This window comes from Oncorhynchus tshawytscha, linkage group LG06 (assembly GCF_018296145.1).
Source record: "Oncorhynchus tshawytscha isolate Ot180627B linkage group LG06, Otsh_v2.0, whole genome shotgun sequence".
Lineage (NCBI taxonomy): Eukaryota > Metazoa > Chordata > Actinopteri > Salmoniformes > Salmonidae > Oncorhynchus > Oncorhynchus tshawytscha.
The window spans coordinates 1,971,412-2,115,590 of NC_056434.1; the positions used below are offsets into that span (position 1 = coordinate 1,971,412).

Here is a 144,179-nt window from a genome sequence, read left to right on the forward strand (position 1 = left end):
AATATGACAGACCAGCTAGATCTACTGTCTCTATTATAATATGACAGACCAGCTAGTTCTACTGTCTCTATTATAATATGACAGACCAGCTAGATCTACTGTCTCTATTATAATATGACAGACCAGCAGGTTCTACTGTCTTTATTATATTATGACAGACCAGCTAGATCTACTGTCTCTATTATATTATGACAGACCAGCTAGATCTACTGTCTCTATTATATTATGACAGACCAGCTAGATCTACTGTCTCTATTATAATATGACAGACCAGCTAGATCTACTGTCTCTATTATATTATGACAGACCAGCTAGATCAACTGTCTCTATTATAATATGACAGACCAGCTAGATCTACTGTCTCTATTATAATATGACAGACCAGCTAGATCTACTGTCTCTATTATAATATGACAGACCAGCTAGATCTACTGTCTCTATTATAATATGACAGACCAGCTAGATCAACTGTCTCTATTATATTATGACAGACCAGCTAGATCTACTGTCTCTATTATAATATGACAGACCAGCTAGATCTACTGTCTCTATTATATTATGACAGACCAGCTAGATCTACTGTCTCTATTATATAATGACAGACCAGCTAGATCTACTGTCTCTATTATATTATGACAGACCAGCTAGATCTACTGTCTCTATTATATTATGACAGACCAGCTAGATCTACTGTCTCTATTATAATATGACAGACCAGCTAGATCTACTGTCTCTATTATATTATGACAGACCAGCTAGATCTACTGTCTCTATTATATTATGACAGACCAGCTAGATCTACTGTCTCTATTATATTATGACAGACCAGCTAGATCTACTGTCTCTATTATATTATGACAGACCAGCTAGATCTACTGTCTCTATTATAATATGACAGACCAGCTAGATCTACTGTCTCTATTATATTATGACAGACCAGCTAGATCTACTGTCTCTATTATATGACAGACCAGCTAGATCTACTGTCTCTATTATAATATGACAGACCAGCTAGATCTACTGTCTCTATTATATTATGACAGACCAGCTAGATCTACTGTCTCTATTATAATATGACAGACCAGCTAGATCTACTGTCTCTATTATAATATGACAGACCAGCTAAATCTACTGTCTCTATTATAATATGACAGACCAGCTAGATCTACTGTCTCTATTATAATATGACAGACCAGCTAGATCTACTGTCTCTATTATATTATGACAGACCAGCTAGATCTACTGTCTCTATTATATTATGACAGACCAGCTAGATCTACTGTCTCTATTATATTATGACAGACCAGCTAGATCTACTGTCTCTATTATATTATGACAGACCAGCTAGATCTACTGTCTCTATTATATTATGACAGACCAGCTAGATCTACTGTCTCTATTATATTATGACAGACCAGCTAGATCTACTGTCTCTATTATAATATGACAGACCAGCTAGATCTACTGTCTCTATTATATTATGACAGACCAGCTAGATGACAGACCAGCTAGATCTACTGTCTCTATTATATATGACAGACCAGCTAGATCTACTGTCTCTATTATAATATGACAGACCAGCTAGATCTACTGTCTCTATTATAATATGACAGACCAGCTAGATCTACTGTCTCTATTATATATATGACAGACCAGCTAGATCTACTGTCTCTATTATATTATGACAGACCAGCTAGATCTACTGTCTCTATTATATATGACAGACCAGCTAGATCTACTGTCTCTATTATAATATTACAGACCAGCTAGATCTACTGTCTCTATTATAATATGACAGACCAGCTTGATATACTGTCTCTATTATAGTATGACAGACCAGCTAGATCTACTGTCTCTATTATAGTATGACAGACCAGCTAGATCTACTGTCTCTATTATAATATGACAGACCAGCTAGATCTACTGTCTCTATTATAATATGACAGACCAGCTAGATCTACTGTCTCCATTATAATATGACAGACCAGCTAGATCTACTGTCTCTATTATATTATGACAGACTAGATCTACTGTCTCTATTATAATATGACAGACCAGCTAGATCAACTGTCTCTATTATATTATGACAGACCAGCTTGATCTACTGTCTCTATTATAATATGACAGACCAGCTAGATCTACTGTCTCTATTATAATATGACAGACCAGCTAGATCTACTGTCTCTATTATAATATGAGAGACCAGCTAGATCTATTGTCTCTATTATGATATGACAGACCAGCTAGATCTACTGTCTCTATTATAATATGACAGACCAGCTAGATCTACTGTCGCTATTATATTATGACAGACCACAGCTAGATCTACTGTCTCTATTATAATATGACAGACCAGCTAGATCTACTGTCTCTATTATAATATGACAGACCAGCTAGATCTACTGTCTCTATTATAATATGACAGACAGCTAGATCTACTGTCTCTTTTATAATATGACAGACCAGCTAGATCTACTGTCTCTATTATAATATGACAGACCAGCTAGATCTACTGTCTCTATTATAATATGACAGACCAGCTAGATCTACTGTCTCTATTATAATATGACAGACCAGCTAGATCTACTGTCTCTATTATAATATGACAGACCAGCTAGATCTACTGTCTCTATTATAATATGACAGACCAGCTAGATCTACTGTCTCTATTATAATATGACAGACCAGCTAGATCTACTGTCTCTATTATAATATGACAGACCAGCTAGATCTACTGTCTCTATTATAATATGACAGACCAGCTAGTCTCTACTGTCTCTATTATAATATGACAGACCATCTAGATCTACTGTCTCTATTATAATATGACAGACCAGCTAGATCTACTGTCTCTACTATATTATGACAGACCAGCTAGATCTACTGTCTCTATTATATTATGACAGACCAGCTAGATCTACTGTCTTTATTATATTATGACAGACCAGCTAGATCTACTGTCTCTATTATAATATGACAGACCAGCTAGATCTACTGTCTCTATTATATTATGACAGACCAGCTAGATCTACTGTCTCTATTATAATATGACAGACCAGCTACATCTAATATCTCTATTATTTTATGAAAGACCAGCTAGATCTACTGTCTCAATTTTAATATGACAGACCAGCTAGATCTACTGTCTCTATTATAATATGACAGACCAGTTAGATCGACTGTCTCTATTATATTATGACAGACCAGCTACATCTACTGTCTAAATTATAATATGACAGACCAGCTAGATCTACTGTCTCTATTATATAATGACAGTCCAGATAGATCTATTGTCTCCATTACATAATGACAGACCAGCTAGATCTACTGTCTCTATTATATTATGACAGACCAGCTAGATCTACTGTCTCTATTATATTATGACAGACCAGCTAGATCTACTGTCTCTATTATATTATGACAGACCAGGTAGATCTACTGTCTCTATTATATAATGACAGACCAGCTAGATCTACTGTCTCTATTATATTATGACAGACCAGCTAGATCTACTGTCTCTATTATATTATGACAGACCAGCTAGATCTACTGTCTCTATTATATTATGACAGACCAGCTAGATCTACTGTCTCTATTATAATATGACAGACCAGCTAGATCTACTGTCTCTATTATATTATGACAGACCAGCTAGATCTACTGTCTCTATTATATATGACAGACCAGCTAGATCTACTGTCTCTATTATAATATGACAGACCAGCTAGATCTACTGTCTCTATTATAATATGACAGACCAGCTAGATCTACTGTCTCTATTATTATATGACAGACCAGCTAGATCTACTGTCTTCTATTATATTATGACAGACCAGCTAGATCTACTGTCTCTATTATGATATGACAGACAAGCTAGATCTACTGTCTCTATTATAATATGACAGACCAGCTAGATCTACTGTCTCTATTATGATATGACAGACCAGCTAGATCTACTGTCTCTATTATAATATGACAGACCAGCTAGATCTACTGTCTCTATTATAATATGACAGACCAGCTAGATCTACTGTCTCTATTATAATATGACAGACCAGCTAGATCTACTGTCTCTATTATATTATGACAGACCAGCTAGATCTACTGTCTCTATTATATTATGACAGACCAGCTAGATCTACTGTCTCTATTATAATATGACAGACCAGCTAGATCTACTGTCTCTATTATAATATGACAGACCAGCTAGATCTACTGTCTCTATTATAATATGACAGACCAGCTAGATCTACTGTCTCTATTATATTATGACAGACCAGCTAGATCTACTGTCTCTATTATAATATGACAGACCAGCTAGATCAACTGTCTCTATTATATTATGACAGACCAGCTAGATCTACTGTCTCTATTATAATATGACAGACCAGCTATATCTACTGTCTCTATTATGTTATGACAGACCAGCTATATCTACTGACTCTATTATGTTATTACAGACCAGCTAGATATACTGTCTCTATTATAATATGACAGACCAGCTAGATCTACTGTCTCTATTATAATATGACAGACCAGCTAGATCTACTGTCTCTATTATATTATGACAGACCAGCTAGATCTACTGTCTCTATTATAATATGACAGACCAGCTAGATCTACTCTCTCTATTATAATATGACAGACCATCTAGATTTACTGTCTCTATTATAATATGACAGACCAGCTAGATCTACTGTCTCTATTATATTATGACAGACCAGCTAGATCTACTGTCTCTATTATAATATGACAGACCAGCTAGATCTACTGTCTCTATTATAATATGACAGACCAGCTAGATCTACTGTCTCTATTATATTATGACAGACCAGCTAGATCTACTGTCTCTATTATAATATGACAGACCAGCTAGATCTACTGTCTCTATTATAATATGACAGACCAGCTAGATCTACTGTCTCTATTATAATATGACAGACCAGCTAGATCTACTGTCTCTATTATAATATGACAGACCAGCTAGATCTACTGTCTCTATTATAATATGACAGACCAGCTAGATCTACTGTCTCTATTATAATATGACAGACCAGCTAGATCTACTGTCTCTATTATAATATGACAGACCAGCTAGATCTACTGTCTCTATTATAATATGACAGACCAGCTAGATCTACTGTCTTTATTATATTATGACAGACAGCAGATCTACTGTCTCTATTATAATATGACAGACCAGCTAGATCAACTGTCTCTATTATATTATGACAGACCAGCTAGATCTACTGTCTCTATTATAATATGACAGACCAGCTAGATCTACTGTCTCTCTTATGATATGACAGACCAGCTAGATCTACTGTCTCTATTATAATATGACAGACCAGCTAGATCTATTGTCTCTATTATGATATGACAGACCAGCTAGATCTACTGTCTCTTTTATAATATGACAGACCAGCTAGATCAACTGTCTCTATTATATTATGACAGACCAGCTAGATCTACTGTCTCTATTATAATATGACAGACCAGCTAGATCTACTGTCTCTATTATAATATGACAGACCAGCTAGATCTACTGTCTCTATTATAATATGACAGACCAGCTAGATCTACTGTCTCTATTATAATATGACAGACCAGCTAGATCTATTGTCTCCATTATGATATGACAGACCAGCTAGATCTACTGTCTCTATTATAATATGACAGACCAGCTAGATCTACTGTCTCTATTATAATATGACAGACCAGCTAGATCTACTGTCTCTATTATAATATGACAGACCAGCTAGATCTACTGTCTCTATTATAATATGACAGACCAGCTAGATCTACTGTCTCTATTATAATATGACAGACCAGCTAGATCTACTGTCTCTATTATAATATGACAGACCAGCTAGATCTACTGTCTCTATTATAATATGACAGACCAGCTAGATCTACTGTCTCTATTATAATATGACAGACCAGCTAGATCTACTGTCTCTATTATATTATGACAGACCAGCTAGATCTACTGTCTCTATTATATTATGACAGACCAGCTAGATCTACTGTCTTCTATTATATTATGACAGACCAGCTAGATCTCTATTGTCTCTATTATAATACGACAGACCAGCTAGATCTACTGTCTCTATTATATTATGACAGACCAGCTAGATCAACTGTCTCTATTATAATATGACAGACCAGCTAGATCAACTGTCTCTATTATAATATGACAGACCAGCTAGATCTACTGTCTCTATTATGATATGACAGACCAGCTAGATCTACTGTCTCTGTTATAATATGACAGACCAGCTAGATCAACTGTCTCTATTATAATATGACAGGCCAGCTAGATCTACTGTCTCTATTATAATATGACAGAGCAGCTATATCTACTGTCTCTATATATATGACAGAGCAGCTAGATCTACTGTCTCTATATAATGACAGACCAGCTAGATCTACTGTATCTATTATATTATGAGAGACCAGCTAGATCTACTCTCTCTATCATATTATGACAGACCAGCTAGATCTACTGTCTCTATTATATTATGACAGACCAGCTAGATCTACTGTCTCTATTATATTATGACAGACCAGCTAGATCTACTGTCTCTATTATATTATGACAGACCAGCTAGATCTACTGTCTCTATTATAATATGACAGACCAGCTAGATCTACTGTCTCTCTTATATTATGACAGACCAGCTATATCTACTGTCTCTATTATAATATGACAGACCAGCTAGATCTACTGTCTCTATTATATTATGACAGACCAGCTAGATCTACTGTCTCTATTATAATATGACAGACCAGCTAGATCTACTGTCTCTATTATAATATGACAGACCAGCTAGATCTACTGTCTCTATTATAATATGACAGACCAGCTAGATCTACTGTCTCCATTATAATATGACAGACCAGCTAGATCTACTGTCTTTATTATATTATGACAGACCAGCTAGATCTACTGTCTCTATTATATTATGACAGACCAGCTAGATCTACTGTCTCTATTATATTATGACAGACCAGCTAGATCTACTGTCTCTATTATATTATGACAGACCAGCTAGATCTACTGTCTCTATTATATTATGACAGACCAGCTAGATCTACTGTCTCGATTATATTATGACAGACCAGCTAGATCTACTGTCTCTATTATAATATGACAGACCAGCTAGATCTACTGTCTCTATTATATTATGACAGACCAGCTAGATCTACTGTCTCTATTATATGACAGACCAGCTAGATCTACTGTCTCTATTATAATATGACAGACCAGCTAGATCTACTGTCTCTATTATAATATGACAGACCAGCTAGATCTACTGTCTCCATTATTATATGACAGACCAGCTAGATCTACTGTCTTTATTATATTATGACAGACCACAGCTAGATCTACTGTCTCTATTATAATATGACAGACCAGCTAGATCTACTGTCTCTATTATAATATGACAGACCAGCTAGATCTACTGTCTCTATTATAATATGACAGACCAGCTAGATCTATTGTCTCTATTATAATATGACAGACCAGCTAGATCTACTGTCTCTCTTATATGACAGACCAGCTAGATCTACTGTCTCTATTATAATATGACAGACCAGCTAGATCTACTGTCTCTATTATAATATGACAGACCAGCTAGATCTACGGTCTCCATTATAATATGACAGACCAGCTAGATCTACTGTCTTTATTATATTATGGCAGACCAGCTACTGTCTCTATTATAATATGACAGACCAGCTCGATCTACTGTCTCTATTATAATATGACAGACCAGCTAGATCTACTGTCTCTATTATAATATGACAGACCAGCTAGATCTATTGTCTCTCTTATGATATGACAGACCAGCTAGATCTACTGTCTCTATTATAATATGACAGACCAGCTAGATCTACTGTCTCTCTTATGATATGACAGACCAGCTAGATCTACTGTCTCTTTTATAATATGACAGACCGCCTAGATCAACTGTCTCTATTATATTATGACAGACCAGCTAGATCTACTGTCTCTATTATAATATGACAGACCAGCTAGATCTACTGTCTCTATTATAATATGACAGACCAGCTCAATCTACTGTCTCTATTATAATATGACGGACCAGCTAGATCTACTCTCTCTATTATAATATGACAGACCAGCTAGATCTACTGTCTCCATTATAATATGACAGACCAGCTAGACCTACTGTCTCTATTATAATATGACAGACCAGCTAGATCTACTGTCTCTATTATAATATGACAAACCAGCTAGATCTACTGTCTCTATTATAATATGACAGACCAGCTAGATCTACTGTCTCTATTATAATATGACAGACCAGCTAGATCTACTGTCTCTATTATAATATGACAGACCAGCTAGATCTACTGTCTCTATTATAATATGACAGACCAGCTAGATCTACTGTCTCTATTATAATATGACAGACCAGCTAGATCTACTGTCTCTATTATAATATGACAGACCATCTAGATCTACTGTCTCTATTATAATATGACAGACCAGCAGGTTCTACTGTCTTTATTATATTATGACAGACCAGCTAGATCTACTGTCTCTATTATATTATGACAGACCAGCTAGATCTACTGTCTTTATTATATTATGACAGACCAGCTAGATCTATTGTCTCTATTATAATATGACAGACCAGCTAGATCAACTGTCTCTATTATATTATGACAGACCAGCTAGATCAACTGTCTCTATTATAATATGACAGACCAGCTAGATCAACTGTCTCTATTATAATATGACAGACCAGCTAGATCTATTGTCTCTATTATGATATGACAGACCAGCTAGATCTACTGTCTCTGTTATAATATGACAGACCAGCTAGATCAACTGTCTCTATTATATTATGACAGACCAGCTCGATCTACTGTCTCTATTATAATATGACAGACCAGCTAGATCTACTGTCTCTATTATATAATGACAGAGCAGCTAGATCTACTGTCTCTACTATATAATGACAGACCAGCTAGATCTACTGTCTCTATTATATTATGACAGACCAGGTAGATCTACTGTCTCTGTTATATTATGACAGACCAGCTATATCTACTGTCTCTATTATATTATGACAGACCAGCTAGATCTACTGTCTCTATTATATTATGACAGACCAGCTAGATCTACTGTCTCTATTATATTATGACAGACCAGCTAGATCTACTGTCTCTATTATATTATGACAGACCAGCTAGATCTACTGTCTCTATTATATTATGACAGACCAGCTAGATCTACTGTCTCTATTATAATATGACAGACCAGCTAGATCTACTGTCTCTATTATATTATGACAGACCAGCTAGATCTACTGTCTCTATATATATGACAGACCAGCTAGATCTACTGTCTCTATTATAATATGACAGACCAGCTAGATCTACTGTCTCTATTATATTATGACAGACCAGCTAGATCTACTCTCTCTATTATATGACAGACCAGCTAGATCTACTGTCTCTATTATAATATGACAGACCAGCTAGATCTACTGTCTCTATTATAATATGACAGACCAGCTAGATCTACTGTCTCTATGATATTATGACAGACCAGCTAGATCTACTGTCTCTATTATATTATGACAGACCAGCTGGATCTACTGTTTCTATTATATTATGACAGACCAGCGAGATGTACTGTCTCTATTATATTATGACGGACCAGCTAGATTTACTGTCTCTATTATATTATGACAGACCAGCTAGATCTACTGTCTCTATTATATTATGACAGACCAGCTAGATCTACTGCCTCTATCATATTATGACAGACAAGCTAGATCTACTGTCTCTATTATAATATGACAGACCAGCTAGATCTACTGTCTCTATTATATTATGACAGACCAGCTAGATCTACTGTCTCTAATATATTATGACAGACCAGCTAGATCTACTGTCTCTATTATATTATGACAGACCAGCTAGATCTACTGTCTCTATTATAATATGACAGACCAGCTAGATCTACTGTCTCTATTATTATATGACAGACCAGCTAGATCTACTGTCTTTATTATATTATGACAGACCAGCTAGATCTATTGTCTCTATTATGATATGACAGACCAGCTAGAACTACTGTCTCTATTATAATATGACAGACCAGCTAGATCTACTGTCTCTATTATAATATAACAGACCAGCAGGATCTACTGTCTCTATTATAATATGACAGACCAGCTCAATATAGTGTCTCTATTATAATATGACAGACCAGCTAGATCTACTGTCTCTATTATAATATGACAGACCAGCTAGATCTACTGTCTCTATTATAATATGACAGACCAGCTAGATCTACTGTCTCTATTATAATATGACAGACCAGCTAGATCTACTGTCTTTATTATATTATGACAGACCAGCTACTGTCTCTATTATAATATGACAGACCAGCTCGATCTACTGTCTCTATTATAATATGACAGACCAGCTAGATCTACTGTCTCTATTATAATATGACAGACCAGCTAGATCTATTGTCTCTATTATAATATGACAGACCAACTAGATCTACTGTCTCTATTATAATTTGACCGACCAGCTAGATATATTGTTTCTATTATGATATGACAGACCAGCTAGATCTACTGTCTCTATTATAATATGACAGACCAGCTAGATCTACTGTCTCTATTATATTATGACAGACCAGCTAGATCTACTGTCTCTATTATAATATGACAGACCAGCTAGATCTACTGTCTCTATTATAATATGACAGACCAGCTAATCTACTGTCTCTATTATAATATGACAGACCAGCTAGATCTACTGTCTCTATTATAATATGACAGACCAGCTAGATCTAATGTCTCTATTATAATATGACAGACCAGCTAGATCTACTGTCTCTATTATAATATGACAGACCAGCTAGATCTACTGTCTCTATTATAATATGACAGACCAGCTAGATCTACTGTCTCTATTATAATATGACAGACCAGCTAGATCTACTGTCTCTATTATAATATGACAGACCAGCTAGATCTACTGTCTCTATTATAATATGACAGACCAGCTAGATCTACTGTCTCTATTATAATATGACAGACCAGCTAGATCTACTGTCTCTATTATAATATGACAGACCAGCTAGATCTACTGTCTCTATTATAATATGACAGACCAGCTAGATCTACTGTCTCTATTATAATATGACAGACCAGCAGTTCTACTGTCTTTATTATATTATGACAGACCAGCTAGATCTACTGTCTCTATTATATTATGACAGACCAGCTAGATCTACTGTCTCTATTATATTATGACAGACCAGCTAGATCTATTGTCTCTATTATAATATGACAGACCAGCTAGATCTACTGTCTCTATTATATTATGACAGACCAGCTAGATCTACTGTCTCTATTATAATATGACAGACCAGCTAGATCAACTGTCTCTATTATAATATGACAGACCAGCTAGATCTATTGTCTCTATTATGATATGACAGACCAGCTAGATCTACTGTCTCTATTATAATATGACAGACCAGCTAGATCAACTGTCTCTATTATATTATGACAGACCAGCTAGATCTACTGTCTCTATTATAATATGACAGACCAGCTAGATCTACTGTCTCTATTATATATGACAGACCAGCTAGATCTACTGTCTCTATTATATATGACAGACCAGCTAGATCTACTGTCTCTATTATAATATGACAGACCAGCTAGATCTACTGTCTCTATTATATATGACAGACCAGCTATATCTACTGTCTCTATTATATTATGACAGACCAGCTAGATCTACTGTCTCTATTATATTATGACAGACCAGCTAGATCTACTGTCTCTATTATATTATGACAGACCAGCTAGATCTACTGTCTCTATTATATTATGACAGACCAGCTAGATCTACTGTCTCTATTATATATGACAGACCAGCTAGATCTACTGTCTCTATTATAATATGACAGACCAGCTAGATCTACTGTCTCTATTATATTATGACAGACCAGCTAGATCTACTGTCTCTATTATATATGACAGACCAGCTAGATCTACTGTCTCTATTATAATATGACAGACCAGCTAGATCTACTGTCTCTATTATAATATGACAGACCAGCTAGATCTACTGTCTCTATTATATATATATGACAGACCAGCTAGATCAACTGTCTCTATTATATTATGACAGACCAGCTTGATCTACTGTCTCTATTATAATATGACAGACCAGCTAGATCTACTGTCTCTATTATAATATGACAGACCAGCTAGATCTATTGTCTCTATTATGATATGACAGACCAGCTAGATCTACTGTCTCTATTATAATATGACAGACCAGCTAGATCTACTGTCTCTATTATAATATGACAGACCAGCTAGATCTACTGTCTCTATTATAATATGACAGACCAGCTAGATCTACTGTCTCTATTATAATATGACAGACCAGCTAGATCTACTGTCTCTATTATAATATGACAGACCAGCTAGATCTACTGTCTCTATTATATTATGACAGACCAGCTAGATCTATTGTCTCTATTATAATATGACAGACCAGCTAGATCTACTGTCTCTATTATAATATGACAGACCAGCTAGATCTACTGTCTCTATTATATATGACAGACCAGCTATCTACTGTCTCTATTATAATATGACAGACCAGCTAGATCTACTGTCTCTATTATATTATGACAGACCAGCTAGATCTACTGTCTCTATTATAATATGACAGACCAGCTAGATCTACTGTCTCTATTATGATATGACAGACCAGCTAGATCTACTGTCTCTATTATAATATGACAGACCAGCTAGATCTATTGTCTCTCTTATGATATGACAGACCAGCTAGATCTACTGTCTCTATTATAATATGACAGACCAGCTAGATCAACTGTCTCTATTATATTATGACAGACCAGCTAGATCTACTGTCTCTATTATAATATGACAGACCAGCTAGATCTACTGTCTCTATTATAATATGACAGACCAGCTAGATCTACTGTCTCTATTATAATATGACAGACCAGCTAGATCTACTGTCTCTATTATATTATGACAGACCAGCTAGATCTACTGTCTCTATTATAATATGACAGACCAGCTAGATCTACTGTGTCGATTATAATATGACCAACCAGCTAGATCTACTGTCTATATTATAATATGACAGACCAGCTAGATCTACTGTCTCTATTATAATATGAGAGACCAGCTAGATCTACTGTCTCTATTATAAGATGACAGACCAGCTAGATCAACTGTTTCTATTATATTATGACAGACCAGCTAGATCTACTGTCTCTATTATAATATGACAGACCAGCTAGATCTACTGTCTCTATTATAATATGACAGACCAGCTAGATCTACTGTCTCTATTATATTATGACAGACCAGCTAGATCTACTGTCTCTATTATAATATGACAGACCAGCTAGATCTACTGTCTCTATTATATTATGACAGACCAGCTAGATCTACTGTCTCTATTATAATATGACAGACCAGCTAGATCTACTGTCTCTATTATAATATGACAGACCAGCTAGATCTACTGTCTCTATTATATTATGACAGACCAGCTAGATCTACTGTCTCTATTATATTATGACAGACCAGCTAGATCTACTGTCTCTATTATATTATGACAGACCAGCTAGATCTACTGTCTCTATTATAATATGACAGACCAGCTAGATCTACTGTCTCTATTATAATATGACAGACCAGCTAGATCTACTGTCTCTATTATAATATGACAGACCAGCTAGATCTACTGTCTCTATTATAATATGACAGACCAGCTAGATCTACTGTCTCTATTATAATATGACAGACCAGCTAGATCTACTGTCTCTATTATAATTATGACAGACCAGCTAGATCTACTGTCTCTATTATAATATGACAGACCAGCTAGATCTACTGTCTCTATTATATTATGACAGACCAGCTAGATCTACTGTCTCTATTATAATATGACAGACCAGCTAGATCTACTGTCTCTATTATAATATGACAGACCAGCTAGATCTACTGTCTCTATTATAATATGACAGACCAGCTAGATCTACTGTCTCTATTATAATATGACAGACCAGCTAGATCTACTGTCTCTATTATAATATGACAGACCAGCTAGATCTACTGTCTCTATTATAATATGACAGACCAGCTAGATCTACTGTCTCTATTATATTATGACAGACCAGCAAGATATTTTGTCTCTATTATAATATGACAGACCAGCTAGAGCTACTGTCTCTATTATAATATGACAGACCAGCTAGATCTACTGTCTCTATTATATTATGACAGACCAGCTAGATCTACTGTCTCTATTATAATATGACAGACCAGCTAGATCTACTGTCTCTATTATAATATGACAGACCAGCTAGATCTACTGTCTCTATTATATTATGACAGACCAGCTAGATCTACTGTCTCTATTATAATATGACAGACCAGCTAGATCTACTGTCTCTATTATAATATGACAGACCAGCTAGATCTACTGTCTCTATTATAATATGACAGACCAGCTAGATCTACTGTCTCTATTATATTATGACAGACCAGCTAGATCTACTGTCTCTATTATAATATGACAGACCAGCTAGATCTACTGTCTCTATTATAATATGACAGACCAGCTAGATCTACTGTCTCTATTATAATATGACAGACCAGCTAGATCTACTGTCTCTATTATAATATGACAGACCAGCTAGATCTACTGTCTCTATTATAATATGACAGACCAGCTAGATCTACTGTCTCTATTATAATATGACAGACCAGCTAGATCTACTGTCTCTATTATATTATGACAGACCAGCTAGATCTACTGTCTCTATTATAATATGACAGACCAGCTAGATCTACTGTCTCTATTATAATATGACAGACCAGCTAGATCTACTGTCTCTATTATAATATGACAGACCAGCTAGATCTACTGTCTCTATTATAATATGACAGACCAGCTAGATCTACTGTCTCTATTATAATATGACAGACCAGCTAGATCTACTGTCTCTATTATAATATGACAGACCAGCTAGATCTACTGTCTCTATTATAATATGACAGACCAGCTAGATCTACTGTCTCTATTATATTATGACAGACCAGCTAGATCTACTGTCTCTATTATAATATGACAGACCAGCTAGATCTACTGTCTCTATTATAATATGACAGACCAGCTAGATCTACTGTCTCTATTATATTATGACAGACCAGCTAGATCTACTGTCTCTATTATAATATGACAGACCAGCTAGATCTACTGTCTCTATTATAATATGACAGACCAGCTAGATCTACTGTCTCTATTATAATATGACAGACCAGCTAGATCTACTGTCTCTATTATAATATGACAGACCAGCTAGATCTACTGTCTCTATTATAATATGACAGACCAGCTAGATCTATTGTCTCTATTATAATATGACAGACCAGCTAGATCTACTGTCTCTATTATAATATGACAGACCAGCTAGATCTACTGTCTCTATTATAATATGACAGACCAGCTAGATCTACTGTCTCTATTATAATATGACAGACCAGCTAGATCTACTGTCTCTATTATAATATGACAGACCAGCTAGATCTACTGTCTCTATTATAATATGACAGACCAGCTAGATCTACTGTCTCTATTATAATATGACAGACCAGCTAGATCTACTGTCTCTATTATAATATGACAGACCAGCTAGATCTACTGTCTCTATTATAATATGACAGACCAGCTAGATCTACTGTCTCTATTATAATATGACAGACCAGCTAGATCTACTGTCTCTATTATAATATGACAGACCAGCTAGATCTACTGTCTCTATTATAATATGACAGACCAGCTAGATCTACTGTCTCTATTATAATATGACAGACCAGCTAGATCTACTGTCTCTATTATAATATGACAGACCAGCTAGATCTACTGTCTCTATTATAATATGACAGACCAGCTAGATCTACTGTCTCTATTATAATATGACAGACCAGCTAGATCTACTGTCTCTATTATAATATGACAGACCAGCTAAATCTACTGTCTCTATTATAATATGACAGACCAGCTAGATCTACTGTCTCTATTATAATATGACAGACCAGCTAGATCTACTGTCTCTATTATAATATGACAGACCAGCTAGATCTACTGTCTCTATTATATTATGACAGACCAGCTAGATCTACTGTCTCTATTATAATATGACAGACCAGCTAGATCTATTGTCTCTATTATAATATGACAGACCAGCTAGATCTACTGTCTCTATTATATTATGACAGACCAGCTAGATCTACTGTCTCTATTATAATATGACAGACCAGCTAGATCTACTGTCTCTATTATATTATGACAGACCAGCTAGATCTACTGTCTTTATTATATTATGACAGACCAGCTAGATCTACTGTCTCTATTATAATATGACAGACCAGCTAGATCTACTGTCTCTATTATAATATGACAGACCAGCTAGATCTACTGTCTCTATTATAATATGACAGACCAGCTAGATCTACTGTCTCTATTATAATATGACAGACCAGCTAGATCTACTGTCTCTATTATAATATGACAGACCAGCTAGATCTACTGTCTCTATTATAATATGACAGACCAGCTAGATCTACTGTCTCTATTATAATATGACAGACCAGCTAGATCTACTGTCTCTATTATAATATGACAGACCAGCTAGATCTACTGTCTCTATTATAATTATGACAGACCAGCTAGATCTACTGTCTCTATTATATTATAACAGACCAGCTAGATCTACTGTCTCTATTATATTATGACAGACCAGCTAGATCTACTGTCTCTATTATAATATGACAGACCAGCTAGATCTACTGTCTCTATTATATATGACAGACCAGCTAGATCTACTGTCTCTATTATATTATGACAGACCAGCTAGATCTACTGTCTCTATTATAATATGACAGACCAGCTAGATCTACTGTCTTTATTATATTATGACACCACCAGCTACTGTCTCTATTATAATATGACAGACCCAGATCTACTGTCTCTATTATAATATGACAGACCAGCTAGATCTACTGTCTCTATTATAATATGACAGACCAGCTAGATCTACTGTCTCTATTATAATATGACAGACCAGCTAGATCTATTGTCTCTATTATAATATGACAGACCAGCTAGATCTACTGTTTCTATTATATTATGACAGACCAGCTAGATCTACTGTCTCTATTATAATATGACAGACCAGCTAGATCTACTGTCTCTATTATAATTATGACAGACCAGCTAGATCTACTGTCTCTATTATAATATGACAGACCAGCTAGATCTATTGTCTCTATTATAATATGACAGACCAGCTAGATCTACTGTCTCTATTATAATATGACAGACCAGCTAGATCTACTGTCTCTATTATATTATGACAGACCAGCTAGATCTACTGTCTCTATTATAATATGACAGACCAGCTAGATCTACTGTCTCTATTATAATATGACAGACCAGCTAGATCTACTGTCTCTATTATAATATGACAGACCAGCTAGATCTACTGTCTCTATTATAATATGACAGACCAGCTAGATCTACTGTCTCTATTATATTATGACAGACCAGCTAGATCTACTGTCTCTATTATAATATGACAGACCAGCTAGATCTACTGTCTCTATTATAATATGACAGACCAGCTAGATCTACTGTCTCTATTATAATATGACGGACCAGCTAGATCTACTGTCTCTATTATAATATGACAGACCAGCTAGATCTACTGTCTCTATTATAATATGACAGACCAGCTAGATCTACTGTCTCTATTATAATATGACAGACCAGCTAGATCTACTGTCTCTATTATAATATGACGGACCAGCTAGATCTACTTCTCTATTATAATATGACAGACCAGCTAGATCTACTGTCTCTATTATAATATGACAGACCAGCTAGATCTACTGTCTCTATTATGATATGACAGACCAGCTAGATCTACTGTCTCTATTATAATATGACAGACCAGCTAGATCTACTGTCTCTATTATGATATGACAGACCAGCTAGATCTACTGTCTCTATTATAAGATGACAGACCAGCTAGATCAATTGTCTCTATTATATTATGACAGACCAGCTAGATCTACATCTACTGTCTCTATTATAATATGACAGACCAGCTAGATCTACTGTCTCTATTATAATATGACAGACCAGCTAGATCTACTGTCTCTATTATAATATGACAGACCAGCTAGATCTACTGTCTCTATTATAATATGACAGACCAGCTAGATCTACTGTCTCTATTATAATATGACAGACCAGCTAGATCTACTGTCTCTATTATAATATGACAGACCAGCTAGATCTACTGTCTCTATTATAATATGACAGACCAGCTAGATCTACTGTCTCTATTATAATATGACAGACCAGCTAGATCTACTGTCTCTATTATATATGACAGACCAGCTAGATCTACTGTCTCTATTATAATATGACAGACCAGCTAGATCTACTGTCTCTATTATAATATGACAGACCAGCTAGATCTACTGTCTCTATTATAATATGACAGACCAGCTAGATCTACTGTCTCTATTATAATATGACAGACCAGCTAGATCTACTGTCTCTATTATAATATGACAGACCAGCTAGATCTACTGTCTCTATTATAATATGACAGACCAGCTAGATCTACTGTCTCTATTATAATATGACAGACCAGCTAGATCTACTGTCTCTATTATAATATGACAGACCAGCTAGATCTACTGTCTCTATTATATTATGACAGACCAGCTAGATCTACTGTCTCTATTATAATATGACAGACCAGCTAGATCTACTGTCTCTATTATAATATGACAGACCAGCTAGATCTACTGTCTCTATTATAATATGACAGACCAGCTAGATCTACTGTCTCTATTATAATATGACAGACCAGCTAGATCTACTGTCTCTATTATAATATGACAGACCAGCTAGATCTACTGTCTCTATTATAATATGACAGACCAGCTAGATCTACTGTCTCTATTATATTATGACAGACCAGCTAGATCTACTGTCTCTATTATAATATGACAGACCAGCTAGATCTACTGTCTCTATTATATTATGACAGACCAGCTAGATCTACTGTCTCTATTATAATATGACAGACCAGCTAGATCTACTGTCTCTATTATAATATGACAGACCAGCTAGATCTACTGTCTCTATTATAATATGACAGACCAGCTAGATCTACTGTCTCTATTATAATATGACAGACCAGCTAGATCTACTGTCTCTATTATAATATGACAGACCAGCTAGATCTACTGTCTCTATTATAATATGACAGACCAGCTAGATCTACTGTCTCTATTATAATATGACAGACCAGCTAGATCTACTGTCTCTATTATAATATGACAGACCAGCTAGATCTACTGTCTCTATTATAATATGACAGACCAGCTAGATCTACTGTCTCTATTATATTATGACAGACCAGCTAGATCTACTGTCTCTATTATAATATGACAGACCAGCTAGATCTACTGTCTCTATTATAATATGACAGACCAGCTAGATCTACTGTCTCTATTATAATATGACAGACCAGCTAGATCTACTGTCTCTATTATATTATGACAGACCAGCTAGATCTACTGTCTCTATTATATTATGACAGACCAGCTAGATCTACTGTCTCTATTATAATATGACAGACCAGCTAGATCTACTGTCTCTATTATAATATGACAGACCAGCTAGATCTACTGTCTCTATTATAATATGACAGACCAGCTAGATCTACTGTCTCTATTATAATATGACAGACCAGCTAGATCTATTGTCTCTATTATAATATGACAGACCAGCTAGATTTGTCTCTATTATAATATGACATACCAGCTAGATCTACTGTCTCTATTATATTATGACAGACCAGCTAGATCTACTGTCTCTATTATAATATGACAGACCAGCTAGATCTACTGTCTCTATTATAATATGACAGACCAGCTAGATCTACTGTCTCTATTATAATATGACAGACCAGCTAGATCTACTGTCTCTATTATAATATGACAGACCAGCGATATCTACTGTCTCTATTATTATATGACAGACCAGCTAGATCTACTGTCTCTATTATATTATGACAGACCAGCTAGATCTACTGTCTCTATTATAATATGACAGACCAGCTAGATCTACTGTCTCTATTATAATATGACAGACCAGCTAGATCTACTGTCTCTATTATAATATGACAGACCAGCTAGATCTACTGTCTCTATTATAATATGACAGACCAGCTAGATCTACTGTCTCTATTATAATATGACAGACCAGCTAGATCTACTGTCTCTATTATAATATGACAGACCAGCTAGATCTACTGTCTCTATTATAATATGACAGACCAGCTAGATCTACTGTCTCTATTATATTATGACAGACCAGCTAGATCTACTGTCTCTATTATAATATGACAGACCAGCTAGATCTACTGTCTCTATTATAATATGACAGACCAGCTAGATCTACTGTCTCTATTATAATATGACAGACCAGCTAGATCTACTGTCTCTATTATAATATGACAGACCAGCTAGATCTACTGTCTCTATTATAATATGACAGACCAGCTAGATCTACTGTCTCTATTATAATATGACAGACCAGCTAGATCTACTGTCTCTATTATAATATGACAGACCAGCTAGATCTACTGTCTCTATTATAATATGACATGCCAGCTATATCTACTGTCCCTATTATAATATGACAGACCAGCTAGATCTACTGTCTCTATTATATTATGACAGACCAGCTAGATCTACTGTCTCTATTCTAATATGACAGACCAGCTAGATCTACTGTCTCTATTATAATATGACAGACCAGCTAGATCTACTGTCTCTATTATAATATGACAGACCAGCTAGATCTACTGTCTCTATTATATTATGACAGACCAGCTAGATCTACTGTCTCTATTATATTATGACAGACCAGCTAGATCTACTGTCTCTATTATATTATGACAGACCAGCTAGATCTACTGTCTCTATTATAATATGACAGACCAGCTAGATCTACTGTCTCTATTATGATATGACAGACCAGCTAGATCTACTGTCTCTATTATAATATGACAGACAGCTAGATCTACTGTCTCTATTATAATATGACAGACCAGCTAGATCTACTGTCTCTATTATAATATGACAGAGAAGCTAGATCTACTGTCTCTATTATAATATGACCGACCATCTAGATCTACTGTCTCTATTATAATATGCCAGACCAGCTAGATCTACTGTCTCTATTATATTATGACAGACCAGCTAGATCTATTGTCTCTATTATAATATGACAGACCAGCTAGATCTACTGTCTCTATTATATTATGACAGACCAGCTAGATCTACTGTCTCTATTATAATATGACAGACCAGCTAGATCTACTGTCTCTATTATATTATGACAGACCAGCTAGATCTACTGTCTCTATTATATTATGACAGACCAGCTAGATCTACTGTCTCTATTATATTATGACAGACCAGCTAGATCTACTGTCTCTATTATATTATGACAGACCAGCTAGATCTACTGTCTCTATTATAATATGACAGACCAGCTAGATCTACTGTCTCTATTATAATATGACAGACCAGCTAGATCTACTGTCTCTATTATAATATGACAGACCAGCTAGATCTACTGTCTCTATTATAATATGACAGACCAGCTAGATCTATTGTCTCTATTATAATATGACAGACCAGCTAGATCTACTGTCTCTATTATATTATGACAGACCAGCTAGATCTACTGTCTCTATTATAATATGACAGACCAGCTAGATCTACTGTCTCTATTATAATATGACAGACCAGCTAGATCTACTGTCTCTATTATAATATGACAGACCAACTAGATCTACTGTCTCTATTATAATATGACAGACCAGCTAGATCTACTGTCTCTATTATAATATGACAGACCAGCTAGATCTACTGTCTCTATTATAATATGACAGACCAGCTAGATCTACTGTCTCTATTATAATATGACAGACCAGCTAGATCTACTGTCTCTATTATAATATGACAGACCAGCTAGATCTACTGTCTCTATTATAATATGACAGACCAGCTAGATCTACTGTCTCTATTATATTATGACAGACCAGCTAGATCTACTGTCTCTATTATAATATGACAGACCAGCTAGATCTACTGTCTCTATTATAATATGACAGACCAGCTAGATCTACTGTCTCTATTATAATATGACAGACCAGCTAGATCTACTGTCTCTATTATAATATGACAGACCAGCTAGATCTACTGTCTCTATTATATTATGACAGACCAGCTAGATCTACTGTCTCTATTATAATATGACAGACCAGCTAGATCTACTGTCTCTATTATAATATGACAGACCAGCTAGATCTACTGTCTCTATTATAATATGACAGACCAGCTAGATCTACTGTCTCTATTATAATATGACAGACCAGCTAGATCTACTGTCTCTATTATATATGACAGACCAGCTAGATCTACTGTCTCTATTATAATATGACAGACCAGCTAGATCTACTGTCTCTATTATATTATGACAGACCAGCTAGATCTACTGTCTCTATTATATTATGACAGACCAGCTAGATCTACTGTCTCTATTATAATATGACAGACCAGCTAGATCTACTGTCTCTATTATAATATGACAGACCAGCTAGATCTACTGTCTCTATTATAATATGACAGACCAGCTAGATCTACTGTCTCTATTATAATATGACAGACCAGCTAGATCTACTGTCTCTATTATAATATGACAGACCAGCTAGATCTACTGTCTCTATTATAATATGACAGACCAGCTAGATCTACTGTCTCTATTATAATATGACAGACCAGCTAGATCTACTGTCTCTATTATAATATGACAGACCAGCTAGATCTACTGTCTCTATTATAATATGACAGACCAGCTAGATCTACTGTCTCTATTATAATATGACAGACCAGCTCGATCTACTGTCTCTATTATAATATGACAGATCAGCTAGATCTATTGTCTCTATTATAATATGACAGACCAGCTAGATCTATGGTTTCTATTATATTATGACAGACCAGCTAGATCTACTGTCTCTATTATAATATGACAGACCAGCTAGATCTCCTGTCTCTATTATAATTTGACAGACCAGCTAGATCTACTGTCTCTATTATATTATGACAGACCAGCTTGATCTACTGTCTCTATTATAATATGACAGACCAGCTAGATCTACTGTCTCTATTATAATATGACAGACCAGCTAGATCTACTGTCTCTATTATAATATGACAGACCAGCTAGATCTACTGTCTCTATTATAATATGACAGACCAGCTAGATCTACTGTCTCTATTATATTATGACAGATCAGCTAGATCTATTGTCTCTATTATAATATGACAGACCAGCTAGATCTACTGTCTCTATTATAATATGACAGACCAGCTAGATCTACTGTCTCTATTATAATATGACAGACCAGCTAGATCTACTGTCTCTATTATAATATGACAGACCAGCTAGATCTACTGTCTCTATTATAATATGACAGACCAGCTAGATCTACTGTCTCTATTATAATATGACAGACCAGCTAGATCTACTGTCTCTATTATATTATGACAGACCAGCTAGATCTACTGTCTCTATTATAATATGACAGACCAGCTAGATCTACTGTCTCTATTATAATATGACAGACCAGCTAGATCTACTGTCTCTATTATAATATGACAGACCAGCTAGATCTACTGTCTCTATTATAATATGACAGACCAGCTAGATCTACTGTCTCTATTATAATATGACAGACCAGCTAGATCTACTGTCTCTATTATAATATGACAGACCAGCTAGATCTACTGTCTCTATTATAATATGACAGACCAGCTAGATCTACTGTCTCTATTATAATATGACAGACCAGCTAGATCTACTGTCTCTATTATAATATGACAGACCAGCTAGATCTACTGTCTCTATTATAATATGACAGACCAGCTAGATCTACTGTCTCTATTATATTATGACAGACCAGCTAGATCTACTGTCTCTATTATAATATGACAGACCAGCTAGATCTACTGTCTCTATTATAATATGACAGACCAGCTAGATCTACTGTCTCTATTATAATATGACAGACCAGCTAGATCTACTGTCTCTATTATAATATGACAGACCAGCTAGATCTACTGTCTCTATTATAATATGACAGACCAGCTAGATCTACTGTCTCTATTATAATATGACAGACCAGCTAGATCTACTGTCTCTATTATAATATGACAGACCAGCTAGATCTACTGTCTCTATTATAATATGACAGACCAGCTAGATCTACTGTCTCTATTATAATATGACAGACCAGCTAGATCTACTGTCTCTATTATATTATGACAGACCAGCTAGATCTACTGTCTCTATTATAATATGACAGACCAGCTAGATCTACTGTCTCTATTATAATATGACAGACCAGCTAGATCTACTGTCTCTATTATAATATGACAGACCAGCTAGATCTACTGTCTCTATTATAATATGACAGACCAGCTAGATCTACTGTCTCTATTATAATATGACAGACCAGCTAGATCTACTGTCTCTATTATAATATGACAGACCAGCTAGATCTACTGTCTCTATTATAATATGACAGACCAGCTAGATCTACTGTCTCTATTATAATATGACAGACCAGCTAGATCTACTGTCTCTATTATAATATGACAGACCAGCTAGATCTACTGTCTCTATTATAATATGACAGACCAGCTAGATCTACTGTCTCTATTATAATATGACAGACCAGCTAGATCTACTGTCTCTATTATAATATGACAGACCAGCTAGATCTACTGTCTCTATTATAATATGACAGACCAGCTAGATCTACTGTCTCTATTATAATATGACAGACCAGCTAGATCTACTGTCTCTATTATAATATGACAGACCAGCTAGATCTACTGTCTCTATTATAATATGACAGACCAGCTAGATCTACTGTCTCTATTATAATATGACCGACCAGCTAGATCTACTGTCTCTATTATAATTTGACAGACCAGCTAGATCTACTGTCTCTATTATATTATGACAGACCAGCTTGATCTACTGTCTCTATTATAATATGACAGACCAGCTAGATCTACTGTCTCTATTATAATATGACAGACCAGCTAGATCTATTGTCTCTATTATGATATGACAGACCAGCTAGATCTACTGTCTCTATTATAATATGACAGACCAGCTAGATATTTTGTCTCTATTATAATATGACAGACCAGCTAGATCTACTGTCTCTATTATAATATGACAGACCAGCTAGATCTACTGTCTCTATTATAATATGACAGACCAGCTAGATCTACTGTTTCTATTATATTATGACAGACCAGCTAGATCTACTGTGTCTATTATAATATGACAGACCAGCTATATCTACTGTCTTTATTATATTATGACAGACCAGCTACTGTCTCTATTATAATATGACAGACCAGCTACTGTCTCTATTATAATATGACAGACCAGCTAGATCTACTGTCTCTATTATAATATGACAGACCAGCTAGATCTACTGTCTCTATTATAATATGACAGACCAGCTAGATCTACTGTCTCTATTATAATATGACAGACCAGCTAGATCTACTGTCTCTATTATAATATGACAGACCAGCTAGTCTACTGTCTCTATTATAATATGACAGACCAGCTAGATCTACTGTCTCTATTATAATATGACAGACCAGCTAGATCTACTGTCTCTATTATAATATGACAGACCAGCTAGATCTACTGTCTCTATTATAATATGACAGACCAGCTAGATCTACTGTCTCTATTATAATATGACAGACCAGCTAGATCTACTGTCTCTATTATAATATGACAGACCAGCTAGATCTACTGTCTCTATTATATTATGACAGACCAGCTAGATCTACTGTCTCTATTATAATATGACAGACCAGCTAGATCTACTGTCTCTATTATAATATGACAGACCAGCTAGATCTACTGTCTCTATTATGATATGACAGACCAGCTAGATCTACTGTCTCTATTATAATATGACAGACCAGCTAGATCTACTGTCTCTATTATATTATGACAGACCAGCTAGATCTACTGTCTCTATTATAATATGACAGACCAGCTAGATCTACTGTCTCTATTATAATATGACAGACCAGCTAGATCTACTGTCTCTATTATAATATGACAGACCAGCTAGATCTACTGTCTCTTTTATAATATGACAGACCAGCTAGATCTACTGTCTCTATTATAATATGACAGACCAGCTAGATCTACTGTCTCTATTATAATATGACAGACCAGCTAGATCTACTGTCTCTATTATAATATGACAGACCAGCTAGATCTACTGTCTCTATTATAATATGACAGACCAGCTAGATCTACTGTCTCTATTATAATATGACAGACCAGCTAGATCTACTGTCTCTATTATAATATGACAGACCAGCTAGATCTACTGTCTCTATTATATTATGACAGACCAGCTAGATCTACTGTCTCTATTATAATATGACAGACCAGCTAGATCTACTGTCTCTATTATAATATGACAGACCAGCTAGATCTACTGTCTCTATTATAATATGACAGACCAGCTAGATCTACTGTCTCTATTATAATATGACAGACCAGCTAGATCTACTGTCTCTATTATAATATGACAGACCAGCTAGATCTACTGTCTCTATTATAATATGACAGACCAGCTAGATCTACTGTCTCTATTATAATATGACAGACCAGCTAGATCTACTGTCTCTATTATAATATGACAGACCAGCTAGATCTACTGTCTCTATTATATATGACAGACCAGCTAGATCTACTGTCTCTATTATAATATGACAGACCAGCTAGATCTACTGTCTCTATTATAATATGACAGACCAGCTAGATCTACTGTCTCTATTATAATATGACAGACCAGCTAGATCTACTGTCTCTATTATAATATGACAGACCAGCTAGATCTACTGTCTCTATTATAATATGACAGACCAGCTAGATCTAGATCTATTATATATGACAGACCAGTCTCTATTATATAATATGACAGACCAGCTAGATCTACTGTCTCTATTATAATATGACAGACCAGCTAGATCTACTGTCTCTATTATATATGACAGACCAGCTAGATCTACTGTCTCTATTATAATATGACAGACCAGCTAGATCTACTGTCTCTATTATAATATGACAGACCAGCTAGATCTACTGTCTCTATTATAATATGACAGACCAGCTAGATCTACTGTCTCTATTATAATTATGACAGACCAGCTAGATCTACTGTCTCTATTATAATATGACAGACCAGCTAGATCTACTGTCTCTATTATAATATGACGGACCAGCTAGATCTACTGCCTCTATTATGATATGACAGACCAGCTAGATCTACTGTCTCTATTATAAGATGACAGACCAGCTAGATCTACTGTCTCTATTATAATATGACAGACCAGCTAGATCTACTGTCTCTATTATAATATGACAGACCAGCTAGATCTACTCTCTATTATAATATGACAGACCAGCTAGATCTACTGTCTCTATTATAATATGACAGACCAGCTAGATCTACTGTCTCTATTATAATATGACAGACCAGCTAGATCTACTGTCTCTATTATATTATGACAGACCAGCTAGATCTACTGTCTCTATTATAATATTACAGACCAGCTTGATCCACTGTCTCTATTATAATATGACAGACCAGCTAGATCTACTGTCTCTATTATAATATGACAGACCAGCTAGATCTACTGTCTCTATTATATTATGACAGACTAGCTAGATCTACTGTCTCTATTATATTATGACAGACCAGCTAGATCTACTGTCTCTATTATATTATGACAGACCAGCTAGATCTACTGTCTTTATTATATTATGACAGACCAGCTAGATCTACTGTCTCTATTATATTATGACAGACCAGCTAGATCTACTGTCTCTATTATAATATGACAGACCAGCTAGATCTACTGTCTCTATTATATTATGACAGACCAGCTAGATCTATTGTCTCTATTATAATATGACAGACCAGCTAGATCTACTGTCTCTATTATAATATGACAGACCAGCTAGATCTACTGTCTCTATTATATTATGACAGACCAGCTAGATCTACTGTCTCTATTATAATATGACAGACCAGCTAGATCTACTGTCTCTATTATAATATGACAGACCAGCTAGATCTACTGTCTCTATTATATTATGACAGACCAGCTAGATCTACTGTCTCTATTATAATATGACAGACCAGCTAGATCTACTGTCTCTATTATATTATGACAGACCAGCTATATCTACTGTCTCTATTATAATATGACAGACCAGCTAGATCTACTGTCTCGATTATAAATGACAGACCAGCTAGATCTACAGTCTCTATTATAATATGAAAGGCCAGCTAGATCTACTGTCTCTATTATAATATGACAGACCAGCTAGATCTACTGTCTCTATTATAATTATGACAGACCAGCTAGATCTACTGTCTCTATTATATTATGACAGACCAGCTAGATATCCTGTCACTATTATATTATGACAGACCAGCTAGATCTACTGTCTCTATTATAATATGACAGACCAGCTAGATCTACTGTCTCTATTATATTATGACAGACCAGCTAGATCTACTGTCTCTATTATATTATGACAGACCAGCTAGATCTACTGTCTCTATTATAATATGACAGACCAGCTAGATCTACTGTCTCTATTATATTATGACAGACCAGCTAGATCTACTGTCTCTATTATATATGACAGACCAGCTAGATCTACTGTCTCTATTATATTATGACAGACCAGCTAGATCTACTGTCTCTATTATAATATGACAGACCAGCTAGATCTACTGTCTCTATTATAATATGACAGACCAGCTAGATCTACTGTCTCTATTATATTATGACAGACCAGCTAGATCTACTGTCTCTATTATAATATGACAGACCAGCTAGATCTACTGTCTCTATTATAATATGACAGACCAGCTAGATCTACTGTCTCTATTATAATATGACAGACCAGCTAGATCTACTGTCTCTATTATAATATGACAGACCAGCTAGATCTACTGTCTCTATTATATTATGACAGACCAGCTAGATCTACTGTCTCTAATATTATAATATGACAGACCAGCTAGATCTACTGTCTCTATTATAATATGACAGACCAGCTAGATCTACTGTCTCTATTATAATATGACAGACCAGCTAGATCTACTGTCTCTATTATAATATGACAGACCAGCTAGATCTACTGTCTCTATTATAATATGACAGACCAGCTAGATCTACTGTAGATCTACTGTCTCTATTATATTATGACAGACCAGCTAGATCTACTGTCTCTATTATAATATGACAGACCAGCTAGATCTACTGTCTCTATTATATTATGACAGACCAGCTAGATCTACTGTCTCTATTATATATGACAGACCAGCTAGATCTACTGTCTCTATTATATTATGACAGACCAGCTAGATCTACTCTCTATTATAATATGACAGACCAGCTAGATCTACTGTCTCTATTATATTATGACAGACCAGCTAGATCTACTGTCTCTATTATAATATGACAGACCAGCTAGATCTACTGTCTCTATTATATTATGACAGACCAGCTAGATCTACTGTCTCTATTATATATGACAGACCAGCTAGATCTACTGTCTCTATTATGATATGACAGCTAGATCTACTGTCTCTATTATAATATGACAGACCAGCTAGATCTACTGTCTCTATTATAATATGACAGACCAGCTAGATCTACTGTCTCTATTATAATATGACAGACCAGCTAGATCTACTGTCTCTATTATAATATGACAGACCAGCTAGATCTACTGTCTCTATTATATATGACAGACCAGCTAGATCTACTGTCTCTATTATAATATGACAGACCAGCTAGATCTACTGTCTCTATTATAATATGACAGACCAGCTAGATCTACTGTCTCTATTATAATATGACAGACCAGCTAGATCTACTGTCTCTATTATATTATGACAGACCAGCTAGATCTACTGTCTCTATTATAATATGACAGACCAGCTAGATCTACTGTCTCTATTATAATATGACAGACCAGCTAGATCTACTGTCTCTATTATAATATGACAGACCAGCTAGATCTACTGTCTCTATTATAATATGACAGACCAGCTAGATCTACTGTCTCTATTATAATATGACAGACCAGCTAGATCTACTGTCTCTATTATAATATGACAGACCAGCTAGATCTACTGTCTCTATTATAATATGACAGACCAGCTAGATCTACTGTCTCTATTATAATATGACAGACCAGCTAGATCTACTGTTATCTATTATATTATGACAGACCAGCTAGATCTACTGTCTCTATTATAATATGACAGACCAGCTAGATCTACTGTCTCTATTATATGACAGACCAGCTAGATCTACTGTCTCTATTATAATATGACAGACCAGCTAGATCTACTGTCTCTATTATAATATGACAGACAGCTAGATCTACTGTCTCTATTATAATATGACAGACCAGCTAGATCTACTGTCTCTATTATATTATGACAGACCAGCTAGATCTACTGTCTCTATTATAATATGACAGACCAGCTAGATCTACTGTCTCTATTATAATATGACAGACCAGCTAGATCTACTGTCTCTATTATAATATGACAGACCAGCTAGATCTACTGTCTCTATTATAATATGACAGACCAGCTAGATCTACTGTCTCTATTATAATATGACAGACCAGCTAGATCTACTGTCTCTATTATATATATGACAGACCAGCTAGATCTACTGTCTCTATTATATATGACAGACCAGCTAGATCTACTGTCTCTATTATAATATGACAGACCAGCTAGATCTACTGTCTCTATTATAATATGACAGACCAGCTAGATCTACTGTCTCTATTATAATATGACAGACCAGCTAGATCTACTGTCTCTATTATAATATGACAGACCAGCTAGATCTACTGTCTCTATTATAATATGACAGACCAGCTAGATCTACTGTCTCTATTATAATATGACAGACCAGCTAGATCTACTGTCTCTATTATAATATGACAGACCAGCTAGATCTACTGTCTCTATTATAATATGACAGACCAGCTAGATCTACTGTCTCTATTATAATATGACAGACCAGCTAGATCTACTGTCTCTATTATAATATGACAGACCAGCTGATCTACTGTCTCTATTATAATATGACAGACCAGCTAGATCTACTGTATCTATTATAGAATGGCAGACCAGCTAGATCTACTGTTTCTATGTCTCTATTATAATATGACAGACCAGCTAGATCTACTGTCTCTATTAAAATATGACAGACCAGCTGGATCTACTGTCTTTATTATAATATTACAGACCAGCTAGATCTACTGTATCTATTATAATATGACAGACCAGCTAGATCTAATGTCTCTATAATAATATGACAGACCAGCTAGATCTACTGTCTCTATTATATTATAACAGATCAGCTAGATCTACTGTTTCTATCATAATATGACAGACCAGCAAGATCTACTGTATCTATTATAGAATGGCAGACCAGCTAGATCTACTGTCTCTATTATATTATGACACCACCAGATCTACTGATCTACTGTCTCTATTATAATATGACAGACCAGCTAGATCTACTGTCTCTATTATAATATGACAGACCAGCTAGATCTACTGTCTCTATTATAATATGACAGACCAGCTAGATCTACTGTCTCTATTATATATGACAGACCAGCTAGATCTACTGTCTCTATTATAATATGACAGACCAGCTAGATCTACTGTCTCTATTATAATATGACAGACCAGCTAGATCTACTGTCTCTATTATAATATGACAGACCAGCTAGATCTACTGTCTCTATTATAATATGACAGACCAGCTAGATCTACTGTCTCTATTATATATGACAGACCAGCTAGATCTACTGTCTCTATTATAATATGACAGACCAGCTAGATCTACTGTCTCTATTATAATATGACAGACCAGCTAGATCTACTGTCTCTATTATAATATGACCGACCATCTAGATCTACTGTCTCTATTATAATATGACAGACCAGCTAGATGTACTGTCTCTATTATATTATGACAGACCAGCTAGATCTACTGTCTCTATTATAATATGACAGACCAGATAGATCTACTGTCGCTATTATATTATGACAGACCACAGCTAGATCTACTGTCTCTTTTATAATATGACAGACCAGCTAGATCTACTGTCTCTATTATAATATGACAGACCAGCTAGATCTATTGTCTCTATTATAATATGACAGACCAGCTAGATCTACTGTCTCTCTTATATGACAGACCAGCTAGATCTACTGTCTCTATTATAATATGACAGACCAGCTAGATCTACTGTCTCTATTATAATATGACAGACCAGCTAGATCTACGGTCTCCATTATAATATGACAGACCAGCTAGATCTACTGTCTTTATTATATTATGACAGACCAGCTACTGTCTCTATTATATTATGACAGACCAGCTAGATCTACTGTCTCTATTATAATATCTATATTATATTATGACAGACCAGCTAGATCTACTGTCTCTATTATAATATGACAGACCAGCTAGATCTACTGTCTCTATTATAATATGACAGACCAGCTAGATCTACTGTCTCTATTATAATATGACAGACCAGCTAGATCTACTGTCTCTATTATAATATGACAGACCAGCTAGATCTACTGTCTCTATTATAATTATGACAGACCAGCTAGATCTACTGTCTCTATTATAATATGACAGACCAGCTAGATCTACTGTCTCTATTATAATATGACAGACCAGCTAGATCTACTGTCTCTATTATAATATGACAGACCAGCTAGATCTACTGTCTCTATTATAATATGACAGACCAGCTAGATCTACTGTCTCTATTATAATATGACAGACCAGCTAGATCTACTGTCTCTATTATAATATGACAGACCAGCTAGATCTACTGTCTCTATTATAATATGACAGACCAGCTAGATCTACTGTCTCTATTATAATATGACAGACCAGCTAGATCTACTGTCTCTATTATAATATGACAGACCAGCTAGATCTACTGTCTCTATTATAATATGACAGACCAGCTAGATCTACTGTCTCTATTATAATATGACAGACCAGCTAGATCTACTGTCTCTATTATAATATGACAGACCAGCTAGATCTACTGTCTCTATTATAATATGACAGACAGACCAGCTACTGTCTCTATTATCTGACAGACCAGCTCTACTGTATTATATTATGACAGACCAGCTAGATCTACTGTCTCTATTATATTATGACAGACCAGCTAGATCTACTGTCTCTATTATATATATGACAGACCAGCTAGATCTACTGTCTCTATTATAATATGACAGACCAGCTAGATCTACTGTCTCTATTATAATATGACAGACCAGCTAGATCTAATATCTCTATTATAATATGACAGACCAGCTAGATCTACTGTCTCTATTATAATATGACAGACCAGCTAGATCTACTTTCTCTATTATAATATGACAGACCAGCTAGATCTACTGTCTCTATTATATTATGACAGACCAGCTAGATCTACTGTCTCTATTATAATATGACAGACCAGCTAGATCTACTGTTTCTATTATATTATGACAGACCAGCTAGATCTACTGTCTCTATTATAATATGGCAGACCACTTAGATCTACTTTCTCTATTATAATATGACAGACCAGCTAGATCTACTGTCTCTATTATAATATGACAGACCAGCTAGATCTACTGTCTCTACTGTCTCTATTATAATATGACAGACCAGCTAGATCTACTGTCTCTATTATAATATGACAGACCAGCTAGATCTACTGTCTCTATTATATTATGACAGACCAGCTAGATCTACTGTCTCGATTATACTATGACCAACCAGCTAGATCTACTGTCTCTATTAAAATATGACAGACCATCTAGATCTACTGTCTCTATTATAATATGACCGACCATCTAGATCTACTGTCTCTATTATAATATGACAGACCAGCTAGATCTACTGTCTCTATTATATTATGACAGACCAGCTAGATCTACTGTCTCTATTATAATATGACAGACCAGCTAGATCTACTGTCTCTATTATATTATGACAGACCAGCTAGATCTACTGTCTCTATTATATAATATGACAGACCAGCTAGATCTACTGTCTCTATTATAATATGACAGACCAGCTAGATCTACTGTCTCTATTATAATATGACAGACCAGCTAGATCTACTGTCTCTATTATAATATGACAGACCAGCTAGATCTACTGTCTCTATTATAATATGACAGACCAGCTAGATCTACTGTCTCTATTATAATATGACAGACCAGCTAGATCTACTGTCTCTATTATATATGACAGACCAGCTAGATCTACTGTCTCTATTATAATATGACAGACCAGCTAGATCTACTGTCTCTATTATAATATGACAGACCAGCTAGATCTACTGTCTCTATTATAATATGACAGACCAGCTAGATCTACTGTCTCTATTATAATATGACAGACCAGCTAGATCTACTGTCTCTATTATATATGACAGACCAGCTAGATCTACTGTCTCTATTATAATATGACAGACCAGCTAGATCTACTGTCTCTATTATAATATGACAGACCAGCTAGATCTACTGTCTCTATTATAATATGACAGACCAGCTAGATCTACTGTCTCTATTATAATATGACAGACCAGCTAGATCTACTGTCTCTATTATAATATGACAGACCAGCTAGATCTACTGTCTCTATTATAATATGACAGACCAGCTAGATCTACTGTCTCTATTATAATATGACAGACCAGCTAGATCTACTGTCTCTATTATAATATGACAGACCAGCTAGATCTACTGTCTCTATTATAATATGACAGACCAGCTAGATCTACTGTCTCTATTATAATATGACAGACCAGCTAGATCTACTGTCTCTATTATAATATGACAGACCAGCTAGATCTACTGTCTCTATTATATTATGACAGACCAGCTAGATCTACTGTCTCTATTATAATTATGACAGACCAGCTAGATCTACTGTCTCTATTATAATATGACAGACCAGCTAGATCTACTGTCTCTATTATAATATGACAGACCAGCTAGATCTACTGTCTCTATTATATATGACAGACCAGCTAGATCTACTGTCTCTATTATAATATGACAGACCAGCTAGATCTACTGCTCTATTATATTATGACAGACCAGCTAGATCTACTGTCTTTATTATATTATGACAGACCAGCTAGATCTACTGTCTCTATTATATTATGACAGACCAGCTAGATCTACTGTCTCTATTATAATATGACAGACCAGCTAGATCTACTGTCTCTATTATATTATGACAGACCAGCTACTGTCTCTATTATAATATGACAGACCAGCTACTGTCTCTATTATAATATGACAGACCAGCTAGATCTACTGTCTCTATTATAATATGACAGACCAGCTCGATCTACTGTCTCTATTATAATATGACAGATCAGCTAGATCTATTGTCTCTATTATAATATGACAGACCAGCTAGATCTATGGTTTCTATTATATTATGACAGACCAGCTAGATCTACTGTCTCTATTATAATATGACAGACCAGCTAGATCTACTGTCTCTATTATAATATGACAGACCAGCTAGATCTACTGTCTCTATTATATTATGACAGACCAGCTTGATCTACTGTCTCTATTATAATATGACAGACCAGCTAGATCTACTGTCTCTATTATAATATGACAGACCAGCTAGATCTATTGTCTCTATTATGATATGACAGACCAGCTAGATCTACTGTCTCTATTATAATATGACAGACCAGCTAGATCTACTGTCGCTATTATATTATGACAGACCACAGCTAGATCTACTGTCTCTATTATAATATGACAGACCAGCTAGATCTACTGTCTCTATTATAATATGACAGACCAGCTAGATCTAGCTGTCTCTGTCTCTATAATATGACAGACCAGCTAGATCTACTGTCTCTATTATAATATGACAGACCAGCTAGACCAGCTAGATCTGTCTCTATTATAATATGACAGACCAGCTAGATCTACTGTCTCTATTATAATATGACAGACCATGACAGACCAGCTAGATCTACTGTCTCTATTATAATATGACAGACCAGCTAGATCTACTGTCTCTATTATAATAGAGACAGATCTAGCTAGATCTCTGTCTATTATAATAGACAGACAGCTAGATCCAGCTAGATCTCTGTCATATTATAATATGACAGACCAGCTAGATAGATCTAGCTGTCTGTATTATTATAATATGACAGACCAGCTAGATCAGCTAGCTGGTACTGTCTCTATTATATTATGACAGACCAGATCTAGATCTACTGGTCTGTCTATTATAATATGACAGACCAGCTAGATCTAGCTGTCTCTATTATATTATGACAGACCAGCTAGATCTACTGTCTCTATTATATATGACAGACCAGCTAGATCTACTGTCTCTATTATAATATGACAGACAGACAGCTAGATCTACTGTCTCTATTATAATATGACAGACCAGCTAGATCTACTGTCTCTATTATTATACCATGACAGACCAGCTAGATCTAGCTGTCTCTCATAATATGACAGACCAGCTAGATCTACTGTCTCTGGTATGTCATAGATCTACTGTCTCTATAATATGACAGACCAGCTAGATCTAGCTGTGGTCTCTATATATAATAGACAGACCAGCTAGATCTACTGTCTGTTATATTATATAATAGAGACCAGCTAGATCCAGCTAGATCTAGCTGTCTATATTATAATATGACAGACCAGCTAGATCTACTGTCTCTATTATAATATGACAGACCAGCTAGATCTAGCTGTCTGTCATATTATAATATGACAGACAGCTAGATCTACTGTCTCTATTATAATATGACAGACCAGCTAGATCTAGCTGTCTGTCATATTATAATATGACAGACAGATCTAGATCTATAATCTGTCTGTCTATTATAATATGACAGACCAGCTAGATCTACTGTCTGTCATATTATAATATGAGACAGCTAGATCTAGCTACTGTCTCTATTATAATACAGACAGCTAGATCTAGCTCTACTGTCTCTATTATAATATGACAGACCAGCTAGATCTAGATCTACTGACAGACCAGCTAGTGTCTATTATATATGACAGACCAGCTAGATCTACTGTCTGTTATATTATAATAGACAGACCAGCTAGATCTACTGTCTCTATTATAATATGACAGACCAGCTAGATCTACTGTCTCTATTATAATATGACAGACCAGCTAGATCTACTGTCTGTCTCTATTATAATATGACAGACCAGCTAGATCTAGACCAGCTAGATCTACTGTCTCTATTATAATATGACAGACCAGCTAGATCTACTGTCTCTATTATATTATGATGACAGACCAGCTAGATCTACTGTCTCTATTATAATATGACAGACCATATATAGATCTAGCTGACTGTCTTATAATATGACAGACCAGCTAGATCTACTGTCTCTATTATAATATGACAGACCTGCTAGATCTACTGTCTCTATTATAATATGACAGACCAGCTAGATCTACTGTCTCTATTATAATATGACAGACCAGCTAGATCGACTGTCTCTATTATAATATGACAGACCAGCTAGATCTACTGTCTCTATTATAATATGACAGACCAGCTAGATCTACTGTCTCTATTATAATATGACAGACCAGCTAGATCTACTGTCTCTATTATAATATGACAGACCAGCTAGATCTACTGTCTCTATTATAATATGACAGACCAGCTAGATCTACTGTCTCTATTATAATATGACAGACCAGCTAGATCTATTGTCTCTATTATAATATGACAGACCAGCTAGATCTACTGTCTCTATTATAATATGACAGACCAGCTAGATCTACTGTCTCTATTATAATATGACAGACCAACTAGATCTACTGTCTCTATTATATTATGACAGACCAACTAGATCTACTGTCTCTATTATATTATGACAGACCAGGTAGATTTACTGTCGCTATTGAAATATGACAGACCAACTAGATCTACTGTCTCTATTATAATATGACAGACCAGCTAGATCTACTGTCTCTATTATAATATGACAGACCAGCTAGATCTACTGTCTCTATTATAATATGACAGACCAGCTAGATCTACTGTCTCTATTATATTATGACAGACCAGCTAGATCTACTGTCTCTATTATAATATGACAGACCAGCTAGATCTACTGTCTCTATTATAATATGACAGACCAGCTAGATCTACTGTCTCTATTATAATATGACAGACCAGCTAGATCTACTGTCTCTATTATAATATGACAGACCAGCTAGATCTACTGTCTCTATTATAATATGACAGTCCAGCTAGATCTACTGTCTCTATAAATATATGACAGACCAGCTAGATCTACTGTCTCAATTATAATATGACAGACCAGCTAGATCTACTGTCTCTATTATAATATGACAGACCAGCTAGATCTACTGTCTCTATTATAATATGACAGACCAGCTAGATCTACTGTCTCTATTATATTATGACAGACCAGCTAGATCTACTGTCTCTATTATAATATGACAGACCAGCTAGATCTACTGTCTCTATTATATAATATGACAGACCAGCTAGATCTACTGTCTCTATTATAATATGACAGACCAGCTAGATCTACTGTCTCTATTATATTATGACAGACCAGCTAGATCTACTGTCTCTATTATAATATGACAGACCAGCTAGATCAACTGTCTCTATTATATTATGACAGACCAGCTTGATCTACTGTCTCTATTATAATATGACAGACCAGCTAGATCTACTGTCTCTATTATAATATGACAGACCAGCTAGATCTACTGTCTCTATTATATTATGACAGACCAGCTAGATCTACTGTCTCGATTATACTATGACCAACCAGCTAGATCTACTGTCTCTATTAAAATATGACAGACCATCTAGATCTACTGTCTCTATTATAATATGACCGACCAGCTAGATCTACTGTCTCTATTATAATATGACAGACCAGCTAGATCTACTGTCTCTATTATAATATGACAGACCAGCTAGATCTACTGTCTCTATTATATTATGACAGACCAGCTAGATCTACTGTCTCTATTATAATATGACAGACCAGCTAGATCAACTGTCTCTATTATATTATGACAGACCAGCAAGATATTTTGTCTCTATTATGATATAACAGACCAGCTAGATCAACTGTCTCTATTATATTTTGACAAACCAGCTAGATCTACTGTTTCTATTATATTATGACAGACCAGCTAGATCTACTGTGTCTATTATAATATGACAGACCAGCTATATCTACTGTCTTTATTATATTATGACAGACCAGCTACTGTCTCTATTATAATATGACAGACCAGCTACTGTCTCTATTATAATATGACAGACCAGCTAGATCTACTGTCTCTATTATAATATGACAGACCAGCTCGATCTACTGTCTCTATTATAATATGACAGATCAGCTAGATCTATTGTCTCTATTATAATATGACAGACCAGCTAGATCTATGGTTTCTATTATATTATGACAGACCAGCTAGATCTACTGTCTCTATTATAATATGACAGACCAGCTAGATCTCCTGTCTCTATTATAATTTGACAGACCAGCTAGATCTACTGTCTCTATTATATTATGACAGACCAGCTAGATCTACTGTCTCTATTATAATATGACAGACCAGCTAGATCTACTGTCTCTATTATAATATGACAGACCAGCTAGATCTACTGTCTCTATTATAATATGACAGACCAGCTAGATCTACTGTCTCTATTATAATATGACAGACCAGCTAGATCTACTGTCTCTATTATAATATGACAGACCAGCTAGATCTACTGTCTCTATTATAATATGACAGACCAGCTAGATCTACTGTCTCTATTATAATATGACAGACCAGCTAGATCTACTGTCTCTATTATAATATGACAGACCAGCTAGATCTACTGTCTCTATTATAATATGACAGACCAGCTAGATCTACTGTCTCTATTATAATATGACAGACCAGCTAGATCTACTGTCTCTATTATAATATGACAGACCAGCTAGATCTACTGTCTCTATTATAATATGACAGACCAGCTAGATCTACTGTCTCTATTATAATATGACAGACCAGCTAGATCTACTGTCTCTATTATAATATGACAGACCAGCTAGATCTACTGTCTCTATTATATTATGACAGACCAGCTAGATCTATTGTCTCTATTATAATATGACAGACCAGCTAGATCTACTGTCTCTATTATAATATGACAGACCAGCTAGATCTACTGTCTCTATTATAATATGACAGACCAGCTAGATCTACTGTCTCTATTATAATATGACAGACCAGCTAGATCTACTGTCTCTATTATAATATGACAGACCAGCTAGATCTACTGTCTCTATTATAATATGACAGACCAGCTAGATCTACTGTCTCTATTATAATATGACAGACAGCTAGATCTACTGTCTCTATTATAATATGACAGACCAGCTAGATCTACTGTCTCTATTATAATATGACAGACCAGCTAGATCTACTGTCTCTATTATAATATGACAGACCAGCTAGATCTACTGTCTCTATTATAATATGACAGACCAGCTAGATCTACTGTCTCTATTATATTATGACAGACCAGCTAGATCTATTGTCTCTATTATAATATGACAGACCAGCTAGATCTACTGTTTCTATTATATTATGACAGACCAGCTAGATCTACTGTCTCTATTATAATATGACAGACCAGCTAGATCTACTGTATTATAATATGACAGACCAGCTAGATCTACTGTCTCTATTATAATATGACAGACCAGCTAGATCTACTGTCTCTATTATAATATGACAGACCAGCTAGATCTACTGTCTCTATTATAATATGACAGACCAGCTAGATCTACTGTCTCTATTATAATATGACAGACCAGCTAGATCTACTGTCTCTATTATAATATGACAGACCAGCTAGATCTACTGTCTCTATTATAATATGACAGACCAGCTAGATCTACTGTCTCTATTATAATATGACAGACCAGCTAGATCTACTGTCTCTATTATATTATGACAGACCAGCTAGATCTACTGTCTCTATTATAATATGACAGACCAGCTAGATCTACTGTCTCTATTATAATATGACAGACCAGCTAGATCTACTGTCTCTATTATAATTATGACAGACCAGCTAGATCTACTGTCTCTATTATAATATGACAGACCAGCTAGATCTACTGTCTCTATTATAATATGACAGACCAGCTAGATCTACTGTCTCTATTATAATATGACAGACCAGCTAGATCTACTGTCTCTATTATAATATGACAGACCAGCTAGATCTACTGTCTCTATTATAATATGACAGACCAGCTAGATCTACTGTCTCTATTATAATATGACAGACCAGCTAGATCTACTGTCTCTATTATAATATGACAGACCAGCTAGATCTACTGTCTCTATTATAATATGACAGACCAGCTAGATCTACTGTCTCTATTATAATATGACAGACCAGCTAGATCTACTGTCTCTATTATAATTATGACAGACCAGCTAGATCTACTGTCTCTATTATAATATGACAGACCAGCTAGATCTACTGTCTCTATTATAATATGACAGACCAGCTAGATCTACTGTCTCTATTATAATATGACAGACCAGCTAGATCTACTGTCTCTATTATAATATGACAGACCAGCTAGATCTACTGTCTCTATTATAATATGACAGACCAGCTAGATCTACTGTCTCTATTATAATATGACAGACCAGCTAGATCTACTGTCTCTATTATAATATGACAGACCAGCTAGATCTACTGTCTCTATTATAATATGACAGACCAGCTAGATCTACTGTCTCTATTATATTATGACAGACCAGCTAGATCTACTGTCTCTATTATAATATGACAGACCAGCTAGATCTACTGTCTCTATTATAATATGACAGACCAGCTAGATCTACTGTCTCTATTATAATATGACAGACCAGCTAGATCTACTGTCTCTATTATAATATGACAGACCAGCTAGATCTACTGTCTCTATTATAATATGACAGACCAGCTAGATCTACTGTCTCTATTATAATATGACAGACCAGCTAGATCTACTGTCTCTATTATAATATGACAGACCAGCTAGATCTACTGTCTCTATTATAATATGACAGACCAGCTAGATCTACTGTCTCTATTATAATATGACAGACCAGCTAGATCTACTGTCTCTATTATAATATGACAGACCAGCTAGATCTACTGTCTCTATTATAATATGACAGACCAGCTAGATCTACTGTCTCTATTATAATATGACAGACCAGCTAGATCTACTGTCTCTATTATAATATGACAGACCAGCTAGATCTACTGTCTCTATTATAATATGACAGACCAGCTAGATCTACTGTCTCTATTATATAATATGACAGACCAGCTAGATCTACTGTCTCTATTATAATATGACAGACCAGCTAGATCTACTGTCTCTATTATAATATGACAGACCAGCTAGATCTACTGTCTCTATTATAATATGACAGACCAGCTAGATCTACTGTCTCTATTATAATATGACAGACCAGCTAGATCTACTGTCTCTATTATAATATGACAGACCAGCTAGATCTACTGTCTCTATTATAATATGACAGACCAGCTAGATCTACTGTCTCTATTATATTATGACAGACCAGCTAGATCTACTGTCTCTATTATAATATGACAGACCAGCTAGATCTACTGTCTCTATTATAATATGACAGACCAGCTAGATCTACTGTCTCTATTATAATATGACAGACCAGCTAGATCTACTGTCTCTATTATAATATGACAGACCAGCTAGATCTACTGTCTCTATTATAATATGACAGACCAGCTAGATCTACTGTCTCTATTATAATATGACAGACCAGCTAGATCTATTGTCTCTCTTATGATATGACAGACCAGCTAGATCTACTGTCTCTATTATAATATGACAGACCAGCTAGATCTACTGTCTCTCTTATGATATGACAGACCAGCTAGATCTACTGTCTCTATTATAATATGACAGACCAGCTAGATCTACTGTCTCTATTATATTATGACAGACCAGCTAGATCTACTGTCTCTATTATAATATGACAGACCAGCTAGATCTACTGTCTCTATTATAATATGACAGACCAGCTAGATCTACTGTCTCTATTATATTATGACAGACCAGCTAGATCTACTGTCTCTATTATAATATGACAGACCAGCTAGATCTACTGTCTCTATTATAATATGACAGACCAGCTAGATCTACTGTCTCTATTATAATATGACAGACCAGCTAGATCTACTGTCTCTATTATAATATGACAGACCAGCTAGATCTACTGTCTCTATTATAATATGACAGACCAGCTAGATCTACTGTCTCTATTATAATATGACAGACCAGCTAGATCTACTGTCTCTATTATAATATGACAGACCAGCTAGATCTACTGTCTCTATTATAATATGACAGACCAGCTAGATCTACTGTCTCTATTATAATATGACAGACCAGCTAGATCTACTGTCTCTATTATAATATGACAGACCAGCTAGATCTACTGTCTCTATTATAATATGACAGACCAGCTAGATCTACTGTCTCTATTATATTATGACAGACCAGCTAGATCTACTGTCTCTATTATAATATGACAGACCAGCTAGATCTACTGTCTCTATTATAATATGACAGACCAGCTAGATCTACTGTCTCTATTATAATATGACAGACCAGCTAGATCTACTGTCTCTATTATAATATGACAGACCAGCTAGATCTACTGTCTCTATTATAATATGACAGACCAGCTAGATCTACTGTCTCTATTATAATATGACAGACCAGCTAGATCTACTGTCTCTATTATAATATGACAGACCAGCTAGATCTACTGTCTCTATTATAATATGACAGACCAGCTAGATCTACTGTCTCTATTATAATATGACAGACCAGCTAGATCTACTGTCTCTATTATAATATGACAGACCAGCTAGATCTACTGTCTCTATTATAATATGACAGACCAGCTAGATCTACTGTCTCTATTATAATATGACAGACCAGCTAGATCTACTGTCTCTATTATATTATGACAGACCAGCTAGATCTACTGTCTCTATTATAATATGACAGACCAGCTAGATCTACTGTCTCTATTATAATATGACAGACCAGCTAGATCTACTGTCTCTATTATATATGACAGACCAGCTAGATCTACTGTCTCTATTATAATATGACAGACCAGCTAGATCTACTGTCTCTATTATAATATGACAGACCAGCTAGATCTACTGTCTCTATTATAATATGACAGACCAGCTAGATCTACTGTCTCTATTATAATATGACAGACCAGCTAGATCTACTGTCTCTATTATAATATGACAGACCAGCTAGATCTACTGTCTCTATTATATTATGACAGACCAGCTAGATCTACTGTCTCTATTATAATATGACAGACCAGCTAGATCTACTGTCTCTATTATAATATGACAGACCAGCTAGATCTACTGTCTCTATTATAATATGACAGACCAGCTAGATCTACTGTCTCTATTATAATATGACAGACCAGCTAGATCTACTGTCTCTATTATAATATGACAGACCAGCTAGATCTACTGTCTCTATTATAATATGACAGACCAGCTAGATCTACTGTCTCTATTATAATATGACAGACCAGCTAGATCTACTGTCTCTATTATATTATGACAGACCAGCTAGATCTACTGTCTCTATTATAATATGACAGACCAGCTAGATCTACTGTCTCTATTATAATATGACAGACCAGCTAGATCTACTGTCTCTATTATAATATGACAGACCAGCTAGATCTACTGTCTCTATTATAATATGACAGACCAGCTAGATCTACTGTCTCTATTATAATATGACAGACCAGCTAGATCTACTGTCTCTATTATAATATGACAGACCAGCTAGATCTACTGTCTCTATTATAATATGACAGACCAGCTAGATCTACTGTCTCTATTATAATATGACAGACCAGCTAGATCTACTGTCTCTATTATAATATGACAGACCAGCTAGATCTACTGTCTCTATTATAATATGACAGACCAGCTAGATCTACTGTCTCTATTATAATATGACAGACCAGCTAGATCTACTGTCTCTATTATATTATGACAGACCAGCTAGATCTACTGTCTCTATTATAATATGACAGACCAGCTAGATCTACTGTCTCTATTATAATATGACAGACCAGCTAGATCTACTGTCTCTATTATAATATGACAGACCAGCTAGATCTACTGTCTCTATTATAATATGACAGACCAGCTAGATCTACTGTCTCTATTATAATATGACAGACCAGCTAGATCTACTGTCTCTATTATAATATGACAGACCAGCTAGATCTACTGTCTCTATTATAATATGACAGACCAGCTAGATCTACTGTCTCTATTATATTATGACAGACCAGCTAGATCTACTGTCTCTATTATAATATGACAGACCAGCTAGATCTACTGTCTCTATTATAATATGACAGACCAGCTAGATCTACTGTCTCTATTATAATATGACAGACCAGCTAGATCTACTGTCTCTATTATAATATGACAGACCAGCTAGATCTACTGTCTCTATTATAATATGACAGACCAGCTAGATCTACTGTCTCTATTATAATATGACAGACCAGCTAGATCTACTGTCTCTATTATAATATGACAGACCAGCTAGATCTACTGTCTCTATTATAATATGACAGACCAGCTAGATCTACTGTCTCTATTATAATATGACAGACCAGCTAGATCTACTGTCTCTATTATAATATGACAGACCAGCTAGATCTACTGTCTCTATTATAATATGACAGACCAGCTAGATCTACTGTCTCTATTATAATATGACAGACCAGCTAGATCTACTGTCTCTATTATAATATGACAGACCAGCTAGATCTACTGTCTCTATTATAATATGACAGACCAGCTAGATCTACTGTCTCTATTATAATATGACAGACCAGCTAGATCTACTGTCTCTATTCTATTATGACAGACCAGCTAGATCTACTGTCTCTGTAATATGACAGACCAGCTAGATCTACTGTCTCTATTATGATATGACAGACCAGCTAGATCTACTGTCTCTATTATAATATGACAGACCAGCTAGACCTACTGTCACAATGATATTATGACAGACCAGCTAGATCTACTGTCTCTATTATAATATGACAGACCAGCTAGATCTACTCTCTCTATTATAATATGACAGACCATCTAGATTTACTGTCTCTATTATAATATGACAGACCAGCTCGATCTACTGTCTCTATCCTATTACGACAGACCAGTTACATCGACTGTCTCTATTATATTATGACAGACCATCTAGATTTACTGTCTCTATTATAATATGACAGACCAGCTAGACCTACTGTCACAATGATATTATGACAGACCAGCTAGATCTACTGTCTCTATTATAATATGACAGACCAGCTAGATCTACTGTCTCTATTATAATATGACAGACCAGCTAGATCTACTGTCTCTATTATAATATGACAGACCAGCTAGATCTACTGTCTCTATTATAATATGACAGACCAGCTAGATCTACTGTCTCTATTATAATATGACAGACCAGCTAGATCTACTGTCTCTATTATAATATGACAGACCAGCTAGATCTACTGTCTCTATTATAATATGACAGACCAGCTAGATCTACTGTCTCTATTATAATATGACAGACCAGCTAGATCTACTGTCTCTATTATAATATGACAGACCAGCTAGATCTACTGTCTCTATTATAATATGACAGACCAGCTAGATCTACTGTCTCTATTATAATATGACAGACCAGCTAGATCTACTGTCTCTATTATAATATGACAGACCAGCTAGATCTACTGTCTCTATTATAATATGACAGACCAGCTAGATCTACTGTCTCTATTATAATATGACAGACCAGCTAGATCTACTGTCTCTATTATAATATGACAGACCAGCTAGATCTACTGTCTCTATTATAATATGACAGACCAGCTAGATCTACTGTCTCTATTATAATATGACAGACCAGCTAGATCTACTGTCTCTATTATAATATGACAGACCAGCTAGATCTACTGTCTCTATTATAATATGACAGACCAGCTAGATCTACTGTCTCTATTATAATATGACAGACCAGCTAGATCTACTGTCTCTATTATAATATGACAGACCAGCTAGATCTACTGTCTCTATTATATTATGACAGACCAGCTAGATCTACTGTCTCTATTATAATATGACAGACCAGCTAGATCTACTGTCTCTATTATAATATGACAGACCAGCTAGATCTACTGTCTCTATTATAATATGACAGACCAGCTAGATCTACTGTCTCTATTATAATATGACAGACCAGCTAGATCTACTGTCTCTATTATAATATGACAGACCAGCTAGATCTACTGTCTCTATTATAATATGACAGACCAGCTAGATCTACTGTCTCTATTATATATGACAGACCAGCTAGATCTACTGTCTCTATTATAATATGACAGACCAGCTAGATCTACTGTCTCTATTATAATATGACAGACCAGCTAGATCTACTGTCTCTATTATAATATGACAGACCAGCTAGATCTACTGTCTCTATTATAATATGACAGACCAGCTAGATCTACTGTCTCTATTATAATATGACAGACCAGCTAGATCTACTGTCTCTATTATAATATGACAGACCAGCTAGATCTACTGTCTCTATTATAATATGACAGACCAGCTAGATCTACTGTCTCTATTATAATATGACAGACCAGCTAGATCTACTGTCTCTATTATAATATGACAGACCAGCTAGATCTACTGTCTCTATTATAATATGACAGACCAGCTAGATCTACTGTCTCTATTATAATATGACAGACCAGCTAGATCTACTGTCTCTATTATAATATGACAGACCTATTATAATATGACTAGATCTACTGTCTCTATTATAATATGACAGACCAGCTAGATCTACTGTCTCTATTATAATATGACAGACCAGCTAGATCTACTGTCTCTATTATAATATGACAGACCAGCTAGATCTACTGTCTCTATTATAATATGACAGACCAGCTAGATCTACTGTCTCTATTATAATATGACAGACCAGCTAGATCTACTGTCTCTATTATAATATGACAGACCAGCTAGATCTACTGTCTCTATTATAATATGACAGACCAGCTAGATCTACTGTCTCTATTATAATATGACAGACCAGCTAGATCTACTGTCTCTATTATAATATGACAGACCAGCTAGATCTACTGTCTCTATTATAATATGACAGACCAGCTAGATCTACTGTCTCTATTATAATATGACAGACCAGCTAGATCTACTGTCTCTATTATATATGACAGACCAGCTAGATCTACTGTCTCTATTATAATATGACAGACCAGCTAGATCTACTGTCTCTATTATAATATGACAGACCAGCTAGATCTACTGTCTCTATTATAATATGACAGACCAGCTAGATCTACTGTCTCTATTATAATATGACAGACCAGCTAGATCTACTGTCTCTATTATAATATGACAGACCAGCTAGATCTACTGTCTCTATTATAATATGACAGACCAGCTAGATCTACTGTCTCTATTATAATATGACAGACCAGCTAGATCTACTGTCTCTATTATAATATGACAGACCAGCTAGATCTACTGTCTCTATTATAATATGACAGACCAGCTAGATCTACTGTCTCTATTATAATATGACAGACCAGCTAGATCTACTGTCTCTATTATAATATGACAGACCAGCTAGATCTACTGTCTCTATTATAATATGACAGACCAGCTAGATCTACTGTCTCTATTATAATATGACAGACCAGCTAGATCTACTGTCTCTATTATAATATGACAGACCAGCTAGATCTACTGTCTCGATTATAATATGACCAACCAGCTAGATCTACTGTCTCTATTATAATATGACAGACCAGCTAGATCTACTGTCTCTATTATAATATGACAGACCAGCTAGATCTACTGTCTCTATTATAATATGACAGACCAGCTAGATCTACTGTCTCTATTATAATATGACAGACCAGCTAGATCTACTGTCTCTATTATAATATGACAGACCAGCTAGATCTACTGTCTCTATTATAATATGACAGACCAGCTAGATCAACTGTCTCTATTATATTATGACAGACCAGCTAGATCTACTGTCTCTATTATAATATGACAGACCAGCTAGATCTACTGTCTCTATTGTAATATGACAGACCAGCTAGATCTACTGTCTCTATTATATTATGACAGACCAGCTAGATCTACTGTCTCTATTATAATATGACAGACCAGCTAGATCTACTGTCTCTATTATAATATGACAGACCAGCTAGATCTACTGTCTCTATTATAATATGACAGACCAGCTAGATCTACTGTCTCTATTATAATATGACAGACCAGCTTGATCTACTGTCTCTATTATAATATGACAGACCAGCTAGATCTACTGTCTCTATTATAATATGACAGACCAGCTAGATCTACTGTCTCTATTATAATATGACAGACCAGCTAGATCTACTGTCTCTATTATAATATGACAGACCAGCTAGATCTACTGTCTCTATTATAATATGACAGACCAGCTAGATCTACTGTCTCTATTATATTATGACAGACCAGCTAGATCTACTGTCTCAATTATAATATGACAGACCAGCTAGATCTACTGTCTCTATTATAATATGACAGACCAGCTAGATCTACTGTCTCTATTATAATATGACAGACCAGCTAGATCTACTGTCTCTATTATAATATGACAGACCAGCTAGATCTACTGTCTCTATTATAAGATGACAGACCAGCTAGATCTACTGTCTTTATTATAATATGACAGACCAGCTAGATCTACTGTCTCTATTATAATATGACAGACCAGCTAGATCTACTGTCTCTATTATAATATGACAGACCAGCTAGATCTACTGTCTTTATTATAATATGACAGACCAGCTAGATCTACTGTCTCTATTATAATATGACAGACCAGCTAGATCTACTGTCTCTATTATAATATGACAGACCAGCTAGATCTACTGTCTCTATTATAATATGACAGACCAGCTAGATCTACTGTCTCTATTATAATATGACAGACCAGCTAGATCTACTGTCTCTATTATAATATGACAGACCAGCTAGATCTACTGTCTCTATTATAATTATGACAGACCAGCTAGATCTACTGTCTCTATTATAATATGACAGACCAGCTAGATCTACTGTCTCTATTATAATATGACAGACCAGCTAGATCTACTGTCTCTATTATAATATGACAGACCAGCTAGATCTACTGTCTCTATTATAATATGACAGACCAGCTAGATCTACTGTCTCTATTATAATATGACAGACCAGCTAGATCTACTGTCTCTATTATAATATGACAGACCAGCTAGATCTACTGTCTCTATTATAATATGACAGACCAGCTAGATCTACTGTCTCTATTATAATATGACAGACCAGCTAGATCTACTGTCTCTATTATAATATGACAGACCAGCTAGATCTACTGTCTCTATTATAATATGACAGACCAGCTAGATCTACTGTCTCTATTATAATATGACAGACCAGCTAGATCTACTGTCTCTATTATATAATATGACAGACCAGCTAGATCTACTGTCTCTATTATAATATGACAGACCAGCTAGATCTACTGTCTCTATTATAATATGACAGACCAGCTAGATCTACTGTCTCTATTATAATATGACAGACCAGCTAGATCTACTGTCTCTATTATAATATGACAGACCAGCTAGATCTACTGTCTCTATTATAATATGACAGACCAGCTAGATCTACTGTCTCTATAATATGACAGACCAGCTAGATCTACTGTCTCTATTATGATATGACAGACCAGCTAGATCTACTGTCTCTATTATAATATGACAGACCAGCTAGACCTACTGTCTCTATTATATTATGACAGACCAGCTAGATCTACTGTCTCTATTATAATATGACAGACCAGCTAGATCTACTGTCTCTATTATAATATGACAGACCAGCTAGATCTACTGTCTCTATTATAATATGACAGACCAGCTAGATCTACTGTCTCTATTATAATAGGACAGACCAGCTAGATCTACTGTCTCTATTATAATATGACAGACCAGCTAGATCTATTGTCTCTATTATAATATGACAGACCAACTAGATCTACTGTCTCTATTATAATTTGACCGACCAGCTAGATCTACTGTCTCTATTATAATATGACAGACCAGCTAGATCAACTGTCTCTATTATATTATGACAGACCAGCTTGATCTACTGTCTCTATTATAATATGACAGACCAGCTAGATCTACTGTCTCTATTATAATATGACAGACCAGCTAGATCTTTTGTCTCTATTATAATATGACGGACCAGCTAGATCAACTGTCTCTATTATATTATGATAGACCAGCTAGATATACTGTCTCTATTATAATATGACGGGCCAGCTAGATCTCTTGTCTCTATTATAATATGACAGACCAGCTAGATCAACTGTCTCTATTATATTATGATAGACCAGCTAGATATACTGTCTCTATTATAATATGACGGACCAGCTAGATCTACTGTCTCTATTATAATTTGACAGACCAGCTAGATCTACTGTCTCTATTATAATTTGACAGACCAGCTAGATCTACTGTCTTGATTATAATATGAACAACCAGCTAGATCTACTGTCTCTATTATAATATGACAGACCAGCTAGATCTACTGTCTCTATTATAATATGACAGACCAGCTAGATCTACTGTCTCTATTATAATATGACAGACCAGCTAGTCTACTGTCTCTATTATAATTTGACAGACCAGCTAGTCTACTGTCTCTATTATATTATGACAGACCAGCTTGATCTACTGTCTCTATTATAATATGACAGACCAGCTAGATCTACTGTCTCTATTATAATATGACAGACCAGCTAGATCTATTGTCTCTATTATGATATGACAGACCAGCTAGATCTACTGTCTCTATTATAATATGACAGACCAGCTACATCTACTGTCGCTAATATGTTATGACAGACCAGCTATATCTACTGTCTTTATTATATTATGACAGACGAGCTAGATCTACTGTCTCTTTTATAATATGACAGACCAGCTAGATCAACTGTCTCTATTATATTATGACAGACCAGCTAGGTCTACTGTATTTATTATATTATGACAGACCAGCTATTTCTATTGTCTCTATTATAATATGACGGACCAGCTAGATCAACTGTCTCTATTATATTATGATAGACCAGCTAGATATACTGTCTCTATTATAATATGACGGGCCAGCTAGATCTAGTGTCTCTATTATAATATAACAGACCAGCTAGATCTACTGTCTCTATTATATTTTGACAGACCAGCTAGATCGACTGTCTCTATTAAAATATGACGGACCAGCTAGATCTATTGTCTCTATTATAATATGACAGACCAGCTAGATCTACTGCCTCTATTATAATATGACTGACCAGCTAGATCTACTGTCGCTATTATATTATGACAGACCAGCTAGATCTACTGTCTCTATTATAATATGACATACCAGCTAGATCTACTGTATTTATTATATTATGACAGACCAGCTATTTCTATTGTCTCTATTATAATATGACGGACCAGCTAGATCAACTGTCTCTATTATATTATGATAGACCAGCTAGATATACTGTCTCTATTATAATATGACGGGCCAGCTAGATCTAGTGTCTCTATTATATTATGGCAGACCAGCTAGATCTACTGTCTCTATTATAATATGACATACCAGCTAGATCTACTGTCTCTATTATATTATGACAGACCAGCAAGATCTATTGTCTCTATTATAATATGACAGACCAGCTCCATCAACTGTCTCTATTATAATATGATAGACCATATAATAGAGACAGTAGATCTAGCTGGTATGTCATAGTATAATAGACAGACAGTAGATCTAGCTGGTCTGCCATAATATCTACTGTCTCTATTATAATATGACATACCAGCTAGATCTACTGTCTCTATAATAACATGAAAGACCAGCTAGATCTACTGTCGCTATTATAGTATGACATACCAGCTAGATCTACTGTATTTATTATATTATGACAGACCAGCTAGTTCTTTTGTCTCTATTATAATATGACGGACCAGCTAGATCAACTGTCTCTATTATATTATGATAGACCAGCTAGATATACTGTCTCTATTATAATATGACGGGCCAGCTAGATCTCTTGTCTCTATTATAATATGACAGACCAGCTAGATCTACTGTCTCTATTATAATATGACAGACCAGCTAGATCTACTGTCTCTATTATAATTTGACAGACCAGCTAGATCTACTGTCTCTATTATAATATGACAGACCAGCTAGATCTACTGTCGCTATTATAGTATGATATACCAGCTAGATCTACTGTATTTATTATATTATGACAGACCAGCTATTTCTATTGTCTCTATTATAATATGACGGACCAGCTAGATCAACTGTCTCTATTATATTATGATAGACCAGCTAGATATACTGTCTCTATTATAATATGACGGGCCAGCTAGATCTAGTGTCTCTATTATATTATGGCAGACCAGCTAGATCTACTGTCTCTATTATAATATGACATACCAGCTAGATCTACTGTCTCTATTATATTATGACAGACCAGCAAGAACTATTGTCTCTATTATAATATGAAAGACCAGCTCCATCAACTGTCTCTATTATAATATGACAGACCATATATATCTACTGTCTCTATTATAATATGACAGACCAGCTAGATCAACTGTCTCTATTATAATATGACAGACCAGCTATATCTACTGTCTCTATTATAATATGACATACCAGCTAGATCTACTGTCTCTATTATAATATGAAAGACCAGCTAGATCTACTGTCGCTATTATAGTATGACATACCAGCTAGATCTACTGTATTTATTATATTATGACAGACCAGCTAGATCTACTGTCTTTATTATATTATGACAGACCAGCTAGATCTACTGTCTCTATTATAATATGACAGACCAGCTAGATCTACTGTCTCTATTATAATATGACAGACCAGCTAGATCTACTGTCTCTATTATATTATGACAGACCAGCTAGATCTACTGTCTCTATTATAATATGACAGACCAGCTAGATCTACTGTCTCTATTATAATATGACAGACCAGCTAGATCTACTGTCTCTATTATAATATGACAGACCAGCTAGATCTACTGTCGCTATTATAATATGACAGACCAGCTAGATCTACTGTCTCTATTATATTATGACAGACCAGCTAGATCTACTGTCTCTATTATAATATGACATACCAGCTAGATCTACTGTCTCTATTATATTATGACAGACCAGCAAGATCTATTGTCTCTATTATAATATGAAAGACCAGCTCCATCAACTGTCTCTATTATAATATGACAGACCATATATATCTACTGTCTCTATTATAATATGACATACCAGCTAGATCTACTGTTGTAACGGCTGTCGTCGGTGGAAGAAGGTGAGGACCAAGGTGCAGCGTGGTAAGTGTTCATGGTTTTTAATAATACTCAAACTGAACACTGAATAACAAAGATAACAAAGAAACAACCGAAACAGTTCTGTCTGGTGCAAACACAGAGAGACTGAAAACAACCACCCACCAAACACAATTGAAAACACACTACCTAAATATGGTTCTCAATCAGGGACAACGATTGACAGCTGCCTCTGATTGAGAACCATACCAGGCCAAACACAGAAATAGACAATCATAGAAAAACGAACATAGACAACCCACCCAACTCACACCCTGACCGGAGACTCCGGCTTCTGGCTGACTGATGGCTCTGGCAGCTCCTGGCTGACTGACGGCTCTGGCAGTTCCTGGCTGACTGATGGCTCTGGCAGCTCCTGGCTGACTGACAGCTCTGGCAGGTCCTGGCTGAATTGGGGTCCTGGCTGAATCCTGGATACCCCCCGTCTCCAGGCCAGTGCGGTGAGGTGGAACAGACAGCAATGGGCTGTGCTGGTGAACCGGGGACACCGTGCGTAGGGCTGGTGCCATGTACCCCGGCCCAAGGACATGCACTGGAGACCAGATGCGCTGAGCCGGCTTTATGGCACCTGGCTCGATGCCCACTCTAGCCCTGCCGATACGAGGCGCTGCGAGGTAACGCACCGGGCTATGCCTGCGCACCGGGACATTGTGCGCCTCACGGCATAACACAGTGCCTGCCCGGTCCACCTCTCTCCACGGTAAGCACGGGGAGTTGGCTCAGGTCTCCTACCTGACTTAGCCACACTCCCCGTGTGACCCCCCCCCCCTAAGAAATGTTTGGGGCTGCCTCTCATCCCAGCCGCGCTGCCGTGCTGCCTCCTCATACCACCGCCGCTCAGCTTTCGCTGCCTCCAGCTCTGCCTTGGGGCGGCGATATTCCCCAGCCTCTGCCCAGGGTTCTTCTCCGTCCAGAATCTCCTCCCATGTCCATGAGTCCAGAGATTTCTACTGCTGCCCGATACCATGCTGCTTGGTCCTTTTTGGGTGGGTGATTCTGTAACTGTCGTCGGTGGAAGGTGAAGACCAAATCGCAGCGTTGTTCATGTTATTTATTTAAACACTATCAAACAAAGAAACAAAAAGCACAACCGAAACAGCTCCGTCAGGGGCAAAACACACTAAACAGAAAATAATCACCCACACCACACAGGTGGGAAAAGGCTACCTAAGTATGATTCTCAACCAGAGACAACGAACGACACCTGCCTCTGATTGAGAACCATACCAGGCCAAACACAAAACCACAACATAGAAAAAAGAACAGACTACCCACCCAACTTACGCCCTGACCATACTAAAACAAAGACAAAACAAAAGAACTAAGGTCAGAACGTGACAATTATGATGACTCAGTGACACAAACTGAGCCTAATAATGCTGTGAAAGGATGCAGGAACGCAAATTATTTGGGTGGATCCCATCCTCCTTATAAAACATGTTTTGATTCCAAAAGGTATCGAAATTGCCAATAAAAGTTTCACCCATTGAGGTGCAAATATCATGTAGCCAGTTGTGAAGAGAAAGAATCCTGCTAGAACAATGCCCCAATCCAGAGATGGCACAGGGCCAGATATGATGGGTATCTTGTTCATGTTTAGCAGAGTCAATCAGCTCTTTGAAATCCAGTTTCAACTATTCAGAGCTGCCCTTCATAATGTCATTAAAACCCACAATCTGTTTGAAAAAGCTAGCCTTAGCTTTCTTAACTGACTGAGTATATTGGTTCCTGACTTACCTGAAAAGTTGCATTTCGTGGGGGCTATTCAATGCTAATGCATTGAATAGTACAACACAGGATGTTTTTGTGCTGGTCAAGGGCAGTCCGGTCTGGGGTGAACCAAGGGCCATATCTGTTCTTAGTTCTACATATTTTGAATGGGGTATGCTTATTTAAAATGGTGAGGAAAGCACTTTTAAAGAGCAACCAGGCATCCTCTACTGATGGGATGAGGTCAATATCTTCCTCCATCCCAGGATACCCGGGCCAGGTCGATTAGAAAGGCCTGCATGCTGAAGTGTTTTAGGAAGCGTTTGACAGAGATGAGGGGTGGTCGTTAAACCGTGGACCCATCAAAAAACGCCAGGCAATGAGGCAGTGTTCGCTGAGATCCTGGTTGAAAACAGCAGAGGTGTATTTAGAGGGCAAGTTGGTCAGGATGATATCTAAGAGGGTGCCCATGGTTATGGATTTATGGTTGTACCTGGGGTAGGTTCATTGAGGGCATCTAGCTTAGATTGTAGGATGGCCGGGGTGTTAAGCACATCCTAGTTCAGGTCACCTAACAGAACGAACTCTGAAGATAGATGGGGGCAATAAATTCACATATGGTTTCCAGGGCACAGCTGGGGGCTGAAGGGGGTCTATAACAAGCGTCAACGGTGAGAGACTTGTTTCTGGAAAGGTGGATTTTTAAAAGTAGAAGCTCGAATTGTTTGGGCACAGACCTGGATAGTATGACAGAACGTGGTTGAAGTTAATGTTTTTTAATAAGAAAACTAAACATGAACATAATACAAAACAATAAACGTGGAAAAACCGAAACAGCCCTATCTGGTGCAACAAACACAAAGACAGGAAACAACCACCCACAAACCCCAACACAAAACAGGCTACCTAAATATGGTTCCCAATCAGAGACAATGACTAACACCTGCCTCTGATTGAGAACCATATCAGGCCAAACATAGAAATAGACAAACTAGACACACAACATAGAATGCCCACTCAGATCACACCCTGACCAAACAAAACTTAGAAACATACAAAGCAAACTATGGTCAGGGTGTGACAGTAACCCCCCGAGGTGCAGGCTCCGGCCGTAAAACCTGAACCTATTAGGGAGGGTCTGGGTGGGCATCTGTCCGCGGTGGTGGCTCTGGTGCTGGACGTGGCCCCCACTTCACCATAGTCTTAGTCCGCCACATTGTCCGCTTCCTTGGCCTCCTAACCACGGCGACCCTTCTAAATGACCCCACTGGACTGAGGGGCAGCTCGGGACAGAGGGGCAGCTCGGGACAGAGGGGCAGCTCCGTACTGGCTGATGACTCTGGCAGATCCTGGCTGACTGGCGGCTCTGGCAGATCCTGGCTGACTGGCGGCTCTGGCAGAGTTTGGCTGAATGGCGGCTCTGGCAGATCCTGGCTGAATGGCGGCTCTGGCAGATCCTGGCTGACTGGCGGCTCTGGCAGATCCTGGCTGACGGGCGGCTCCTGGCTGACTGGCGGCACTGGCGGCTCCTGGCTGACTGGCGGCACTGCCAGCTCCTGGCTGACTGGTGGCACTGGCGGCTCCTGGCTGACTGGCGGCACTGGCGGCTCCTGGTCAGACTGGCGGCACTGGCGGCTCCTGGCAGACTGGTGGCACTGGCGGCTCCTTGCAGACTGGCGGCACTGGCGGCTCCTTGCAGACTGGCGGCACTGGCGGCTCCTGGCTGACTGGCGGCACTGGCGGCTCCTGGCTGACTGGCAGCACTGGCGGCTCCTTGCAGACTTGCGGCTCTGATGGCGTTGGGCAGACGGGTAGCTCAGGCGGCGCTGGGCAGACTGGAGACTCCGGCAGCGCTGGAGAGGAAGGTTCCGGCAATGCTGGACAGGCGGGAGACTCCGGCAGTGCTGGAGAGGAGGAAGGCTCCGGCAGCACTGGACAGGCAGGAGCACCTGTAGGGATGAGATGGAGAGACAGCCTGGTGCGGGGGGCTGCCACCGGAGGGCTGGTGCGTGGAGGTGGTACCGGATAGACCGGACCGTGCATGCGCACTGGAGCTCTTGAGCACCGAGCCTGCCCAACCTTACCTGGTTGAATGCTCCCGGTCGCCCTGCCAGTGCGGCGAGGTGGAATAGCCCGCACTGGGCTATGCAGGCGAACCGGGGACACCATGCGCAAGGCTGGTGCCATGTAAGCCGGCCCAAGGAGACGCACTGGAGACCAGATGCGTAGAGCCGGCTTCATGGCACTTGGCTCGATGCCCACTCTAGCCCGGCCGATACGCGGAGCTGGTATGTACCGCACCGGGCTATGCACCCGCACTGGGGACACCGTGCATTCCACAGCATAACACGGTGCCTGCCCGGTCTCTCTCGCCCTCCGGTAAGCACAGGAAGTTGGCGCAGGTCTCCTACCTGGCTTCGCCACACTTCCTGTGTGTCCCCCTCCAAGACATTTTTGGGGCTGACTCTCGGGCTTCCATCCACGCCGCCGTGCTGCCTCCTCATACCAGCGCCTCTCCGCCTTCGCCGCCTCCAGCTCTTCTTTGGGGCGGTGATATTCTCCTGGCTGTGCCCAGGGTCCTTTTCCGTCCAATTCGTCCTCCCATGTCCATTCCTCTTTGCGCCGCTGTTGCTGTTGCCCGTTACCACGCTGCTTGGTCCTGTTTTGGTGGGTGGTTCTGTTACGGCTTTCATCCTGGGAAGGAGAGGCGGACCAAAATGCAACGTGGTTGAAGTTCATGCTTTTTAATAAGAAAACTAAACATGAACATAATACAAAACAATAAACGTGGAAAAACCGAAACAGTCCTATCTGGTGCAACAAACACAAAGACAGGAAACAACCACCCACAAACCCCAACACAAAACAGGCTACCTAAATATGGTTCCCAATCAGAGACAATGACTAACACCTGCCTCTGATTGAGAACCATATCAGGCCAAACATAGAAATAGACAAACTAGACACACAACATAGAATGCCCACTCAGATCACACCCTGACCAAACAAAACTTAGAAACATACAAAGCAAACTATGGTCAGGGTGTGACATTAGGGATGGAAATTTCAGGATTTTTGGTGGCCTTCCTAAGCCAGGATTCAGACATGGCTAGGATATCAGGGTTGGCGGAGTGTGCTAAAGCAGTGAATAAAACAAACTTAGGGAGGAGGCTTCTAATGTTAACATGCATGAAACCATGGCTTTCACGGTTACAGAAGTCAACAAATGAGACCGCCTGGGGAATGGGAGTGGTGCTAGGGGCTGCAGGACCTGGGTTAACCTCTACATCACCAGAGGAACAGAGGGAGGAGTAGGATAAGGGTACGGCTAAAGGCTATAAGATCAGGTCGTCTAGTGCGTTCGGAACAGAAAGTAAAACGAGCAGATTTCTGGGCGCGGAAGAATAGATTCACAAAATAATGTACAGGCACCAGTTAAGCCAGGTGAGGTCACCGCATGTGTGGTGGGTGGAACAAAAGGGCTATCTAAGGCATATTGGGCAAGGCTAGGGGCTCCACAGTGAAGTAAGACAATAATCCCTAACCAAAACAGCAATAGACAAGGCATATTGACCTTAGGGAGAGGCATGTGTAGCCGAGTGATCATAGGGTCCATTGAGGTAGCACAAAATGAGTCAGGGAGCCAAATTCCGTCACTGCTACGCTAGGTGAACTGGAGACACTGCGATTCAGCCAGCAAGCGGATGGGCATCCGGAGACATCGCAACGGAAGAGCCTGTTGAGACCACCTCGGATGGTTACGTCGGCAGACCAGTGGTGATGGATCGGCGGGGCTCCGTGTCAGCAGTAAAGGGTCTGGGCCAATTGGCAAAAGAGGTATTTTCCCCCAATAATTGGCTGTTGGACCTCTTTGGCTAGCCGGATATGGGCCTAGCTCGAGGTTAGCTCCAGGCTAACTGGTGCTTGCTTTAGGATGGAGACGTTAGCCAGGAGTAGCCACTCAGATAGCAGCTAGCCAGCTGCCATGATCCGGTGTAAAGGTTCAGAGCTTGCGGTAGGAATCTGGAGACGTGGTTAGAGAAAAAGCAGTCCGATATGCTCTGGGTTGATATCGCACTGTGCTGACTGGCAGGAATTGACCAGGTTGAGGCTGGCTGATGTCCGAGTTAACGGTGTGGACCGCTAGCAGTAGCTAACTGACTACTAGCTACTAGCTAGTCATCTGGCTAGCTTCTGAAGGAGGTTCCGCTTCTAATGTATAAAAATAGCAGAGCCGTACCACATTGGGTTTCAGGAGAGTATATTCTGTCCGTAGATGGAAAGTGAGATTAAAATATAAGAAGAAAACGATATATACATGGGACAGGACGGGACAAGACACACGCTACGCCATCTTGGAGACCATCCTGACACCCTCTGTTGTTCAGCTCATCTCATCTGAGATGGTCTAAGGCGGTCTCAGTGCAAGAGGTGTCACTACAGTCCCTGGTTTGAATCCAGGCTGTATCACATACGGCCGTGATTGGGAGTCCCATAGCATTGCGCAAAATAGGCCCAGCGTCGTCCAGGGTAGGCCGTCATTGTAAATAAGAATTTGTTCTTAATTGACTTGCCTAGTAAAATAAAGAAATACACACTCAGATATACACAGACCAATACCTACCGTCTCAGCTGATCTATTACAACAGTATCCAGACTTAAACATGTGGATACTGAGGGTAGTGAGGTCTGCACAACTGTGATAAGGTGCATCTCGGTGAGAGGTGTAGGAGTCAGGCGCAGGAGAGCAGGGATGTCTGAGAAGCGTGTTTAATCATATAGTCCACCAATACAAAAATGGCACAGACGAAAATCCCAAAACTATGCTCTTGATATTCAGAAACTCGTGCAAACGCACGGAGGAACAAACACAGTTCCCGACACTTTACATACACGTGCGTAATAGCGAAAAAACAACAAACATCAAAGATAATCAAGCGCAAATACACACATGCTTAATCCCGCACGAACTAAGGCAGGCAACAGGTGCCCGATATACACACAGAAATAAATGCAAATGAAACCAGGTGTGGAAAGGAACACAGACAGAACAAACAGAAAAGGAAAAAGGGATCGGTGGCGGCTAGTAAACCGAACAGGGAGAGGAGTTACCTTCGGTAGACAACAACGCATCACCGGGGCAAACTACCTCCCTCCAGGACACCAACACCACCTGATGTCACTGGAAGGCCATAAAGATCATCAAGGACATCAACCAACCGAGCCACTGCCTGTTCACCCCGCTATCATCCAGAAGGCGAGGTCAGCACAGGTGCATCAAAGCTGGGACCGAGAGACTGAAAAACAGCTTCTATCTCAAGGCCATCAGACTGTTAAACATCCATCACTAACATTGAGTGGCTGCTGCCAACATACTGACTCAAATCTCTAGCCACTTAATAATTAAAAATTGGATGTAATAAATGTATCACTAGTCACTTTAAACAATGCCACTTTATATAATGTTTACATACCCTACATTACTCATATCATATATATATACTGTACTCTATATCATCTACTGCATCTTGCCATCTTTATGTAATACATGTATCACTAGCCACTTTAAACAATGCCACTTAATATAATGTTTACATACCCTACATTACTCATATCATATATATATACTGTACTCTATACCATCTACTGCACCTTGCCTATGCCATTCGGCCATCGTTCATCCATATATTTATATGTACATAATCTTATTCATTCCTTTACACTTGTGTGTATAAGGTAGTTGTTGGGAAATAGTTAGATTACTTGTTAGATATTACTGCACTGTCGGAACTAGAAGCACAAGCATTTCGCTACACTCGCATTAACATCTGCTAACCATGTGTATGTGACCAATAACATTTGATTTGATTTGACATCCTTGACAAATATACTATAAACATTATACCTTTCTATTATACTATATTATATTCTACTCAGACTGATGTACTGCTGCTCAGAACTCTAATAACCACAGCCATCTGCTGCTCATGACTCTAATAACCACTGCCATCTGCTGCTCAGGACTCTAATAACCACTGCCATCTGCTGCTCAGGACTCTAATAACCACTGCCATCTGCTGCTCAGGACTCTAATAACCACTGCCATCTGCTGCTCAGGACTCTAATAACCACTGCCATCTGCTGCTCAGGACTCTAATAACCACAGCCATCTGCTGCTCAGGACTCTAATAACCACAGCCATCTGCTGCTCATGACTCTAATAACCACTGCCATCTGCTGCTCATGACTCTAATAACCACAGCCATCTGCTGCTCATGACTCTAATAACCACAGCCATCTGCTGCTCATGACTCTAATAACCACTGCCATCTGCTGCTCATGACTCTAATAACCACTGCCATCTGCTGCTCATGACTCTAATAACCACTGCCATCTGCTGCTCATGACTCTAATAACCACAGCCATCTGCTGCTCAAGAAGGATGTTGTTTTGATTTGGAGATCTATTCTGTCTCTATTGTATTTGATTTAGGATTTGATTTATGTTTTTATTTTAGCTTTCTCACCTATTTTCTTACAAAGATAAGGTGCACAAATTTTTTTTTCGTTTATTTATTCCAAATGAAATATTTTAAAACGTTTCTGTTAAATATAATCCAAATACAATCTATTGTGTCATCGTGACGTGACATGTGCTATACGGGATCCTCGGGACGTCCATTCCCTAAACCCGATCCCAAAGATACTTTAGAGGAGATGGGAAACTCCATGGAAATTATTTTAATGGTCATTGTGTACGTTGCCCATGCGTCGTCGTGCATTGTTTAAATTGCCCATGCAATAGTGAATGGGAGTTAATTGGGCGTCGGTCAAAAACGCAACATTAGCAAGAATTTCGTGAACAAGGAAGTACAGCATTACAAATATTTTCCACGAAATCATATAGCTTTGGAATAGTGTACTTTAGAGGGAAAATAGCCAGGTTTCTCGATTCAAAGCCTGACTTTTAGTTTAGCAACCGCGTGACGTGAACGCGATTGGTCGACAGTCTGCCATTTCTCCATTCACTGCCCAATGGGATTCCTTTGTCATCATCTCTCTAATATCTCTAACTGCACTGGTTTTGGTTGAGTTGTTTTAGGATCACCATGCGCTGCATGCCGGGATACACCTCCGTGTTGACACAAAATGGTCGAGTATGTTTTGTGACCCGGGAGTTTAGCAGGCCAAAAAGTTGTACCTTATTATTCGGCACGCAGAACATCTGTTCGAATCGTAAATAGTAGGTGAGTGCATAAGATATGAAAGCAAGACTGTCGAAGGAAAGCTGATTCTGCCACAGACAGACACACAGTCCGCCCTGCATGACTGGGACAGCACTCACAGGTCGGTAGCATACAATATCTATCTAACTAACACCGGGCATATTATTGGACTGCAATCTTGTCCCTAAAGGGCGAGGACGCGATTGCATGAGCAGAATGTCTAAAGATCGCCAAAATACACATTTGCAGTGATTTTTCCTTGTCCACTTTGGCATATCAAGTGCTTGTGACTATACGGGTCTATCTTTACATAGCAGAAGAATCTGGACATCAAGTTAGGGGATTCAGGTTCACCCGTTGCTGACCGGTGTATAAAAATGAGCACACAGCCATGCGATCTGTAGGAAAACATTGGCAGTAGAATGGCCTTACTGAAGGCCACACAAGCTCACAGAAAGGGACCGCGGAATGCTTTAACACTTACATATAGTCTGTCCTCGGGTTGCAACACTCACTACCAAGTTCCAAACTGCCTCTGGAAGCAATGTCAACACAATAATTGTTAGTCGGGAGCTTCATGAAATAGGTTTCCAAGGCTGAGCACACACGCCTAAGATCCCCATCTGCAATGCCAAGCGTCGGCTGGATTGGTGTAAAACTCGCCGCCATTGGACTCTCACGCATCACCATCTGGCACTCCGACAGATGAACCTGGGTTTGGCCAGGAGAACGTACCTGTATAGGGACAACTGTAAAGTTTGGTGGAGGAGGAATAATGGTTCGGGCCCCTTAGTTACAGTGAAGGGAAATCATAACGCTACAGCATACAATGACATTCTAGATGATTCTGTGCTTCCAACTTTGTGACAACAGTTTGGGGAAGGCCCTTTCCTGTCTCAGCATGACAATGCCCCCGTGCACAAAGCGAGGTCCATACAGAAATGGTTTGTCGAGATCGGTGTGGAAGAACTTGATTGGCCTGCACAGAGCCCTAACCTAAACCCCATTGAACACCTTTGGGATGAATTAGAATGCAGACTGCGAGCCAGGCCTTATCGACCAACATCTAAACAATTGTTTACTCCATGTGTAACTCTGTGTTGTCTGCTCACACTGCTTTGCTTTATCTTGGCCAGGTCGCAGTTGCAAATGAGAACTTGTTCTCAACTAGCCTACCTGGTTAAATAAAGGTGAAATAAAAAAAATAAAAACATGACATCAATGTAACCAGCTGATTCTGAAATGTAACAACAAATGGAAGGAGCTTGTTGACATCGTGTCCTGTAGCCTCTAGGCAGCAGTAGCCATATCCCGAGTGACTGACCATGTCGAAGACAGCAAGTGAATATGAAGTAGTTATCCTCCTATATAGCTGCTTATTTGTTGGCCTAGTTATGAACTTGTATTTAGACAGTCCTTCAGAAGCCTCATATATAAACATTTTTAAATCAAAGGTTAGTTTGTTAACATCCTCCCGTCTTGTTTCAGACCGTTGCCTACATCAGAGGACGTGAAAACAAGCCGAATGTAAGTGAGAGGTACAGGAATGTTACTACTGCCAATACCCATGTCCCATATTAACCACGGAGCCACAATTATTCTCTTAGTGCTATTTGGACTGAACATGTAAGGCTAGATATCGCCATGCTGATTTGATATGACTTGTCACCATGGTGATTCACAGTTTTTTTTTTTTTTTACGTGTCATCATTTTTGGCATGGACCAATTGGCAACATGGGAGCTAAATTGTAAACGGTCTCCATTTTAGTCCAAATGCATGTAATGCTGTGATTTTTAACTCATGATTAGTACATTCATAGTTGTTGCATTGCACGTTTATTCTTACTGTTTTTATTGTTTTTTTTGTTGTGCTTTTTAAACAAAATTGTAAATATAATGTATCCTCTCTGTTATGAGGGTCGTTCCGAGGTCGTTCCACCTCAAAGCACAAAGAGGAGTTTGACACCCACCGTCTCAGATTGTTCTGAAATTGTAAGAAACCGATCAGATTAAGAAGAACAGATCAGATTAAGAAGAACAGATCAGATTAAGAAGAACCGATCAGATTAAGAAAATCAGATTAGGAGGAACAGATCAGATTAAGAAGAACAGATCAGATTAAGAAGAACCGATCAGATTAAGAAAATCAGATTAGGAGGAACAGATCAGATTAGGAGGAACAGATCAGATTAGGAGGAACAGATCAGATTAGGAGGAACAGATCAGATTAGCGTTCCTGCTGCATTGTTTTGTTGAAATATAATTTGAGTTGAGAAATTAAGATAATTGATTGCACCCAAATTGTCAATTTTTTTATTTATAGGATTCATATAAATTGACTTTTGACCATTTTATTTAAATTCTTCATGTTCTAACTCATTGTTAGAAAAAAGTTTGGTCCAAATTGGATGTTAGGTACTACATTTTATTGAAGATTATATGAATCCTATAAATTTAGGTGCAGTCAATTAGCTTAATTTCTCAGAGATTAAATTATATTTCAACCAAATAATGTTGCAGGAATGCTAATCATATCCATTTCTAACGACAGAAACAATGTCAGAACAATTGGAGGTGGTGGGTGTCACGGCTTGCTGAAATGACAATGTTAGTTCTGTGGGGAGCAAGCTTCCTTTTCGGTGGTTGTCATACTAAAAACTTGTCACTTCCTGTTTGAATGTCCTGTACAGGAAGAGAGCGGCTGCAAAGCATCTAATTGAGCGCTACTTTCGCCAGTTAACAGAGGGCTGTGGAAATGGGGCCTGCACGAATGAGTTGTGTGCTTCGTGTCTTGGTTTTCAACCGCTGGATCACAACGCGGCAGCCATCAGAGCCCTGGAGCTCTATAAAATTAACACCAAACTGTGTGACCTTCACCCCTCCGCTGCCTTCCCTGACAACAACAGTGGCGAGGACACACAACCTGCCTTATTGGGCGACTGCCACGGGAAGATGACAGACAACCTGTTTCCCCCTAGGGAGGACTTCAGAGGTAAACATTGTGTATCCCAGATGGCTCCCTCTTCCCTATATAATCCTCTACTTTTGACCAGGGCCCTATATAAACCACTACTTTTGACCAGGGCCCTATATAAACCTCTACTTTTGACCAGGGCCCTATATAAACCTCTACTTTTGACCAGGGCCCTATATAAACCACTACTTTTGACCAGGGCCTTATATAAACCACTACTTTTGACCAGGGCCCTATATAAACCACTACTTTTGACCAGGGCCTTATATAAACCACTACTTTTGACCAGGGCCCTGTATAAACCACTACTTTTGACCAGGGCCCTATATAAACCACTACTTTTGACTAGGGCCCTATATAAACCACTACTTTTGACCAGGGCCCTATATAAACCACTACTTTTGACCAGGGCCCTATATAAACCACTACTTTTGACTAGGGCCCTACATAAACCACTACTTTTGACCAGGGCCCTATATAAACCACTACTTTTGACCAGGGCCCTATATAAACCACTACTTTTGACCAGGGCCCTATATAAACCACTACTTTTGACCAGGGCCCTATATAAACCACTACTTTTGACCAGGGCCCTATATAAACCACTACTTTTGACCAGGGCCCGGTTTCCCCATAGCGATAGAACTTGCGAGTGTCTTTTAACGAAGCGTATTTCCTACAACGGCCGAAGGATGCGTTTCCTAAAACGGCACAGAGAGCGAGAACGTTCACTAAGTGCGTCACATTGAGGCATCGTGTCGATACTGGTGGGATGGAAAGAACGGCTCTCGGATCAGAGTTCTCCCTTTCCAGTCTTACCTCAACATTAGAATTATTCCACAATACTGACGATGGATCAGCTCCTAGAGAGATATTACCACCCATGGCTGAAAAGATTGAGACAATTTATTCCAATACCCTATAATAATGCACTGAATCAAGACTCAAGACTCATCATTGCTCACTTGTTGTTACGCACCTTGAAAAATATTCAGACACAAATTACAGACAGTAGGCCTAGTCTACAATTTGCGAAATAGAACTCAATTCAATACACATGAAATTGATTTCAATATGATTGAAATACATACGATGCATTCAGAAAGTATTCAGACCCCTTCACTTTTTATACATTTTGTTACGTTACAGCCTTAAAATTGATTAGATCAATTGTTTTCCTCATCGATCTAAGCTCGATACTCCATAATGACAGTGAAAACAGGTTTCTAGAAAAGTTGGCAAATTTATAATAAAAAATTTAAAAACCACCTTATTTATTTAAGTCACACCCTTTGTTATGAGACTTGAAATTGAACTCTGGTTTTTCCATTGATTTCCATTGTTTCCATCCAGTTTCCATTGATCGTCCTTGAGATGTTTCTACAACTTCATTGGAGTCCACCTGTGGTCAATTCAATTGATTGGACATTATTTGGAAAGGCAAACACCTGTGTATATATATATAATGTCCCACAGTTGACGGTGCATGTCAGAGCAAAAACAAAGCCATGTCGAAGAAATTGTCCGTAGAGCTCAGAGACAGGATTGTGTCGAGGCACAGATCTGGGGAAGGGTACCAAAACATTTCTGCAGCATTGTAGCCACTGTGTTATTGGGGACCTTCAATCATTCTTAAATTGAAGAGGTTTTGAACCACCAAGACTCTTTGAGCTGACCGCCCAGTCAAACTACGCAATCGGGAGCAAAAGGCCTTGGGGAGGTGACCAAGAACCCGATGGTCACTCTGACAGAGCTCCAGCGTTCCTCTGTGGAGATGGGAGAACATTCCAGAAGGACAACCATCTCTGCAGCACTCCACAAATCAGGCCTTTATGGTAGAGTGGCCAGACGGAAGCCACTCCTCAGTAAAAGGCACATGAGAATCCCGCTAGGAGTTTTCCAAAAGGCACCTAAAAGACGCTCGGACCATGAAACAAGATTCTCTGGTCTGATGAACCCAAGATTGAATTATTTGGCCTGAATGCCAAGCATCAGGCACCGCTCATCACCTGGCCAAACCATCCCTACGGTGAAGCATGTTGGTGGCAACATCATGCTGTGGGGATGTTTTTCAGCAGCAGGATCGAGGGATAGGTGAATATAGCAAAGTACATACAGATCCTTGATAAAAACCCAGACTCCGACTGAGACGAAGGTTCACCTAACAGGACAACGATCCTAAGCACACAGTCAAGACAACACAGGAGTGGCTTCGGCACAAGTTTCTGAATGTCCTTTACTGGCCCAGCCAGAGCCCGCACTTGAACATCTCTGGAGAGACCTGAAAATAGCTGTGCAGCAACGCTCCCCATCCAACCTGACAGAGCTTGAGAGGATCTGCAGAGAAGAATGGGAGAAACTCCCGAAATACAGATGTGCCAAGCTTGTAGTGTCATATCCAAGAAGACTCAAGGCTGTAATCACTGCCAAAGGTGCTTCAACAAAGTACTGAGTAATGCGTCTGAATACTTAAGTAAATGTCATATTTCTGTTTTATTTTTAATACATTTGCAAACATTTCTAAAAGCTGTTTTTGCTTTGTCATTATGTGGTATTGTGTGTAGATTGAGGTGGGAAAAAAACAATCAGTTTTAGAATAAGGCTGTAACGTAACAATTTGGATTAAGTCAAGGGGTCTGAAATCTTTCCGAAAGCCCTGTATAGGGCTCTGGTCAAAAGCCCTGTATAGGGCTCTGGTCAAAAGCCCTGTATAGGGCTCTGGTCAAAAGCACTGTATAGGGCTCTGGTCAAAAGCACTGTATAGGGCTCTGGTCAAAAGCACTGTATAGGGCTCTGGTCAAAAGCACTGTATAGGGCTCTGGTCAAAAGCCCTGTATAGGGCTCTGGTCAAAAGCCCTGTATAGGGCTCTGGGCAAAAGTAATGCACTATGTAGGGAAGGTGGTGACGCGGTATGTAGGGCAGGTGGTGACGCGGTATGTAGGGAAGGCGGTGCCGTGCTATGTGGGGCAGGCGGTGCCGCGGTATGTAGGGTGGGACGCGATATGTAGGGCAGGTGGTGCCGCGGTATGTAGGGCAGGAGGTGCCGTGGTATGTAGGGCAGTAGGTGCCGCGGTATGTAGGGCAGGAGGTGCCGCGGTATGTAGGGCGGGGACGCGGTATGTAGGGCGGCGGTGCCGCGGTATGTAGGGTGGGACGCGGTATGTAGGGCAGGTGGTGACGCGGTATGTAGGGCAGGAGGTGACGCGGTATGTAGGGGGGAGGTGCCGCGGTATGTAGGGCGGGAGGTGCCGCGGTATGTAGGGCAGGAGGTGACGCGGTATGTAGGGCGGGAGGTGCCGCGGTATGTAGGGCGGGAGGTGCCGCGGTATGTAGGGGCGGGAGGTGCCGCGGTATGTAGGGCGGGAGGTGCCGCGGTATGTAGGGCGGGAGGTGCCGCGGTATGTAGGGCGGGCGGTGACGCGGTATGTAGGGTGTGACTCGGTATGTAGGGCGGGAGGTGCCGCGGTATGTAGGGCGGGAGGTGCCGCGGTATGTAGGGCGGGAGGTGCCGCGGTATGTAGGGCGGGAGGTGCCGCGGTATGTAGGGCGGGAGGTGCCGCGGTATGTAGGGCGGGAGGTGCCGCGGTATGTAGGGCGGGAGGTGCCGCGGTATGTAGGGCGGGAGGTGCCGCGGTATGTAGGGCGGGAGGTGCCGCGGTATGTAGGGCGGGAGGTGCCTCGGTATGTAGGGCGGGCGGTGCCGCGGTATGTAGGGTGTGACTCGGTATGTAGGGCAGGAGGTGCCGCGGTATGTAGGGCGGGAGGTGCCGCGGTATGTAGGGCGGGAGGTGCCGCGGTATGTAGGGGGGAGGTGCCGCGGTATGTAGGGCGGGAGGTGCCGCGGTATGTAGGGCGGGAGGGCGGTATGTAGGGCGGGAGGTGCCGCGGTATGTAGGGCGGAGGTGCCGCGGTATGTAGGGCGGGAGGTGCCGCGGTATGTAGGGCGGGAGGTGCCTCGGTATGTAGGGCGGGCGGTGCCGCGGTATGTAGGGTGTGACTCGGTATGTAGGGCAGGAGGTGCCGCGGTATGTAGGGCAGGAGGTGCCGCGGTATGTAGGGCGGGAGGTGCCGCGGTATGTAGGGCGGGAGGTGCCGCGGTATGTAGGGCGGGAGGTGCCGCGGTATGTAGGGCGGGAGGTGCCGCGGTATGTAGGGCGGGAGGTGCCGCGGTATGTAGGGCGGGAGGTGCCGCGGTATGTAGGGCGGGAGGTGCCGCGGTATGTAGGGCGGGAGGTGCCGCGGTAAGGGCGGGCGGTGCCGCGGTATGTAGGGCGGGCGGTGACGCGGTATGTCAGGGTGTGACTCGGTATGTCAATAGTCCATTCAGGGTGTTATGTAGGGCGGGCGGTGACGCGGTATGTAGGGTGGGAAATAGGGCGGTCGGTGAGCAAGGGCGGGCATTTTATGTAGGGCGGGCGGTCGCTATGTAGGGGCGGGCGGTGTCCAGGAGGCGGTGCCGCGGTATTTAGGGTGGGACGCGATATGTAGGGCAGGTGGTGCCGCGGTATGTAGGACAGGTGTTGCCGCGGTATGTAGGGTGGGACGCGGTATGTAGGGAAGGTGGTGCTGCAGTATGTAGGGACGCAGACACAAACCTTTTCTCCATTCATGCTATTCAATAGTCCATTCATTTTTGAGAGAAAAATAGTGAGCAACCATTTTAATCTCTGTTATATGTGTCCAGAGGTGCGTTACCTGACCGAGGAGAAGGTGTATGAGATCCTGAGTATCTGTGAGGGGAAGAAGGACTACTCTCCTCTGATCCGAGTCATCGGGAGGATCTTCTCCAGCGCTGACGGGCTGGTGCAGAGCTTCAGGAAAGACGAGGAGCAGCACCCCAACACCAAGGAGCAGCACCCCAACACCAAGGAGCAGCACCCCAACACCAAGGAGCAGCGTAAGACCCACCAGGCCAAAGATGAGGACAAGGACGAGGACGACAAGGAGAGAACCACCGCCATGGAGCAGGAATCAGAGGCCTCGGCGTCCATGGAGGGAGCGACGGGATCGACGGAGAACAGACTGGGTCCTGTGGAGGTCTCAGTGGACATAGAAGCTGTGAGGAGAGTGTACGACAGACTCCTCTCCAACGAGAAGATGGAATCGGCCTTCCTCAACGCCCTGGTCTACCTAACTCCCAACGTAGAGCTGGATCTAACCTATCTAGACGTGTATGACACCAACCCAGACTACCTAAACATCTTCATCATCGTGATGGAGAACAGCAGCCTCCACAGCCCAGAGTACCTGGAGATGGCCATGCCTCTGTTCTGTAAGTGTATGAGTAAACTCCCTCTGCCTGCCCTGGCCAAGCTGACGCGCCTGTGGTCTCAGTACAGTGTAGAGCACATCAGACGTATGATGGAGACCTTTCAGCAGCTCATCACCTACACGGTAACGTTACATTCTTTATTTGATTTTTAAGCTTTTTATTTAATTCATGCTCGCAGTCGACCAGACTGAATTGTACAGAATACGCAGTTACTTTCAGTAGTCACTTTTACATTCAATGTTTTATGTACATTTGTTTTTTGTCATTTTCTGCCCTACCTAGAACTATTCATTACAGAGGAATCAATGCTATATCTCAAAATAAACAGCACAGGATACAGCAGGTGGAAAAAGTACCGCGAAATGCTGTTATACTAATAAAATGTGTTGTATTAACATTATTAAGGTGATCAGCAACGAATACGTCAGCGGCAGTCTGGTAAACGACGACGAGGGCGTTGTGGCGGCCACCAAGTGTCTGAAGGTATGGGTCTTATTGATTTGACATGTTAGTCATTTATCAGACTCGCTCTTACAGAGCAATCTTACATTCATCTTAAGGTAGCTTGGGTGAGACAACCACATTTTACTTTTACAAGCACTGAAGTTCACGGCCTTGCTCCCTCTTATCTGACAGTCGTGCTCGTTCCATACAACCAAGGAGCTGGTCTATAACAATACCTGGTGTTACAACCAAGGAGCTGGTCTATAACAATACCTGGTGTTACAGCCGTAAAACAGTGGTTTTCTAGCAATGATCAACAACCAACTTAACAGATCTTGAAGAATTCTTAAAAGAAAAATCTGCAAATATTGTTCAATCCAGGTGTTGAAAACTCTTAGACGTACCCAGAAAGACTCACAGCTATGAGCACTGCCAAAGGTGATACTAACATGTATTGACTCAGGTGTGAATATTTATGTCAATTAAGATATTTCTGTATTTCATTGTCAATAAATTAGCACATTTCTAAAAACTAATGTTTTCACTTTGTCATTTTGGGGTGTAGATTGGTGAGAAGAAGAAAACAAACAATGTAATCCATTTTAAATTAAGGCTGTAACACAAAGTGGAAAAGGTCAAGGGGTATGAACACTTTCTTAAAGCACTCTAGGTGTAGAAGCAAGGAGAATCCTTTATCAGATCCCCACAGCTATGGAACGCCTTGTCAGGAAAATATATTTTTATACATATGATAGTTGTAAATGATTGTTTTACTGTAAAGTGATTTGAATCATGTTTGATTCCGTTTGAAGCTGGTGTTCTACGCCAACGTGCTGGGAGGTGACCTCGATACGGGCCACAACGAAGAGGAGGTAAGACATGTTGTCCAGCTGGAGCAGCCTACTGATTGTGATTATCTAATCATCTCATAATCAACGAGAACGGTATTTGTCTATGAAGAGAAGTTGTGACTTGCTTTAACTGTTTAGGTTGCCTTTTCCACTTCAATATGGATTGAAAATGGCATATTTTGTCTTGACTGATAACCATTATAAATTTGAGCACAGCACGCAACAAGAAGTTGCCGCCATCCCTCCCACGAATTGGGCAACTTTTTCACATTTGTTGTCTGAGTGAGGTAGATGTTGTTAATCAAGAGAGGAGGATGTGTTGAAAGATGAGATGTTGAGGATGCTGTAAATAGAGAGGGGAGGATGTGTTGACAGATGATACCTTGAGGGTTATAATAAATACAGCTTTGAGGTCATATACTCAGGGCCTTAACCCTGGACAGGACACTAGTCCATCACAGGGCCTTAACCCTGGACAGGACACTAGTCCATCACAGGGCCTTAACCCTGGACAGGACACTAGTCCATCACAGGGCCTTAACCCTGGACAGGACACTAGTCCATCACAGGGCCTTAACCCTGGACAGGACTCTAGTCCATCACAGGGCCTTAACCCTGGACAGGACACTAGTCCATCACAGGGCCGTAACCCTGGACAGGACACTAGTCTATCACAGGGCCGTAACCCTGGACAGGACACTAGTCTATCACAGGGCCGTAACCCTGGACAGGACACTAGTCTATCACAGGGCCGTAACCCTGGACAGGACACTAGTCTATCACAGGGCCGTAACCCTGGACAGGACACTAGTCTATCACAGGGCCGTAACCCTGGACAGGACACTAGTCTATCACAGGGCCGTAACCCTGGACAGGACACTAGTCTATCACAGGGCCGTAACCCTGGACAGGACACTAGTCTATCACAGGGCCGTAACCCTGGACAGGACACTAGTCTATCACAGGGCCGTAACCCTGGACAGGACACTAGTCTATCACAGGGCCGTAACCCTGGACAGGACACTAGTCTATCACAGGGCCGTAACCCTGGACAGGACACTAGTCTATCACAGGGCCGTAACCCTGGACAGGACACTAGTCTATCACAGGGCCGTAACCCTGGACAGGACACTAGTCCGTGCAATGCAGGTGTTGAAGCACGGTGGTTAGGAAAAACTCCCTAGAAAGGCCAAAACCTAGGAAGAAACCTAGAGAGGAACCAGGCTATGAGGGGTGGCCAGTCCTCTTCTGGCTGTGCCGGGTGGAGATTATAACAGAACATGACCAAGATGTTCAAATGTTCATAGATGACCAGCAGGGTCAAATAATAGGTCTGGGACAGGTAGCACGTCCGGTGAACAGGTCAGGATTCCATAGCTGCAGGCAGAACAGTTGAAACTAGAGCAGCAGCACGGCCAGGTGGACTGGGGACAGCAAGGAGTCATCAGGCCAGGTAGTCCTGAGGCATGGTCCTAGGGCTCAGGTCCTCCGAAAGAGAGAATTAGAGAGAGCATACTTAAATTCACACAGGACACCGGACAAGACAGGAGAAGTACTCCAGATATAACAAACTGACCCTAGCCCCCCATAAACTACTGCAGCATAAATACTGGAGGCTGAGACAGGAGGGGTCAGGAGACACTGTGGCCCCATCCAATGATACCCCCAGACGTAATGACCTTCAATTCACATGTCTAGGAACAGTCTAATAGTGATCTAATGACCTTCAGTTCACATGTCTAGGAACAGTCTAATAGTGATCTAATGACCTTCAGTTCAGAAAGTCTCAGTGACCTATTGATATAATATCATCTACTTCCGTCTTTTAAAAAGAGAAGTATGGCACTATGAAAGATGTGACGACACAGATCATTCATCTGTACGCTACGTGCAAACCACTTTGTTTTGAGCATCAATCTAGTCCCATGTTCTGACCCAAACTGGGTGCAGAACCTGTTTAAACTCCCTGAAAACACAGGGATGACGATTCACACAGGTTAGTAATATCAGAGGTCCTGGGAGTTTCCCGGAAAACAGTAGGTTTTTAGGGCTGGGATTAATAACCTTCTTGACAAGTAAAAATGAGTGACATGGCAGATTCGGATGGGACTAAAATGACAGATGTGGTGGTTTCTGCTTGTGCTCATAATTACATTACCTGAGCTCCCCCAGTAAAATGTATGCTGTCCGTAAAGGGCTTAAGATCGTATTTTATAACTTAGCTAGCCATGTTGGCAGTAGAATAAGCTTCCAAATGATGCCCACCTGACCCAGATTGTGATTTATAATGGAATGTTTTCGGATTGCGTAAACAGTCATTGTGTGACGGTGGGGATGCGTTCCTAACAAGAAACTACAAGTTTGCTGGCTTCAGTTCCTCAATGGCAAATCTATGAGGTCAAAAAGCACCTTTCCTTGTCATAATGCATTGAAATTACTTACGATCTGCACAGTCTGGAGAGGTGTGGGGCCACTAGGAGACACCAGTTAGTCCTCTCACTGAAACCCACAGTTTGGAGAGGTGTGGGGCCACTAGGAGACACCAGTTAGTCCTCTCACTGAAACCCACAGTTTGGAGAGGTGTGGGGCCACTTGAAGACACCAGTTAGTCCTCTCACTGAAACCCACAGTTTGGAGAGGTGTGGGGGCCAGTTGGAGACACCAGTTAGTCCTCTCACTGAAACCCACAGTTTGGAGAGGTGTGGGGCCACTAGGAGACACCAGTTAGTCCTCTCACTGAAACCCACAGTTTGGAGAGGTGTGGGGGCCAGTTGGAGACACCAGTTAGTCCTCTCACTGAAACCCACAGTTTGGAGAGGTGTGGGGCCACTTGGAGACACCAGTTAGTCCTCTCACTGAAACCATTGTAATAGTTTTCTTATCGTGTACTTATCTTATCTCCAAAAGCTAAATTAATATTCTTATCATGTTACTGTAAGTATCAGAAGTATTTTCAGATTTCGTTATCAATAAATTCAGTGAAAGTACAGGAAATGTAAAATGCACATCAAATCAACAATGTAATGTTTGGATTCATTCTTGTCAGATGTACAGTTGTGTCCTCACCTTTTGGTCTAATAATTTACCCATAATCCTCAGTGTTCTCTTCATGGTTCTGTAAGGAACGTTTTCAATTTGGCCCTATCCATGTCGGTCAAGTATTGTTATGGTAGTGGGAAGTTTTTTTTGTGTTTTTTTTTAAGTGCAAATTCAATCAGGAGGAGGAGCCCCCGTCCAGCGAGCTCACCCTGCAGGAGCTCTTGGGGGAGGAGAGGAGGAACAAGAACGGTCCCCGGGTCGATCCTCTGGAGAAGGTGAGGAGAGACCACCACAATGGAAATTAAACTTCTTTTAAAGAATGTACTTTTTCTTTCTTATAATCATTTAGTCAAAGTATTCAGATCGCTTGACTAGTTCCACGTTATGTTACAGCCTTATTCTAAAATCGATTAAATCGTTTTTCCCCCTCAATCTACATACAATACCCCATAATGACAAAGCAAAAGCTTAATCACATTTGCATAAGTATTCAGACCTTTGGCAGCGATTAAATCCTTGAGTCTTTTTGGATAGGACGCTACAAGCTTGACACACCTGTATTTGGGGAGTTTCTCACATTCTTCTCTGCAGATCCTCTCAAGCCCTGTCAGGTTGAATGGGGATCGTCGCTGCACAGCTATTTTCAAGTTTCTCCAGAGATATTCCATCAAATTCAAGTCCGGCCTCTGGCTGGGCCACTCAAAGACATTCAGAGACTTGTCCCGAAGCCACTCCTGCGTTGTCTTGGCTGTGTGCTTAGAGTTGTTGTCCTGTTGAAAGGTGAACCTTCTCCCCAGTCAAGGTCTGAATACTTTCCAAATACCCTGTAAATACTTTTTTTGCGTTATCCTCAATGATTTAAATACTTTGTTATCCACAGTGATTTGGAATGGATTGTATCCACGTGTGGTTGAATTGTTTTTAAATTGTCAAATGAAAAGGAGCTGGGCGTCAGGACCCTGGACTGCAGACGACCCCTCATCCCCTTCGAGGAGTTTGTCAACGAGCCTCTGAACAATGTTCTAGAGATGGACAAGGACTTCACCTTCTTCAAGGTGGACTCGGAGAGTAAGTTCTCCTTCCAGAGCTGTCCCTTCATCCTCAACGCCTGCACCAAGAGCCTGGGACTGTACTACGACAACCGCATCAGCATGTACAGCGAGAGGAGGATCACAGCGCTCTACAGCCTGGTACAAGGACAGCAGCTCAACCCATACCTCAGGCTCAAAGTACGACGAGACCACATCATCGACGACGCCCTCGTCAGGGTGAGTCACAAACAACACACACACACACACATTATATAGTACCAGTCCAAAGTTTGGACACCTACTCATTCCAGGGTTTTTCTTTACTTTTGAAGAAATCGAAACTGAAATAACAGATATGGAATCATGTCGTAACTAAAAAAGTGTTAAACAAATCAAAATATACAGTGGTAATAAAAGTTATGTGAACCCTTTGGAATTTCCTGTATTTCTGCATAAATTGGTCATAAAATCTGATCTTCATCCAGGTCACAACAATAGACACACAGTCTGCCTAAACTAATAACACACAAACAATTAGATCTGTCTTCATCCAGGTCACAACAATGGACAAACACAGTCTGCCTAAACTAATAACACAAACAATTATATGTTCATGTCTTTATTGAACACACTGTGTAAACATTCACAGTGCAGGGTGGGAGAAGTATGTGAACCCTTGGATTTAATAACTGGTTGACCCTCCTTTGGAAGCAACAACCTCATCCAAACGTTTTCTGTAGTTGTGGATCAGACCTGCACAACGTTCAGGAGGAATTCTGGACCATCTTTACAAAACTGTTTCAGTTCAGCAATATTATTGAGATGTCTGGTGTGAACTGCTCTCTGAGATGCTGTGGCACGACCTCAAATCGGGTTGAGGTCAGGACTGACTGGGCCATTCCAGAAGGCAGTGCTTCTTATCTTAGGTCTTCTGCATGGTTCACACCAGGCAGTGCTTCTTGTGAATAGCCAACTCAAGTTTTGTGAGGTTTTTTTTTGGGGGGGGGGGGCAGCTCTAACCAACATCTCCAATCTCATCTCATTGATTGGACTCCAGGTTAGCTGACTCCAATTAGCTTTTGGAGAAGTCATTAGCGTACAGGTTCACATACTTTTTCCAACATACACTGTGAATTTAATGATGTATTCAATATAGCAAGAAAAATACAATAGTTTTTGTGTATTGCTGTGACTTAGATGAAGTACAGATTAAATGTTATAACCAATTTATGCAGAAATCCAGGTGATTCCAAAGGGTTCACATACTTTTTCTTACCAATGTATTTTATATTTGAGATTCTTCAAAGTAGCCACCCTTTGCCTTGACAGCTTTGCACACTCTTGGCATTCTCTCAACCAGCTTCATGAGGTAGTCCCTGGAATGAATTTCAATTAACAGGTGTGTCTTAAGTTATTTTGTTGAATTTATTTCCTTCTTAATGTGTTTGAGCCAATCAGTTGTGTTGTGACATGGTAGGGTTGGTATACAGAAGACGATATTTTACCAAATAAGGCTAAGTCCATATAATGGCAAGAACAGCTCAAATAAGCAAAGAGAAATGACAGTCCATCATAAAATATATTTAGATTTAACTTTTTTTTTTTGCTTACTACATGATTCCATGTGTTATTTCATAGTTATGTCTTCACTATTATTCTACAATGTAGAAAATAGTAAAAATAAAGAAAAACCCTGGAATGAGTAAGTGTGTCTCTAACCAGTGTGTGACCCAGATCACTGGTTGCTGAGGAAAAGGAGGTTAAAGGGGGGTGATTGTAACTGGTGTGAAATGTCTAGCTAGTTAGCGGTGGTGCGCGCTAATAGCGTTTCAATCGGTGACGTCACTCTCTCTGAGACCTTGAAGTAGTGGTTTCCCTTGCTCTGCAAGGGCCACGGCTCTTGTGGAGTGATGGGTAACGATGCTTCGTGGGAAGCAGTTGTTTTTGTGTGCAGAGGGGCCCTGGTTTGAGCCCAGGTAGGGGTGAGGAGAGGGACAGAAGCTATACTGTTACATCACATACAGGGCATTCGGAAAGTATTCAGACCCTTTGACTTTTGCAAAGTTTTGTTACATTACAGCCTTATTCTAAAATGGATTAAATAAAATCATATCTACACACACAATACCCAATAATGACAAAGCGAAAACAGGTTTTTAGAGGTTTTTTGTACATTTTTTATAAAAAATTTAAAATACTTGAAGTATTCAGACCTTTTGCTATGAGACTCGAAATGTAGCTCAGGTGCATCCTTTTTCAATTGATCATCCTTAAGATGTTTCTACAACTTGATTGGAGTCCACCTGTGGTAAATTAAATTGATTTGTCATGATTTGGAAAGGCACACACCTGTCTATATAAGATCCCAAAGTTGACGGTGCATGTCAGAGCAAAAACCAAGCCATGAGTTCGAAGGAATTGTCTGGAGAGCTCAGAGACAGGATTGTGTCGAGGCACAGATCTGGGGAAGGGTAGCTAAACATTTCTGCAGCATTGAATGTCCCCAAGAACACAGTGGCCTCCATCATTCTTAAATGTAAAATTAAACATTGATGGCGATTGCATCGTCTGTGGACCTATTGGGGCGGTAAACAAATTGAAGTTGGTCTTAGGTGACAGGTAAGGTGGAGGTGATATGATCCTTGACTAGTCTCTCAAAGCAATTCATGATGACAAGTGAGTGATAGTCATTTAGTTCAGTTACTTTCACTTTCTTGGGTACAGGAACAATGGTGGACATCTTGAAGCAAGTGGGGACAGCAGACTGGGATAGGGAGAGATTGAATTTGTCCGTAAACACACCAGCCAGCAGGTCTGAGCATGCTCTGAGGACATGGCTAGGGATGCCATCTGGGCCGGCAGCCTTGCGAGGGTTAACACGCTTCAATGTCTAACTCATCTTGGCCACAGAGAACGAGAGCCCACAGTCCTCTTGAGCGAGCTGCGTCGATGGCACTGTGTTATCCTCAAATCGAGCATAGATTGTGTTTAGCTTGTCCGGGAGCAAGACGTCGGAGTTCGAGATGTGGCTTCCCTTTGTAATTCGTGATTGTCTGAAGTCCCTGCCACATACGTCTGGTTACTGAGCCGTTGATTTGCGACTCCGCTTTGTCTCTGTACGGACGTTTTGCCTGTTTGATTGCCTTACGAAGAGCATAACTGCACTGTTTGTTTTCAACCATATTCACCTAGCCGTGGTTAAATGCCGTGGTTTGCGCTTTCAGTTTTGCTGCCATCTATCCATGGTTTCTGGTTATGGTAGGTTTTAATGGTCACAGTGGGAACGACATTCCCTGTGCACTTCCCAATGAACTCCGTCACCTTGTCAGTGTATACATCAAAGTTATTCTCAGAGGCAACCCGGAACGTATCCCAGTCCGCATGTTCAAAACAATCTTGAAGCATGGATTCCGATTGGTCAGACCAACATTGAACAGTTCTTAGCACGGATGATTCCTGTTTTGAGTTTCTGCCTATAGGAAGGGAGTAGCAGAATGGAGTCGTCATCTGATTTACCGAAGGGGGGAGGGCCTTGTAGCCACCCGGAAGGGAAAGTAACAATGGTAGTTTTTGAAGCTAGCTAAAATAAATGTGGCCTCGGGTTATGTGGTTTCCAGTTGCGCAAAGTCTAGTGAGGGCCGTCGTGGTATCGGCTTGAGGGGGAATATACTGCGATATGGCTGCGACAATAACCAAAGAGAATTCTCTTTGGAGGTAATATGTTCAGCATTTCAGGTATTCGATGTCTAAAGGACTTGAGTTCCTGTACGTTACCACAATCACACCATGCGTGGTTAATCATGAAACATACACCTCCGCATTTCTACTTCCCGGAGAGTTCTTTATTCCCGTCTGCATGTTGTACTGAGAACCCATCTGGCTGTATGGACAGGGACAGTATATCCGGAGAGAGCCATGATTCCATGAAACAGAGTATGTTACAGTCCCTCATGTCTCTGGAAGGAGGTCCTCGCCCTGAGCTCGTCTACTCTATTGTCCAGGGACTGAACATTCACCAGTAATATACTCAGAAGCGGTGGATGGTGTGTACGCTTCCTGACTCGGACTAGAAGTCCACTCCGAATACCTCGTCTCCGTGGCATCTTGGAGTAGCCTCTGGGATAAGTTCATGCACCTTGGGGGGTACGAACAAAGGATCCAATTCAGATAAGTAATATTTATGTTCGAAATGCAGGTGAGGGATTTCCGTCTGTATGTAAATACGCAAAGAACATTCTGGGCTAATGTAAGAAATAACAAAACAAAATAATACTGCTTAGGAGCAGAGCGGCCATGTTGATCGGTCGGTCGGACTCCCTCTAGTCATCTTTGTCTTAATTATTTTGTCAGACAAGCTCGGTACATATCGTTGATTTGATTTAAAACACATTGGAAGTGTCTATATATGGAAAAATACACGTTTCTAACATTTCTACCAATCGATTGGTGGAAGAACAGACGACTCTCGGTCGACCAAGACCAGGCTAGTGCTAAGGTGAATGGGAAGGGTTCCTCTGTTTGTCTGTCCCTCTCCTAACCTAATGGTCTGCGTCCTACAGTTGGAGATGATCGCCATGGAGAACCCAGCGGACCTGAGGAAGCAGCTGTTTGTAGAGTTTGAAGGAGAGCAGGGCGTTGACGAGGGAGGGGTCTCTAAAGAGTTCTTCCAGCTCGTCCTGGAGGAGATGTTCAACCCTGATATTGGTGAGATGTTCTGCTTGGAATTTAACTATCTGTGGTTGAATCAAGACACAAATTGCTCCCAAGGATGAACCAGACTTGTGGGAGTCCACAATTTATTTTCTGAGGACTTGGCTGATTTCTTTTGATTTTCCCATGATGTCAAGCAAAGAGGCACTGGGTTTGAAGGTAGGCCTTGAAATATATCCACAGGTACACCTCCAATTGACTCAAATGATGTCAATTAGCCTATCAGAAGCATCTAACGCCATGACATCATTTTCTGGAATTTTTCAAGCTGTTTAACCTAGCGTCCCACCTGGCCAACATCCAGTGTAATTGCAGATTCAAAAACAGAAATAAATCAAACATTCATAAAACTTCATAAAACATCTCTCGGGCGTTTTATACATGTTATATGTAATCCAAAGACACTGTCCTAATGCTGTATGTAGACATGTTTCAAGACCCCTTGTTTTTCCACATTTTGTTATTACAGACTTATTCTAAAATGGATAAAGTTTTAAAAAATAAAAATGTAAATCCTCATCAATCTGCATATAATGACAAAACTAAAACAAGTTTAGTCGTTTTTGCTAATGTATAAAATATTTAAAAAACATATACCTTAAAGTATTCAGACCCTTTGCTATTAAACTCAATTGAACTCCATTGATCATCCTTGAGATGTTTTTCCAACTTGATTGGAGTCCATCTGTGGTAAATTCAATTGATTGGACATGATTTGGAAAAGCACACACCTGTTTATGTAAGGTCCAACAGTTGTCAGAGCAAAAGCCAAGCCATGAGGTCGAAGGAATTGTCTGGAGAGCTCCGAGACGAGATTGTGTCGAGGCACAGATCTGGGGAAGGGTACCAAACAATTTCTGCAGCATTGAAGTTCCCCAAGAACACAGTGGCCTCCATTCTTAAATGGAAGAAATTGGGAACCACCAAGACTCTTCCTAGAGCTGGCCGCACCACCAAACTAAGCAATAAGGTGAGAAGTGCCTTGGTCATAGAGGTGACCAAGAACCCGATGGTCATTCTGACAGAGCTCCGGAGTTCCTCTTTGGAGATGGGAGAACCTTCCAGAAGGACAACCATGTCTGCAGCACTCTACCAATCAGGCCTTAATGGTAAGAGTGGCTAGACGGAACCCACTCCTCAGTAAAAAGCACACGACAGCCTGCTTGGAGTTTGTAAAAAGGCACCTAAAGGTCTCTGACCATGAGAAACAAAAAACTGAGATTAAAATCTTTGGCCTGAATGCCAAGCGTCATGTCTGGAGGAAACCTGGCACCATCCCTACGGTGAAGCATGGTGGTGGCAGCATCATGTTGTCGGGATGTTTTTCAGCGGCAGTGATTGGGAGACTAGTCAGGATCGAGGCAAAGATGAACGGAGCAAAGTACAGAGAAATCCTTGATGAAAATTTGCTCCTGAGCGCGAAGGTTCACCTTCCAACAGGACAATGACCCTAAGCACACAGCCAAGACAACACAGGAGTAGCTTCTGAATGTCCTTGATCAAACATCTCTGGAGAGACTTGAAAATAGCTGTGCAGCGACACTCACCATCCAACCTGACGGAGCTTGAGAGGATCTGCAGAGAAGAATGGGAGAAACTCCCCAAATACAGGTGTGCCAAGCTTGTAGTGTCATACCCAAGAAGACTCAAGGCTGTAATCACTGCCAAAGGTGCTTCAACAAAGTACTTAACTAAAGAATTGTTTCTACTTTCTACCTTCTAGACAGCACTATCAACAAGGCAGGTCCTACAGGCCCTAGTTCTGTCACACCTGGACTACTGTTCAGTCTTGTGGTCAGCTGCCACATCAACGAACTTAAGAAAATTGCAATTAATTCAGAACCCTTGGATGTACACACACACAGCTATTAATAATATGCATGTCAATCTCTCCTGACTCAAATAGGAGGAGAGCTTGACTTAATCACTACTTGTATTTGTGAGAGGTGTTGAATGCACATGTTGAATGCACCGAGCTGTTTGTCTGAACTACTGGCACACAGCACAAGACATGCCACCAGAGGTCTCTTCACAGTCCCCCATGTCCAAAACAGACTATGGGAGGCACACAGTACTACATAGAACCATGACTACATGGAACACAGAGCCACATCAGGTAACTGATGCAGCAGTAGAATCAGATTTAAAAAAATAAAAAATAAAAAAAACGTATGGAACAGCGGGGACTGTGAAGCAACACAAACAGGCACAAACTAACACACAATAGCATATGCACTTCTCACACGTACTCATGGATTTAGTACTGTATATATATGGTAGTGGTGGAGTAGGGGCCTGAGGGGACACTGTCTGGGAATGTACTGTAATGTTTTTAAAATTGAATAAACTGCCTTAATGTTGTTGGACCCCAGGAAGAGTAGCTGCTGCCTTGGCAGGAACTAATGGGGATCCATACTAAACCCCAGGAAGAGTAGCTGCTGCCTTGGCAGGAACTAATGGGGATCCATAATAAACCCCAGGAAGAGTAGCTGCTGCCTTGGCAGGAACTAATGGGGATCCATAATAAACCCCAGGGAGAGTAGCTGCTGCCTTGACAGGAACTAATGGGGATCCATAATAAATACGTTTTCAGACCCTTTACTTTTGTATGTAAATGTGATATTTCAGATTTTTGCGAAATTTCCCAAAGCCCGTTTTAGCCTTGTCATTATGGGGTGTTGTCTGTCGATTGATGACGTATAACATATTTTTGTTGTCCATTTTAGAATAAGGCTGTAACGATTCAACGTGGAAAAATTCAAGGGATCTGAACACTTGGCCAATGCACTGTATGTTAGCCATAGACACATTTCTATAAAAATAAAAATATTTTGACAAAGTTTTAAACTTGAACGCAATATTCACAAACAAATTGTCCATCTGATTTCTTGGTATTAATGTCCAGTGCTCCCTCCCTCCTCTAGGCATGTTTACATATGACGAGTCCACCAAGCTGTTCTGGTTCAACCCACCCTCTTTGGAGAATGAGGCCCAGTTCACCCTGATAGGCATCGTCTTGGGCCTGGCCATCTACAACAACTGTATCCTGGATGTTCACTTTCCCATGGTGGTCTACAGGAAACTGATGGGGAAGAAAGGCACCTATCTGGACCTGGCAGACTCTCATCCGGTACTGGAACATGCTGAAATATTTTTTAATGTAATTTTTAATCGGTCTATGTAATTAAGAAGTAGTAGTTAGACAACTACTACAAGAGCTGTGTATAAAAATGTTATTAAAAACCTTGTAATTTCATAATATAGCATTATTCCTGTTAGCTATGTATTAATATAGCGGGCTTATCCCTCTGTTAGCTACCTATTAATATAGCGCTCTTAACCCTCCAGCTACCTATTAATATAGCGCTCTTAACCCTCTAGCTACCTATTAATATAGCGCTCTTAACCCTCTGTTAGCTACCTATTAATATAGCGCTCTTAACCCTCTGTTAGCTACCTATTAATATAGCGCTCTTAACCCTCTGTTAGCTACCTATTAATATAGCGCTCTTATCCCTCTGTTAGCTACCTATTAATATAGCGCTCTTAACCCTCTAGCTACGTATTAATTTTAAAAAATGAAACCTTTATTTAACTAGGCAAGTCAGTTAAGAACAAATTCTTATTTTCAATGACGGCCTAGGAATGACGGCCTTGTACCTTGTCAGCTTGGGGGTTTGAACTTGCAACCTTCCGGTTACTAGTCCAATGCTCTAACCACTAGGCTACCCTGCCGCCCCAACACATATAGCACTCTTAACCCTCTGTTAAATACGTATTGGTGGTCTCTCCCATTTATACTGACTGACAGCCTGGGGTCTCTCCCATTTATACTGACTGACAGCCTGGGGTCTCTCCCATTTATACTGACTGACAGCCTGGGGTCTCTCCCATTTATACTGACTGACAGCCTGGGGTCTCTCCCATTTATACTGACTGACAGCCTGGGGTCTCTCCCATGCCAGGTTCAGTACCAGAGTCTGAAGGAGCTGCTGGACTATGAGGGGGATGTGGAGGAGGACATGATGATCACCTTCCAGATCTCACAGACTGACCTGTTTGGAGACCCCATCACTTATGACCTGAAGGAAAACGGGGACAAGATACCTGTTAGTGTGGACAATAGAAAGGTAAGATACCTTTTAGTGAGAACAATAGAAATTAATATTTTGTTGTAACCCTGTCCAGAACGACCCATAGATTAGACTCCTCTATCACAGAACCAGACTGACTGAAGTATCTAGTCTGTCACAGGACCACTGACTGACTGGAGAATCTAGTCTGTCACAGGACCACTGACTGACTGACTGACTGACTGGAGTATCTAGTCTGTCACAGGACTGCAGTCATTCCCCTCTTCAAAGTGGGAGACACTCTAGACCTGAACTGTTGTAGACCTATATCCATCCTACCCTGCCTTTCTAAAATCTTCGAAAGCCAAGTTAACAAAGAGATCACCAACCATTTCGAATCCCACCGTACCTTCTCCACTATGCAATCTGGTTTCCAAGCTGGTCATGGGTGTAACTCAGCCACGCTCAAGGTCCTAAACGATATCATAACTGCCATCAATTTAAAGATAGTACTCTGCAGCCATCTTCATCAACCTGGCCAAGGCTTTCGACTCTGTCAATCACCACATTCTTATTGAAGACTCAACAACCTTGGTTCCTCAAATGACTGCCTCGCCTGGTTCACCAACTACTTCTCTGACAGAGTTTAGTGTGCCAAATCGGATGGCCTGTAGTCCGCACCTCTGGCAGTCTCTATGGGGGTGCCACAGGGTTCAATTCTCGGGCCGACTCTTTTCTTTGTATATATCAATGATGTCGCTCTTTCTGGTGATTCTCTGATCCACTTCTATGCAGACGACACCATTCTGTATACATCTGGCCCTTCTTTGGACACTGTGCTAACAAACCTCCAAATGAGCTTCAACACCATACAACACTCATTTCGTGGCCTCCAACTGTTCTTAAATGCTAGTAAAACTAAATGCATGCTCTTCAACCGATCGCTGCCCGCACCCTCCCGCCCGACTAGCATCACTACTCTGGACGGTTCTGACTTAGAATATGTGGACAACTACAAATACCTAGGTGTCTGGTTAGACTGTAAACTCTCCTTCCAGACTCACATTAAGCCTCTTAATGTGAGTCTGGAATGATCTCGTTGGCTGGCCCTCGCTTCATCCTCGTCGCCAAACCCACTGGCTCCAGGTTATCTACAAGTCTCTGCTAGGTAAAGCCCCGCCTTATTTCAACTGATTGGTCACCATAGCAACACCCACCCGTAGCACACACTCCAGCAGGTATATTGCATTGGTCATCCCCAAAGCCAATACTTCCTTTGGTTGCCTTTCCTTCCAGTTCTCTGCTGCCAATGACTGGAATGAATTGCAAAAATCACTGAAGCTGGAGACTCATATCTCTCTAACTTTATTCATCAGCTGTCAGAGTAGCTTACTGTATCTGTACACAGCCCATCTGTAAATAGCCCACCCAACTACCTCATCCCCATATTATTACTTACCCTCTTGCACTTTTGCACCCCAGTATCTCTACTTGCACATCTTTCACTCCAGTATTAATGCTAAATTGTAATTATTCTGTCTCTATGGCCTGTTTATTGCCTTACCTCCCTACTCTTCTACATTTGCACACACTGTACATAGATTTTTCTATTTTTCTTTTCTATTGTGTTACTGACTGTATGTTTGTTTATTTCATGTGTAACTCTGTTTGTCTCACTGCTTTGCTTTATCATGGCCAGGTCACAGTTGTAAATGAGAACTTGTTCTCAACTAGCTTACCTGGTTAAATAAAGGTTTTCTCAACTAGCCTACCTGGTTATTTAGTCACAGGACCACTGAAGTATGAAATAAGTTGATACAGTGGAAGGGAATGATGCCATTTAATTTTGACTGGTCCTATCTGTGTTTCTGTGATCTCCAGGAGTTTGTCTCTCTGTATAGTGATTACATACTTAATAAGAGTGTGGAGCGCCAGTTCAAAGCCTTCAGGAGGGGCTTCCAGATGGTCACCAACGAGTCGCCTCTCAAGTGTTTATTTAGACCTGAGGAAGTGGAGCTACTGATCTGTGGAAGCAGGGTAAGGAAACTCATCTGAGGCCCTTTCTCAATGATTCTTTCTTTGTTTACTTGCTTCCTCTCTCCTTGTTTCCTTCTCTAAATGATTTGGGGGAGATGGTCACAGGAATGTGAGACTTTCTGGAGGCAATGATGCAGGGTATCACGGAAAGGCCAATTGAGCTTGAGCTATAGAAAAGACATTTGGGGTCACTGCTTCATGTTTTCTACACCACCTGATCTAATGCAGCCTGGTGTGTGTGTGTGTGTATATATATATATGAATATATATATATGAACTCAGCAAAAAAAAAGAAATGTCCTCACTGTGAACTGTTTATTTTCAACTAACTTAACATGTGTAAATATTTGTATATGTACCTGTCTCTTGTATTCTAACTCCTTCTACACCCCCTGATGTACCCGTCTCTTGTATTCTAACTCCTTCTACACCCCCTGATGTACCCGTCTCTTGTATTCTAACTCCTTCTACACCCCCTGATGTACCCGTCTCTTGTATTCTAACTCCTTCTACACCCCCTGATGTACCCGTCTCTTGTATTCTAACTCCTTCTACACCCCCTGATGTACCCGTCTCTTGTATTCTAACTCCTTCTACACCCCCTGATGTACCCGTCTCTTGTATTCTAACTCCTTCTACACCCCCTGATGTACCCGTCTCTTGTATTCTAACTCCTTCTACACCCCCTGATGTACCCGTCTCTTGTATTCTAACTCTTCAGAATTTAGACTTTCACGCACTTGAAGAAACAACAGAGTATGACGGAGGCTACAACAAAGACTGTCGCATTATCAAGTAAAAAAACATGTAATTTCTCTCCAGAATTACATAGAATGTTAAAATGTTGATGAAGATGTTTTAGTCCAATACATAAATCTATTTAAAAATGTTTCTTAAAATAACTTGTCTTTCAACATGTATTTTATTAGACCACCATTACACTCCTGCTCATTCTGATGCTGCTGTTGTAATGTTATTGTATATGTTTTATGAAATGCTGTTCTTTATTTCTCACTCATAGAGACTTCTGGGAGACGGTGCATTCGTTTGGTGAGGAGGATAAGAGACTGTTCCTCCAGTTTACTACGGGGACTGACAGAGCACCCGTAGGAGGGCTGGGCAAGTTAAAGATGATCATCGCCAAGAACGGCCCCGACACAGACAGGTGAGACCAGGCCTCGGGTCCCAAATGGCATCCTGTTCCCTACGTAGCGCACTATGTAGGGAATAGGGTGCCATTTGGACCAGAGACCTGTTTCAATGGTGACTCCCAGATCCTCAATCAATAATCTCTCTCTCCTCTCTCGTCAGGTTACCTACTTCTCACACGTGTTTTAATGCCTTGCTGCTCCCTGAATACGACTCAAAGGAGAAGCTGAAGGAGAGACTTCTCAAAGCCATCACTTATGCCAAAGGATTTGGAATGCTGTGAAACAAAACATAAAGTTAAATGGTTTAAATGTGTTAATGGATAAGGAAGGAGTTCTACCATACAATGAGACATGAGTTCAAATTAAAAAGTGGCATTACCACAAGGAAATGTTCCAGGAGTGTGTGCCAAGATATCAATTAGACAGACGCTTTGATCTACCCCCCCCTCAGATCTCTTTAATGTAGAACCTAATTTCTAGCTTTTTCCAATATTTTAAATCAGTCAGAATGCTTAGTGAAGCTCTGTTCTTCTGCATGTGTTTATTAAAGATGGTTGCCGTGTAAAAACATTCAGTCTGAAGCAGGTTATCATTGTCTCTGTTGGGAAAGTGCACAGAATGTTAGTGAATGGTATGTACAGGACTGTATGTTAGTGAATGGTATGTACAGGACTGTATGTTAGTGAATGGTATGTACAGGACTGTATGTTAGTGAATGGTATGTACAGGACTGTATGTTAGTGAATGGTATGTACAGGACTGTATGTAAGGGAACACCCCCCTGAAATGGACAAAAATGAATGGGAACATACTGGCACCGTACGAAACATACACACGATGTCCAATACCATTCAATTGGACGTGGTTTCATTCAAAGTTGATTGCAAATGCCAAGTGTAACACTGCAAAAATCCAATAGATGGTGAGTGCGCTCCACCGTAATTTTTCATATTGCAAATGTAACACAAGTCAAGACCCAAGAGTAACATTTTGTCAACTTATCACCCCCTTAAAGTGCTTTCTGGACCGTTTTTTGAAATTCTTTAGATTTTTTTTGTCAATTACATGTTTGTATAAGAACTGTATAAACATACTTTTGTCATATTTGATTAGAATTTTAAAAAATGTTACTTGTCCATAAGGCATATGTTTTGTCCATTTGCAATATGATTTCATAGGAAGTCAAAAGTCACTTTTTTTTGCCAAATGCCATAAGAAATGTCCAAATGCAATATGGAAGATTTGAAAGTGCCAAATCAGGATGTTATGTCCATTTGCCGTGTACGATCAATGGAAGTCGGTTTACAAACCCAAAAGTCAGTGAACCATGTCCAAATGGCATTTTTACTGCCAAAATGACCTATAGCACTATGTTAATAAGCCATGAATCAACCTAGATGGTCTATTTGTCATGTATGATGAGGGAGAAGTGGGACTGTTTTTTTACGATTTTTAAGAAAACGTCCAAAATGACAAGGGGCTGGATGGGCACCCAACCATGGACCCCTTGCTACCCCGTAATGGCATTAAAAAAAAATGTTTAAAAAATGTGCTCCTGGTAACCCGTTCCAATCACCAGGTCCACGGCTGTGCATTTGTAATATGTTTCACTTTGCATTTACCATCACGAATTTGACATGCTCAAAAATTCTGCAGAAATGCAAAATTGACTGGCCAGATGAACTCAGGATGGCCGGGCAGTGATAGTGGTTCCTCTCCATCGCTCGTTGTGTTGATTTCATCATGTCCATTTGGTGATGTTTTCTCACTGTTGAATCATATTGCAAATGCACTGTGCATTTGCAATATGTTTCAATGGGCATTTACCATCATGAATTTGACATGCTCAAAAATACTGCAGGAATGCGAAATTGACTGGGCCGATGAACTCGGGATGGCCGGGCAGTGATTTTGGTTCCTCTCCATCGCTCGTTGGGGTTGATTTCAGAATGTCACTTTGGTGATGGTACCTCACTGTTTAAACAAATTGCAAATGGACAAAAGTCAGCCAGCAAGTCACCGTGCATCAGTCAATTAGATATCATTCTGACACCAAACTGATACAAACTGACACCACACCCACTTTTTCCAACTCGTTTAGAAGCCAACTATCACATATTTCAGAGCTTGCCCACAATTCACAGCACCTTCGGTTCAAACCATAATAAAAACATAAAACACGTAGTTACTTTCTAGCTGCGGGTCCAGTTCTGACATTATGTGTAGGCCTAGCTGAGGCACCCCCGAATACCAAGTTTTGGCTAGGTAATTCGGAGCCCGAGTAGCGACCTTAATTGGTGTTGAAAATCCAAATTTTCCGGGCGTTGCTACGGGGTCCTTGAATGAGCTTTCAGACAGAAACGTTAGGGTCCGTCTCTATGGACCGAGGCGGTTTCAATGCACCTAGTCTTGCGACTCTGGGACATTTCTCAATGTCGTCATTTTCGTGATGTCAAAATGAATTGAAGTTATTGCAAATGTATGAGGCTGTTTCTCGGTCCGAGAACCTTCTAGAGCCACATAACTCACCACGCACTATTGACCTGAGCTCTAGAACAGGTTTCCTAAGTTTCAGAACTCTAGGTCTGATGGTTCTTTAATAGTTTCAACAAAGGTAACTATTGCAGGCTCTGTTTGTCTCTACGCACCACACTGTGTCCCTCCGTCCAAGCTGTGTGTGTGTGTGTGAGTTTTTCTTGGAAATCTTATTCGAGACATGACTTATTTACAGTTCATGAGGGTTGCCTAATCGCACATATGAAGTTTTGGAAAGATCTGACTTTTTTAACCCTTCGAAACAGCCCCTATGACACCAATTATGGCACTTCCGGTTGGCACAGGAAGCGAAAAGTAAAAATATCCTCATTGGGGTATGCTTTTACAGAATCCTGTGTTATAAGTCTTTGCGTTAAGAACTGACTGATTTACACAGGGTTGAATTCACTATTTCTATCAAACATCAGGTTGGGTATGGAAAAACACTTTTAGGGTGATTTTAACCACTTCCAGTTGCTCCAGGAAGCTTAGAATCGACACAGGTAGACCTCATAGTGGCCTGATGGATTGTCATCGAAGACCGGTTCATAAGACATTCATAACCCACATAGGCTTCAGGTTGAATTTAGGGGTGCAGGCAATGTATTCCTATGGGTAGAGAAGTCATTGAAAACTGTTTGGTGAAAAAAAACTGTTTTAACTGTTAAGGGTTAATGCCACACGGTCAAGTTTAGGCTTGCACAGATCGGGAGGACCTTAGGAACATTCCTGTGGTTGAATTGTCCTTCTAAACCTAACGGTTCCGCCGCTGTCACCCAAAAGCAAATGACGTTGTGTGGCATGGTCGCTGCGCTTAGACCGAGTGAGCTACGGTCAAGCGGGGCATCTCGTTGAATTCGGCACGGCCTAGAGATTATGATGACATTGCAGGCTCTGAGTTTCTTTCAGCACTGCACTTTGTCAGTCCATCCTTGCTGTGTGTGTGTGTGTGAGAGAGAGAGAGCTTTTCTTTGACATCTGTATTCTAGGTGATGTAGTGGTGTAATAATGTGTTGTATTGTAGGTGATGTATTGGTGTAATAATGTGTTGTATTGTAGATATGTAGTGGTGTAATAATGTGTTGTATTCTAGGTGATGTGGTGGTGTAATAATGTGTTGTATTGTAGGTGATGTATTGGTGTAATAATGTGTTGTATTGTAGATATGTAGTGGTGTAATAATGTGTTGTATTCTAGGTGATGTAGTGGTGTAATAATGTGATGTAGTGGTGTAATAATGTGTTGTATTGTAGGTGATGTAGTGGTGTTGTATTGTAGGTGATGTAGTGGTGTAATAATGTGTTGTATTGTATGTGATGTAGTGGTGTAATAATGTGATGTATTGTATGTGATGTAGTGGTGTAATAATTTGTTGTATTGTATGTGATGTAGTGGTGTAATAATGTGATGTACTGTAGGTGATGTAGTGGTGTAATAATGTGTTGTATTGTAGGTGATGTAGTGGTGTAATAATGTGTTGTATTGTAGGTGATGTAGTGGTGGAATAATGTGTTGTATTGTAGGTGATGTAGTGGTGGAATAATGTGTTGTATTGTATGTGATGTAGTGGTGTAATAATGTGATGTACTGTAGGTGATGTAGTGGTGATGTAGTGGTGTAATAATGTGATGTACTATAGGTGATGTAGTGGTGTTGTATTGTAGGTGATGTAGTGGTGTAATAATGTGTTGTATTGTAGGTGATGTAGTGGTGGAATAATGTGTTGTATTGTATGTGATGTAGTGGTGTAATAATGTGATGTACTGTAGGTGATGTAGTGGTGTTGTATTGTAGGTGATGCAGTGGTGTAATAATGTGTTGTATTGTAGCTGATGTAGTGGTGGAATAATGTGTTGTATTGTAGGTGATGTAGTGGTGTAATAATGTGTTGTATTGTAGGTGATGTAGTGGTGTAATAATGTGATGTATTGTATGTGATGTAGTGGTGTAATAATGTGTTGTATTGTAGGTGATGTAGTGGTGTTGTATTGTAGGTGATGTAGTGGTGTAATAATGTGTTGTATATGTGATGTAGTGGTGTAATAATGTGCCTTAAGGCTCAGAACATTCTTAGTCAAAGGTCAGGAATTAACAGTGACCCATTAAGCCATGCAGAGACATTCTCCATCAGCATGCCAGCTTTCCATGTCAAATTTGTCCTCATTCAGTGCTGCCAGACAAAAATGCATCCAGTTACACGTTTTTTGATGTTGTGGCTATTGTAATCGACTCTAAGGCAAGTGGGCTCAGACACTGAAAACGGTATGTTTTTCCAGGCAAAGGTTCCTCTCTGGATTGTATATATACAGCTCTTGCGATTATTTTAGGGGATGTGACAAATGTAAAAATGTCCTTAAGGTTTAACCAGACTTTTTTCTCTCTCATTTAATCATTTGTAATAAAATCATAGGATAACGTGAATTCAAAATTCAGATACGATCGCCTATGACCACTAGGGGGCAATTCATTTCAATGTACCGTTGTCTCGACCACCTACCAGCTAGATGGCGCTCACCTTACTGCTGTCCCCGACCCACTCAGCAACAATGGTATTAATGCCGATTTAGGTTCTCTGTTGTGTTCCTTTCCTCCATGTTCTCAGTGGTCAGTACTTCTCATCAAGGTATCAAGGTCGTTGCAGTGATGTATGACAGCGTGTTCATAACAATCTGTTGTTAACGCGCTTTGTACTTGCAGAGCAATCATTGTACAATTTCTCCATCTGGGCCATCACAGTCTTGTAGTCTGGTTCTAGATATGCCATCAGGTTATTGAAGCCGACGTCTATCCGCATAACAACTGCAATCATGTAATCAGCTCTGTGGTTTTTCTCACTCTTTTTTTTCTATTTTTCCGGGCAAGTCAGTTAAGAACTAATTCTTATTTACAATGACGGCCTTGGAACAGTGGGTTACCTTGTTCAGGGGCAGAACGACAGATGTTTACGTTGTCAGCTCGGGGATTCGATCTTGCAAACTTTCGGTTACTAATCCAACGCTCTAACCACTAGGCTACCCTGCCACCCCAAAGCTCTAACCACCAGGCTACCCTGCCACCCCAACGCTCTAACCACTAGGCTACCTGCCGCCCCAACGCTCTAACCACTAGGCTACCTGCCGCCCCAACGCTCTAACCACTAGGCTACCTGCCGCCCCAACGCTCTAACCACTAGGCTACCCTGCCACCCCAACGCTCTAACCACCAGGCTACCCTGCCACCCCAACGCTCTAACCACCAGGCTACCTGCCGCCCCAACGCTCTAACCACTAGGTTACCCTGCCACCCCAACGCTCTAACCACTAGGCTACCCTGCCACCCCAACGCTCTAACCACCAGGCTACCTGCCGCCCCAACGCTCTAACCACTAGGCTACCCTGCCACCCCAACGCTCTAACCACTAGGCTACCCTGCCACCCCAACGCTCTAACCACTAGGCTACCTGCCGCCCCAACGCTCTAACCACTAGGCTACCCTGCCACCCCAACGCTCTAACCACCAGGCTACCTGCCGCCCCAATGCTCTAACCACTAGGCTACCCTTGCCACCCCAACGCTCTAACCACTAGGCTACCCTGCCACCCCAACGCTCTAACCACTAGGCTACCCTGCCACCCCAACGCTCTAACCACTAGGCTACCCTGCCACCCCAACGCTCTAACCACCAGGCTACCTGCCGCCCCAATGCTCTAACCACTAGGCTACCCTGCCACCCCAACGCTCTAACCACTAGGCTACCCTGCCACCCCAACGCTCTAACCACTAGGCTACCCTGCCACCCCAACGCTCTAACCACTAGGCTACCCTGCCACCCCAACGCTCTAACCACTAGGCTACCTGCCGCCCCAACGCTCTAACCACTAGGCTACCCTGCCACCCCAACGCTCTAACCACCAGGCTACCCTGCCGCCCCAACGCTCTAGCCACCAGGCTACCCTGCCGCCCCAACGCTCTAACCACCAGGCTACCCTGCCGCCCCAACGCTCTAACCACCAGGCTACCCTACCGCCCCAACGCTCTAACCACTAGGCTACCCTGCCGCCTCTACACTCTAACCACTAGGCTACCCTGCCGCCCCAACGCTCTAACCACTAGGCTACCCTGCCGCCCCAACGCTCTAACCACCAGGCTACCCTGCCACCCCAACGCTCTAACCACCAGGCTACCCTGCCGCCCCAACGCTCTAACCACCAGGCTACCCTGCCACCCTGCATGTTTAATTTGTATTTTTGCCTTTATGATGATGATCGGGACCTGTTAACGGTTTAATTTAGTAAAAAATAAAATAAAACAGTTTTCGGTTAGACATGTTTTCTAAACATTAATGATCCCAAATGCGTTTAAATGTTCAAATGTCTCAACCTTAGTTAGGGGGCCCCCCTAGATTTGACTCCAAATCCAATATGGCTGCCACATTACCATTAAATGGTGCTTTAATTCTTGAAAATCTAAGCTGACATATGGTATTGTTTTAAGAAGGCCATACCATGGATCATTTAGCTATTTGATATTGAATTGTAGGACCCCTGATGAAATATTGAATTTGGCCTTTACTACTGTAGCCCATAGAAATACAGTAAAAAAAGGTTTTGAAGTGTCTGTCCTATAGCCAGGAGATACTGTATAAGAACGCTCAGGAAATATATATACACTACCATTCAAAAGTTTGGGGTCACTTAGAAATGTCCTTGTTTTTGAAAGAAAAGCGAAAAAAATTGTCCATTTAAAATAACATCAAATTGATCAGAAATACAGTTTAGACATTAATGTTGTAAATGACTACTGTAGCTGGAAACAGCTGATTTAAAATTAAAATAAATGAATATCTATGTAGGCGTACAGAGGCCATCACTCCTGTGTTCCAATGGCACATTGTGTTAGCTAATCCAAGTTTATCATTTTAAAAGGCTAATTCATCATTAGAAAACCCTTTTGCAATTGTTAGCAGAGCTGAAAACTGTTTTGCTAATTAAAGAATGAATAAAAATTGTATTCTTTAGACTAGTTGAGTATCTGGAGCATCATCATCTGTGGTTTTGATTACAGGCTCAAAATGGCCAGAAACTAAGCACTTTCTTCTGAAACTCGAATAGACTGACGAGTTTCAGAAGAAAGTTATTTGTTTCTGGCCATTTTGAGCCTGTAATCGAACCCACAAATGCTGATGCTCGACTTCTGCCGAGTCCCGTGGGGCTTATGGGGGTCTTGACTCTGTACCGTTACACCCTGTATATAGCCTCCACATTGACTCTGTACCGTAACACCCTGTATATAGCCTCCACATTGACTCTGTACCGTAACACCCTGTATATAGCATCCACATTGACTCTGTACCGGTACCCCCTGTATATAGCCTCCACATTGACTCTGTACCGGTACCCCCTGTATATAGCCTCCACATTGACTCTGTACCAGTAACCCCTGTATATAGTCTCCACATTGACTCTGTACCAGTACCCCTGTATATATCCTCCACATTGACTCTGTACCGTAACACCCTGGATATAGCCTCCACATTGACTCTGTACTGGTAGCCCCTGTATATAGCCTCCACATTGACTCTGTACTGTAACACCCTGGATATAGCCTCCACATTGACTCTGTACCGTAACACCCTGTATATAGCCTCCACATTGACTCTGTACCGTAACACCCTGTATATAGCCTCCACATTGACTCTGTACCGGTACCCCCTGTATATAGCCTCCACATTGACTCTGTACTGGTACCCCCTGTATATAGCCTCCACATTGACTCTGTACCAGTACCCCTGTATATAGCCTCCACATTGACTCTGTACTGTAACACCCTGTATATAGCCTCCACATTGACTCTGTACCGTAACACCCTGTATATAGTCTCCACTTTGACTCTGTACCGGTACCCCCTATATAAAGCCTCGCCAATGTTATTTTACTGCTGCCCTGTAATTATTTATATTTTTTTATTGTTTACTTATCTATTTTTTAGATGGACTATTGGTGGGCTATAGATGGTCTATTGGTGGGCTATAGATGGTCTATTGGTGGGCTATAGATGGTCTATTGGTGGGCTATAGATGGTCTATTGGTGGGCTATAGATGGTCTATTGGTGGGCTATAGATGGTCTATTGGTGGGCTATTGGTGGGCTATAGATGGACTATTGGTGGGCTATAGATGGGCTATTGATGGGCTATAGATGGACTATTGGTGGGCTATAGATGGTATATTGGTGGGCTATAGATGGTCTATTGGTGGGCTATAGATGGGCTATAGATGGTCTATTGGTGGGCTATAGATGGTATATTGGTGGGCTATAGATGGACTATTGGTGGGCTATAGATGGGCTATAGATGGACTATTGGTGGGCTATAGATGGTCTATTGGTGGGCTATAGATGGGCTATTGGTGGGCTATAGATGGGCTATTGGTGGGCTATAGATGGGCTATTGGTGGGCTATAGATGGTCTATTGGTGGGCTATAGATGGTCTATTGGTGGGCTATAGATGGGCTATAGATGGTCTATTGGTGGGCTATAGATGGACTATTGGTGGGCTATAGAAGGCTATTGGTGGGCTATAGATGCTATTGGCTATTGGTGGCTATAGATGGCTATTGATGGGCTATAGATGGCGATTGGTGGGGGCTGTAGATTGACTATTGGTGGGCTATTGGTGGGCTATAGATTGGCTATTGGTGGGCTATAGATGGACTATTGGTGGGCTATTGGTGGGCTATTGATGGGCAATAGATTGACTAATGGTGGGCTATTGGTGGGCTATAGATGGGCTATTGGTGGGCTATAGATGGACTATTGGTGGGATATAGATGGTCTATTGGTGGGATATAGATGGTATATTGGTGGGCTATAGATGGACTATTGGTGGGCTATAGATGGGCTATAGATGGGCTATTGGTGGACTATAGATGGGCTATAAATGGGCTATTGGTGGGCTATAGATGGACTATTGGTGGGCTATAGATGGTCTATTGGTGGGCTATATATGGTCTATTGGTGGGCTATAGATGGTCTATTGGTGGGCTATAGATGGGCTATAGATGAGCTATTGATGGGCTATAGATGGACTATTGGTGGGCTATTGGTGGGATATAGATGGTCTATTGGTGGGCTATAGATGGTCTATTGGTGGGCTATAGATGGACTATTTGTGGGCTATAGATGGACTATTGGTGGGCTATAGATGGGCTATTGGTGGGCTATAGATGGACTATTGGTGGGCTATAGATGGACTATTGGTGGGCTATAGATGGACTATTGGTGGGCTATATATGGACTATTGGTGAGTTATTGGTGGGCTATAGATGGTCTATTGGTGGACTATTGATGGGCAGTTGGTGGGCTATAGATGGTCTATTGGTGGACTATTGATGGGCTATAGATTGACTATTGGTGGGCTATTGGTGGGCTATAGATGGTCTATTGGTGGGCTATAGATGGTCTATTGGTGGGCTATTGTTTGACTATTTGTAGACAGACTACAATATGAGCCAAAGCTAGAGGATGTTATATAATATAAGTGATGAACTACAATGTACAGGAACATTCGTTGGTCACTATAAAGACATAGAACACACACAATAACATTTGGTTTTTATCATTCATTTAATCTTTTGATTGGAATTGAACACTTGCTAATACATACCATTGCACATTTCATATTTATATTGTAGATCACGGCAGATCAAATACACGTTTTTGATGACAGTCTGGTCTTGTGATTTGTGCATATTTGAGGTACGCTAATGTTTTGGTCATGTTCACATAACTTAAATTGTAAATCTGAAGTTGAGATATGAGATCATAACCTCCGTTGTAAAATACACCATTGTGGACTGTAGTCGCCATAGAAATAGAATCAATCAATCAATTAGAATATGTTTCATGCATGCCACATTCATACACATTGACAGATGATCAATAATACTACATTATAATATTCTCTGTGAAGCACTTCATTCAACTAGACTCATAACATTTGAAAAATAAAGAATACATTTCCAAAACCACTAAAGGCTATATTATGAAAATGTCCTGTACAAAGAGTTTGTCTCTTTACCAGGGTTGGGGTCGATTCCATTTCAATTCAGAAAGTAAACCAAATTACCATTACAATTCAAAATTTTACTAATTGTAAAACATTGAAGAGTATTGAAATTGAAATAGAAATGTGGGTGTACAATCTCTGAATGGACTGGAATTGAATCGACCTGGCTCTCTTACTGCCCCAACGAGTGTCTCGAAACCAGTTCCATGCCACGATTCTGATTTTGGAGATGCACAAGTCTGTAACTTCTCTGCACTTCACTGCATATGGAAAGCTGTATCCAATGCATACACTGGATATGAACATATTGACATTTGACACATATTTAGAGGTGCATTTTTACTCAATAAGAAGGTACATAATACGCGGTTGATAATGTACATATGATGTATAAATACGAACAGTCAAAAAGTATCAAACTACCGTTTTATGTATTGTTTTTTGAAAACCAAAAAGAACATCTCTGTGTTAACTGTAAGGGCTCACACACACTGGCAACACATCCCACACAGAGCTAACGGAGGAATGCCACGTTTTGTACAACTTCACGCACCCTGGTACGCCTTCACCTCTACCACTCCGACGCACCTTCCCTATTGAAACACGTTGAGTTGGCTTCCTCCTTTTACTCTGCATTGCTCAGTGTGAAAGGTTCCTAAAGTCTCTGGGTAAATACATTGTGTCGTGTGCCTATTTGGTCTACTTGTCGGCCACCACCTCAGATATATCCTCGGGCCGGACCGACTTCACTGTTGACTCCATGTCGGTGATCCTCTGTTTAATCTTGCCCTGGCCGGATGTGAACTCAGCCATGATCTTGGCCAACTTGGACGTCATGATTTCCATATTACTCTCCAGCCTGAGGATCTTCTCCTCCATGTCCTTGGGGTCGGCACCTGCATTAGCGATTTCCTCATCGATCATGTTGTCCTTCATCAGCGTAGCCTTTCCCTTCTCTTCCAGGATCTTCTTGGCTTCGGGATACTCGGTAAGAGCCTCCATGAGATCATCTTTCGACAGAGCGAAGAGGTCAGAGTAACCCACGCTCCTGATGTTGGCCGTTCTCCTGTTACCTGCTTTGGAACCCTTGATGCCTAGGATACTGATATCTCCAAAGTACGCTCCATCGCTGAGCACACACCACTGTGTCACCCCGTCTTCCGCAACCACAGCTAGCTTCCCTTCCTTAATGATGTACATCTCTCTGCCGATGTCTCCCTTCTTACAGATGTAATCTCCTGGGGAGAACACCTGAGGCTGCAGCTTCATCACCAACTCAATAAGCAGCCCAGCCTCGCATTCCTGGAAGATTTTCACTTTCTTCAGGGTATCCAGATGGACGTCGATGGCAATCTCGGCCTTCAGCTTGTCCGGCAGGTTCTTCAGCACCTCCTTCTCATCGCAGGTCTTCTTCTCCGTCCAGAGGTAGTCAAACCACTTGATGACCCTGGCCTCCAGATCCTTGGAGACCTTACGGAACTGCATGTATTGCTTGATGGAGTCGATCTTAGCCTGGAAGTCTGCACGGTTTTTGTTCATGTTGGAGATCATGGCGCCAACATTACCGACAATGGTGGCGAAAATCAGCACGCCGATGAGGAAGTCGGCGACCACGAAGAGGTACTCAAAGTCCCTGACGGGGGGCGGGGTTTCTCCGATGGTGGTCAGGGTCAAGGTCGACCAATAGAGACAGTAGATGTACTTCCTGGAAAGGCGGCCGTGCTCAGGGTGACTGATGTTTGGGTACACCCAGGTGTCGGACCCGAACCCGATGGTCTTGGAGATGGCGAAGAAGATGCAGGCGTTCCAGTGGATGATGATCAGGATGTAAAGTACCAGGTTGCTGATTCGGAAAACGTTGGGGAAGCTGGTTCTGGTTTCTGTGCGGTCAAAGTACTCAAAGAGGCGGTTCATCTTTGCAAGCCGGTTCAGTCTGAGCTCGGGGTTGTTGATGCCCACTTTGAGAAAAAGCAGGTCTGTGGGTAGCATTGAAATTACGTCCCATTTGAACTGTTCCGTTTGTCTGTATTTGTCTAGAAGCTTTTGTTTGTCTTTCACAAGCAGCCCCTGTTCCAAATAACCTTTTAAGATAATGAAGAGAAAATGTAATTAGTGAAAATCAAAAATAAATCAAATAATCACAAACAAATGTTAATGAATTTTGACTGCATGGAAGTGTCTACTGCCTCTCTTGCTTGACAAATCACAAATGATCAAAGACACCCCTACTAGCGTTGGTTCAAATCCACACCGGTCTTTAAATCCCAGCCCCACCGGTATTCACACGGCAGCCCCACCGGTCTTCCCAGCCCCACTGGTCTTCCCAGCCCCAATGGTCTTCCCAGCCCCAATGGTCTTCACACCCCAGACCCACCGGTCTTCCCACCCCAGCCCCACCGGTCTTCCCACCCCAGCCCCACCGGTCTTCCCACCCCAGCCCCACCGGTCTTCCCACCCCAGCCCCACCTGTCTTCCCAGCCCCACCGGTCTTCCCAGCCCCAATGGTCTTCACACCCCAGACCCACCGGTCTTCCCACCCCAGCCCCACCGGTCTTCCCATCCCAGCCCCACTGGTCTTCCCACCCCAGCCCCACCGGTCTTCCCAGCCCCACTGGTCTTCCCAGCCCCAATGGTCTTCACACCCCAGCCCCAATGGTCTTCACACCCCAGACCCACCGGTCTTCCCACCCCAGACCCACCGGTCTTCCCACCCCAGCCCCACCGGTCTTCCCACCCCAGCCCCACCGGTCTTCCCATCCCAGCCCCACCGGTCTTCCCATCCCAGCCCCACTGGTCTTCCCACCCCAGCCCCACCGGTCTTCCCAGCCCCAATGGTCTTCACACCCCAGACCCACCGGTCTTCCCACCCCAGCCCCACCGGTCTTCCCACCCCAGCCCCACCGGTCTTCCCATCCCAGCCCCACCGGTCTTCCCATCCCAGCCCCACTGGTCTTCCCACCCCAGCCCCACCGGTCTTCCCAGCCCCACTGGTCTTCACACCCCAGCCCCACCGGTCTTCACACCCCAGCCCCACCGGTCTTCCCACCCCAGCCCCACTGGTCTTCCCATCCCAGCCCCACCGGTCTTCCCATCCCAGCCCCACCGGTCTTCCCATCCCAGCCCCACCGGTCTTCCCACCCCAGCCCCACCGGTCTTCCCACCCCAGCCCCACTGGTCTTCCCATCTCAGCCCCACCGGTCTTCCCATCTCAGCCCCACCGGTCTTCCCATCCCAGCCACACCGGTCTTCCCACCCAGCCACACCGGTCTTCCCATCCCAGCCCCACCGGTCTTCACACCCCAGCCCCACCGGTCTTCACACCCCAGCCACACCAGTCTTCCCATCCCAGCCCCACCGGTCTTCACACCCCATCCCCACCGGTCTTCACACCCCATCCCCACCGGTCTTCACACCCCAGCCCCACCGGTCTTCACACCCCAGCCCCACCGGTCTTCACACCCCAGCCCCACTGGTCTTCCCATCCCAGCCACACCGGTCTTCACACCCCAGCCCCACCGGTCTTCACACTACGTTCCCTCTAACTGTCTCCCGGTCTATCATGTGTTTTTAGAAGAAGAACCTCACCTGTTCTAGACCTGACGAATGTGTCTGCGTAGTAGACTAAGTCTGAGGTGTAGTCCAGGACAATCCACAGCATTGTGTATGTGTTCTGGAGTTCGTTAAAACATGCCCTGTTGGACGGCAAAACAACAGTCAACAACAATATACAACTTTTTTTTTTTTAATACAACAAACATTCAACAACAAAAATCGGATATATTCCCATTGTAAGATAAAATGAAGTGAACTGTACTGTATGAGAACAAACCTGGTCACTAGCATCATCAGGTTGTAGAAACATGGTGCTGCTATGATGGTGAGCCATGTGTAGTATTTGTCTGCTGATGGGTCCATGATCCAAATCTCTTTCCTGAAACATGACCGCACAGTTTTCAATCAAATTGATTTATATAGCCCTTCTTACATCAGCTGATATCTCAAAGTGTTGTACAGATACCCAGCCTAAAACCCCAAACAGCAAGCAATGCAGGTGCAGAAACACTGTGGCTAGGAAAAACTCCCTAGAAAGGCCAGAACCTAGGAAGAAACCTTGAGAGGAACCAGGCTATGAAGGGTAGCCTCAATCACAAAGGGGTTGAGTGACAAGATTGACCACCATCTTGCATATACAATACATTACAACGGAACAACATTTGTTCATGTCTGTTCTGACATTGTAGAATCAATGGCCACCATGTTCAATGTTGGTAAAACAATGGCTACCCTTCTCTCCTGTGTGTGTTCTTACCGACACCCAAGTAGTGTTACTCTCCCACCTATCCATTTTTTATGTTAGTGTAGCAATGCTGCCAGATGTGCCTTATCCTTCACATCTTGGGGCAGACGACCAATCAGACTACAGTCATACTTACGGGGGCTCTTCCTTCTTCTTCTCCTCCTTCTTAGGCTCCTCCTTCTTAGGCTCCTCCTTCTTAGGCTCCTCCTCTTTCTTCTCCTCTTTCTCCTCCTCTTTCTTCTCCTCTTTCTCCTCCTCTTTCTTCTCATCTTCTTGCGCTTCCTGTTTTTTCTCCTCTTTCTTTATTTCATCCTTCTTGTCATCTTTTTTGCTATGGATAATGGATGTTTATTTTTCATGTTGTTGTTAAGGATTAAGATGATCTATAAGTGACTTTCTAGGGTATTTATGGCAGACTATTGACAGACTTGGTGGACTAATTGGCATACTATTGGTAGACTATTGGTGGACTAATTGGCATGCTGTTGGTAGACTATTGGTGGACTAATTGGCATACTATTGGTAGACTATTGGTGGACTATCATAGTAGACTATTGGTGGACTAATTGGCATACTATTGGTAGACTATTGGTGGACTAATTGGCATGCTGTTGGTAGACTATTGGTGGACTAATTGGCATACTATTGGTAGACTATTGGTGGACTATCATAGTAGACTATTGGTGGACTAATTGGCATACTATTGGTAGACTATTGGTGGACTAATTGGCATACTATTGGTAGACTATTGGTGGACTATCATAGTACAATATGAGCCAAGGCTAGTGGAAAGGTCGTTACTTGCCTAGGGGGCATTGATACTCTACAGCAGGGTTCCCCAATAGGTGGCTCGCGGGCCGAATCTCATTTTATTTGCCTCCCCAAGTTTTCTGAACAATTTTTATTTTATTTAATCATTTTTGTTGTTGGACATGAAACAATGTAAAATCACTAGGAAATCAGCTCAAAGTTATTTTAATTTAGAACATCTGTTTCCAAGTAGTCCCACGCATAAATAAAGCCATATGTGATCGTATCCCAATGTAATCAAGGTAGGAGATTATTCTGTTATCGTCAAATACTATATCTGGGGCGGCAGGGTAGCCTAGTGGTTAGAGTGTTGGACTAGTAACTGAAAGGTTGCAAGTTCAAATCCCTGAGCTGACAAGGTACAAATCTGTCATTCTGCCCCTGAACTGGCAGTTAACCCACTGTTCCTAGGCTGTCATTGAAAATAAGAATTTGTTCTTAACTGACTTGCCTAGTTATACATAAAGGTTAAAAATATATATATATAAATGTATTTATATTTAAGATTCTTGTGGTCAATTTGCAGTGTATTAATTATTTATTTATAACTATGTTCTGGTCCCCCGACCATCGACTCAAGGAAAATCATCCTCTGCCTGAATGTAATTGTGGACCCCTGCTCTACAGAAACAGTAACAGGTCAATCATATCCAGTGGAAACAGTCCCATAGGGTTTCAGAGGGCTTTACCGTATGTGAAAGTGCAGGTTATACGACAGCCCTGTAGGTGGCAGCACCATTCCTATTTATGTTCACCACACTTCTCATGAGACTAACTTCAATTTTACATTGACATAAATATAAAATGGTATAGTTCACTGAATGTTGAATAAGGAGTAGAAGTTTATACTTAATTTTACTTTTAGATGTATCTTTTGAAATACAATATCAAACAGTGGCCTAACCAGTATAATCAAGATCAGGACTTTCAACAATGCATTCTAAAGAAGACTAAAACGACTATATACGTAATCCATTAAAAGCTATTTAATAATGATCCCAAATGGGACCTCTCAAACAATGATAGTGTCTTTTCATTCTATAGCTGCAACTAAAATCCAACTGGAGCAACTGCTATTGACATAGCAGATCGTTGCATGCTTATCTATGTCTATAGAACTATTATGTCTATAGAACTATTATGTCTATAGAACTATTATGTATATAGAACTATGGTCTATAGAACTATTATGTCTATAGAACTATTATGTCTATAGAACTATTATGTCTATAGAACTATTATGTCTATAGAACTATTATGTCTATAGAACTATTATGTCTAGTCAAGGACCATATCACCTCCACCCTACTTGACACCCTTGACCCACTCCAATTTGCTTACCGCCCCAATAGGTCCACAGACGACGCAATCGCAACCACACTGCACACTGCCCTAACCCATCTGGACAAGAGGAATACCTATGTGAGAATGCTGTTCATCGACTACAGCTCGGCATTTAACACCATAGTACCCTCCAAACTCGTCATCAAGCTCGAGACCCTGGGTCTTGACCCCACCCTGTGCAACTGGGTACTGGACATCCTGACGGGCCGCCCCCAGGTGGTGAGAGTAGGTAACAACATCTCCACCCCGCTGATCCTCAACACTGGGGCCCCACAAGGGTGCGTTCTGAGCCCTCTCCTGTACTCCCTGTTCACCCACGACCGTGTAGCCATGCACGCCTTCAACTCAATCATCAAGTTTGCAGATGACACAACAGTAGTGGGCTTGATTACCAACAACGATGAGACGACCTACAGGGAGGAGGTGAGGGCCCTCGGAGTGTGGTGTCAGGAAAATAATAACACACTCAACGTCAACAAAACAAAGGAGATGATTGTGGACTTCAGGAAACAGCAGAGGGAGCACCCCCCCATCCACATCGATGGAACAGTAGTGGAGAGGGTAGTAAGTTTTAAGTTCCTCGGCGTACACATCACAGACAAACTGAATTGGTCCACCCACACAGACAGCGTGGTGAAGAAGGCGCAGCAGCGCCTCTTCAACCTCAGGAGGCTGAAGAAATTTGGCTTGTCACCAAAAACACTCACAAACTTCTACAGATGCACAATCCAGAGCATCCTGTCAGGCTGTATCACCGCCTGGTACGGCAACTGCTCCGCCCACAACCGTAAGGCTCTCCAAAGGGTAGTGAGGTCTGCACAACGCATCACCGGGGGCAAACTACCTGCCCTCCAGGACACCTACACCACCCGATGCTCACAGGAAGGCCATAAAGATCATCAAGGACAACAACCACCGAGCCACTGCCTGTTCACCCCGCTGTCATCCAGAAGGTGAGGTCAGTACAGGTGCATCAAAGCTGGGACCGAGAGACTGAAAAACAGCTTCTATCTCAAGGCCATCAGACTGTTAAACAGCCACCACTAACATTGAGTGGCTGCTGCCAACACACTGACTCAACTCCAGACACTTTAATAATGGAAAGATGGATGTAATAAATGTATCACTAGCCACTTTAAACAATGCCACTTAATATAATGTTCACATACCCTACATTACTCATCTCATATATATATACTGTACTCTATATCATCTACTGCATCTTGCCATCTTTATGTAATACATGTATCACTAGCCACTTTAAACAATGCCACTTAATATAATGTTTACATACCCTACATTACTCATCTCATATGTATATATTGTACTCTATATCATCTACTGTATCTTGCCTATGCCGCTCTGTACCATCACTGTTTCATATATCTTTATATACATATTCTTTATCCCTTTACACTTGTGTGTATAAGGTAGTTGTTGTGGAATTGTTAGGTTAGATTACTCGTTGGTTATTACTGCCTTCGGAACTAGAAGCACAAGCATTTCGCTACACTCGCATTAACATCTGCTAACCATGTGTATGTGACAGAACTATTATGTCTATAGAACTATTATGTCTATAGAACTATATGTCTATAGAACTATTACCTATAGTATCTTTGCAACACTCAGGATTTAAACTGATCATGCCGAACTACAGGGCAAATGTCTACCACGGACGAACACAATCGACAGAGGCTCTTACTGTCTATGGTCATACATGCTTATATGACTATACAACTACTGGTGTACAACTACACTATATACATACCAGGATTTACAGTGTACCAATAGGTTAAGACCTCTAACAGTTCCAGTGTCCTCTATAAACTAGTATCGAGGGCTACTTTCTACTTCCTGTCTAAAGAGCTACTTTCTACTTCCTGTCTAAAGAGCTCCTTTCTACTTCCTGTCTAAAGAGCTCCTTTCTACTTCCTCTCTAAAGAGCTACTTTCTACTTCCTGTCTAAAGAGCTACTTTCTACTTCCTCTCTAAAGAGCTACTTTCTACTTCCTGTCTAAAGAGCTCCTTTCTACTTCCTCTCTAAAGAGCTACTTTCTACTTCCTGTCTAAAGAGCTCCTTTCTACTTCCTCTCTAAAGAGCTACTTTCTACTTCCTGTCTAAAGAGCTACTTTCTACTTCCTCTCTAAAGAGCTACTTTCTACTTCCTCTCTAAAGAGCTACTTTCTACTTCCTCTCTAAAGAGCTACTTTCTACTTCCTGTCTAAAGAGCTACTTTCTACTTCCTGTCTAAAGAGCTACTTTCTACTTCCTCTCTAAAGAGCTACTTTCTACTTCCTGTCTAAAGAGCTACTTTCTACTTCCTCTCTAAAGAGCTACTTTCTACTTCCTGTCTAAAGAGCTACTTTCTACTTCCTCTCTAAAGAGCTACTTTCTACTTCCTGTCTAAAGAGCTCCTTTCTACTTCCTCTCTAAAGAGCTACTTTCTACTTCCTGTCTAAAGAGCTACTTTCTACTTCTTGTCTAAAGAGCTACTTTCTACTTCCTGTCTAAAGAGCTACTTTCTACTTCTTGTCTAAAGAGCTACTTTCTACTTCCTGTCTAAAGAGCTACTTTCTACTTCCTGTCTAAAGAGCTACTTTCTACTTCCTCTCTAAAGAGCTACTTTCTACTTCTTCTCTAAAGAGCTACTTTCTACTTCCTCTCTAAAGAGCTACTTTCTACTTCCTGTCTAAAGAGCTCCTTTCTACTTCCTCTCTAAAGAGCTACTTTCTACTTCCTGTCTAAAGAGCTCCTTTCTACTTCCTCTCTAAAGAGCTACTTTCTACTTCCTGTCTAAAGAGCTACTTTCTACTTCCTCTCTAAAGAGCTACTTTCTACTTCCTGTCTAAAGAGCTACTTTCTACTTCTTGTCTAAAGAGCTACGTCTAGCTCCACTTACTCATCTGTGTTGTTGCAGTTGTTCATATTGTACATAGCCAGCGGCCATTGACTGACTTGGCTTGAGAGGGAAAGACAGGGACAGATTGGCAGGGTTAGTTAAACAATGACTCCAATTGAGCTTCATTTATTTCAAAAACTGAGCATAATTTTATTCTAGTTTTCTCTGCGGATGTATTAGAATGCTCCTGAGTTATCTTAAGTTAAGATATTAAATCACAGGTCTATTAAAGGATATTCCAAGTTAGAGATTTTCAGTTTGTTTTCATTTAACCTTTTTCTTATACAGGTTAGACCCGCTGAGATAAGAAAATCTCTTTTGAGAGAAGAGAGACCTGTTCAGTCTGTTTTTAGGGTTCACTCATCAAGACAGCTTTTTTTCGTTGAGTATAAAGCTGCTATATTCTGGTAACAGGTTTCCCAGAAATCCCAGGTTGGGTTGGAAGATTCCCGTAATGAGGACAAAAGAAGTGAAACCTCCACTAAAAAAATCTGCAGAATTTTGCAAATCCTAGTTAACCATCCCCATCTCTAGTCCAGACTTACTTCCTCTTACGGACTCTGTCGGGGTATCCCTGTGACCGTGCGTTGCTCTCTCTGCTGGAGACCTCTTTGAGCTCAGGGGTCCTGAAGCGCTCCAGGAAGGAGTCCGGTCTCTCCACCTCGCGGTGCATCCTGGGAGAGGCCCAGGTCCGCAGCATGAACAGGAAGTGAGAGAGTCTAGACAATCAGGTAAAACCACAACATAACACACTCTGTGTCTTCGCTGCCGCTGGCTACGTCCCAAATGGCTCCCTATGAAAAATGAATGACTGAATGATATGGGTGAGATTCATAGACATTAAACTAGTAGATAGTGATGGCGCTGACGTCATCCACGAATTCCTCTAGAAAACTCCCGATGGCTCATGTGAAGCCAGAAGTATTTCAATATGAAAGGCGCTATAATGCTGAATTGGGCTGAATTGCATAAGAAAATCACAAAGGATCATGGTAAATGTGGCTGTAACTAGCAAAGGATCATGGTAAATGTGGCTGTAACTAGCAAAGGATCATGGCCGGTGTAGTCGTTTTCATCCTGGCTGAGTGAGTCTAACAGGCCTGTGATTGGTCTGTGCCAGCAGATGTTCCTGTGTGACGACAAATATAGTAGTCAGAATGGATCACTATTTCATTAAATATCTCCATTGGTCAAGAATTCACCGTGGGGATCGAACTTGATCATAATAAACCAAATTTAGAGCCCAAAACCGGGGTCTAAATTTTTGGGTTTGGCCGTTTTGGCAATCGTAATTAACATATGCTTTCTAGGGTAGACCAGGGCTTTTGGCACCGCTAGGTTGCTATGCAATAGCATACCAGGGCTTTTGGCACTGCTAAGTTGCTATGCAATAGCATACCAGGGCTTTTGGCACCGCTAGGTTGCTATGCAATAGCATACCAGGGCTTTTGGCACCGCTAGGTTGCTATGCAATAGCATACCAGGGCTTTTGGCACCGCTAGGTTGCTATTCAATAGCAGACCAGGGCTTTTGGCACCGCTAGGTTGCTATGCAATAGCAGACCAGGGCTTTTGGCACCACTAGGTTGCTATGCAATAGCAGACCAGCAGGGCTCATGACCACACTAGTGAGATGGTGCGACACTGCGAGGTGGGGATACCTGGCCAGGGCTCCTGACCCTGTGAAGGAATCTCTGTGAGACTCTGGGTGTCTGATGGTTAACACGGAGGCAGAACCCTGAATCTCTAACGAGGTGTCCTCACACTCTGAGTTGGACCTTAAAGAAATAGGAGATGGAGAGTGGGTCGTTAGGGAGAGAACATGACAGCAGTGACATACAGTATGTGTCCTGTTGCCCAGAGGACACAACAGTAGTACACTATATAGGGAATGGGGTGCCATTTGGGATTGCTACTGTTGGGAAGAGTGGGGTAAGTTGAACCAAAAAGGGTAAGTTGAGCCACCCTTGTTTCTAAGACACCATACACAAAATGTATCATTTGACCAAATGTGTAGGACGAGGTCATCATTTTCAAGAAGAAACCACATGGGGGAAAAAAACGGATTTTCACCAAGTCAAATGTATTTATTGTGTTAGAGATTTCATTATGCTTTTCTCTAAACCAAAGTAGAACCTTTTTAAATTTGTTCTATACATCATTTGGGGTCTCTATCAGCTTTAATATGGGGTCTTAAACCTAGCATGAAAGAGCATTACTGTAGCTGTGTGGGCTGATATAGTCTAAATGTTTGCTTTGAGGAAAATTGAGCCAATTGAAAAGTTTTCTTCCCAGCTGTAATTCAGGCGTTATCACTGGGATATGAGGTAACAGCAGGGCCTATGATAAAAGGGGTTTATAAACAGTGTTTGGGAAATAAAGACAGACGTGGTTTTAAAAGGTCGTGGTAATATTTCATTCAGTACAGACGTGATTTACCCCACACCCGGGTAAGATGTGCCAAGAGACCACTTTCTTTTGTTGGACAAGCTGTTTTCAAAACTGTAATGTTTACATGAATTCTGATGATTATTTCTAGGGATACACATTATCCTGAAATATATGTAGATATCTTTATTAGAAATAATCCTGTATTTCCCTTTATGGAGTGATGCTGGATGCAAAAAAATGCATCAATTTTGCATTCAATTTTACCCCACTCTCCCCTACACTCTCCCCTACACTCTCCTCTACACTCTCCCCTACTCTCCCCTACACTCTCCCCTACACTCTCCCCTACACGTACAGTACACTGTCGACATGTCTCAATCCACAAGGTAGACAGCAGGCAGCTGTTTTTGGATTGAGACACAGCCTAAATGTTCATGCACCACATACTGAATTCATGGAGCTCAACCTAAACCTTTTGATTTGGGTACGTCCAAAATGGCACCCTATTCCCAGAATCCTTTGGACCTTGATCAATAGTAGAGAACTATATAGGGACTAGTGTGCCATTTAGGAGGCAGAAGCTCATTGGCTCTCAAGCGTTCTGTAGCGACCTCTGACCTTGGGGTTCCGTTCTCAATGGAGTCCAGATTGTCATTTGGCGTGCAGAGAGATGGCTGTTGCCGGGTCGTTGCCGGGTAGGACTGGTCTGTGCAGATCTTTGCCATGCTGACTCCTAAGGTTCTGCTGGCCAGGGGCCTCCAGCCATCCAACAAGACACTGTAGAGGTAAAGGGGTCATAGACCACAATCAATCAATTACATGTATTTTATGAAGCCCTTATAATATCAGTAGCTGATGTCACAAAGTGCTTTACAGATACCCAGCCTAAAACCACAAAGAGCAAACAGAAGCACAGCGGCTAGGAAAAACTCCCTAGAAGGCAGGAACCTAGGAAGAAACCTAGAGAGGAACCAGACTCTGAGGAGTAGCCAGTCCTTTTCTAGCTGTGCCGGGTGGAGATTATAAAAGGTCAGCCAATCAATGATCAGTTCACGGGTGAAACCTGCTCGGACGTCACAAAACGCGTACCCTGTATGTATATGAAAGTAACTGGGCGTGTGGACAGCCAGAATATAGGTCTTATATCTGTGTTTGGTTCCATTCAATCTCATCAATCTTTCAATGAAATGTTTTACATTTCACATTACAGTAGTCATTTAGCAGACGCTCAAGAGCAATTTACAGTTGAATCTGGTTTTTTTTTCTTCTGTAAAATCCCCATGAAACATTTAGAAAAGTAAGACTACAGTATGTCTGACTACAACTGCTAGTCGTAATGAAAGAAAGGCCTGTAATGGTTGTGAAGGTGCGTAATCACCACCTGGTACATCTTAATTCCATTAAGATTCTCCCTCATGAGATTGAATCAGATGCTAGGCTGTAGATGTGATAAACAGCAGTGAGATTGGAGATTACGGATTAGAGGAGGCTCAGTATCTGTCCCATGTGGTACACTCTTACCTTCATAGTTATAGCGCATTACTTATGACCAGAGCCCAGCATAGGACTCTACCCATAGGACTCTACCAACAGAACTCTACCCATAGGACTCTACCCATAGGACTCTACCCATAGGACTCTACCCATAGGACTCTACCCACAGGACTCTACCCACAGGACTTTACCCACAGGGGAACCTCATAGGACTCTACCCATAGGACTCTACCCATAGGGAAACCCATAGGACTCTACCCACAGGACTCTACCCACAGGACTTTACCCACAGGGGAACCTCATAGGACTCTACCCACAGAACTCTACCCATAGGGAAACCCATAGGACTCTACCCATAAGGAAACCCATAGGACTCTACCCATAGGGAAACACATAGGACTCTACCCATAGGGAAACCCATAGGGTTCTACCCACAGGACTCTACCCACAGGACTCTACCCATAGGGAAACCCATAGGGTTCTACCCACAGGACTCTACCCACAGGACTCTACCCACAGGGAAACCCACAGGGCTTCTACCCATAAGGTTTCTACCCACAGAGTTTCTACCCATAGGGCTCTACCCACAGGGTTTCTACCCATAGGGCTCTACCCACAGGGTTTCTACCCACAGGATCTACCCATAGGGCTCTACCCACAGGGCTCTACCCACAGGGTTTCTACCCACAGGACTCTACCCATAGGGCTCTACCCACAGGGCTCTACCCACAGGGTTTCTACCCACAGGACTCTACCCACAGGGTTTCTACCCATAGGGCTCTACCCACAGGGTTTCTACCCACAGGGCACTACCCACAGGGCACTACCCACAGGGTTTCTACCCATAGGGCTCTACCCACAGGGTTTCTACCCACGGGACTCTCGTCAAAAGTAGTGCAGTTGAAAAGGAACAGGATGACATTTGGGAAGCACACCTGTTGTCATGACGAGGGTTATTCTGGCTGACTGAAAAACAATTTTCAAAGTGACAATCAAGGCAGGCCATCTGAGAGGGGAGCAGGACTTCAGGAGGCTCCTAAAAATACATCCTGATTAAGTCTTAAACACTAAACAGGATCAGTGCCCTGGCCCTCTGAAAGATCACCTGCCACAGATTTAAAAGAACCATGCCCTATAGGCTATAGGTAGGCCCTGTAGCTGGGCCCTGTAGCTAGGCCCTGTGGCTAGGCCCTGTGGCTAGACCCTGTAGCTAGGCCCTGTGGCTAGGCCCTGTGGCTAGACCCTGTAGCTAGGCCCTGTGGCTAGGCCCTGTAGCTAGGCCCTGTGTTTCATCAGGTCTACAGGTCCATAAAAATAAAAACTTTCTAGTTCTGTGGTCACGTATAGACTATGTGAAGGACCTCATTTTAAGGACATGTAGTATGGGTGAATAAGACATTTTACAGAATCACCCTGAAAGGCCTCTAGTATGGGTGAATAATATATTTGAAGATTTTTTTTTGTTAAAGGTGATTTTCGAGGAACAGTTCATTAGCCATTGGCTTCTGGGAAGAGATTAGCGTACTTAGCCTGTCCTTGCAAAGGACACTTTGTAATGTATCCAAAATGCACTGGCTGAGACAGAGCTTTTCTGAGCTTGCCCAGCCTGATCTAAATACAGACATTCTGACTGGTACTACTGGTTCTGTTCAATGTTGAGAATACACCACACTGATGGTTTCATGATACCGTCATTGAACTGCATAACAACTGCATCATTCTGCTCTTATTAAAAAAACTTTAAGGTAGCTGAATGGAGAACCTTGGATCAAATGTAGCTGAATGGAGAACCTTGGATCAAATGTAGCTGAATGGAGAACCTTGGATCAAATGTAGCTGAATGGAGAACCTTGGATCAAAGGTAGCTGAATGGAGAACCTTGGATCAAAGGTAACTGAATGGAAAACCATGGATCAAATGTAGCTGAGTGGAGAACCTTTGATCAAAGGTAACTGAATGGAGAACCATGGATCAAAGGTAGCTGAATGGAGAACCATGAATCAAATGTAGCTGAATGGAGAACCTTGGATCAAAGGTAGCTGAATGGAGAACCTTGAATTAAAATAAAGTGACAGGCCGTATAAAGTAAAACAACATTAAAAGAAAAGAGAACAATCAGAACACTGATTTACATTAATCAGGGCCTAGCTACAGGGCCTAGCCACAGGGCCTAGCTACAGGGCCTAGCCACAGGGCCTAGCCACAGGGCCTAGCCACAGGGCCTAGCACAGGGCCTAGCTACAGGGCCTAGCCACAGGGCCTAGCCACAGGGCCTAGCCACAGGGCCTAGCTACAGGGCCTAGCTACAGGGCCTAGCCACAGGGCCTAGCCACAAGGCCTAGCCACAGGGCCTAGCTACAGGGCCTAGCCACAGGGCCTAGCCACAGGGCCTAGCCACAGGGCCTAGCCACAGGGCCTAGCACAGGGCCTAGCACAGGGCCTAGCTACAGGGCCTAGCCACAGGGCCTAGCCACAGGGCCTAGCCACAGGGCCTAGCTACAGGGCCTAGCCACAGGGCCTAGCCACAGGGCCTAGCTACAGGGCCTAGCTACAGGGCCTAGCCACAGGGCCTAGCCACAGGGCCTAGCCACAGGGCCTAGCTACAGGGCCTAGCTACAGGGCCATTAATCAGTCAAATTGTGAATATCCAAGTCCCTGAATAGAAATTGATCAACTGTTCATTAATACGGGAAAAAGGTTTAATGTTGACATTATAATCAATGTTTTTATTTTATTTTATGACCTGTGGTGTGGACAGAGAGTCAGAGACCACTGACCTGTGGTGTGGACAGAGAGTCAGAGACTACTGACCTGTGGTGTAGACAGAGAGTCAGAGACTACTGACCTGTGGTGTAGACAGAGAGTCAGAGACTACTGACCTGTGGTGTAGACAGAGTCAGAGACCATTGACCTGTGGTGTGGAAAGAGAGTCAGAGACCACTGACCTGTGGTGTAGACAGAGAGTCAGAGACTACTGACCTGTGGTGTAGACAGAGTCAGAGACCACTACCCCTGTGGCGTGGACAGAATGTCAGAGACCACTGACCTGTGGTGTAGACAGAGAGTCAGAGACCACTACCTGTGGTGTAGACAGAGAGTCTGGCATGGACAGAGAGTCAGAGACCACTGACCTGTGGTGTAGACAGAGTCAGAGACCACTGACCTTTGGTATAGACAGAGAGTCAGAGACTACTGACCTCTGGTATGGACAGAGAGTCAGAGACTACTGACCCCTGGTATGGACAGAGAGTCAGAGACTACTACCCGTGGTGTATACAGAGAGTTAGAGACCACTGACCTGTGGTGTAGACAGAGAGTCAGAGACTACTGACCTGTGGTGTAGACAGAGAGTCAGAGACTACTGACCTGTGGTGTAGACAGAGAGTCAGAGACCACTGACCTCTGGTATGAACAGAGAGTCAGAGACCACAGACCTGTGGTGTAGACAGATAATCAGGGACCACTGACCTGTGGTGTAGACAAAGAGTCAGAGACCACTGACCTGTGGTGTAGACAGAGAGTCAGAGAACCCTGACCTGTGGTGTAGACAGAGAGTCAGAGACAACTGACCTGTGGTGTAGACAGAGAGTCAGAGACCACTGACCTGTGGTGTAGGCAGAGAGTCAGAGACTACTGACCTGTGGTGTAGACAGAGAGTCAGAGACCACTGCCCTGTTGTGTAGACAGAGAGTCAGAGACCACTGACCTGTGTTGTAGACAGAGAGTCAGAGACTACTGACCTATGGTATGGACAGAGAGTCAGAGACTACTGACCTGTGGTGTGGACAGAGAGTCAGAGACCACTGACCTGTGGTGTAGACAGAGTCAGAGACCACTGACCTCTGGTATGGACAGAGAGTCAGAGACCACTGACCTTTGGTGTAGACAGAGAGTCAGAGACCACTGACCTCTGGTATGGACAGAGAGTCAGAGACCACAGACCTCTGGTGTAGACAGAGAGTCATAGACCATTTACCTTTGGTGTGGACAGAGAGTCAGAGACCAGAGACCTGTGGTGTAGACAGAGAGTCAGAGACCATTTACCTTTGGTGTAGACAGAGAGTCAGAGACCACAGACCTGTGGTGTAGACAGAGAGTCAGAGACCACTACCCCTGTGGCGTGGACAGAGAGTCAGAGACCACTGACCTGTGGTGTAGACAGAGAGTCAGAGACCACTACCTGTGGTGTAGACAGAGAGTATGGCATGGACAGAGAGTCAGAGACCACTGACCTGTGGTGTAGACAGATTCAGAGACCACTTACCTGTGGTGTAGACAAAGAGTCAGAGACTACTGACCTCTGGTATGGACAGAGAGTCAGAGACTACTGACCTCTGGTATGGACAGAGAGTCAGAGACTTCTGACCTGTGGTGTAGACAGAGAGTTAGAGACCACTGACCTGTGGTGTAGACAGAGAGTCAGAGACCATTTACCTTTGGTGTAGACAGAGAGTCAGAGACCATTTACCTTTGGTGTAGACAGAGAGTCAGAGACCATTTACCTTTGGTGTAGACAGAGAGTCAGAGACCATTTACCTTTGGTGTAGACAGAGACTCAGAGACCATTTACCTTTGGTGTAGACAGAGAGTCAGAGACCACAGACCTGTGGTGTAGACAGAGAGTCAGAGACCATTTACCTTTGGTGTAGACAGAGAGCCAGAGACCACAGACCTGTGGTGTAGACAGAGAGTCAGAGACCATTTACCTTTGGTGTAGACAGAGAGAGACCATTTACCTTTGGTGTAGACAGAGACTCAGAGACCATTTACCTGTGGTGTAGACAGAGAGTCAGAGACCATTTACCTGTGGTGTAGACAGAGAGTCAGAGACCATTTACCTTTGGTGTAGACAGAGACTCAGAGACCATTTACCTTTGGTGTAGACAGAGAGTCAGAGACCATTTACCTTTGGTGTAGACAGAGAGTCAGAGACCATTTACCTTTGGTGTAGACAGAGAGAGACCATTTACCTTTGGTGTAGACAGAGAGTCAGAAACCATTTACCTTTGGTGTAGACAGAGAGTCAGAGACCATTTACCTTTGGTGTAGACAGAGAGAGACCATTTACCTTTGGTGTAGACAGAGAGCCAGAGACCACAGACCTGTGGTGTAGACAGAGAGTCAGAGACCATTTACCTTTGGTGTAGACAGAGAGAGACCATTTACCTTTGGTGTAGACAGAGAGTCAGAGACCATTTACCTGTGGTGTAGACAGAGAGTCAGAGACCATTTACCTTTGGTGTAGACAGAGAGTCAGAGACAACTGACCTGTGGTGTAGACAGAGAGTCAGAGACCATTTACCTGTGGTGTAGACAGAGAGTCAGAGACTACTGACCTGTGGTGTAGACAGAGAGTCAGAGACCATTTACCTTTGGTGTAGACAGAGACTCAGAGAGCACTGGTGGTGTGGACAGAGAGTCAGAGAGCACTGGTGGTGTAGACAGAGAGTCAGAGACCATTTACCTTTGGTGTAGACAGAGAGTCAGAGACCATTTACCTGTGGTGTAGACAGAGAGTCAGAGACCATTTACCTGTGGTGTAGACAGAGAGTCAGAGACCATTTACCTTTGGTGTAGACAGAGACTCAGAGACCATTTACCTTTGGTGTAGACAGAGAGTCAGAGACCATTTACCTTTGGTGTAGACAGAGACTCAGAGAGCACTGGTGGTGTGGATAGTAAAACATGTAAAAGAAGAGACCATTGTGTTTATTTCCCTGTGAATTTACATTTCACCCGAAAGAATGTCCTCTTTTCAAGTAAATCGCCAGAAAGTTCATTCAAATCAAAGTCCTGTAAAATGTAAAATATTCCCAACTATTGATAGCAATCAATGGGAGCCTATGCTAATAATAGCATGGTTATGAATAGGCTATAGGTTGGTTTTGACCTCACGTGGCTAATATTTGATTCCATGTTTATTTATTGACTATAATCTGTACAGTGACTAAGAGAGCTTCCGTTTTGATTGTCTTTCTCATTTCAAAACGTTTTTTTTTTAAAGTCATTCAACTTGTGAATGTAAACGTCACTGAAATAACTTCCTGTTTTAAAGTAAAAGTCAAAAAGTCCCGAAAATCAATGCTATGACAAAAACATCTAGTCCTACATGGTTATGTCTGTATATGGGATACAGTATAGGTAGGTCGTAATTCATTTACTGAGATCAACATTTCTGTTGACCTCAAGTGACACTGTCTTTGCATGTTTGTCAGGGTCATGGGTATTTCCATTTACATTCAGAACCCATTTCCAAATTCACATTTTCCTCATTGAAAAACATTGGAGAGAATTTGAATGTCAGTTAACTTCCAGAATTGACTGGAATTTAAATATAATTGACCACACTCCTGATGTTTATTCATTTCGTGATGGAGTGATCTGATCTGTGGTGTGAAGACCACTGCACGTGTACCTACAGATTAGTGGTAGATAATACCATGGCTTTAAGCTCTGCTCAAGCACATCCCAGTTAGGTAAACTCTGAATATACATGCGCATATAGCAGTACCATCGATCTTAAACATTTCAGCATCTTCACATAGCCTGTAACATAATTACAGTCCATTAAGTATCTCTATGGTAGGCAATTAACGTTGTTTGTTTAACTTAAACTGACAAAGCATGTAGCCTATGATGTGGTGCTCTCTTTAGACAATAACCTGGTAGTCGTTTGTCAAACACTAATAGGTATATAGTTACAGACGTTCACACAGCATCTACACTATCCTGTGTCTTCGGCTAAAGCAACAGTAGCTCACCGGAATGTAGCCTGGTCCTCTCCTCACACTGTGTTGCACATCATTCCTCACAAATTGACATTGGATAATTCCATTTTTCAGAAATAATTGTAATCCTACGTCGTTTGGTCGTTAGTTGTTGTCCTGTGAGGGAAAAAAATCATAATCCCAATTGTAATCCAAATAGTAGAGAATTTAGTGAGTGACTTTCAGAACAGCCTTTCAGTGGTACATTCACCATCACGGACAGCGCGCTAATAGGAGATCACTGAGCTGTCTGGTAGGGCGGAGTCTCTCGGTGCTCCAAGTCATCAATATTCAACAGGCAAACAATCTGATTTTTAAAAATCAAATCAAATCAAATGTATTTATAAAGCCCTTCTTACATCAGCTGATATCTCAAAGTGCTGTACAGAATCCCAGCCTAAAACCCCAAACAGCAAGCAATGCAGGTGTAGAAGCACCGTGGCTAGGAAAAACTCCCTAGAAAGACCAGAACCTAGGAAGAGACCTAGAGAGGAACCAGGCTATGAGGGGTGGCCAGTCCTCTTCTGGCTGTGCCAGGTGGAGATTATAACAGAACATGGCCAAGATGTTCAAATGTTCATAAATGACCAGCATGGTCAAATATTAATAATCACAGTGGTTGTCAAGGGTGCAACAAGTCAGCACCTCAGGAGTAAATGTCAGTTGGCTTTTCATAGCCGATCATTGAGAGTATCTCTACCCCTCCTGCTGTCTCAGGAGAGTTGAAAACAGCAGGTCTGGGACAGGTAGCACGTCCAGTGAACAGGTCAGGGTTCCATAGCCGCATGCAGAACAGTTGAAACTGGAGCAGCAGCACGGCCAGGTGGACTGGGGACAGGAAGGAGTCATCATGCCAGGTAGTCCTGAGACATGGTCCTAGGGCTCAGGTCCTCTGAGAGAGAGAGAGAGAGAGAGAGAGAGACAGAGAGAAAGAAAGAGAGAAAAAGAGAATTAGAAAGAGCATACTTAAATTCACACAGGACACCGGATAAGACAGGAGAAGTACTCCAGATATAACAGACTGACCCTAGCCCCCCGGCACATTAACTACTGCAGCATAAATACTGGAGGCTGAGACAGGAGGGGTCAGGAGACACTGTGGCCCCATCCGATGATACCCCCGGACAGGGCCAAACAGGCAGGATTTAACCCCACCCACTTTGACAAATCACAACCCCCACACCACTAGAGGGATATCTTCAACCACCAACTTACCATCCTGAGACAAGGCCGAGTATAGCCCACAAAGATCTCCACCACGGCACAATCCAACGGGGGGCGGCAACCCAATAATGGTTGGTGCGGAGCCTCTTGGTGCTCCAATTCATCAACATTCAACAGGCAAAGAATCTGGCATTTTTTTAATGGTAGGGGCGGAGCCTCTTGGTGCTCCAATTCATCAATATTCAACAGGCAAAGAATCTGGCTTTTTTTTTTTATCAACGATGCTGTCGTATAATTACAATACTAGAATGGACATGAACGTCATGAACAAAGTACACTGGGGGAATCACACTATAAAGTACGCTAGGGGGGGGGGAATCACACTATAAATAGCCCCTCCTTCTGGGACACTGTAAAGTCCATGGAGAATAAGAGCAACTCCTCCCAGCTGCCCACTGCACTGAGGCTAGGAAACACTGTCACCACCAATAAATCTACGATATAAGAGAATTTCAATGTGCATGTTTCTACGGCTGGCCATGCTTTCCACCTAGCTACCCCAACCCTGCCAACAGCTCTGCACCCCCAGCAGCAATTGCCCAAGCCTTGGTTTCTCAAAAGACTGCCTCGCCTGGTTCACCAATTACTTCTCAGACAGAGTTCAGTGTCTGGCAATCTCTATGGGGGTGCCACAGGGTTCAATTCTCGGGCCGACTCTTTTCTCTGTATATGTCAATGATGTATCTCTTGCTGCTGGTGATTCTCTGATCCACCTCTACGCAGACGACACCATTCTGTATACATCTGGCCCTTCTTTGGACACTGTGCTAACAAACCTCAAAACGAGCTTCAATGCCATACAATTTTCCTTCCATTGCCTCCAACTGCTCCTACATGCAAGTAAAACTAAATGCATGCTCTTCAAACGACCGCTGCCCACACCTGCCCGCCCGTCCAGCATCACTACTCTGGACGGCTCTGACTTAGAATATGTGGATAACTACAAATACCTAGGTGTCTGGTTAGACTGTAAACTCTCCTTCCAGACTCACATTAAGCATCTCCAATCCAAAATGAAATCTAGAATCGGCTTCCTATTTCACATCAAAGCATGCTCATGCTGCCAAACACACCCTCGTAAAACTGACTATTTTCATTTTCATCTTCTGCACATCTATCACTCTAGTGTTTAATTACTAAATTGTCATTATTTCGATTATTGGCCCATTTATTGCCTTACCTCCCTAATCTTACTACATTTGCACACACTGTATATAGACTTTCTTTTTTCTATTGTGTTACTGACTGTACGTTTTGTTTATTCCATGTGTAACTCTGTGTTGGTATCTGACGGCTGGTATCTGACGGCTGGTATCTGACGGCTGGTATCTGACGGCTGGTATCTGACAGGCTGGTATCTACCTCGGTTGGTATCTTTTGCACCGGCTGGTATCTACGGCTGGTATCTGCACATCTATCGGTTGGTATCTACGGTTGGTATCTGAAGGCTGGTATCTGACGGCTGGTATCTGACGGCTGGTATCTGACGGCTGGTATCTGACGGCTGGTATCTGACGACTGGTATCTGACGGCTGGTATCTGACGGCTGGTATCTGTAACTCGGTTGGTATCTGACGGTTGGTATCTGACGGCTGGTATCTGAAGGCTGGTATCTGAAGGCTGGTATCTGACGGCTGGTATCTGACGGTTGGTATCTGACGGCTGGTATCTGAAGGCTGGTATCTGACGGCTGGTATCTGACGGCTGGTATCTGACGGCTGGTATCTGAAGGCTGGTATCTGACGGCTGGTATCTGACGGCTGGTATCTGACGGCTGGTATCTGACGGCTGGTATCTGACGGTTGGTATCTGACGGTTGGTATCTGACGGCTGGTATCTGAAGGCTGGTATCTGACGGCTGGTATCTGACGGCTGGTATCTGACGGCTGGTATCTGACGGCTGGTATCTGAAGGCTGGTATCTGAAGGCTGGTATCTGACGGCTGGTATATTGTTGCTGGGTGTTGTTATTATTCCTGTTTACGTCGTGGTACCGGTATTCTTCCCACACCGTAGTATGGTGTCTAGACTGGTGTTATCTTGTATTAAATGCCTTGTCCACGCATCTCAGCTCTCCTGCTCCTGACTCCTTTCACCAGTTACCCACAGCCTTGAAACATGGAATGACTACATCAATCTTGAGACTACAGATTTGTTGGATGCATTTGCTGTTTGTTTTGGTTGTGTTTCAGATTAATTCAGGATTATTTGTAATCATGGTAGTGTCCACATGAATGTAGAAGTGTTTAGAAACATATTGTGTTCTTATTTACAATAAAAGTGACTCCAAAATGACACAATACATTATTTACCATGAATTTCTATTGGGCACAAAATAATCTGAAACAACCAAAACAAACAGAAAATTCATCCAACAAATGTGTGGAGTCACAAGCTTGATGTAGTCATTCCATGCTGTGAATATGGGGCCAAATATTACTTTAATACACATACAGTATGTGAAGTTGTCCCAATACTTTTGGTTCCCTAAAATGGGGGCACTTTGTACAAAAAGTGCTGTAATTTCAAAACGGTTTACAAAATACACACAAATTAAAGCTGATAGTCTGCACTTTAAATCAAAATCAAATTTTATTTGTCACATACACATGGTTAGCAGATGTTAATGCGAGTGTAGCGAAATGCTTGTGCTTCTAGTTCCGACAATGCAGTAATAGCGAGCAAGTAATCTAACTAACAATTCCAGATGTCCTTTAACGTCATGGTCATTGCTTGATTTAACATCCAAAATGTTGGAGTAATAAAACTAAAAAAATAATAATAATAAAACACGGTACACTGAACATAACTGAGTACTGGACATATCTAGACCTCGGCTTTATTCATTCCACATCACGGAAGTTCAGCTTTACAGCGTGATTGAATTTAAAGGTAATGTTCCTTTCTTTAGCGGAGACTAAAACACTGCTTATGTCTGCTCAATCAGAAATTACCTTTAAATTTCTATAGCTGAGTCTGTAACGCTTTAGCTTTCTAGATGGACCACAGCCCCTCTACTGTAACATCTAACATGCTCTCTGTCAATAGGGTCATCTGTACTCTTTGTAACTCTCAACATTCCTGTAACTATCACAACAATTCTGGGTTGGCAGCCTGATATTTGATGAGCCAGCGATCCAGGTGATTAGGACACAGGACACACGGCCCGTTACACAAAGTAACACCTGACCTGACATAAGCCAAGCACCCCCAGTTAGCTGAGAGAGACCTGAGAAATCCCTGGCCAATCTGCAGATAGAGCGGCCCCGTTAATCCCAGATTAGACCTGAGCACCATCTGAGCCTCCTAATGCTGCTGCTTGGACACAGGCACAGATGGGCGTACCCTTCGAGAAGCTAACCTCATAGAGATAGACTAGAGAGCTCTTCTAACTTCAAAATGGCCTCTTCTGTGACCCTTCCACATTGAGTTACATAGAACGTTTAGAATATGTTACAACGTATTACACATTTTTTGGGCTATCTGTGTCCTTTCCTAACCTATTGCAAGTCCCACCCAGTTGACTACTTCGAAATGATGAAAGGCCTCAATGACGATTAGCCCTGCCCATGCTATAACAGGTTTTGGGCCAAGCGAGTCCTCTATCCATCTCTATGAGTAACCTCAGGAAGGCTATCATTGTGGTCTGTCATGCGTAGACTTGACAGAAGTGCAAATAGACTTTATAAAAGAGACAGAAATAAAGGTAGTGTAAACAACCAGACCAGAATAGAGCCCCTGGGTTTCCTGATGGAGCGGTTTCGACAGGTCTACTGTAGTGTGTGTTTAGGGGGTTGCCTGGCTGTAGAAGAAGTACTTACCACTTAGTTTCCTAGCCTAAGTATGGAGAACGTTATAAGGACAGGGATTCAACCCTAATTGGTCATTAGGCTTTCTCCAGTCGTACTGCTAATACTAATGTACACTAGTTAGTAAGCAAATAAAATACAAAATAAAATAAAAATAATATGGCATTAATTAAGGTTCTCATTTGAAGAAAAACAGGGCATCACAACATTAAGTGTATTTACATCAACTTTGGTTTTGTCAATATATTTCTGGGATTTCATGGATTTGCCAATCATAATCATCTGAATTGAATAGAGATTCCAACCCCCGACCATCTGCCAGTAGACTTGTCTTTTAACCCCAGACCATCTGCCAGTCTTTTAACCCCCGACCATCTGCCAGTAGACTTGTCTTTTAACCCCAGACCATCTGCCAGTCTTTTAACCCCGACCATCTGCCAGTAGACTTGCCTTTTAACCCCAGACCATCTGCCAGTCTTTAAACCCCGACCATCTGTCAGTAGACTTGCCTTTTAACCCCGACCATCTGCCAGTAGACTTGCCTTTTAACCCCAGACCATCTGTCAGTCTTTAAACCCCGACCATCTGCCAGTAGACTTGCCTTTTAACCCCGACCATCTGTCAGTAGACTTGCCTTTTAACCCCCGACCATCTGCCAGTAGACTTGCCTTTTAACCCCAGACCATCTGTCAGTAGACTTGCCTTTAAACCCCCGACCATCTGTCAGTAGACTTGTCTTTTAACCCGCGACCATCTGCCAGTCTTTTAACCCCGACCATCTGCCAGTAGACTTGCCTTTTAACCATAGACCATCTGCCAGTAGACTTGCCTTTTAACCCCAGACCATCTGTCAGTAGACTTGCCTTTAAACCCCCGACCATCTGTCAGTAGACTTGCCTTTAAACCCCGACCATCTGTCAGTAGACTTGTCTTTTAACCCCGACCATCTGCCAGTCTTTTAACCCCGACCATCTGCCAGTAGACTTGCCTTTTAACCCCAGACCATCTGTCAGTAGACTTGCCTTTTAACCCCGACCATCTGCCAGTAGACTTGTCTTTTAACCCCAGACCATCTGCCAGTAGACTTGTCTTTTAACCCCCGACCATCTGTCAGTCTTTAAACCCCGACCATCTGTCAGTAGACTTGCTTTTTAACCCCGACCATCTGCCAGTCTTTAAACCCCGACCATCTGCCAGTAGACTTGTCTTTTAACCCCGACCATCTGCCAGTAGACTTGTCTTTTAACCCCGACCATCTGCCAGTAGACTTGTCTTTTAACCCCCGACCATCTGCCAGTCTTTAAACCCTGACCATCTGTCAGTAGACTTGTCTTTTAACACCCGACCATCTGCCAGTCTTTAAACCCTCAACCATCTGCCAGTAGACTTGTCTTTAACCCTCGACCATCTGCCAGTAGACTTGTCTTTTAACCCCGACCATCTGCCAGTAGACTTGTCTTTTAACCCCGACCATCTGCCAGTCTTTAAACCCCTGACCATCTGTCAGTAGACTTGTCTTTAACACCCGACCATCTGCCAGTCTTTAAACCCTCAACCATCTGCCAGTAGACTTGTCTTTAAACCCTCGACCATCTGCCAGTAGACTTGTCTTTAAACCCTCGACCATCTGCCAGTAGACTTGTCTTTTAACCCCCGACCATCTGCCAGTCTTTAAACCCCCGACCATCTGTCAGTAGACTTGTCTTTTAACCCCGACCATCTGCCAGTCTTTAAACCCTCGACCATCTGCCAGTAGACTTGTCTTTAACCCCCCGACCATCTGCCAGTAGACTTGTCTTTAAACCCTCAACCATCTGCCAGTAGACTTGTCTTTAAACCCTCGACCATCTGCCAGTAGACTTGTCTTTAACCCCTCGACCATCTGTCAGTAGACTTGTCTTTAACCCCCCGACCATCTGCCAGTAGACTTGTCTTTAAACCCTCGACCATCTGTCAGTAACCCCAGTCAGCAGGTGTTACTATATACTAACCCCAGTCAGCAGGTGTTACTATATACTAACCCCAGTCAGCAGGTGTTACTATATACTAACCCCAGTCAGCAGGTGTTACTATATACTAACCCCAGTCAGCAGGTATTACTATATACTAACCCCAGTCAGCAGGTGTTACTATATACTAACCCCAGTCAGCAGGTATTACTATATACTAACCCCAGTCAGCAGGTGTTACTATATACTAACCCCAGTCAGCAGGTGTTACTATATACTAACCCCAGTCAGCAGGTGTTACTATATACTAACCCCAGTCAGCAGGTATTACTATATACTAACCCCAGTCAGCAGGTGTTACTATATACTAACCCCAGTCAGCAGGTGTTACTATATACTAACCCCAGTCAGCAGGTGTTACTATATACTAACCCCAGTCAGCAGGTGTTACTATATACTAACCCCAGTCAGCAGGTGTTACTATATACTAACCCCAGTCAGCAGGTATTACTATATACTAACCCCAGTCAGCAGGTGTTACTATATACTAACCCCAGTCAGCAGGTATTACTATATACTAACCCCAGTCAGCAGGTGTTACTATATACTAACCCCAGTCAGCAGGTGTTACTATATACTAACCCCAGTCAGCAGGTGTTACTATATACTAACCCCAGTCAGCAGGTGTTACTATATACTAACCCCAGTCAGCAGGTATTACTATATACTAACCCCAGTCAGCAGGTGTTGCTATATACTAACCCCAGTCAGCAGGTATTACTATATACTAACCCCAGTCAGCAGGTGTTACTACAATACACTACAGTAAAATCCGTAAAAACATTATTTAGATGATAGAATTCTATAATGTATATAAATATATGAATAGTACAGTGTTTAAACCATTGTACACGATAGTATTTCTTCATGTGTGTCAGCTGTAAACGTGTGACAAGTCTGAACTAGGACCACAATGGAAATACAAATGTCCAAATGCATTTAATCCACATTTTTGTGATTGTTTTGGGTTTCTAAATAGTCAAATATAATCAATGGATACTACAGTGTGGAGTGTAGTATTCTACAGTATATTAAACAGTTATATTTATAAGCACTACACTATCAGGGGGGGGGGGCCTTAGAGGAAATCCCCAGCATGAACTCCCCAGGGACAGCGCATCCAAAACAGCTTTGACGATGTTGGCAGCTAGCAGTAAAGCTAACTAACATTACAATCGATTGTAAAAATGATAAAGTAAACACTACACGATTGAGGGAAACTACACTGTATAGTATTATACATTATACTATATAATTCTATAGTAAACACTACACGACTGAGGGAAACTACACTGTATAGTATTATACATTATACTATATAATTCTATAGTAAGCACTACACGACTGAGGGAAACTACACTGTATAGTATTATACATTATACTATATAATTCTATAGTAAACACTACACGATTGAGGGAAACTACACTGTATAGTATTATACATTATACTATATATTCTATAGTAAACACTATGTACTGAGAAACTACACTGTAAAATTAAGAATTATTTATAATTCTATAGTAAACACTACACGACAGAGATGTGGAAACTACACTGTATAGTATTATACATTATACTATATAATTCTATAGTAAACACTACACGACTGAGGGAAACTACACTGTATAGTATTATACATTATACTATATAATTCTATAGTAAACACTACACGACTGAGGGAAACTACACTGTATGGTATTATACATTATACTATATAATTCTATAGTAAACACTACACGACTGAGGGAAACTACACTGTATAGTATTATACATTATACTATATAATTCTATAGTAAACACTACACGACTGAGGGAAACTACACTGTATAGTATTATACATTATACTATATAATTCTATAGTAAACACTACAGTGAAATGGGAAACTACACTGTATAGTATTATACATTATACTATATAATTCTATAGTAAACACTCACAGTGAAATGGGAAACTACACTGTATAGTATTATACATTATACTATATAATTCTATAGTAAACACTACAGTGACTGAGGGAAACTACACTGTATAGTATTATACATTATGCTATATAATTCTATAGTAAACACTACAGTGAAATGGAAACAACACTGTATAGTATTATACATTATGCTATATAATTCTATAGTAAACACTACAGTGAAATGAGGAAACTACACTGTATAGTATTATACATTATACTATATAATTCTATAGTAAACAGTGATTGGAAACTACACTGTATAGTATTATACATTATACTATATAATTCTATAGTAAACACTACACGACTGAGGGAAACTACACTGTATAGTATTATACATTATACTATATAATTCTATAGTAAACTACTACACGACTGAGGGAAACTACACTGTATAGTATTATACATTATACTATATAATTCTATAGTAAACACTACACGACTGAGGGAAACTACACTGTATAGTATTATACATTATACTATATAATTCTATAGTAAACACTACACGATTGAGGGAAACTACACTGTATAGTATTATACATTATACTATATAATTCTATAGTAAGCACTACACGATTGAGGGAAACTACAGTGTGGAGTATAGGATTCTACAGTATACTTACTATACTACATAATTATATAGTATGTACTGTAGTATTCTATAGTAAAATGAAGAATATTTTTTTTATGTGGGTTGCCTCACTACAATCACACAGAGATGTGGCTATCATAAGTAGGCTTAAGTGTGTCCTCTAGGAATCAGTAATGTTCAGTGGTCTCTATCAGCACCGTGTATCTTCTTACACTGATGAGTCCCAAATGGCAACCTATTTCCAATTGGCTCTGGTCAAAAGTAGTGCACTACATAGGGAACAGGTTGCCATTTGGGACACAGCGAACTGTGGCTCAAATCAAATCAAAGTTTATTTGACACGTGCGCCGAATACAACAGGTATAGATAGACCTTACAGTGAAATGCTGAATACAACAGGTGTAGTAGACCTCACAGTGAAATGCTGAATACAACAGGTGTAGTAGACCTCACAGTGAAATGCTGAATACAACAGGTATAGTAGACCTTACAGTGAAATGCTGAATACAACAGGTGTAGTAGACCTCACAGTGAAATGCTGAATACAACAGGTGTAGTAGACCTCACAGTGAAATGCTGAATACAACAGGTGTAGTAGACCTCACAGTGAAATGCTGAATACAACAGGTGTAGTAGACCTCACAGTGAAATGCTGAATACAACAGGTGTAGTAGACCTCACAGTAACACTACATAACACTACATAATACACTACATAATGCACTCCATAATACATAACACTACATAACACTACATAATACACTACATAATGCACTCAATAATACATAACACTACATACCACTACATAATGCACCATAATACATAACACTACATAACACTACATAATGCACTCCCATAATACATAACACTACATAACACTAAATCAAATCAAATCAAATCAAATTTTATTTGTCACATACACATGGTTAGCAGATGTTAATGCGAGTGTAGCGAAATGCTTGTATTATGCACTACATAATACACTACATAATGCACTCCCATAATACATAACACTACATAACACTACATAACACTACATAATGCACTCCATAATACATAACACTACATAACACTACATAATGCACTCCATAATACATAACACTACATAACACTACATAACACTACATAATGCACTCCCATAATACATAACACTACATAACACTACATAATGCACTCCATAATACATAACACTACATAACACTACATAATACACTACATAATGCACTCAATAATACATAACACTACATAATGCACCATAATACATAACACTACATAACACTACATAATGCACTCCCATAATACATAACACTACATAACACTACATAATACACTACATAATGCACTCCCATAATACATAACACTACATAACACTACATAATACACTACATAATAGTACATAATTATACAAAGAGATCTTCTGTTGAATCTGACAATTAATCTTAATGGTTGTACAGTCGTCTCAAATAAAACTGTGAAGGACCTCGGCGTTACTCTGGACCCTGATCTCTCTTTTGAAGAACATATCAAGACCATTTCAAGGACATCTTTTTTCCATCTACGTAACATTGCAAAAATTCACAATGCTGGTCATTTATGAACATTTGAACATCTTGGCCATGTTCTGTTATAATCTCCACCCGGCACAGCCAGAAGAGGACTGGCCACCCCACATAGCCTGGTTCCTCTCTAGGTTTCTTCCTAGGTTTTGGCCTTTCTAGGGAGTTTTTCCTAGCCACCGTGCTTCTACACCTGCATTGCTTGCTGTTTGGGGTTTTAGGCTGGGTTTCTGTACAGCACTTTGAGATATCAGCTGATGTACGAAGGGCTATATAAATAAATTTGATTTGATTTGATTTGATAATGCACTCCATAATACATAACACTACATAACACTACATAATACACTACATAATGCACTCCCATAATACATAACACTACATAACACTACATAATGCACTCAATAATACATAACACTACATAACACTACATAATACACTACATAATGCACTCAATAATACATAACACTACATAACACTACATAATGCACCATAATACATAACACTACATAACACTACATAACACTGCATAATACACTACATAATGCACTCCCATAATGCATAACACTACATAACACTATATAATACACTACATAATGCACTCCCATAATACATAACACTACATAACACTACATAATGCACTCAATAATACATAACACTACATAACACTACATAATACACTACATAATGCACTCAATAATACATAACACTACATAACACTACATAATGCACCATAATACATAACACTACATAACACTACATAACACTGCATAATACACTACATAATGCACTCCCATAATACATAACACTACATAACACTACATAATACACTACATAATGCACTCCCATAATACATAACACTACATAACACTACATAATACACTACATAATGCGCTCCATAATACATAACACTACATAACACTACATAATACACTACATAATGCAGTCCCATAATACATAACACTACATAACACTACATAATACACTACATAATGCACTCAATAATACATAACACTACATAATACACTAAGAAATGCACTCAATAATACATAACACTACATAACACTACATAATGCACCATAATACATAACACTACATAATACACTACATAATGCACTCCCATAATACATAACACTACATAACACGACATAATACATACTACACTACATAATGCACTTCATAATACATAACACTACATTACACTACATAATACTACATAATACACTACATAATGCACTCCATAATACACTACATAATACACAACATAATACACTACAAAATACACTACATAATACACATACATAATACATAATACACTACATAATACACTAAATAGTACATAATACACTAAATAATACATAATACACTACATAATACACTACATAATACATAATACATAATTCACTACATAATACACTACATAATACACTACATAATACACTACATAATCCACTACATAATACATAATACACTACATAATACACTACATAATACATAATACACTACATAATACACTACATAATACACTACATAATACATAATACATAATACATAATACACTACATAATACACTACATAATACACTACATAATACACTACACAATACACTACATAATACATAATACACTACATAATACACTACATAATACATAATACACTACATAATACACTACATAATACACTACATAATACACTACATAATACACTACATAATACACTACATAATACACTACATAATACATAACACTGCATAATACACTACATAATACATAATACATAATACACTACAAAATACACTACATAATACACTACATAATACATAACACTACATAATACATAATACACTACATAATACATAATACACTACATAACACTCCATAATAACTCAATCACGTGCACTTTCACCATACTGTGAAGTTCATAATAATTGATTTCATCTGTAGCCTAATAAACTGCATGGTTTCCTGAGTCGTAGTGGGAGGACCACACCCCATATCAATACTCCAAAATGATATGATGATTATTATGTCAATAGTTGCTCATAAATGTGATTTCAATTTCTCACATAATTAATTTTACCAAGACAAAACAGATCCCACCATGTCGAATGAACAAATTGTCTGTAAGCATCTATAAAATTGTATCGGCATATCCTGTATCCATTAGCGCGGTCGTGACTTTTTTCATGCATCAGGTAATTCATCCAAATAAAGTGTGTGTGTGTGTCACACCCTGATCTCTTTCACCTGTCTTTGTTTTTGTCTCCACCCCCTCCACTCATCTTACCCATTATCCCCAGTGTATTTAAACCTGTGTTCTCTGTTTGTCTGTTGCCAGTTTGTCTTACCTTGTCAGGGTGCTTTCCTGTCTTCCTGTTTCTCAAGTTGTTTTTCCTAGTTTTCCCGGTTCTGACTATTCTGCCTGCCCTGACCCCGAGCCTGCCTGCCGTCCTGTACCTGCCTGACGCTGACCTGATTACAAACCTCTGCCTGCCCTGACCCGAGTCTGCCTGTCGTCCTGTACCTGCCTGACGCTGACCTGATTACAAACCCCTGCCTGCCCTGACCCCAAGCCTGCCTGCCGTCCTGTACCTGCCTGACGCTGACCTGATTACAAACCCCTGCCTGCCCTGACCCTGAGCCTACCTGCCATCCTGTACCTGCTTGACTCTGACCTGATTACAAACCTCTGACTGCCCTAACCCCGAGCCTGCCTGCCATCCTGTACCTGCCTGACTCTGACCTGATTACAAACCCCTGCCTGCCCTGACCCCGATCCTGCCTGCCCTGACCCCGATCCTGCCTGCCCTGACCCCGATCCTGCCTGCCCTGACCCCGAGCCTTCCTGCCCTGACCCCGAGCCTGCCTGCCGTACTGTACCTGCCTGACTCTGACCTGATTACAAACCCCTGCCTGCCCTGAACCCGATCCTGCCTGCCCTGACCCCGATCCTGCCTGCCCTGACCCCGAGCCTACCTGCCGTCCTGTACCTGCCTGACTCTGACCTGATCACAAACCTCTGCCTGCCCTGACCCCGATCCTGCCTGCCCTGACCCCGATCCTGCCTGCCCTGACCCCGAGCCTACCTGCCGTCCTGTACCTGCCTGACTCTGACCTGATCACAAACCCCTGCCTGCCCTGACCCCGAGCCTGAACTGCCGTCCTGTACCTGCCTAACTCTGACCTGATCACAAACCCCTGCCTTCCCTGACCCCGAGCCTGCCTGCCGTCCTGTACCTGCCTGACTCTGACCTGATCAAAACCTCTGCCTGCCCTGACCCCGATCCTGCCTGCCCTGACCCCGATCCTCCTGCCTGCCTGCCCCTGACCACGAGCCTGCCTGCCGTCCTGTACCTGCCTGACTCTGACCTGATCACAAACCCCTGCCTGCCCTGACCCCGAGCCTGCCCTGACCCAGAGCCTGCCTGCCGTCCTGTACCTGCCTGACTCTGACCTGATCACAAACCCCTGCCTGCCCTGACCCCGAGCCTGCCTGGCGTCCTGTACCTGCCTGATTCTGACCTGATCACAAACCCCTGCCTGCCCTGACCCCGAGCCTGCCTGCCGTCCTGTACCTGCCTGACTCTGACCTGATCACAAACCCCTGCCTGCCCTGACCCCGAGCCTGCCTGCCGTACTGTACCTGCCTGACTCTGACCTGATTACAAACCCCTGCCTGCCCTGAACCCGAGCCTGTCTGCCTTGACCCCGATCCTGCCTGTCCTGACCCCGAGCCTGCCTGGCCTGACCCCGATCCTGCCTGCCCTGACCCCGAGCCTACCTGCCGTCCTGTACCTGCCTGACTCTGACCTGATCACAAACCTCTGCCTGCCCTGACCCCGATCCTGCCTGCCCTGACCCCGAACCTACCTGCCGTCCTGTACCTGCCTGACTCTGACCTGATCACAAACCCCTGCCTGCCCTGACCCCGAGCCTACCTGCCGTCCTGTACCTGCCTGACTCTGACCTGATCACAAACCCCTGCCTGCCCTGACCCCGAGCCTGCCTGCCCTGACCCCGATCCTGCCTGCCGTCCTGTACCTGCCTGACTCTGACCTGATCACAAACCCCTGCCTGCCCTGACCCCGAGCCTACCTGCCGTCCTGTACCTGCCTGACTCTGACCTGATCACAAACCCCTGCCTGCCCTGACCCCGAGCCTGCCTGCCCTGACCCCGATCCTGCCTGCCCTGACCACAAAGCCTGCCTGCCCTGACCCCGAGCCTGCCTGCCGTCCTGTACCTGCCTGACTCTGACCTGATCACAAACCCCTGCCTGCCCTGACCCCGAGCCTACCTGCTGTCCTGTACCTGCCTGACTCTGACCTGATCACAAACCCCTGCCTGCCCTGACCCCGAGCCTGCCTGCCCTGACCCCGATCCTGCCTGCCCTGACCACGAGCCTGCCTGCACTGATGCCGAGCCTGCCTGCCGTCCTGTCCCTGCCTGACTCTGACCTGATCACAAACCCTGCCTGCCCTGACCCCGAGCCTGCCTGCCATCCTGTACCTGCCTGACTCTGACCTGATCACAAACCCCTGCCTGCCCTGACCCCGAGCCTGCCTGCCGTCCTGTACCTGCCTGACTCTGACCTGATCACAAACCCCTGCCTGCCCTGACCCCGAGCCTGCCTGCCGTACTGTACCTGCCTGACTCTGACCTGATTACAAAACCCTGCCTGCCCTGACCCCGAGCCCGTCTGCCTTGACCCCGATCCTGCCTGTCCTGACCCCGAGCCTGCCTGCCCTGACCCCGATCCTGCCTGTCCTGACCCCGAGCCTGCCTGCCCTGACCCTGAGCTTGCCTGCCCTGACCCCGAGCCTGCCTGCCCTGACCCCGATCCTGCCTGCCCTGACCCCTGATCCTGCCTGCCCTGACCACGAGCCTGCCTGCCCTGACCCCGAGCCTGCCTGCCGTCCTGTACCTGCCTGACTCTGACCTGATCACAAACCCCTGCCTGCCCTGACCCCGATCCTGCCTGCCATCCTGTACCTGCCTGACTCTGACCTGATCACAAACCCCTGCCTGCCCTGACCCCGAGCCTGCCTGCCGTCCTGTACCTGCCTGACTCTGACCTGATCACAAACCCCTGCCTGCCCTGACCCCGATCCTGCCTGCCCTGACCCCGAGCCTGCCTGCCCTGACCCCGAGCCTGCCTGCCGTACTGTACCTGCCTGACTCTGACCTGATTACAAACCCCTGCCTGCCCTGACCCCTGATCCTGCCTGCCCTGACCCAGAGCCTGCCTGCCCTGACCCCGGTCCTGCCTGCCCTGACCCCGGTCCTGCCTGCCCTGACCCCGAGTCTGCCTGCCCTGACCCCGAGCCTGCCTGCCGTCCTGTACCTGCCTGACTCTGACCTGATCACAAACCTCTGCCTGCCCTGACCCCGATCCTGCCTGTCCTGACCCCGAGCCTACCTGCCGTCCTGTACCTGCCTGCGCTGACCTGATTACAAACCCTGCCTGCCCTGACCCCGAGTCTGCCTGCCGTCCTGTACCTGCCTGACGCTGACCTGATTACAAACCCCTGCCTGCCCTGACCCCGAGCCTGCCTGCCGTCCTGTACCTGCCTGACGCTGACCTGATTACAAACCCCTGCCTGCCCTGACCCTGAGCCTACCTGCCGTCCTGTACCTGCTTGACTCTGACCTGATTACAAACCTCTGACTGCCCTAACCCCCCCGAGCCTGCCTGCCATCCTGTACCTGCCTGACTCTGACCTGATTACAAACCCCTGCCTGCCCTGACCCCGATCCTGCCTGCCCTGACCCCGATCCTGCCTGCCCTGACCCGAGCCTTCCTGCCCTGACCCCGAGCCTGCCTGCCGTACTGTACCTGCCTGACTCTGACCTGATTACAAACCCCTGCCTGCCCTGAACCCGATCCTGCCTGCCCTGACCCCGATCCTGCCTGCCCTGACCCCGAGCCTGCCTGCCGTCCTGTACCTGCCTGACTCTGACCTGATCACAAACCTCTGCCTGCCCTGACCCCGATCCTGCCTGCCCTGACCCCGATCCTGCCTGCCCTGAGCCTGCCCCGAGCCTACCTGCCGTCCTGTACCTGCCTGACTCTGACCTGATCACAAACCCCTGCCTGCCCTGACCCCGAGCCTGAACTGCCGTCCTGTACCTGCCTGACTCTGACCTGATCACAAACCCCTGCCTGCCCTGACCCCGAGCCTGCCTGCCGTCCTGTACCTGCCTGACTCTGACCTGATCAAAAACCTCTGCCTGCCCTGACCCCGATCCTGCCTGCCCTGACCCCGATCCTGCCTGCCCTGACCACGAGCCTGCCTGCCGTCCTGTACCTGCCTGACTCTGACCTGATCACAAACCCCTGCCTGCCCTGACCCCGAGCCTGCCCTGACCCAGAGCCTGCCTGCCGTCCTGTACCTGCCTGACTCTGACCTGATCACAAACCCCTGCCTGCCCTGACCCCGAGCCTGCCTGGCGTCCTGTACCTGCCTGATTCTGACCTGATCACAAACCCCTGCCTGCCCTGACCCCGAGCCTGCCTGCCGTCCTGTACCTGCCTGACTCTGACCTGATCACAAACCCCTGCCTGCCCTGACCCCGAGCCTGCCTGCCGACCTGTACCTGCCTGACTCTGACCTGATTACAAACCCCTGCCTGCCCTGAACCCGAGCCTGTCTGCCTTGACCCCGATCCCTGCCTGTCCTGACCTGAGCCTGCCTGGCCTGACCCCGATCCTGCCTGCCCTGACCCCGAGCCTACCTGCCGTCCTGTACCTGCCTGACTCTGACCTGATCACAAACCCCTGCCTGCCCTGACCCAGAGCCTGCCCCTGACCCAGAGACCCTTCCTGCCTGTCCTGTACCTGCCTGACTCTGACCTGATCACAAACCCCTGCCTGCCCTGACCCCGAGCCTGCCTGGCGTCCTGTACCTGCCTGACTCTGACCTGATCACAAACCCCTGCCTGCCCTGACCCCGAGCCTGCCTGCCGACCCTGTACCTGCCTGACTCTGACCTGATCACAAACCCCTGCCTGCCCTGACCCCGAGCCTGCCTGCCGTCCTGTACCTGCCTGACTCTGACCTGATTACAAACCCCTGCCTGCCCTGACCCTGAGCCTGTCTGCCTTGACCTGATCCTGCCCCCGATCCTGCCTGCCCTGACCCCGAGCCTGCCTGCCCTGACCCCGAGCCTGCCTGCCATCCTGTACCTGCCTGACTCTGACCTGATCACAAACCCCTGCCTGCCCTGACCCCGAGCCTGCCTGCCGTCCTGTACCTGCCTGACTCTGACCTGATCACAAACCCCTGCCTGCCCTGACCCCGAGCCTGCCTGCCCTGACCCCGATCCTGCCTGCCGTCCTGTACCTGCCTGACTCTGACCTGATCACAAACCCCTGCCTGCCCTGACCCCGAGCCTGCCTGCCGTCCTGTACCTGCCTGACTCTGACCTGATCACAAACCCCTGCCTGCCCTGACCCCGAGCCTGCCTGCCCTGACCCCGATCCTGCCTGCCCTGACCACGAGCCTGCCTGCCCTGACCCCGAGCCTGCCTGCCGTCCTGTACCTGCCTGACTCTGACCTGATCACAAACCCCTGCCTGCCCTGACCCCGAGCCTACCTGCCGTCCTGTACCTGCCTGACTCTGACCTGATCACAAACCCCTGCCTGCCCTGACCCCGAGCCTGCCTGCCCTGACCCCTGATCCTGCCTGCCCTGACCCGAGCCTGCCTGCACTGATGCCGAGCCTGCCTGCCGTCCTGTCCCTGCCTGACTCTGACCTGATCACAAACCCCTGCCTGCCCTGACCCCGAGCCTGCCTGCCATCCTGTACCTGCCTGACTCTGACCTGATCACAAACCCCTGCCTGCCCTGACCCCGAGCCTGCCTGCCGTCCTGTACCTGCCTGACTCTGACCTGATCACAAACCCCTGCCTGCCCTGACCCCGAGCCTGCCTGCCGTCCTGTACCTGCCTGACTCTGACCTGATTACAAACCCCTGCCTGCCCTGACCCCGAGCCTGCCTGCCTTGACCCCGATCCTGCCTGTCCTGACTGACCCCGAGCCTGCCTGCCCTGACCCCGATCCTGCCTGTCCTGACCCCGAGCCTGCCTGCCCTGACCCTGAGCTTGCCTTCCCTGACCCCGAGCCTGCCTGCCCTGACCCCGATCCTGCCTGCCCTGACCCCGATCCTGCCTGCCCTGACCACGAGCCTGCCTGCCCTGACCCCGAGCCTGCCTGCCGTCCTGTACCTGCCTGACTCTGACCTGATCACAAACCCCTGCCTGCCCTGACCCCGATCCTGCCTGCCATCCTGTACCTGCCTGACTCTGACCTGATCACAAACCCCTGCCTGCCCTGACCCCGAGCCTGCCTGCCGTCCTGTACCTGCCTGACTCTGACCTGATCACAAACCCCTGCCTGCCCTGACCCCGATCCTGCCTGCCCTGACTCCCGAGCCTGCCTGCCCTGACCCCGAGCCTGCCTGCCGTACTGTACCTGCCTGACTCTGACCTGATTACAAACCCCTGCCTGCCCTGACCCCGATCCTGCCTGCCCTGACCCAGAGCCTGCCTGCCCTGACCCCGGTCCTGCCTGCCCTGACCCCGGTCCTGCCTGCCCTGACCCCGAGTCTGCCTGCCCTGACCCCGAGCCTGCCTGCCGTCCTGTACCTGCCTGACTCTGACCTGATCACAAACCTCTGCCTGCCCTGACCCCGATCCTGCCTGTCCTGACCCCGAGCCTACCTGCCGTCCTGTACCTGCCTGACTCTGACCTGATCACAAACCCCTGCCTGCCCTGACCCCGAGCCTACCTGCCGTCCTGTACCTGCCTGACTCTGACCTGATCAAAACCCTGCCTGCCCTGACCCCGATCCTGCCTGCATCCTGTACCCCGATCCTGCCTGCCCTGACAAACGAGCCTGCCTGCCCTGACCCACGAGCCTGCCTGCCGTCCTGTACCTGCCTGACTCTGACCTGATCACAAACCCCTGCCTGCCCTGACCCAGAGCCTGCCCTGACCCAGAGCCTTCCTGCCGTCCTGTACCTGCCTGACTCTGACCTGATCACAAACCCCTGCCTGCCCTGACCCCGAGCCTGCCTGCCGTCCTGTACCTGCCTGACTCTGACCTGATCACAAACCCCTGCCTGCCCTGACCCCGAGCCTGCCTGCCGCCGTCCTGTACCTGCCTGACTCTGACCTGATCACAAACCCCTGCCTGCCCTGACCCCGAGCCTGCCTGCCGTCCTGTACCTGCCTGACTCTGACCTGATTACAAACCCCTGCCTGCCCTGACCCTGAGCCTGTCTGCCTTGACCCCGATCCTGCCTGCCCTGACCCCGAGCCTGCCTGCCCTGACCCCGAGCCTGCCTGCCATCCTGTACCTGCCTGACTCTGACCTGATCACAAACCCCTGCCTGCCCTGACCCCGAGCCTGCCTGCCGTACTGTACCTGCCTGACTCTGACCTGATTACAAACCCCTGCCTGCCCTGACCCCGAGCCTGTCTGCCTTGACCCCGATCCTGCCTGCCCTGACCCCGAGCCTGCCTGCCCTGACCCCGAGCCTGCCTGCCGTCCTGTACCTGCCTGACTCTGACCTGATCACAAACCCCTGCCTGCCCTGACCCCGAGCCTGCCTGCCCTCGACCTGCCCCTTGCTCCGTGTTATAATAAATAATCTGAGAACTGTCAATCAAATTCTCCGCCACCTGTGTTTGCATCTGGGTCATATCCTGAGGTCTTTGTGTGTGTGTGCGTGCGTGCGTGTGTGTGTGCGTGCGTGTACCTATAATAGAGACTCTTGTGATACACTGCTTGCTTCTCTACACTGATTACACAGCTGAGGAGTGATTGAATTTACAACCTCTTCACCAATAGAAAGCTTTCAATGTCAGCCAAGGAGAGCAGAATAATCATTACACTGTCCACTCTGCTTTCCAGCCAACCTTTTCATTCGTAAAGTACGTCAGACAAAAACATGTCATGACAGGCCTGATGGAAACAGATCATTTTTCAGTCAACTTTCCAAATGTCAACACAACAAAATACGGTGAGATATTTTTGTGTTTGTAAAATGAATCGTGTGAGAGATGTATGTGGAAACATTTTTATGTGCAAATATTGATATAATAACCATCATATAGAATTTAACTTGGTGTGTGATCCTCCCACTACGACTCGGGAAACTATGCAGTTTATTAAACTACAGATGAAATAAATTAAAAATCTAATCACATTTTATTGGTTACATACACATGGGTAGCAGATGTTATTGGTCACATGGGTAGCAGATGTTATTGGTCACATGGGTAGCAGATGTTATTGGTCACATACACACGGTTAGCAGATGTTATTGGTCACATACACATGGTTAGCAGATGTTATTGGTCACATGGGTAGCAGATGTTATTGGTCACATACACACGGTTAGCAGATGTTATTGGTCACATACACATGGTTAGCAGATGTTATTGGTCACATACACATGGTTAGCAGATGTTATTGGTCACATACACATGGTCAAAACCTCTGCCTAGCAGATGTTATTGGTCACATGGTTAGCAGATGTTATTGGTCACATACACATGGTTAGCAGATGTTATTGGTCACATACTCATGGTTAGCAGATGTTATTGGTCACATACACATGGTTAGCAGATGTTATTGCGAGTGTAGCGAAATGCTTGTGCTTCTAGTTCTGACATTGCAGTAATATCTAACAAAAAATCTAAGATTTCCACAACTACTTAATTAATACACACAAATTTAAAGGGATGAAATATATACATATAAATATATGGATGAGCATGCAAGGTATAAATTACAACATATGAGAATAGTAATGTGAGATACGTAAACATTCTTAAAGTGACCTTATTAAAGTGACTAGTGATCCATTTATTAATGGCCAATGATTTCAAGTCTGTGTATGTAGGCAGCAGCCTCTGTGTTAGTGATGGCTGTTTAGCAGTCTGATGGCCTTGAGATAGAAGCTGTTTTTCAGTCTCTCTGAGTTAGTGATGGCTGTTTAGCAGTCTGATGGCCTTGAGATAGAAGCTGTTTTCAGTCTCTCTGAGTTTGTGATGGCTGTTTAACAGTCTGATGGCCTTGAGATAGAAGCTGTTTACCAGTCTGATGGCCTTGAGATAGAAGCTGTTTACCAGTCTGATGGCCTTGAGAGAGAAGCTGTTTACCAGGTCTGATGGCCTTGAGATAGAAGCTGTTTACCAGTCTGATGGCCTTGAGATAGAAGCTGTTTTTCAGTCTGATGGCCTTGAGATAGTTCTTCAGTCTCTAGGTCCCAGATTTGATTTGATGCACCTGTACTGACCTCACCATCTGGATGGTGGGGAGGGCAGTGGCTCAGGTGGTTGTGGTCCTTGATGATCTTTTTGGCCTTCCTGTGACATCGGGTGCTGTAGGTGTGCTGGAGGGCAGGTAGTTTCTCCAGCCTCTGGAGAGCCCTGCGGTTGTGGGTGGTGCAATTGCCGTACCAGGCGGTGATACAGCCTGATAGAATGCTCTCAATTTTGCATCTGTAAAGGTTTGTGAGGGTTTTAGGTAACAAGCCAAATATCTTCAGCCTCCTGAGGTTGAAGAGGCGCTGTTGTGCCTTCTTCGCCACACTGTCTGTGTGGGTGAACCATTTCAGTTTGTCCGTGATGTGTACGCCGAGGAACTTCAAACTTTCCACCTTCTCCACTGCTGTCCTGTCGACGTGGATAGGGGGTGCTCCCTCTGCTGTTTCCTGAAGTCCACGATCATCTCCTTTGTTTTGTTGACGTTGAGTGAGAGGTTATTTTCCTGACACCACACTCCGAGAGCCCTTACCTCTGAGCATGCACCCTTGTGGGGCCCCAGTGTTGAGGATCAGCAAGGTGGAGATGTTGTTTCCTACCTTCACCACCTGGGGGCGGCCCGTCAGGAAGTCCAGGACCCAATTGCAGTGTGATGGCGATTGCATCATCTGTGGACCTATTGCGGCGGTATGCAAATTGAAGTGGGTCTAGGGTGACAGGTAAGGTGGAGGTGATATGATCCTTGACTAGTATCTCAAAGCACTTCATGATGACAGAAGTGAGTGCTACAGGGCAGTAGTCATTTAGTTCAGTTACCTTTGTATTCTTGGGTACAGGAACAACGGTGGCCATCTTGAAGCAGGTGGGGACAGCAGACTGGGATAGGGAGAGATTGAATATGTCCGTAAACACCAGCCAGCTAGCAGGTCTAAGCATGCTCTGAGGACATGGCTAGGGATACCATCTGGGCCGGCAGCCTTGCGAGGGTTAACACACTTAAATGTCTTACTCACGTCGGCCACGGAGAAGGAGAGCCCACAGTCCTTGGTAGCGGGCCGCGTCGGTGGCACTGTATTATCCTCAAAGCGGGCAAAGAAGGTGTTTGTCTGGAAGCAAGACGTCGGTGTCCGTGACGTGGCTGGTTTTCCTTTCGTAGCCCGTGATTGTCTGTAGACCCGGCCACATCTCGTGTATGAACCGTTGAATTGCGACTCCACTTTGTCTTTTTACTGACATGTTTCTTGTTTGATTGCCTTGTGGAGTGTTTTTCCAGCTCGAGTGCTTTAGTCGATATGCTGATAGAATTTAGGTAGCCTTGTTCTCAAATTTGCTTTGTTAAAATCCCCAGCTACAATAAATACAGCCTCAGGATATATGGTTTCCAGTTTACATAAAGTCCAGTGAAGTTTTCACTGAGCCATCAACGTATCGGCTTGAGGGGGGAATATACACGGCTGTGACAATAACCAAAGATAATTATTTTGGGAGATAATACGGTCAGCATTTGAATGTGAGCAATTCTA

General features: G+C 41.9%; 2 protein-coding genes across 7 annotated transcripts; one reads left to right on the plus strand and one right to left on the minus strand.

Moving 5' to 3' along the window:
* Positions 1–63,881: 63,881 nt before the first annotated feature.
* LOC112238614 (ubiquitin-protein ligase E3A-like) lies at positions 63,882–90,679 on the plus strand. 6 transcript variants are annotated; one of them, XM_024407174.2, is made up of 15 exons: positions 63,901–64,185; positions 65,553–65,591; positions 66,756–67,057; positions 71,725–72,434; positions 72,718–72,795; positions 73,569–73,628; positions 76,811–76,921; positions 77,588–77,914; positions 82,237–82,381; positions 85,312–85,517; positions 86,353–86,517; positions 88,342–88,497; positions 89,219–89,292; positions 89,519–89,662; positions 89,809–90,679. In XM_024407174.2, coding segments are annotated over exons 2-15 (2,601 nt in total). In that variant the 5' UTR covers positions 63,901–64,185; positions 65,553–65,589; the 3' UTR covers positions 89,930–90,679. The 6 variants fall into 6 exon arrangements, with proteins under 6 accessions (XP_042178754.1, XP_042178753.1, XP_042178752.1 ...); XM_042322817.1 differs by having other exon boundaries at positions 76,826–76,921; XM_042322816.1 differs by having other exon boundaries at positions 63,901–64,085.
* Positions 90,680–99,615: 8,936 nt separating this feature from the next.
* Positions 99,616–120,446, minus strand: LOC112238613 (cyclic nucleotide-gated channel cone photoreceptor subunit alpha-like). The gene is made up of 9 exons (XM_024407173.2): positions 120,226–120,446; positions 112,589–112,747; positions 111,241–111,357; positions 110,126–110,254; positions 109,581–109,640; positions 104,660–104,854; positions 104,056–104,157; positions 103,812–103,918; positions 99,616–102,307 (listed from the first exon to the last, which is right to left on the minus strand). Exons 2-9 carry the CDS (start codon positions 112,693–112,695, stop codon positions 100,926–100,928), a joined length of 2,199 nt encoding a protein of 732 aa, XP_024262941.1. The 5' UTR covers positions 112,696–112,747; positions 120,226–120,446; the 3' UTR covers positions 99,616–100,925.
* Between the last annotated feature and the right edge of the window lie 23,733 nt (positions 120,447–144,179).

Excerpts from the sequence above, each read along its gene's own strand:
- LOC112238614 (XM_024407174.2), top strand. Across the intron at positions 77,915-82,236 it reads TCGACGACGCCCTCGTCAGG|TTGGAGATGATCGCCATGGA; the intron begins GTGAGTCACAAA and ends TGCGTCCTACAG. Across the intron at positions 85,518-86,352 it reads ACCTGGCAGACTCTCATCCG|GTTCAGTACCAGAGTCTGAA; the intron begins GTACTGGAACAT and ends CTCCCATGCCAG.
- LOC112238613 (XM_024407173.2), bottom strand. The coding sequence starts at position 112,695 with ATGGCAAAGATCTGCACAGACCAGTCCTACCCGGCAACGACCCGGCAA. Across the intron at positions 109,641-110,125 it reads GACAGAGTCCGTAAGAGGAA|CCAAGTCAGTCAATGGCCGC; the intron begins GTAAGTCTGGAC and ends TTCCCTCTCAAG. Across the intron at positions 103,919-104,055 it reads CTGATGATGCTAGTGACCAG|GGCATGTTTTAACGAACTCC; the intron begins GTTTGTTCTCAT and ends GCCGTCCAACAG.